The following is a 123,326-nucleotide window of genomic DNA, read 5'->3' on the forward strand; positions in this document are numbered from 1 at the left end:
GTTGCCTGGTGACTAATTGGTGATAAAAGTCTCCCAGAGCCGGGCGCCCAGGGCTCACACTTCTAACCCTAGCGACTCAGGGAGGCTGAGCCCTGAGGGTCACAGTTTGAAGCCAGCGGGGGCAGGAAAGTCCAGTACACTACTTACCTCCAGTACACTACTTAGAAAAAGCCAGAAGTGTGGCTCAAGTGGTAGAGAGCTAGCCTTGAGCAAACAGAAGCCAGGGACAGTGCTCAGGCCCTGAGTTCAAGCCCCAGGACTGGCAAACAACAATCACAATGAAAGGGTCTCCGGGACTTTCCTGCTCAGGCTGGCTTTGAACTGTGACCCTCAGAGCTCAGCCCCCCGCGTAGCTCTGAGTACAGGACTGAGCCACCAGTGCCCGGCTGTGCCAGTTTTATTTCTGAATTATACCTTGATAGAGCTTGCAAACGGGGAGGGTATGGACCCAACTCTGCACGAGAATAAGCTGGTAGGTAGACCCATCCCGGTATGGGGTGTAGCCAGCCTTCCAGATAAACCACTGGGAAGGGGTGGGGATGTGGGGGAGGGCGGGGGGGGGGGGCACAGGCAGATCTGCAGCCTGGGCTGGCCGCACACACAGAAAGACCGCCCCTGACAGGATGCCCGGAAAGTCACAGATTTCAATCACAAAACCTCCTGGGGGGGGGGGGGGCGCCAGTCCCTCTACCTGCAATTAGAGCTAACTTGTAAATAAATGCCCTAGCCCTCCAGGTGTGCAGGAAGCTTCCGGAAGCCTGCTTGGGCCTGAAGGACAGTGGGGGAGACCCACGTGAGCTGGGGTGACTCTCCCAGGCTGCTTCAGCGCCGGAGCTCACAGTTCCTCGTCTAACCCCGGCTTCTCAGGACGGGCCACACTGCCTGCCAGCTGCGTTTTCCGAAGGAATAAAGGTGGTAGTGGGGAACCGAACTAGATTTAGGAAAGAAACCCAGTGAATTCCTATACTCCAATGTAATCTACCTAACTTAATTTGAATCTGTTAAGTAATGGTCTTGAACTCAGGGCACAGGGGCTGTCACTTAGCCTTTTTTTGGCCCATTCTTTGGCGCTCAGCCGGGTGTTGGTGGCGGAGCGAGACCTGAGGATCACCCGCTCAAAGCCAGCCGGAGCAGAAGGCTTGTGACTCTTCTCTCCAAAAGAAGCACCAGAAAACCAAAAGCACAGTTGTGGCTCAGAGTGGTAGAGTTGCTAGCCTTGAGCAAAGAGAGCTCAGGGATAGTGCCCAGGCCCTGAGTGCAAGCCCTAGGACCGGCCCACAAAGGAAGTCGATGGACACACACAGTGCTTTCTGTAGAGGGCAGCCATGGATTCCATTAGCATCTAGTGACCAGTAGAGCACGCCCTTACCAAGTGCGAAGCGCCGAGTTCAAGCCTCATCGCGGCAGAAAGAAAGAAAGAATAAACCCACAAAACAATCGCTTCTCTGTCTTTTGGCTAAGACGAAGGATAGTTGTCTGTTTTCATCATCTGCTTGGATGAAGAATTTTCAAGTCGCAGGGCTGAGCCCAGAGCCTAGCATGGTGTGGGGGAGGGAGTGTGTCTCTAAACCTCTGTGGGGACCCCCGGGGGACCCCCCCCCTCGCAGGAGGTGCATCTCCCCCCTGGAGAGTGAGGTTTGGGATCTGCCCCTGTCACCTTCCGCTTACTGCCGGGGGTGTTTCCTGTGTGGGAAGAGCCCTGGTTCCGTGTGTGTGTGTGTGTGTGTGTGTGTGTGTGTGTGTGTGTGTGTGTGTGTGTAAGGGCCTGCTGGGCGCTGGAAGCTCACACTCGCAATCCTAGCCGCTCTAGGATGTGAGGATCGTGGATGGAAGCCAGTCCAGGCAATTAACCACTCCAGTTAGCCACCCCAAAAACCGGAAGTGGAGCTGTGGCTCTAAGTGGCAGAGCACTAACCTTGAGCAAAAAAAGTTTAGGGACAGCACCCAGACCCTGAGTTCAAGGCCCATGACCAACCAACAAACAAACAAGAACAAGAAAGAAGGGGGGCTGGGAATATGGCCTAGTGGTAGAGTGCTCGCCTTGTATACACGAAGTCCTGGGTTCGATTCCCCAGCACCACATATATAGAAAAAGCCGAAGTGGCGCTGTGTGCTAGCCTTGAGCAAAAAGAAGCCAGGGACAGTGCTCAGGCCCTGAGTTCAAGGCCCTGGACTGGCAAAAAAAAAAAAAAAAGAAAAAGAAAAGAAAAGAAAGAAGGGCCCTAAAGAGTCTGCTTCTACACCACCCCACCCCCCAGAAGAAGGAGGAGGAGGAGGAGGAGGAGGAGGAGGAGGAGGAGGCCCCAGAATGTAAAGACCTTTGCTTATTAGGCTACTGGCAACGTGGAAGCCTCCGGATCAAGGAGGCCCCAGCCAGTCACGTGCCTGCCCCCTCCACCTACCCTATGGCTGGAAAGGGCTGAAATGTCGTTGGGTTGCTAGGCAACAAGACAGAATTCAATGACTGTACCCAGAGAATTGTTACACTCTCAACAGTATGAGGCGTGTGATGTGTGTGTGTGTGTGTGTGTGTGTGTGAGATAGGACACACCACTTCCCTCAGAGTTCTAGAAGGGGTGTGGGGGGGAAATAAAAATGCAATTTCTAGTGACCAGAAGGAGTCAGCCAGGGCTGGCTGAGAGCAGGTTAGGTAGGGGTGCCCTCTCCCCGAGCCCCCCCTCATCTCCTTACCATGCCAAGGCCTGGCAAACCGGCTCTCCTGCCAGGCACTGCACGGGTGCTCCGGCTTGTAACCTCAGCCCCTCGGGACGCTCCGATCTGTGGATCTGCTGATCTGCCGTTGGAAGCCAACCTAGGCAGGAAAGTCTGAAACTCTTATCTCCTGTTAACAACCAAACGCCAGAAGTGGCGCTGTGGCTCAATCGGTAGAGCACAAGCCTTGAGCAAACACAAGCTCACAAACGGTGCCCAGGCCCTGAGTTCAAGCCCCGTACAAGTCCAGTTTTGGAAGTAGCGATGGTAAGGGGAAGAGTCCCACTCTTGAGTGAAAATGCTGAGCAAGAGCACAAAGGCCTTGAGGTCCCACATAGCACCAGCATGGAGCAACCTCCAGCCCAGCCTCCCACCAACTGGCTAGCCTCCAGCTGGTCCCTCCCTCTCCCCTCTGTGGGAGGGGCGTTCTGTTCTGTTATTCCTGGGGCTCGAACTCAGGGCCTGAGCAAGAGCACTGTCCCTGGCTTCTTTTTGCTCAAGGCTAGCACTCTGCCACTTGAGCCACAGCGCCACTTCTGGCCGTTTTCTATATATGTGGAGCTGAGGAATCGAACCCAGGGCTTCATGTATACGAGGCAAGCTCTCTTGCCACTAGGCCATATCCCCAGCCCCACTTCTGGCCTTTTATGTGACACTGTCATACCTTTCTCTATGATACCGAAGAACCAAACCCAGGGCTCTTCCTAGGATTCGGTGGTAGATACCACACAGGCCCAACTGAATGACGGTTCCCCAGGAAGCTCCTAGAAAAAATGACTTGTTAGCAGCCCTTTCCTTGTTAGTTCTCAATTCCAGGAAATGAACTCCCCTTGCTTGCTGACCTCTTTCTTATAGGAAAAATACAGTGGGGGCTTCCTCATTCAAGAAAAAGTCTGGAGCTAAGAAGGCTGGAGGCAGGAACCGGTGTTTGTAATCCCAGCTACCAGGGCGCCAGAGGTCAGGAAGATTGGGGCTTGAGGTCAGCTGAGAACGTGTTTATTCCTGACTTGGTGAGGCAGTGTGTTTTCTGTAATCCCAATTACTCCAGAGGTTGGGGCAGCAGGAAGAGAGGTCTGTGTTCCCCACTCCCGCCGGAGCCGGGGACATTCTGAAAACTATTAGAAGCCCCCCCAGAGGCCACGGTGTGGTGCCGGGCCCACAGGACCCGAGCCTCCTGCCCACATGCTCCCTCTCCTGGCCTGGAGATAGACTTGCGGGGGGTTCACAGGCGCTCAGTGGAGGAAATCACAGAGAGGTCCACTGTATACAAAACGGCTTTATTAAAACTTCAGCTACTGGAGGAGAAAAACGGCCCTCCCCAGGATCTATCAAAAAGTATACACTTTAAATAAATGCACTAGGAAAGTGGCAGCCAGGTAGACAGAGCTACGGTCACAGCGTCTGGTCTGGGGGGGGTGGGTGGGGGGGGAGGCTGGGGAAGGAGGCTGTGGGAGGGCAGAGGCTCCCAGAGCTCCAGGGAGAGAGAGGCTGGGCCCTGGGCTCTTTGGCTTCACGCTGGGCTGGGGGTCCTGGGGTCCTGGAAACAACCGGGCCCACCCAGCTTCCAGTTTTTCCTAGGAGAGGAAACCATGGGAAGAAGGGAGGCGACTTGGAGAGGCGCGTGGGGGTGGGGGTGGGGGTGGGCGGATCGGGTAGATCCCGGGGTGGGGGGGGTCCCCCCACCCCACCCCCCCACCCCACCCCGGGGTCACCCGCGGCAGGCCTCCCGGCTGACGTTGGGCAGCGGGTAGGCGAAGAGCGAGAAGTCGAGGATGTACTTGGGCAGCACGTCGTGCAGCAGGGCGCGCGGGGCGCCGCACAGGTGGTAGCGCAGGCTCTCGGGGCTGGCGGGCCGGTACCAGGCCTGGCGCGCGGGGAAGCGCACGTGGGGCGGCGCGCGCACGCGCTCCAGCACGTGGCGGGCGTCGGCCTCCAGGCGCTCGTAGGCGCCCACGAAGTCGTAGCGCACGGCGCAGGGCTGGCAGAGGTGGTAGACGGGCATCCAGTGCTCGTCCATGCGCTCGGGGTCCTCGTCGGCCAGGTAGCGCAGGAACTCGGCGAAGGTGACGTCGTCGCCCGCGGGGTCGGGCCCCGCGCCGGGGCGGTAGCGCCGCACGATCTCGGCGCCGTAGCGGCGCTGGTACTCGGGGATCTCGCCGAACTTGTTGCGGTAGGCGGAGAGGAGGCGCTCGGCGGGGTCGCGCACGAAGAGGAACTTGAAGTAGTGGCGCAGGCGGTGGCGGATCTGGTCGGGCCGCAGGTCGGCCAGGAAGACCAGGTCGGCGCGGTGGTCCATCTTGAGGCGCGCGTCCACGCTGCCCAGCGCGCCCGCCAGCACCTTCAGCACGCGCTTCCAGTTGGAGCAGGCCACCTTGGGCACGTAGCAGTACAGGAAGCGGTAGCGGTCGCTCACCAGGACGTGGCGGAGCAGCGTGCGCCGCGGCCCGGCCGGCAGCTCCCAGGGGTCCCGCGGCATGCCGGGCTGCGCGCACAGCGCCCGCAGCGTGCGGTTCTGCACGTCCCGCCGCACGCGCAGCGCCGCGTCCCCCGCGTCCCCCGCGTCCCCCGGGGGCGCCCCGCGGCGGCCCCGCGGCGGCGGCGGGCCCATCTCCGCCACGATGCCGCGCTCGATCATCAGCAGGAGCCCGCTGGACGCCACGATCACCGCGAACATCAGCATGGACGGCAGCAGCCGGGGCGGCCCCGCCGACAGCCGGGCCCGGCCCGGAGCCCGCGGCGCCGCCCGGCCCGGGGGCGGCTCGGCGGCGGGCGGGGCGGCCGGCGGGGCCGGCGGGCGGGGGGACATGGCGCGGGGGGCGCGGGGCGGCGCGGGGGGCGCGGGGCGGCGCGGGGGGCGCGGGGGGCGCGGGGACCGGCGGCGGCGGCGGCGGCGGCGGGGCCGGCGGGCGGGCGGGCACTGCCGGGACCCGGGCCGGATGTCCCGCCCGCCCCGCTCCTCCACCCCGGCCCGCCTTGACACGGGCGCGGGGCGGGCCCACGCCGGGGGCGGGGAGAGGGGCGGGCGTCCCCGGCCGGCGGACCCCCCGCCCCCGGCCCCGACAAAAGCTGGCGGCCTCCCCGGAGGCGGGACCGGGCCAGGCCGGTCTCCCCCCCCCCCACTCCCGCGAGCCCTCGGGGAGCCCCACCTTCCCTTCCCTTCCGGAGGGCCGGGACCCGAGGCCTCCGCGGGAGCAGGCCCCCCCCCCCCGCCCCGGGGCTCCCCGGTGACCCCTGGGGGTCACCTCACCCGCCAGGCAAGGCCCACGCGTGGAAAGGGAACCCCTCTTCACCCCTGCAGTAGGGTGGCAGGCAAGGGGGCAGGAGTGGGTCCCCCCCCACCCAGTCCAGGTGTTGGAAGCCAGCATTTCCCACCCCAAGGGGGGCCGTGGCGAAGCATCCAGGCAGGGCTGTGTGGGGACCCGGTGGAGGCAGGATGGGGGTCCAGGGGCAGCCCATCCGGCCGGCGGGTGCCCTGGGCATCACCATCCCTGAGGTGAGTGGACGGGGGGGGGGGGAGGGAGGGAGGCCCCGGTTCAAGCCTCTCCAGCGCGGGGAAGCTCCTGGCCATCAGCTCCCCACAAAGTCTCCCAGCAGTGGCCTGTGCAGGGCGGCACCCCCTGGGGCCTGGCCAGCACCATCAAGGGTGGAGCTTGGGGCCGTGGGAGTGTCCCCGTCCTTCTCTAAGCTTTGACCTTCTGGCCACGGCAGCGAGGCGGGCCTGCCCCAAGGCAATGCTGGGTACCTCTCAAGCACCTACTTGGAAGCTGGGCTCCAGCTTGGAACCCTGGTGGGGTGGAGTGGGGCAGGTAGCTGGGAACCCTGGTGGGGTGGAGTGGGGCAGGTGGCTCGCAGCCCTGGTGGGGTGGAGTGGAATGGGGCAGGTAGCTGGGAGCCCTGGTGGGGTGGAGTGGGGCAGGTGGCTCGCAGCCCTGGTGGGGTGGAGTGGAATGGGGCAGGTGGCTCGCAGCCCTGGTGGGGTGGAGTGGGGCAGGTGGCTCGCAGCCCTGGTGGGGTGGAGTGGGGCAGGCAGCTCGGGCTGCGCAGGGCTACACGGTGGGCACCAGGAAGTCCACGTTCCCGTCCCCTCCGTTTGTTGCCCTCAGTGAGCAACTACAAGGAGTGATCAGGAGGACCCCTGAAATAAGAATGGTGAACCCCCCCCCCCCACTCCTACAGGCAAAAAAGAAAGACAGGACACACAAGAAATCATCCTTTTCTAAATCAATACAATTTTTCAAATTTATTTTTTTCTTAAAGAAGTACTTCTACTCTCTGTCAAAAGGGAGGTGAGGAAGGGCGGCCCTCCCCTGTAAACACTGAAATACAGATCTGGGAAACCAGGATCGACACACACAAAAAGTGCATTTTACAAAATACCAACTAAAATAGAGTTTACATGGATTATGCTTCCATCGAAATTCTACCAGCTGCATTTTCAGGTTCCAAAAAATATTTCCACATCTAAGAGTCTCAAAAGCGTTTTAAGTTCTGGGCAGCAGCCCCTGCCGCACGCGTGCGAGGAGGGGCCTCGAACTCCTCCCCCGTGGGCGAGAATGGGCTCCTGGCAGACCCTGGGAGCAAGCAAGCTCCAAGGCGGCCTCTCGGGGTCCCCTCGGCCGGCCACCCCATCCCCCTCTTACTGCCTGCCCCCCACTCTTCCAGACTGCCACCTCCCCCTGAACAGCTTATTCAACAGGGACCCCGGGCCCTTCCAGCCAGGCCTCGCAGGAAGCCTCGGGGCCTTGCCCGCTCCCATGGCCAGTCAGGGACAACCCGTTTCTAAGGACCAGGGCAGGGCTCTGGGGGTCGCCAGGGAGCCCTCGGGATTCTTGGGCCTCACTCTCCGCACCCTGCTGGACTGACCTCCTTCCTGACTACCCTCCTCCAGTGCCCCCTGCCGGCTTACTGGGCCCACATCCCCCCCCTCCTCACCAGGGCTCAGTGCCGCTTTCCTTGGCCCGTTTCGGGGTGTGCTCTCCTGGACACGCTCAGGTAGCAGGTTCCCGACACCAGGCCCAAGCCATGCTCTTCTTTGGTACAGACAGGAAATAATCAGGCCTCCAGCCCCTCTCGAGAGAGCCAGGGCCAGGGCCGGCCTACGCCAGGCAGGGACAACAGGGTGCCGAGTATCCTAATCAATCGCCACCACAGGGCCGCAAGAACAGAGTGAAGACGCAGGTGCTCAGCTCCCTGGGAGGGCCCCCCCCCCCTGGCTCAGCAGGTCTGTGGACTGATACAGTGTCGATTCTCGCTGGGATGGGAATTAGTGCAATCTACAAAGGACTAGCGGACGGGGTGACCGCAAGGGGAGCCGCAGCACTCCTTTGGTTTGATTTCGGGTGGGTGTGGCTTCAGGAGTCACGTGTGAAGTTCTGCAGGAGGTTTCCCAGGACCTCCAAGTGTAAGGCAAGAGGAAAAATCTTCAACAAATCAGGTAGCAATTCTCCTTGCCGCGGCCCCCACCCTCCCGGACATGACAGATCCCCAGTTCACCAGACCCGCTGGGTGTCCCTCCAGGGAGGCGTCCGGCCGCGGTGGGCCGCCTCGCGCTTCAAGGGCTGGGTCACATCGACCCAGGCCAGTGGCTACCGCAGGGGGCGAAGGAGCCAGGCCAGGGCAAGGCCCCGAGCCCGGGAGGAGGGAGTCAAGGCTCTGGGAGCTGGACTGCGGCTCTCCAGGCTGCAGAGAATGAACCCAGAGCTGTGCTAGAATCGGGGGCGCCTGGTCCCAGGCTCACAGGAAAGCAGTGGGTCACAGTGGGTGAGGTAAAGCTGGCTTGCTCCCCGGGGGGTGGGGGGGGCCAGGGAGGCCACCGAAGGGGCTGGTTCTGGAAGGGCCCGACCCACCCTCCTCGCCCCTACCCTTCCTCGGTGTGTGTCCCTCAGGCTTGGCCCGGCCTCTGGGAAGACCGATTCTTCAGGAGTCTCCCCTCCACCCCCCCGGGCAGCGCAGGGAGGCACCGGGCCAAGCCTGGCCTCCCCCTCCCTCCTCTCAAGACCCAGAACCATCGGGGGCCCCTGCCCTCCCTCCCCAGGAAAACCACAGGCCGGCACCGCAGGACCCCAGAGCCCCTTCCACCAAGTGCTGTGCTTCGAGCAGTGCCCCGGCCCCGAGCCCCACTTGGCTAAGGGCGGCCCCCACGTGCACGGGCGGCTACTGGGGGTTCTTGAGGATGCGGCCGTGGCGGAAGTCGTAGACGTGGCGGCAGAGGAACACCAGCTCTGGGTCCGTGTCCTCGGGCACGGTGCGGTGCGGCGGGGTGGAGTAGTCGGAGGACGGGGGCACCAGCGCTGTCTTCCGGCTGGGAAGGCCCTCGCCCCGGCGCTTGGCCATGGCACAGAATCTGCAGCAACAGACCGTTCGCTGTCCTCACCCCCGCCATCGTCGCAAGGGGACCGCGTCCTCCCCCACTCCGCCCTTCTGCACCCACTCCTGTCCCTGGGTCTGCACCTGCTCTACGCCCACCAGTGCACCCCTGGGGGCTGCCCTCCGCACCGCCCGCCCACCCGCCCCACCGTCTCCCACAAGGGGGGTGGGGGTGGGCACACTTTGTCTTCTAAATAAATTTCAGAGGTATGGGAACATGGCCTAGTGGTAGAGCGCTCGCCTTGTATACATGAAGCCCTGGGTTCGATTCCTCAGCACCACATGTATAGAAAACAGCCAGAAGTGGCGCTGTGGCTCAAGTGGCAGAGTGCTAGCCTTGAGCAAAAAGAAGCCAGGGACAGTGCTCAGGCCCTGAGTCCAAGCCCAGGACTGGCAAAACAATTTCAGAGCCAGGCACTGGTGGCTCACGCCTGTCATCCTAGCTACTCAGGAGGCTGAGATCTGTCTGAGGAGCGTGGTTCAAAGCCAGCCCAGGCCCAGGCAGGAAAGTCTGCAAGTCTCTCACCAGCACAAAACACACAAATCAAAATCCAGTGGGGGCAGCAGGCTGCGGGGCCGCGGACAGCACCCACCTGCAGTACTCAGCAAAGGTGAGCACGTAGCACTTCTCCTCGATGCAGGCCACGCTGTTCTGATCCTGATGGCGGGATGCAAACACTTCATTCTGCAGAGGCTCAAAGGGAGAGGGCGGGGGCTTGGGTACCTGGGCGGGCCAGGCACCGGGCCCCCCGACAGCTCCCTCCGCCTGGACCGACTCCACCCTGGCTGCCCACCCCCCTGCCGGGGAAGGACACGGGGACTGTCCCCCATCTTCCCATTGGCCGCACAGACCCACAAGGGGAGAGGACACGGCAGGTGGGCCCGGAAGCCCGCCGGGGCTGCCGGGCTGCTCACCTCGTGCATGCTGGGGCTGCGGCCGCCCTGTAGGTGCTCGGGCCTGTAGTACCACAGGAGGCTCATCATCAGCTCCCCTGGGGGGCAACGCGAGAGGTCATGGCCGGGGCGGGCCACCCCGGGTGCCGGCCCCCGAGGCTCGTCCACCCGCAGCGGCTGGCCCCATTCTGCAGGCGGTGGCCCCCACGCCTCCTGCCCTGGAGTGCAGTGAGGCGCGGAGGGCACCGGAGGGGTGGGGGGACGGGTGCCCACCCCCTAAACAGGCACTGCCTCCCCAGCAGACAGCCCCTGGCCGAGAGGAAAGCCGACGGTGCCTGGAACAGGGGGACCAGTGCCGGGCAGGCCACACTCCAGGTAGGGGCCGACCAAGAGCTTGGAGTCCCGGTGAGGGGCCGCCCTCCGGCTCCCGGTCCCCCCGGCCTGAGGGCGGGTACCTGAGTCAGGGTTCTCCCAGAGGGCAGAGATCTTGGCCACGTAAGGCGTGGACGTCTTCCTTGGGCCTGACTTGAGGAGGACGGTGTCCCGCACTCGGATTGTCTCTCCACGCCGCTCCACCGCCTGGTAGCTCTTCCGGATGGCGGGTTCTGGCTCGTCCTAGGAAAGAAACCAGCACCGCCGGTGGGCTTTGAGGGCCCACTCGGAGTGCAGGAGGAAGAGGCACGGGGGAGGGGGGAGGAAAGATGGGAGAGAGGGAGGGAGGGCAGGCAGGAGGGAAGAAGGCAGTCAGGGTGTGGAACCGGAAGGGGTGGGACAGCAGCCCGGAGCTCTGGCTGCGCCCCATCGACACCGTGGCCACAGGGCCCCGCCAGCACCCCAAGTGTTAAGTGCTCCCCGGCGGGATGGTCTGGGTTGGAGCCCTTGGACCACCACTTTGGACGGCTCGGCCTTAGGCAAGCGGTGCGATCTCGGGCCAGATCTCGGTTTCTTGGCTCCCCGTGGGGACACACGCAGGGCTCGGGGGTGCGGTGCTGGTGTGGAGTTCACGAGAACAAACCGGAAGCCCCGCCCATCGTACCCGGCCTCGCGCACCGCTCTCCCGAGGCGGCGTCGGGGCGCTCGGGGGCCCCTTTCCCGCCCCCGGGGCGCTCGGGGGGCCCCTTTCCCGCCCCCCGGGGGGCGCGGGCACTCACCAGCACGTAGACGGCCTTCTCGCAGGCCGCCCCCACGGGCACCCAGCCGTTGGTGCGGCGGCGGCGGCGGCGGCGCGGGCGGGGGCGCTGGGCGCGCGGCTGCTTGGGGTGGCTGGGCCGGCGGGCGGCCTTGCTGCGGGCCGGGTGCCGGCAGCCGGGGCCCGTGCGCAGGCCCGACTTGGAGCCGCTGGGCGGCTTGGCACTCTGCGGGCAGGCGCGGGCCACCGTCTGGGGCTCCGAGGTAGGCGTCTGGACGTGGGGGACGGGCTCCGCGGCGGGCGGCACGCTGGGGACGGGGCACCCCAGGAGCGGGTGGGCCGGCGAGGCCGGGTGGCCGGCTTCCGGGAGAGGGAATTCCAGCTGGCCCAGGGACCGGCAGCCGTCTGGAGGAGAGCGGGTGGGGACGGGTGAGGACGAGGGGGAGCCCGCGCCCCCTGCGCTGGCTTCCCCACCCCATCTCGGTCCGGATGGCCAGCCAGGCGGCCAGGGCCCTGCGCGGCGGGGGCGGGGGCCTTCTTAGCCGTGGGGAGCGGCTGGCATGGGAGCCCGCTGTCCTGCGAGCTAACAGAAGCACAGGGCAGACAGCTCCGCGGGCTCTGGCTCCAGCTGCCCTGGGCTGCCAGGGCTCGGGCGGAGGGCGCTGTAATAGGGGGGTCAGCTCTGGCCAGCGCCCTCACTGGCTGGTGAGGGGTGTCAGATTGACTCCATCTCAGTTAAAGGGAGCAGAAGCGGCCTCCATCTTCACTAAGCTCCCCCTGCCCCTGAGCCTCTGGGTTGGGACTGTGCCCTGTCTGCTCAGAACCCAGGGACTCTCCCCTTCACGACGATGAGATTGTGCAAACTGCCTGCCCACCCGAGGCGTGGAAGGTTCATGGAACGTTCAAGGTTAACCCCGTGTCCTCCCAGGAGTAGGCGTGTCCACCTGCATCTGTGAGCCCCGCCAAATCCACGCGCCAGTTCCAACTAGAATGATAGGTTGGTTCAAACAGATACTGTGAGACAGGCTGTCACCCCATTGGCCACCTGCGTGGGACCCGGCACGCTCTGTAAGTGCTGTCACCCCATTGGCCACCTGCGTGGGACCCGGCACGCTCTGTAAGTGCTGTCACCCCATTGTCTACCTGCGTGTGGCAGGTTTGGCTATGTGATGTTCGCCTTTATAACCCGGCCTGGAAGGCCGCACGTGGTCGCAGTTCCAGCTCCCGAGTCCGGGCTGCGACCCTGGCCGGTCGGTTCGCTTTTTACTTCCCCAATAAATCCATCCTTTCATCATCTTTTTGCTGGAGACTGAGCGGTGGACTCTTGGAGGAACCAGGAATCCCCTCCCTTGGGGGGGGGGGGACCCATCACAGTGCCAGCGCCAGACAGAATGGGGTGAGCCCCACCTGCCGCTCGCCAGCCAGCGGCCCCTCAGTGCCTCCCTCAGCAGCGCCCAGGATGGCCACGCGGCCCCCCGCCCGCCCTCCCTAGGAACGTCTGACTGATTTCACCCACACCCGCCCACAGGCAGGGCTGTGGAGGCTGAGACGGAGTGGACGCGTCCCACGGCACCCCGAGGAGGAGCCGGGGGCACAGGCGTTGGCTTCTGTGCCCCAGGACACCTCTTGGCCTTGCCAGCGGTGCCGGGCACGTGCTGCTCCTGGGGCCCTGTGGAGGGTGGGGGGCGGCGGGCTAGACGCGGGGAGCGGCCCCCAAAGGAAAAGCCCCAACAGCAGCTGCTCTCATTTCCCAACTCTCTAACTCATGCCAGAACCTGAAACAACCAGTCTGGCCAGAGCCAAGTGGTCTATAAAGCTGTTTTATAGACCCCTTAATAAGAGGGGGAGGGGGAGGGGAGGCGGCGGCAGGGCAGACCTGCTGGCCAGCATGGCCCGAGTCACCCCGCTTCCGCCCAGAAGCCGGGGAGGCCGGCTAGGGGCGGGCGGGGCACCCCTCCCAGCCTCGGGCACCAGCCATTCAGGTATCCGGTCTCACCAGAAAGGCAGACACCGGAGCTGCGAGCCCTGATCCCGATCTGGGCTCCGGCGTGCCCGCCGCGCGTGCGTGTGCGCGCGCACACGCACACGCGCGCGCGCACACACACACACACACACACACACACACACACACACACACGCCGGCCAGGCACCGCCACGCCCAGGGACCAGCTCTCCTTCTACGTCTGCAATGGCCCTGGCAGAACGGCCCCGGGGCACCTGGCACTCCCTCCCGACCCCAAACCACCAGCTGTCCTGGAAGTGCTGAATGGAATGCGGTTCTCCTCGAGGGGACGCGGGAGCGAGGGCCGTATTTATAACTCGATGCTTAACCAGGAGGCTAAGATCGGGAATGCCCGCCGGGTGGGCGACGCTCCGGCCCCTGCCAGCGGGCTGCCAGGCCCCCCGGGAGGCAGGGCACACGGACGCCTCGCACGGGGCCCAGATGAGGCGAGCGAGTCCTCCCTTCCGCCTTCTAGGTCGTCCCTGTACCCCCAAGAGCCCCCTCTTCTGGAATGCCGTCTCCGCCCCCCAGCGTATCCTGCGGGGGGGGGGGGGGCTTACCTGCCGCAAAAGGCATCTTGTAGGGCGAGCCGCCGCAGGCGGTGCCGATGCGGGCGAGGGGCAGGGGCAGCACCCCGCACACGCCGTAGCCGTCCGCGGCCGCCTTCTCGCTGGCGCAGTAGCGGGACGCGCTCCAGGGCGGGGGCTGGAAGGGGGTGCCGGGAGGCGCTGCGCGGGGGGCCAGGAGGAGCCCTTCCGTGGGGGCGGCCACGGGGGACAGCTTCCCCTCGGGGAGCATGGGGCAGGGGGCGTAGCCCCCGCACTGCGGCCCGTCCTGGCCGCAGCACAGGTAGAAGCTGCCCAGCGCCGTGAGCTCGGGCCCCGCGCACGGGCCGCGGTGGCAGTCGGCGGGGTTGCCGGGCAGGGGCAGGGGCGACAGCCGGGGCTCGGGGAAGGAGGGCTGGTGCAGTTCCTGCTTGGGGGCGGGCGACTCCTCGCCGGGGCGCCCGGGCTCCGGCTTCAGGGCCGCCTGCCCGCCCATCAGCAGGGGCAGGTGGGGCCGCGGTCCCGCGGGGCTCTCCAGAGCCTTGCTCGGGGGCTGGCAGGGCAGTGGCGGCGGCGGGGGCGGCCCGGACGGCCCGCGGGGAGCGGCGGAGGGCCGGGGCTCGTCCGGGGGCTCCCGCCAGCCGGGCGGGCCGGAGGCCTCTCCCGAGTCCGCTCCCTGCCGGGCCTTGGGGTGGTTCTTGCCGCCGACCTTGGCCCACCGGGGCCGCAGGAGCTTGGGGGGCAGGGGCTCCGCGGGGCGCCCGTCCGGCTCCGCGCGGGCGCGGGGGGGCCGCAGGGGCAGCTCCCGCTCGCGGCTCAGCTTCAGGAAGGCGGCGGCGTTGAGGCTCGCCAGCCTCTTGGGGGCCGGGTCCGCGTCTCGGCGGGCCCCTTCCTCGGGGGACGGCTCGCGGCTTCCCTCCCCCAGCCGGGGCCGTTTCTTGGAGGAGGTCCAGCCGCCCGGGGCGCGGTCCTCGCGCTCCAGCAGCAGGTTGTTGAGGGCCTCGGCGTTGAGCGAGGCCAGGCGCCGCTTGCGGGGCCGCGCGGGGCCGGCGTCCTCGCCGGGGGCCGGGCTCGGGGGCCGCGGCAGGTCCGGGGGCAGCTCGTCGGCCTCGTCCGCGCTGCGGGGGCCGCACACGCTCTCCAGGCGGGTCAGCAGCACCTTGCAGGCCTTCGGCTTCTCGGGGACCGGGGGCCGCCGCCGCAGCGGGTAGTTCTTGCGGCGCCCCGTGAGGTGCCCGGGGCTCGCGGGCCTGCCGGGCTCCGCGCCCTCGGCCCCCTGCTCCACGCCGCCGTCTTCCATCTGCAGGGGCGCCTGGTGGCCGGCGGAGCCGGAACTCAGCAGGGACAGGGACTTCCTCCGAGTGTGTGTCATGGAGTCCTCCAACCTGCGGGACACGGGGCAGGCGGTGAGCAGGGCCCGGCCCGCGGCCCTCCTGCCCATCCCCATCCTGTCTCGGTGACTCTGGCTACCAGCAGCCACGCGACAGGATGGCCCCCCCTCCTCTCAGCCCAGGCACCCCATGACCCGAGCGAGGCTGGAAGGCCTGAGAGCCATGCGGAGCCCAGCAGGAGGAGCTGGAGGCAAAGCTCTCCGCTGCCTGTCGTCTTCCTGCTGCTCATCTCAGGCAAGAGGCGGCTCTGATGACAGCAAGCAGACAGAGCAGGCAAACGCCCGCCAAGCCCTTCAGAGGCTTGGCCACCCTACCCCAACGCAGAGCTTCGGAGGCTGGCCACAGAAGGGGAAGAGGGGGACAGGAGGTGAGATGGGGACTCGCCTCCAGGGTTGGGAGGGCCAAGTCTCCCTGGCACCCAAAGCCGGCAGCCACCACTGGCTCTTGCTGGAAAAGCCCTAAGGAGGGCACGACCCACGGCGTCTGACAAGCCCACGGCGGGGAGGGCCTTGCTCAGCCAGGCCTCGTCACTGGGTTCGGATTCTAGGAAAGACCACCTGAAGCGCGGGTGCCCGGCGAGGACCAGAATGCACCCCAAGACTAGACTGCCTGCCTGCCTGTCTTGCCTTGCCCTGGGGTTCTTCTGGGTAGGTAAGGTGTCCGGCAACAGGCAGGAGAGAGGAAACAGAGACCAGGGCTTCCGAGGAAACAATGCCCACGACCAAGCCTACTCCTCTAACTACTTGGCACGCACCCCTTCCTCACTACACACTTAGGGTAACCTGAGCCCAGTTCTTTTTTTTGCCAGTCCTGGGGCTTGACAGACCTGAGCACTGTCCCTGAGCTTCTTTTGCTCAAGGCCAGCACTCTACCCCTTGAGCCACAGCGCCACTTCCGGCCTTTTCTGTGTATGTGGTGCTGAGGAATTGAACCCAGGGTCTCATGCACGCTAGGCAAGCGCTGTTCCACTAAGCCACCTTCCCAGCCGCCTGAGCCCCAGCTCTGTGCTTTGAGAACAGTGCTGCCATACTGGCAAGACAGCTCAGAACCGCAGGGGGGAAAGGCCACGGCTTGAGGTCCGAGGACGGAGCTCCTCACTCTTTACCCACTACTCTGCGATCCAAAGCAGCAGCGCAGCACTGCCCAGCGAGGTGCCAGCCGCGTGCCCCGCGCCAGGAAGCCCTGGGACCCCTCTCCGCACAGCAGGCAGGGCTCTCCCTTCAGCTCAGCGTCATTCACGCTCACTGCAGCAGAGCTAGGACTTAACCCCGTAACCCCCGAGCCCCGAGCTCCCGGAGCTGCGCTGGACGCACAACGCACTACCGCAGCTGCGAGTGCGGGGGCAGCGTCACCCCCGAGGAAGGACCTGGCCACCTGGAAGGCGCAGGTGACATGCCAGACTTTGTTCTGGCAAAATGAGAGGACCCGCTACTGTCCAGAGATCTGGCCCGAGGCACGACAGGCACAGAAGATCCACCCGTTCGTTCCTGAAACCCCAGGCGGCCTTTCCAGCCGGCTCAGCGCCGGAGCATCCCAATGGTTGATAACCCCGGGTCTTGCTCAAACCAGGGCGCGCGCGGTGCCAGGGGTGGGGGAGGAGCCAAAGCGGGAGCTGGAGCCGCGGCGGCAGAAGCACCTCTGTATTTCCTAGAAACGTGGAGGTTTCTAGGAACCCCCCGCGGAGGCCGCAGGCTGAATGAGCAGGGGGGGAAGCCCCTCACCAGGCCCCGAGCCACACCCACTGGGGCCAAGGCCGAGGTCCCCTGGGCTGGTGGCCTCTGAGGACATGGACACCGAGTCCAGAGCAAAGGGGGGTGGACAGGAAGAAAGCCAGCACAGGCCGTGTTAGGGAGACAGCTGGTCCCGTCCCCGGCAGCCGGCTGGGAGGGGGCCGGCCTGCGGTCAGTGCCGGAGTCCAGGGACGCCTGCCCTCACTTGGATTCTTCTCTGCTCAGCACCCCAAACGTCCTGAGAGGGGACGGGCGGGAAGGAGAGGCATGGCCCTGCCTACAACATGGCCCACTTCCAGAAGCCGGTTCCTGGAACCTGAGGCCGTCAGCTCTTTACTCTGTCCCTCAGCACTGGTCCCTGGGGGGGGGGGGCACCACTGCCCCCAGAAGGCAGACATGGGGGGCAATCACAGTGTGCGGCCCCAGATCCGAACCACGCCAGGAGCCGCCTCCTGAGCCCCTCGGCATCTGCCAACCTGTCACCCACTGAAAACACCCCAGGCCCCCAGAGCTGGCCGCACCGCCGTCGGGAGGCAGGCGAGGCTGGGGCCCCACGGCCCCGTGGGAGCTTGGGTGAGTCCCGCGTTGGAGTGCCTGGGCCTGTCCCCGCGGTGGGGCCGGGCGGGAGGGCTCCTGGGCCTGTCCCCGCGGCGGGGCCGGGCGGGAGGGCTCTGGCCTGCCAGAGGGGCGGCCTGGGCCGCGGAAGCTGATCCCGGGGAAGCAGCGGGCCTGGCTCCCGGTAGGCCCTCCCCCACGGACACGGGCACAACCAGGAACTTCCCATCACTGCCCTCCTCCTATCCGGACCCTGCGTCCCCCCAGGCACAGGTGATCCGGGCCCTGGGGACTCCCCGGAGCCCCGTCACCTCTCACCCAGCCAGGCCAAACTGCCGGCCGCTGGAGAAAACCAGTCTGACTGTCCTCGGCTCTGAACAGCCTCGGCGCGAAAGACCAGAGAACAGGCTGAACCTCCCATCTCCACCCCAGGGACACGCCACCGTCGCGGGCGGAGGGGGAGACCAGGGCCAGCAGGCCGAGCGTCATGCAGAGCTGGGCCTTGGCTCTGTCTGGACCCGGGCTGGAAGAAAGGGCCAGGCGCGCAGCGCAGCTCCCGCTGGCAGAGGCCGCGTCCTCGGGCCGGAGAGGTCAGCGGCGGGGTGGGGCGGTAAGGAAGGTGCAGGTGGGCAGAGCCCAGAGCCCAGGGGGAGAGAGGGGCCCCCAGCCTTCCCCCCGCCCCCGCTCTCTTCTCTCACCATGCCTGGGCTGCAGGACGGACAGGCTGCTCTCCTGAACCCTCTCCCGGTCACTTCTCAACGCGGCACTAGAAGCTGTCTTTAGTGGAAGGCGAGCGTTGGGGGATCCTGAGTGAACCCGGGCATCCCCCGGCCCGGAGCCAGCGCCAGGCCTCCTCCCTCCCGGTCCAGCTGAGGTTGCACAACGGGGCCGAGCGCCATCTCCCTCCCCCTGAGGGGGGTTCCCCCACTCTCCAAGAGTCCAAAGGCACACTCCTCCTCTCACTCAACGCCAGCCGAGGTCACTGAACGTGGAAAGGGACGAGGAGCTGCCAGGGCCCTGGGTTCCAATCCCAGCATGGCATAGATGAAAAGAAATGCTGGCACTGTTCCCTTTGAGCAACCAACTTTACATTCTCGGCCCTGAGCGGGTGGAAAGGCGGGGGGGGGGGGGGAAGAGTGGCCGTGGACCCCCAGAGCAGTGGCACCTCGCCTCCCCCCACTCCCCAGATGCCTGCAGCAGCAGCTCTGTCCCGGCAGCTTCACTGGAAAGCCAGCCTCCCCAGGGTCAGGAGCCAGAGCCCGGCCCCTCACCCGCTGCCCTCCAACGCGCGTGTGCCCAGCAGGAAGGACGCAACACGGCCCCTGTCCCTCGTGGAGCCAGAGTGGGGTGGATGGGGCTGCGCGGCTCAGCCTTCCGCACATCGCAGACCCCAACGCAAGGCGGGGTCAGAGGGCGTGCACGCCCAGGGCTCTCGCACGGGGCCCTGCCCACCAAGACAGCAGCCCCGCCCCCTGGCGCCCATGTGACGGGCGCTCAATTCACCAACCAACCCAAGACACCGGCAGGACTCGTGAGTCCACCAAACAGCCAAAGACACCGGCAGGACTCGTGAAGTCACCAACCAACCAAAGACACCGGCAGGACTCGTGAATTCACCAAACAACCAAAGACACCGGCAGGACTCGTGAGTCCACCAACCAACCAGACACTGGCAGGACTCGTGAATCCACCTAACAACTAAACACACTGGCAGGACTCGTGAATCTACCAACCAACCAAAGAAACCGGCAGGACTCGTGAATCCACCAAACAACTAAACACACCGGCAGGACTCGTGAATTCACCAACCAACCAAAGACACTGGCAGGACTCGTGAGTTCACCAACCAACCAAAGACACTGGCAGGACTCGTGAGTTCACCAAACAACCAAAGATACTGGCAGGACCTGTCGGGACACAGAGGGTTTGCTTTTGAGTACTCAGGAGGCTGAGAAGCTGGAAGTGGTAGAGCAGTAGCTTTGCTGGAAGTGGTAGAGCAGTAGCTTTGAGCAAAAAAAAAAGCTCAGGGACAGTGCCCAGGCAGAGAAGCCCCAGGACCGCCCCCTCCCCATAAAAGTAAAAATCTACTGGCCATCCTTGGAGCCAGGCCCACAACCCAGAGAGAGACAGAGACACCGAGAGCGAGAGCGAGCGAGAGATGAGTCCAGAGCACACTGCTGGGCTACTCCTGCTGTGCTGACCACGCAGCACAGTCCCAGAACTACACCCAAGGGTCCAGAACCTCCACCTGCTTCCTAGGTAGCCAAAACCAAGGTAGGCAGACCCCTGCTGTAACGATGGGAGATTCTAACAAGACTCCCTCACTCTACATTAGAAAAGCAAGTTCAAGAGGACAGCAACAGGCTCAGGCCTTTAATCCTAGGTATGCAGCAGGCTGAGATCTTAGGACTGGACGTTCGGAGCCAACCTAGGTGGGAAAGTCTATGAAATTCTTACCTTCAATTAATCACCTAAAAGCCCAAAATGGAGCTATGGCTCAAGTGGTAGAGTGCTAGTCTTGAGCAATAAAAGGTCAGGGACACACCCTGAGTTCAAGCCCCAGGACTAGCACAAAAAAAGCAAGTAGGGGCTGGGAATGTGGCTTAGTGGTAAAGTGCTCGCCTCATATACATGAAACCCTGCGTTTGATTCCTCAGCACCACATACATAGAAAAAGCCAGAAGTGGCGCTGTGGCTCAAGTGGCAGAGTGCAAGCCTTGAGCAAAAAGAAGCCAGGGGGGATGGGAATATGGCCTAGTGGCAAGAGTGCTTGCCTCCTACACATGAAGCTCTTGGTTGATTCCCCAGCACCACATATATGGAAAACGGCCAGAAGTGGCGCTGTGGCTCAAGTGGCAGAGTGCTAGCCTTGAGCAAAAAGAAGCCAGGGACAGTGCTCAGGCCCTGAGTCCAAGGCCCAGGACTGGCAAAAAAAAAAAAAAAAAAAAAAAAGAAGCAAAAAGCCAGGGACAGTGCTCAGGCTGAGTTCAAGGCCCAAGACTGGCAAAAAAAAAAAAAAAAAAAAAAAAAAGAAGAAAAGAAAGTTCATACTTGTGACTCATACCTATAATCCTAGCTACCCTGAGATCTGAGGATGGAGGTTCAAAAAGACTATGTGATTCTTATCTCCAATAAACTATTCAGAAAAAGCCAGAAGTGGTGCTGTGGCTCAAGTGGTAGAGTGCTAGCCTTGAACATGAAAAGGCTCAGGAACAGCACCCAGGCCCTGAGTTCAAGCCCCAGGATGGGAAAAAAAAAAAAAAGGGAATAGTAACAGCGGAGTTGGTAGAATTTTCTCATATAGTTAGGAACCACTAACACTCCAGTCTTGAGGGAGGACCCTTCCTAACAGTGGGGAGCTAGAGTGAGAGGACAAAAAGACTCCCTTTGAACCAACAGGCTACGAGCTGCAAAGCAGTAAGAGATCTCCAGGGCAGAGAGTACTGTATTTTAGTCATAGCTCAGTGTTCTGCTTTAAGAAAGAAAATCGACAAATTAGATGGTAATCACATTCAAAAGAAGCAAGTCCTGGTCTGGGAATATGGCCTTAGAGGTCGAGTGCTTGCCTAGCATACGTGAAACCCCTGGGTTCGATTCCTCAGCACCACATATATAGAAAAAGCCAGAGGTGGCGCTGTGGCTCAAGTGGCAGAGTGCTAGCCTTGAGCAAAAAGAAGCCAGGGATAGTGCTCAGGCCCTGAGTCCAAGGCCCAGGACTGGCAAAAAGAAAGAAAGAAAGAACGAAAGAACGAAAGAAAGAAAAGAAAGAAAGAAAGAAAGTAGTCTTGCCAGGGCACAGGTGGCTCACGCCTGTAATCCTAGCTACTCTGGAGCCTGAGATCCGAGGAGTGCGGTTCAAAGGTAGCCTGGGTAGGAAAGTCCATTAACCACCAGAAAACCAGAAGTGGTACTGTGGCTCAACCAGCAGAGCACTAGCCTTGAGCAAAAAAGCTCAGGAACAGGGCCCAGGCCGAGTTCAAGCCCTCCGGCCAACCAAAAAAAAAGAAAAAAAAGCAGCAGCCAGTCCAGGGGCTTCCTTTACCATCCACATCTCCCAGGCTTGGGTAGCATGCGCACCCCAGCCCTTCCCCAGCCCTTCCCCAGCACCTGCCGCGGGTCTCCCCACGCTTCTGGTGACCTTTGCCTATCAGGCCAACGCGGGCCAGCCGCAGGCTGCACCGAAGCTCCCCCGGGCCTCCAAGGGCTTGCACTCGGAGGCTGGCTCTCCTTGTTTACAGAGCTCACGGTGAGGATTAAACAAGAACGCGGGTGAGGTGCCTAGCAGAGGGCCGGGTGCACAGGAAGTGCTCTCGAGACCGTTCTCCTTCCTTCCCCCCTCACCGGGACCACACGGAAGGCTGACCGGGGGAAGATGGGCAAACGGTGACCAGCTTGGCCAGGAGCCCGTCCGGCCCAGGGCACCTACCACACCAGGTGTGGGGGACAAAGGCCCAGCGGGGAAGGCAGGGAGCACGCTGGGAAATTCTTAGCATAACACTGGGATGCAGGAAAGGTCACCTGACAAATGCACCTTTTTCCACACCCCTCCCTCACGTGGCGAGGCTGGGTGCAGCTGGAGGCGGAATCTCCTGGACCACCCACCCGGAAGCAAACCCACGCCGGGGGCCCGGACCCATTCTGGCTAAGCTGTGAAGGTACAACGGGTGGGGGAAGGGCCCAGCGGAGCTCAGCGCCTGCAGTCTGCAGAGCAGGGGAGTCCTTGTGTTGCTAATGTGGCATCCTCCAAAAACATCTCAACTAGGCTGGGAGCCGGTGGGTCACACCTGCAGTCCTAGATACTCAAGGGCTGACGCATGAGGACAGCAGTTCATGCAGTTCGAAGCCAGCCCAGTAAAATCAGACTCTTATTGCCAATTAACTACTAAAAAGCTGAAAGTAGCAACAACAACAAAGGCTCAAAAAACACCCCAGGCCGGGAGTTCAAGCCCCAGGACCAAGCACCAAAACAAAAAAAGCAAACAAAAAACATTTCCAGCCATGCTCCAGCTGGGGGTAAACCTAGCTACTCAGAAGACTGAGACATGAGGATCAAGGTTCAAAGCCAGACAGGGCAGGAAAACTTGGAAACCTCCAATTAACTACAAAAAGACCGCAATGAAGCTGTGGCTCAAGTGGCAAAGTGCTCGCCTTGAGCCAAACAGCTGAGAGTCCAGGCCATGAGTTCAAGCCCCGGGACCAGCACAAAAGCAAAACACAAAAACTCCTCAACAGCTCACCAACCTGCCCAGGACAGTGAGTGGCGATTCCATCACCAGGACAGCGCTGACACCCTCACTGCCCGCCTGGGGGACAGGCCCTCGGCCGCTCCCCAGCACTGGAAAGAGAGGGGAGAAGGAAGGGGTGGAGGAAACGATGTTTTAGACCACGATTTCTGGCCTGGGGGACAATGCATGGTGAGGCATGCAGCCCCCAGCTCAAAACGCAATAACAAGCCAGGCACGAGTGGCCGGTCATACCAGCTACTCGCGAAGCTGAGATCGGAGAATCACCATGGGTCAAAGCCAGCCCAGGCAGGAAACTCTGTGACTTTTTTTTTATTCTTTTGGTTTTTTTTTTTTTTTGGTGTGTGCATGTGAGGGGTGTCGGTCACAGGGCTTAAACTCAGGGCCTGGGTGCTGTCCCTGAATTCCTCTTCCTCAAGGCTAGGAGCGCTCCACCACTTTGAGCCAAAGCTCCACTTCCGGTTTCTAAGAGTCCCAAGGACTTTCCTGCTCCACCTGGCCCTGAGCTGCCTCCCACCCTCAGACCTCAGCCTCCTGATAGCCAGGATTACAGGCGTGAGCCGCTGGCGTTCCACTCTGTGGGACTCTCGTCTCCAATGAACCACCAGACAACTGCACGTGGCGCTGTGGCTCCAAGTGGCAGAGTGCTAGCCTTGAGCCAAAAGCACTCAGGGACAGGACCCAGGCGCTGAGTTCAAGCCCCATGACTGACACGGAAAGAAAAAAAGCAGTATCAAGCACACAGACACCCCAAGATGATTTGCCAAGACTAGAGGTGCCACCTCCTGTACCAGCCTGACAAGTCTTGATAGCAGTTCTGCTCCGTGATTTCCCTAACACGGACTCTGACTCTGGCAGGCCTGAGGGGCAGACCCTGTGAGCAGACCCCAGCACTGCGAGAGGAAGCGCCCCCGAGTACAGCCCTGCTCCTGACCTCTCCCTTAAATGACTAGTGACACACACACACACACACACACACACACACACACACACACACCCCGCCATGGGAAAGCTTCAGGGGGGCAGATGAGCCACCCAGTCCAAAACAAGTATGTGGAACGAGTAAAGGCCTGCCCACACGGGTGGAAAATCACCTCTCAAAAAATGCTGCCTGCCTGCCATCCCAGCTACTCAGGAGAACGAGATCTGAGGACCGCAGTTCAAAGCCAGCCCGGGCAGGAAAGTCCCTAAGCCTCTAATCTCCAATGAACCACCAGAAAACTGGAAGTGGCGCAGTGGCCTCAAAGTGGTAGAGCGCTAGCCTTGAGCTGAAGAGCTCGGGGGCAGCGCCCAGGCCCAGGGTTCAAGCCCCAGGATGGGGCTGGAAACTGAAAGTGTCTCTGATTTCAGAGTTTCTCTGGAGTATCCAACATACACATAAACTTTGCCAATTGAGCAATGTAAATGCCAAAATACGGAATGCTTCCCATGCTTTCCAGTACCACCTGAGGATTTCAGAATAGGGACACCCAAACGGTGAGGCATTTCCACCCTAGACGGGAGCCTGCTGGGCCTCCCCCAGAGTCACCGCAGGGCCTCTCGGGGGGCTAGTCCTCTCTCCCAACTTGCCCAGCTGCCTCAGGAAGCATTCCGTTAGTTACCAGGCACACTTGTATGGGGGCAAAGGCCACAGACAGGAAGGTGGAACGGGCTAGGCGAGGGCGAGGCAGTTCGCACATCAGACCCCAGGTGTCCCGGCGGCGTGCAGGGCCGGGCACTCTGGGTCTGCGGGCCACAGAGGCCTCTATTGTCACAGGACTGCTGATGTGGGCTGGTAAGGCTCAGCCCCACGCCACACTCCATGCCCCGCGGCGCCCACCCTCCGACACCCTCCCAGCCGCTCTTTGCATCTCATCTGAAGGAGAAGCAACACCTGTCAGCAGGCTGCCTTGGAGGAGGGCAGAGGTGGGGCTCCGGGAGTCAGCCCCCCCCCCCCATGCACACCCACAGGGGCCTGGGTCACAGCCAACGGGTTCGGATCACAAGCCTTCTATTTTTTTTTTCCTGTTAATTACCGCCATTTCAACACATTATTAGTTCTTCCTGGATTTCCACCACAAAGGAACTGTAAACGTACGACATTTAAATGCCATCTGTGGGCTGGCCAAGGGAACATAAACATCATTTTAAAAAATTGTTTCTAAGGCGTGGCACGGTGTCACACACCGGTAATCTCACAACTCAGGCGGCTGTGGCAGGGGAAGGGTTCAATGCCAGCCTGGCTACCTGGCTTCAAAAAAGATTCAATAAGGGAAGCAGGTTTTTACAGACACATCAGCTCAAAGTCCCCAATAAACTCTTGCGGGCACTTTGTTACACACCCCTTTTATGACCTAGAAAGTGGCGGGGGCTCCAAGGTCAGGTGTCTCTGCATGTTTCATGCCCCGAACTTTCCATCCCCTGCCCTCCGAGGCAGAAGACTGAAAACCAATCATCACATCTCGCAGACAATAGAGGCTGCCCCTTGGCTACCCCTTTGGGGCAAATACTTTCTCTGAAGAACACCTTGCCATTTTTAGAACTTTTTGGTATTTGTCCATACTGTGAGACCTCCCCCCCTCCTCTCCTCCCTCTGCAAACACATCAGTGGCATCCTAATAATCCCAGAATTTCCACGAGGAAGCATCTAAACGAGGACGCGCCTCTAAAAGCTGAACCTCACACAGGACTGAGGGCTAGCCCCCACGTTTTGGACGGGTAGCTGCAGTTGAGGAGGAGTCTGAGGCAGGAAGCTGAAAACACTACCCACACCTACTGGAAAAGGAACCGAACCAGGAAGCAGCACAGCTAGCTCCAAGTCCTCCCGTGGACCGACTCACTCCATCTCGCTCACAACCACGTTCCACGGCCATCAGCCGGGCAGAGGCAACCCTTCCCCGCCACGCCGGGCCGGTGAACGGGGCGAGGCCATCCGCCGGAGCCCCAGACAACACTCTACGTATGCGGGAAGGGACAGATGGGTGGCATAACCTTCCTCGAAGGTGTTTCCCATGGGGGGAGTGACCACCCCCTCTCCCCACGCCAAGTCCTGGATGCGACTGCTCGCGCGGGCCATCTGCAGCTTCCACGGCGGCTCGGCCTCTGCCTCCCTTTGAGACGTTTTACTGCTCATTAGTGGCAGGGCCAGGAGGTGGGCTGGAGAAACATAAAGGAGCTGAAATTCAAACCAGTCCATTTGACTTCAGCGAGGTGCCTCTCATAAAACCAGGCAAGATTTCATCACGGAAGACCCCCCCCAGGCCCCCACCGGGGGAGGTCCGGGCCGCCGATGGGGTGGGGAGCTGCAGAACCCCGGACCCCAGGCATTGGGAGGCTTCTAATTTCCACATGCTCTTGACTCCCTGGGATATTCCCCTTTTCACTGCTAAAGGCATCTCGCATCTCAGTGAAGGCCCGATCTGTCGAGAGCGGGTACTGGGCCTGCCCTCAGGACCCAACACACACTCTCCCCCCCCCCCCACCTCCAGAGTCCCGGGCACCTCGCAAGTGCAAGTTCACAGAGGAAGCGAGCCTTGCCAGACCATGCTAGCAAATTCCCATAAATACTCGGGCCAGGGTAGTGCGTTCATGTAAAATGCTTCCCCATTGAGAGATGCTGCTTTATTTACATTCTTCACAGCCCATTCATAAAAGGGAGGTCCTTTAATGTTGGGGCTGTTCGTATAATGCTCCATAAACTCCATAAACTCCCGAAGCGTCAGCTGGCAGCCTTCAATTCAACACAGGCAACTTCTCAACTGGAGACTTGTTTCTCCTTCAAGATCCCCCCTCCCCTCTTTAGCGACTCACCTCGCAAAGGGCACCAAGGCCAGACGTGGCCTGAGCCAGGCAGGAGCAAGGCGCGTCAGACCCCTGGACGCCAGGGCAGAGGTGGGAGGCATGAGAGGAAGTCACGGCTGCGGTTTGAAGGCGCCGGAGTCCCTTCCAGGTCTACTGAAATCTCCTTGGGGGTGTCAAAGGCCCCTCACTCACTCCTCTAAACACGGGGGAAGACGTGGCGAGCACCTTCTCTCTGGGTCTTAGTTTGCACTGTGGATAAGCAGGGTTTTCTCCCCTTCAGGATACAGGTGTCCCCTGAGCCATGGGATCTGCTGGGATGAGGACCGAAGGCGGGCGAGGCCTGGAACATGGTGAGGGCAGGCAGGCAGGCGAGGCCCGGGGCGGGCGGAAGGCCTGGGACATGGCGAGGGCAGGCAGGCAGGCGAGGCCCGGGGCGGGCGGAAGGCCTGGGACACGGAGCAGCCCAGGCGTCATTGCCCAGGGCGGCACCCAGGGGTAGCTTTTCTCCAGCTACCGTAGGAGGAGAGTAGTAGTAGGGATTTTTCAGTTGACGGGGAGCGGTCTACATTGCCATGACAACTGTGAGGGGTGGCCTTCCCGCTTAGAAGGAAACTGCTAGTCCATTAATCATCAAAATGGGGCACGAAAGGGAGGTCTGGGGGCGAGGGATGGATTCAGCATGTTTCCTTGCCATCTAGCTTCGAGCCAGTCGCCCTCCTGTGTCCCACGTCCCCCTCAGTCCAGGTTAGGTGGTGAACAACCAAGTTCTGCTGGAGTTCAGGGCTGTGGCTTTCCTTTCTGATAGATCTGTAGGGCTGACTGAGCCTCCAAGAGGAACCCTAAAAATCCTATCCATGGGCCAGACCCAGTATTATTTTTCTCTTCTGTACTCAGAATCAGGCTTTCTCCCCTCATTTACACCCGGGTTGAGAGGAGATAAAACATATGGATTCATTTAGCATGGACAACAAGGAAAGTTGCATAAGAACAGCAAAGCCTGGGACAGGGAACCATCCAGTGGGGTAGGAGGAAAACAGGATTACAGCCCTTTTCCAACTCATGTCTATATGGTGTCACATGGGCAATCCACAGGACTGGACTCTCCACAAGCAGGAGCCTCAGAAGCAGCCGCCGATTATCCCACCCCAGGTGAGAGCCCCCCCCCCCATGCCCGCAGACCCCGACCTCTCCACACTGAGCATTCCTAGAGAAGCCAAAGGGAAGGTCTGCCCTCTGTTCCCAGCCCACCCAGCAGCCAACTACATTTACTCATTCAACAACAAGGACCGGCACAGACTGCAGATGAGGAACACAAACCCACCCACCCTGAACACTCAGTGTCCTCGCCCTTCAGACACTTTCCTCTCACGAAGACACCGTGTGAGAAGATCCAGTGTCTCAAGGGAGAGGGGGCTGCTTCCCTCGGCCTGCAGGCCTGCAGCGGCCTGAGCTCCAGCGACACTCCTGACAAGTGGGAGGAAAGGAGGTGGGAGGGGACAGGAGCAAAGGGCAGAGACACAAACGTGCATGGCAGGACTAGGAAAGGGCCTGGAGACACCATGTAGGTTGAGACTGTGGGGAAAGGAGAAAGCACCACAATTTTGTGGGTAGAAAGTGGCAGGGGTGTTTTGGGGGTGGGGGGGGAGTAATGATCTGGTAGCTGAGTAGTAGGGAGCAGGAGGACATAACAACACAGACTTGACATGGGGACAGCAGTCACAGAGACTCTCATTACTGGCTCAACTCCCCAGAGCTTACCCCTCAACACAGACCCCCAACTGGCATGGAGTCTCCCTGCCAGGTATGAGCCCTACCAAAGACAGGTGTGTTATTTCAGCAATTCCACTTTACATCAAGCCACAAGACCAGGGCACACCAAACCGCGTACCAGGCAGCCCCACAGAAGACACAAAGCCCGCAGAGTCTTCAGCCTCCTTTGGATTTAGACATGCAATTAAATTCTCTCAGAACCAACTTTATAGTCTCTGGTGTGAAGTACTACCTGCCCCCTCCCACAACCTGGGAGCTCCACCCAGGCTGGGGGGTAGACCCCCCTGAAGCCAGGGATAGAGGAGGACCTTGCATTAACTCGGTGCCCATCTACTGCATCTCTGTGGCAGGGCTGACGGGCAGCGTCCCCTGAGTAGGCAGAAAGTCAGCTCTGAGGTGGGGCTCCAACCCTGACCCTCAGCAGCGGCCCACCCCTGTACAGTCCCAGGCCCGGCTCCTTCAGGTGTGGGGTCACATCACGGCTCCAAATGGGTGAGAGTGCCCGCCAGCCTAGAGCTTGGGGTCAGAGGCACTCCCACCGGGAGCCAGTGGTGCCCAAGTGGGGGGCACCGGCCAAGGGCAGCGGTTGTCCCTACGAGGCCCTCTGCTCCTTTCTGTGGAAGACGGGAAGGTGGCGAAGGTGGGGGAGAATGTCTTGGGCGGCACAAAGGAGAGGACTGAAACCTCGGTTTAAATCTCATTAAGTTTCTGCCTGGATTTTCTAGACTCAGCTTCGCCTTTCCCGGTGTGGGTGCCTTCCCGGCTGGGGGAAAGTGCTGGAGGCAGGGGCCGAGGGGCTGCAGGTGCACAGGGGCCGAGAGGCGCCGCCGAGCCCCAGGACCGCCCGCCCACAATGGGCGACCCAGAGGGAGGCGTCCCAGGTGGAGGGAAGGAAGCCTCGGCCCCCTCCGCGCTGGGCAGGCCCCGGGGCGGCTCACGACCGTCGCCTCGGGGGGACCGCCGGCCCGGTCACCGCGGGCCGGGCCGGGGCGCACCCCCACCCCCCCCACCCCCCCACCGCCCCTTCGCCGCGGCCGAGTCGACCCCACTCTTCCCGGCAGCGCGAGGCGACCGGAGCCCGGGCCCGAGCCGCGGCTCCTCCCGGCGGGCGCCCCGGCCCCCGCGGTCCCCGGGGCAGAGTCCGAGCCCGGCGCCCGTCCCTCGGGGTGGGCGCCTCGGACCCGCCCGCTCGCCCTCCCCGACGCCCCTACCTGCGCCCGCCGGGGGCGCCGCCTTTGTCCGGCGCTCCACCGCCCTGCGGGCCCCTCCGGCTCGACCTGACCCGGCCCCCGGGCCCGGAGGAGCGGCGGCGGGGCGGGCGGGGCCGGGCCGGGCCGCGGGCGCGGGGTCCCGCTGTCACTTGGAGGCGGTCTGACAACTTCGGCTCCCCCCCCCCCGCCCCGCCTCGGACGCGGCCGCCGCCCCGCACGGTCCCCGCCGGGCCTCCCGCGGCCCACCCTCGCGTTCCGAACCGGCCCCCTTCCGCGTCGGGCGCCTCCCTCCCCTCGGGCCCGATCCGACCGGATCCGCGCCGCCCTCCGCCCCCGGCCGCGAGCCCCCCCCCCGCCCCGGAGGCCAGGGCCGGGCGGCCCCCCGCGCCCAGGGCGCCCCCCGCCCCAGCCGGCGATCCCGCGGCGCCGCCCCCGGCCGCGGCCCCTCGCCTCGGGGACCGCGATGGGGGAGGGGGCGCGGCGGGGGCCTGGCCGCCCGCGCACCGGCGGAGGGAGCCGGCCCCGCCGCGGCGCGGAGCCGACCGGCGTCCTCCCGCCCCGCGCCGCCCGCCCGCCCGCGCCGCCGCCGCCCGGCCCGGCCGAGCCGCCACCCCGCGGCCGCCACCCACCTCGGCCTGCGGGGCGGGCGGGCGGGCGGCCCCCGGGGGCTGTCACCTCGAGGCGCGCCGCGCTCGCTCCCCGATGGCGGGACCGCGGCGCGGGGCCCGGGGGAGGGAGGGGGCGGCGCGGGCGGGCGCACCTGCTCCGCGGCGTCCGTCCGTCCGTCCCTGCCCGGGCCGGTGGCGGGGGCGGCGGCGGCGCGGCGCGCTCGGCGGGGCGCGCTGACGGGCGGCCGGTCCTCTCCGCGCCGCGAGTCCGCCTCCCTCGCCGGCCCGCTCCCGCCCGCCCGCCCGCCCCTTCCCCCGCGTCGACCCCGGCCCCCCAGCTCACCGGGACGGGCGGGCGCGGACGGCGCGGCTCCGGGCGCCCGCAGGCCCCGGCCGGGCTGGAATCCGGCGGCTGGAACCCCCCGGGGGCGCTCAATTCCCGGGCTCCACGCTGCTGCGTCAGCGCCTCCTCCTGGGGGCCGCGGCCGGGCGGGCGGAGCGGGGGCCGCGGCCGGGCGGGGCCGTCGGTGGGGGGGGGGGGCGGCGGCGGCGGCGGGCGCGCCGGGCCGGGGCGGGCGGGCGGCGGAGGCCGGACGGGCGGGGCGGGCGGCCGGGACGGGCGGGCGACGGGGGCCGGGCTCCGGGATCCGCTACGCCGCTCGCGGTTCCCCCACAAACTCCCCGAGAGCGGAGCCTCCGCCGCCCTCCTTCCTGCTTCCTCGTCCCCGGCCAATCAGCGGCGCGCCCCTCGGCCGGCTCCGCCAATCAGACGCCCCGCCCTGCGCCGGCCCCGCCAGCCAATCCGGCCCTCGGCTCCCCCTCCCGGCCTCCGACCAATCAGAGCCGCGGGTCGCTCGTCCCGACGCTGGGGGCAGCACGAGGCGGCCGGGGGAGGCGGTGCGGGGAGTGGCGGGGCCTGGGGGGAGGGGTGCGGCGCCCGGGGTGCCGGCGGGGGGCGAGCTTCCCGGCGGGCTCCCCCCCCCCGAGCCCGCGCCGAGGCCCCGCGGGGCCCTGACCCTGGAACCCCCGCCCCCCCACCGCAGCCCCCCCCCCCCGCCCGCCCGCCCTCCCGCGAAATCGCCCCTCGCCCGCGCCCCGGCCGTCACCCCTCTCCATCCCGCTGCCCCGGCTCCCTCCTCTCCCGCGCGCCCGCCGTGGGGGGGGGGGGGAAACTGCGGGGCCCGGGGACACCCCCACCCTCCTCCCCAGAGGCTGCGCCCCCCCCCCGGGGCAAAGGTGCGGGCCGACCGGCCCCCAGAGAGGGAGGAGCGCGGGAGCCGCCCCGGCCCGGCAGGAAGGGCCCCCGACGCGGGCGCGAGGGCCCCGGCGGCTGGAAGCCCCTCCCGCCCTCGCCTCATCTTCCCGACTTCCCCGCCTGCCACGTCTCCTTCCCCGCCCGGCAAGGTCGCTCGGGGCCCCGGGAGCCCCCGGCCCGCACCTCCGCCCCCCCCCCGCCGGCCCCAGGTGCCCACCCCGCCCTCGCCGGGAGCCCTCGCCCCGGCCCGGCTGACGCGCGGCGGAGCCCAGCCCGGTCGGCGAGTCCTTGACACCCACACACCCTCTCCCGCCACCGCGGGGCGCCCCGGCCGGGCGGCCCGACCGGCGCGGCCGGACTCCCGCGCGCCCGCGCGTCCCCACGCCGGGCAGGGCCGGGGCCGCGGGGCCGGCGCTCACCTGGCGCCCCCGGAGCCCCCGGAGGCTGCGGCTCCGCCTCGCACACCCGCAGACGCGCCCGCCCCGGCCCGAGCACGCTCGCGGGGTCAGCGGGGTGGCTGGGCACCGCCGGCCCCCGTCCCGCGCCGGGGTGGGAGGGCGGGCGGGCGGGCGGTCCCGGCGCGGCGCGGCGCGGGACGGGGGACGGCGCCCCGGGCTCCGGCGGGGCCGCCACCGGGCTGGGACCTCCCCGGGCCCCGGCGGGGCACACCGTGGGCTCCTGGGGATCGCCGGGCCCACCTCGGAACAAAGCCTCATTCCCCATTCAGGCGGGGGAGGGGCGCGTCGGGAGGTCGGGGAGCCGCGGGGAGGGGAGGGGAGGGTCAAGTCCCCGCGCCCGCCCGCCGCCCGGGGAGCCCGCGCCCCGACCGAGGCAGCCTGAGCTCGCCCCGGGCTGTGGCCGAGGGGCTCCTCCTGCCCCCCCCCACCCGATCCCAGCCGGCCCCAGACTTCCAGACCCCACGCCTTCCAGAGGCACCCCCCTCTCCTGAGCCGCCAGGGGGGCCCAGGCCGGGTGGAGGCTCCTGGGACCTGGGTGACACAGAAACTTGTCCAAGGGCCAGGCCCTCCCACCACAACTCACCTCACCTCCACCCCCCAGCCTTGGGGGGGAAACAACCACCACAATAAATCCCCAAACCTATTTTCTTAAAAGTAGGAAACCAAAGGGTTTCCTCCTTCCCTGAACCTCCAGGACAAAGATAGTCAGTACTCTTCCTCTACTGCCCGTGGCTCAGCTTCCCAGTCTCCCCCCCCCCTCCCCTGGGGCACATGGGACCCCAGCCTTCCTTATCAGATTGGCAGCAGAAGGTCACCGCAGTGGTGACCACTGGAGCCGAGCCATGCCAGGGCTGAGGCAGAAGAGGAGACAGGTCTCAGGTCAGCAGCCAGGCCTTTGACCTTGGCAGCTGCTTCATCCCTACTCATGGGCTGGGACTGAGGCTGGGAGTCCACAGAAAGGTACCCCCAAATGGCAGGGTGAGGTTGCTGGAGGGGACTCCTTCCTCCCTGGCATGGTGGGCCGGGGGGTCAGAGATCCAGTCAGGGGTCCTGGGGTGGGAAGGAAAAGAGTTGCCTTATTCGGGGCCTAGGTAGGATAGAAATGAGGGGCTCCTGACTGGGGAGGAGGCAGAGCCCCTACAGCTACCCAGCCTGCTGGGTCGCTGGAGGGTCTCTGCCCTCAGAGCCTCCCGGGGGCTTGGGCTCAGTCGGGCTGTGTGTTGGGGACACAGGCTGGCTTAAAGGCACTTGCAGCCCAGGGATCCCCCTTCTCCCTTCTCAGTTGCTTTGTAAAGCTGGCCAAGAAGCCGGGGAAGGGGAGGCCCAGGGCTTCCGCCGCATGTGTGCCCCTCAGGGACCCCTCGGCCTCCCTCACCCCACTTCCAGGGACCCCTTCACCTGAGCCTCCTGTGCAGTCCATCTCCCTTCCACACCTGGAAAAGGCTCCACCTCTTCCTGCTTCTCGCCTCAACTCTAACCTTTTCTGGGCAGATGCTGCCTTCATCCCACTCCACCCGGGTAGCCGTGCCAACGCCGGGGGCCGGCGTGCCACCTTTCCTCTCTCTGCCACATCCCCCACTACAGAGACCGGTTCTCTCCCCCCCCCCCAAAAATAAGAAAGCCTCGCCCCTTGTTCTGGAAAGAGGAACGGCTCCATCAGGTCTCGCCGCTGTACCAGACACCTCCAGGCTCATCGGGAAGGGTTAACTGCCTTGGAGCGGGAGAGAGGAGAGAGGGAGAGAGGAATACTCCCAAGGCCGGAGAGAACACGCTGCACACCCATCCCCCACCGCACACAGCCAGACTGACAGCGGGACAGACCGGCGGTGCCGTCGTCATCCACCGCCCGGCCACCAGGCGCCTCCCCCCCCCCCCCCGCCGCGGCCCTGCAGCCCGCGGCCCCGACATCCAGATACCTGGCCTCAGGTAGAGCACCCGGGCAGGCCGCAGGGTCCCCAGTGCGGTCCCGAGAGGCCCGGCCCCGTCCCCCCTTCGGCCAGGGGATGGGCGGCTCCTCCCCGCCCCCCCCCAGGGTGCCTGAATTTCAGGTCTGCAGAGCCTGGAGCCACCTGGCCCCCCAGGAACACGGGGGGGGGAGGGGGAGGACATAACTCTGGACAAGGGGGGGGGAGACAACCCGGAGGCACCCATTACATTCGGCTGTAGCACCCGCCCCCTCCCCCATCATAGGAAGCCCCCCCCCAGGGGGATACAGAAAGCTGGACTTTCACCGTCCTTTTGCCCGGGACCCACATTCCCCCTTAAAGGGGTTGGAAAGGACACCCCCTCCTTAAAGGGATCTCCAGAACTTATTTACCCCAGGCACAGCCAAGTTCAGACGTGTGTTTGGTCTTGGGCTTACTGGGGCCTGGGTCTCCCGAGGGACGGAGGAGGCGGAAGGGCAGGGGGCGTGGGGGGACCCCCATCCCACCCTGCCACCCAAGGGTCCAGGGACGGAGAAGGCAGAGTGGGGTCACCCGTGGGTCCCCCGCTTCACACATAAGCCACATGCAGGGAGCTGCAGGCGCTGGGACTTTGTGGGGACCCCCCTCCCCCGTGACCACTGGCCCCGGGGGAGGGGGCCTCTGCCTCCTCCTGGGCTTCCTCGGACCCCGCACGCCTACCCTCTGGGTGCCTAGGCCAGGGCAGCCCCTCCCCGCCGGCGCCCGCCCGACCCATCCCCACCCGGGGGAGCCGGGGACTGTGGGGCAGGGGGATGGGCGCCCCAGCCCGGGCGAAGGGGGGGTGGGAAGCCAGCCGAGGCCCCCCAACCCTGGCCACTCCCAGGAGGAGAGACCCCAGGCCAGCCCAGCCTCCACCTCCTCTCTGGGGGGGAGGGGCGGCCGCCGAGGGTTGTTTGTGGTCGGGGTGTGTGCGGGTGAAGGTTCCAGATCACCTGGCGGGGTGGGCTCCCGGGAGCCGCAGACGAGAGCCCTGGGCGAGCCCGCACCCCACCCGAGGCTCCGGGCCACCGCGCCCCCGCCCCCCCCCCCCCCCCGCGGCCGCGCCGCCCCGCCCCCGCCCCATCCCCTGGGGGAGGGTGACAGCCGGCCAGCCCCAGCGTGGCCACCGGGAACCCAGACTTCCTGCTTTCCAGAAGCTTCCAGTCGGGGCCTGGGGTGGGGTGGCCTTGGGTAGGGAGACCAGGATCCCGAGAGCGCTGGGCGCGGAGGACGCCCCACGGGGTCTGCGCCCCTGGGCGGCTCCCGTGGAGGCAGACGCAGAGCCCGGTGCACGCAGACCTCCAGGCCCACCCCACCCCGGGAGGCAGGCCGGTGGGATGGGGAGACCCGGCCCCCCCCCCCCCGCCCCGCGCACCCCACCGGCGGGGTGGATGGAGATGGAGCCGGGAGGGTGCACCCCAGCCTCCTTGGCACTCGCCCTCCTTGCCCAGGGTCCGTCCTGGGGGAGACACCCCCCCCTCGGAGGTGCAGCCCACCCCTTCGGCCAGGGACAGGGACGGGATGGAGAGCACCTCGGGCCTCCGGCTGGGCCCTCCCCGCGGAGAGCGCCCCCCCTGGCTCCGAACCACTGTCTCCTCAGCAGCTGGACCCGAGAGGTCGCCCCGCGCTGACCAGCCGCGCCTCCGTGCTCCCGATGGGAAGCTTCTCCAGGCACGCAGTGGTCAGGGGCCGTTTCTGGTTTTCACCCCCGCCCCTCACGTTGCATTGTCACCTTTCTGTTGCTGGCTCACAGATTAGGAAACTGAGGCTGCGAGCGGTTGAGGCCTCTCTAGCCCTAGCCCACCTGCGCCCTCGATCAGGGATCCACACGCACCCTGACTTGCTCCCCTGCGTCCCAGCCGGGAGCACCGACTTCCTCCCACCTCGCGTGGCCCTCTTGCCGCCTCTTCCTACCACGCTCTTCTCTCCAGCGACTTTCCCGGGCCCCAGGCCTGGAAGCCAGCGCTCCGGGCTCAGGCACAGGTGAGCTTCCCACCTCCTTCTGCCTCGGAACCACGTGCTCCGCCATCCTTACTTCCTGACGGGGCAGCTGAAGCCAGGTCCGCCCTGCTGCACGCGGCCACAGCTCGGGGGGCTCTGTGACCTCCCTGGCCATCTGCTGCTTTGCCTGGGTGCCTGGAAAGGAGATTCACATCCCTGGAGGGCAGACCCATGGCCGCCACATCCTCTTTGTGGTTTCCTGTGGATGGAGAACTGTCTTGGCCCCGAGAAAGGGCCGTTCCTGCCCAGGTCCCTCAGGACCTGGCCCCGGGTCCCCCGGCCCAGGCCCATCCCCTTCCATCGCACACACAGAGCCCCTGAGCAGAGCTCAGCACGCAAGTTCTGTTGGGCTCTCATAGGACCAAAAGATATTAATTAATTCAAAACATCAAGATCAGAAGAGAACGCTGAACGTTTGGGGATGTAAGATTTCAAACAAAACAAAACAAAAAAAACCCTATCAGAGTTTTCTCCTGAAAGAAGATCCGCTACCTTGGGCCCCCAGTTTCCCTTGCAGCAACGCTAGGCCAGTGTGCCAAGAACCAAGTGCCATCTTTATGAGGCAGACCTGCACTTTGCTCCAGCCCCACCCTTCCCGCTTGGGGGACCCATCATTGCCGAAGGTTTTGGGGCTGGGGATCCTTGCCCTGTCGGCCACAGTTATGGGGAGTTCCAGTGGTCGGGGGCTCGAGTCCCCCTTGCCCCCTTGTAGAATCTCCTTTCACTCTTCCCCCTTCTCTCCCGGCTTCCTCATTACCGCTCCAGGAGCCGCCGTTTACTGAGCACCCTCCCCCCAAGACCCCTGAACCAGGCCGGAGATGCAAAGGGAAATTAAACATGGGCCAGACGGCTTATGGGCTTCTGCCAGGTGACTCCTACCAAGAGCATGGCGTAATACCTGGCAAATAATAGCTGCTTAATAATATTTGGTGAGCTGAATAGTCAATGATTGGTAAATAGCATCCAAATGAATAAATTCATGGAGCCGAGAGGGCCCCGCGGAGAAGCATGGACTGGCCGCGGTAATCTAGACGGAGGCTGTGCGGTCTGAGCTTCCTCAGGTCGGCGCCTTCACTCTGACCCGCCACTGACGCTCTAGATCACCAGGCCGGGCTGCAGCCCCTGCCACCCTGCAGGCCCGGCCCCGAGGCCTCTGGGATGATGCTAAAGGATCCAGTTCTGGAATCTCAGGGTCTTGAGAGCCTCCAAAAGCTGGGGCTCTTACAGGAGGCGTGGCCAAGGCACAGGACAGGTGCTGCTTTACTTAGTCCTCAACAACCTTGGGAGGTGAGTATTAGTCTCCAGTCCATAAATGAATTCGGACATCGAGACTTGGAATCTCAGAATCACACTAGCTTGGAGGGGTTCTAAAGCTTTGGGCTTGGGGTTTTTGTCCATCGTGGGGCTTGAACTCGGGGCTGGGCGCTGTCCCTGAGCCTTTTTGCTCACGGCTAGCGCTCTACCACTTTGAGCCACAGCTCTGCTTCCAGGTTTTGATGGGTTCGTTGGAAATAAGAGTCCCTAAGGGACTTTTATTTTTGCCTGGGCTGGCTTCAAACCTCAGTCCTCAGATCTTAGAGTCCTGAGTAGCAAGTCTGGCGTGGTTTGTTTATTTTTATAATGTCGCATTTAACATAAAGATTTAAGCAGAGGTCTAACCTTCTATAGGTTTAAGATCTTTACTCTCTCTACGTTTCATCACTGTGGCGTGGTTAAGATTGCAAACCCCGAAGCCTGGCGTCCTTCACAGGTGGTCCTGGCTCTGCAGCTTTTAGAAACATTTAGTTCCCTCCAGCCGGGCCAGGCCCACTGCCGGTTGCCCTCAAAGCATTGGCAACTGGGAGTCTCCTTCCTCACCCCGAGGCCGGCCAGCCGTGCCCATGGGCCACTCTGAAGTCCCTGGGCTGTCTCTGTTCCCCCCCCCCCCCCCGGCCCACAGCTGCTGCACGAGCCTGCATCAGGCTGGGTGGCTCCCTTCTCGGGGAGCCAGAGGCGCAAGTCCCCCAGGCCACCCTCCAGCAGCAGGGCTTGGCCTGTCCCCAGGCATCTTCCTCCGTCCCTGGAAAGATGCTCAGTGATATTCCCTCCCCAGGCCAGGTGGTCCCGCCTCCTGCGGACTTCAGCTCCAGCCACCCCAGCAGAGGGAGCCTCCTCACCTGAAGCCCGGTCGCCACCGCCGGGACCAGCCCGTCCCCAGGAGACACGCAGTAGTCCAGACCACGAGGATGGTACCAACCATGGGGCCGCCCGTGCACCGCCTTTCAGACACCGAGGGTGAATCAGAGGATGCGCGGACAGCATGGCCGCCGACCGTGGGACGCTTCCGCTCCACCTGTGGAGGAGAGACTGAAACTCAAGGCCACGTGGGAAGCCAAGGTCAAGGGCGTCAGAGCTGCGCTCTGTTTCTCGGGAGGATGAGATGGCAGGATCCCTGAGAGCCGGCCTCGGGGAAGAGGCTGTTGGACTGCCCGGCCCGGCGCTGCCCATCACCACGGAAAGCAGGGCAGAGGCCCCGGGGCCTCACGCCTGCCCGCCACCCCAGCTCCCAGGAGGCTGAGGCCTGAGAATCACAGTTCAAAGCCAGCATGGGCAGGGAAACCCTGTGAGATTCCGACTAAACACCAAAAAGTTGGAAGTGAAGCTGTGGTTCAAGTGGTAGAGCACCAGCCTCGAGCAACAAAAGGCTCCGTGATGGCACGCAGGCCCTGTGTGCCAAGCCCTACAACGCCCCCAGTACCAGCCAGGCACCAGTGGCAAGGGCCTGGAATCCCGTCGGGGAGGTTCCGATCTGGAGGATTACGGTTTGAAGCCAGCACCGGCAGAAAAGTCCACTGGACTTCATCTCTGAAATAAACAGCGAAAAACAGGGCTGGGGGCTGGGAATATGGTCTAGTGGTACAGTGCCCGCCTCGTATACATGAAGCCCTGGGTTCGATTCCTCAGCACCACGTATATGGAAAAAGCCAGAAGTGGCGCTGTGGCTCAAGTGGCAGAGTGCTAGCCTTGAGCAAAAAGAAGCCAGGGACAGCGCTCAGGCCCTGAGTTTGAGGCCCAGGACTGCAAGTGCAATGTCCTGGGTTTGATCCCCAGTACCAAAAAAGCAAACACACACACACAAAAAAAAGTTGAAAAAAAAAAAAAAACAAAACCAATCAAGCCCCAGGACTGGCAAAAAAACAAAATAAAAAACAGGGCTGGAAGTGTGAGTCAAGTGGTTGAGCAAGCCTAAGTCCCTGAGTTCAAAACCTAATACTTCCTAGAAAACACTATTGAAGAAGTCTACCTCAGAGGTGAGAGCAGGCCAGATCCTAAACAGTGAATGGATAACTTAAGACTTGGCTTTACTATCTGTGACATGTTCCTCTTGACTTGTGAATTTCATTGTACAAAAGCTTTACAATCTACAAATATCTACAAATGCCGTTGTGAAAAGCATACTTGCATGGGCGACAACTCTTTGCTTTTTGTTGTTGTTTCTGTGCTAGTGCTGGGGCTTAAACTCAGGGATATGTATACGTATATAAATACATATATACATACATATACACATGTATAGATGTTCAAGGTTGGATCTCTACTGCTGGAACAAAGCTCCACTTCTGGAGCTGTGATCCTCAGATCTCAGCCTCCTGGGCAGCTGGGAGCACAGCCTCCCGCCTCCCTCCCCCCGCGCCTGCTTCAGGGGGAGGCCCCTCATCTTAGGTCTGCAAAGTCTGCCAGCAATTCCCTGAGCTGCGTGCAGGCCTCTCACTCTTAGAGTGGGGGCAAAATGTTGCAAGGATGTTGCCATCTTCGTTTTTATCAGGGAATATTCTCTCGGCCAAGCCTCCCACCTAGCATGCCCCCCCCCCACACCTAGCATCGCCCCCACCCCTTCCCTCCCATCCTTTCCTCCACTTGCTTTGACACTCCAACAACAATGTGGCCTTTCAGGCACATCTGATACACTTCGACCCCGTTTCCAGAGGGCGGGAGGGAGGCCTTGGAGCTCTCTGTTTCAATTTAGGGGGAAAGGCGTCACCTCCTACCCAGTTTCAAAAGCCAAGAAGAACCTGCCGCCTTCCCTGTCCCTTCCCCTCCCCAGCCAGCCCACAGGCCCGGCCGCCCCCATTCTGTGGCAGCCACTGGGCTGACCCTCGGGGGCTTGCCGTTCCCTGTCCGGAGCCGACCCCAGCGGGGGGCTCTCCCCTCTCGCCCCGGGGCTCACCCGTCCCCTCCCCGAAGGCTGTGTCCGTGAGGGCGGCCCTGGCGCTCAGGTGCCCAGCTCAGCCCAGCCGGATCACCGCAGCGCGGGCCTTCCATGCGGACTTCCATGCAGCTACCAGGGCGCAGCCGCGCGGTGCGCCCAGCCCTCCCTGCAACCCCGGCCCTCCTCACCCCGGTCGCCTCTCCTCCAGAGCATTGCAACATCGCTCCCTTACCTTCTGAATTTCTCCCGAATTGTCCACGTTTTGACTTGCTGTGGCTTGTAATGCAACACACACACACACACACACACACACACACACACACCACACACATTTTTTTTTTTGCCAGTCCTGGGGCTTGAACTCAAGACCTAACCTAGCCACGGCGCCACTTCCGGCTTCTCCCGTGGATGTGGTGCCGAGGAATCGAACCCAGGGCTTCCTGCACGCTAGGCAAGTGCTCTACCGCTGAGCCACCTTCCCAAGCCTTAATATTTTTTTTTGTCAGTTGTGGGACTTGAACTCAGGGCCTGGGCGCCGTCCCCAAGCTTTTGCATTCAAGGCTCTAGCGCTTTGGTGCTCGAGCCACAGCGCCACGTCCAGTTTTCTAGTGGTTCATGGGGGGAGGGGGCGCGGGTGAGTCTCCCTTTCTTGCCCAGGCTGGCTTCGGACCGCGACCCTCAGATCTCGGCTTCCTGAATGGCTATTACAGCACCCCGCTTATATATTTATATATACACACACACACATATATATATATATATATACATATGTATATTTTTTGCTCTAAAATTTACAGAGGTGATTAGCTCCATGACTGGGTTACAGAGGGGGGCTTTACTGGGCAGGCTCCTTGAATCCCCAGTGGCACCAAAGTTGAGACCCAAGCTGGGGTGTGGGTCAGGGGCAAAAACAAAGTAACAACAAAAAGATTACCATGCTGACCATCATGGGGCAGATAGATGGCTCCCCCCGGAAATCCCAGGAAAGGAAAGGGCTTAGCTGCTGCTAAACAAACTGGGAGAAGGTAGCTCAAGGCAAAGCCTGGACACTTTCCTCCTGGGGGCCCTACCCCCCACCCCCCCACGCAGACTGCCCCTGAGGAGAGTTGGTTAAACCCAGCATGGGGTGGGGGGGGTGGGGCGGGAGGCCCTGGGGAGAGGGGTCCCTCTCTCCACTCAGCTGGCAAGTATGATCAGGGAGAGGCTCTGCTCACGCCTTTCAATCCAGCTGTAGCCGGGCTGGCTACAGACCGAACTGGATGAGCTGGGAGGGCCCCGGCCCTCCCCGGCCCTCCCCGGCCCTCCCCGGCTTCGCCCCTCCCCGGCCTCCCTGAAGCCAGGTGCAGGCGCTGCAGACTCGGCAGCAAACCCGCCTGTGGGCGTTTGGGGAGGAGCCGGGCGCTGTGAGCTGAAAGCAGCCCTCTGGTGGCTCAGGCCTGGAATCCCAGCTAGTTAGGAGGCGGAGACCTGGAGGATGAAAGTCAGCCCAGGCGTGAAAGGTCCTGGAGACCCCATCTTCAAAATAACCAGCAAAATGCAGGACGGGGGGAATGGCTCAAGTGGTAGAGCACCAGCCGTGAGCAGAAAAGTTGTGTGAGAAGGCAGAGGCAGTCAGGCTGCTGATTTCTTAAGAAGGCATTAAAATTGATTTGGGGGCTGGGGATAGAGTTGTCCAGCTTTTGTCTAGCAACGTGCAAGAGCTTGGGTTCGGTTCCTGGCCCAAAATAAAATCCGCGAGGGTGATAGAAACGACCTCTTCTTATTTGTTGGTTTGAAATGATCTGCTTCCATGTCCCTCCCTTCTGCCCAGGCTGGTAAACGCTACTGACTCAGTCACTGTCACTCGCCTTTATATTCCTGCCCCCCCCCTCCTGGCTCCCGGTGTGGGGTCTGCGAAGGCCGGCTGTTAATCAGCAGCGGGCTGGTGGGGGTTGGGGCAGGCCACGCAAGAGGGCTAAGGGGCGGCATTTCCCCACTGGGTCTGGAAATCTGCCCCTGCCCTGCCCTGCCCCTGCCCTGCCCTGAGGGCGGAGGCCAGCCGGCACCCACAGCTAGCACAGTGGGCACAGGAGGGCTGGCGGGAGCTGAGGATCAGGAAGCAGAGCTGGGGGGTGGGCCCCCGGGGGTGGGCTTCCAAGAGGACCGGAAGGGGAAGAGGGACTGTGTGAATGAATGGCAGTGTAGACCATGGGGCCAGGGCAGGGGCAGGGGCAGGACAGGGGCAGGGGCAGGGACAAGGGCAGGGACACCTTTCTCCTTTTCCCTATTTTAAATCGTAACTCACAGCTGGGTGCCAGTGGCTCACACCTAGACATCCTAGATATTCTGGAAGCTGAGATAGGAGGATCTCAGTTCAAAGCCAGCCCAAGCAGGTAACCCCGTGAGACTCTTATCTCCAATTAGCCAACAAAAAAATCCACAAGTGGGAGTGTGGCTCAAATGGTAGAGCACCAGCCTTCCGTGACAGAGCTAAGGGACAGGGCCCGGGTCCTGAGTTCAAGCCCTAGTACCAGACACACACATCTGAATTCTTTTTTTTTTTTTTTTTTTTCCAGTTTTGGGGATCAAACCAGAACCCTGGGCCGCACGAGCCACAGCCCCGGCTACACTCCTGTAAACGGAATAAGTGGGGCTCCGGGCGGGGCGGCGGGTGGGGCACCCGGGCCGGGCCTGAAGATACGGGGACTCGGGGGGAGCTCAGACACAGGGTCGAGGGGACTCCTGCCTGGGCCCAGCCCCGGGTTTATCTCCACCGGCAGCTGCGTGTGTGTTCACACTCCTCCTCGGCCTCTCCGTGGGGCCCAGCGGCGTGCCGGGATGGGCTTGGCACACCTGTCAGCACCGCGCAGGTCCTGTCTCCCCTTATTTGTATCGGTTTGCTTTGCGTCTGTGCCCAAGGCCGGGGTTCGCCGACTCCAGCTACCTCTCTTACTTCCAGCTTTTGCTGATTAAGCGACTCTCAGCTTTGTCTGCCCGGGCTGTCTTTGAACTTGCAGCCCTCAGGGAACGGTGCCCTCTGAGCCCGGCCTGTGCTCACCTGCCGCTGGCCGCGGCCCTGGCCCGGGCAGGGCTCAGCTATAAAGGTCTGTGTGCTTTAGGGGCCTGGTTGAAGCCGCAAGGCACATCTGGAAGTCCCCGTGGGGCTGTCCCCGGGCTGGCATGCTGCCTCCGTTCGCGGGCATTCCTGGAAAAGTCTAGATACCACCGCACTTCGGAAAACTGTTTTGAAGTTGGTCAGGTGCGTAGCCCAGACCAGCCTACAGCAGTCCTATCTGGGGGCTGTACCGAGGAGAAACTCCTGGCCACATGTACCAGAAGGAATCTTCAGGAACATTCCATCATTCCATAGTAGTCCTAAACTGGAAGCCACATCAATATCTAGTGACAGTAGAATAAAATTAAATTACAGTATTTCCACACAACAGAGAGGAGCTGAACCAATGTCATTTCTGCTCATTGACATGAATATTGAAAACCATATATTAATGAGCCAAACTACACACACACACACACACACACACACACACACACACACACACACACACCCCAAGACTCTACACAAGTCCCATTGCAGGAAACCTGAAAACAGGTGACTTAAGCAATATTGTTGACAGGTGCCAAGGGCACATGCTTATAATCCTAGCTACTCAGGAAGCTGAGATCTGAGGATCACCATTCAAAGCCAGCCTGGGCAGGAAAGTGAAACTTAAGTCCAATTAGCCACCAAAAAGTTGGAAGTGGAGCTCTGGCTCAAATGGTAGAGTGCTGGTCTTGAGCAAAAAGAGCTCAGGGTCAGTACCCAGGCCCTGAGTTCAGTACCCAGGAGGACCAGTGCCTACACACACACACACACACACACACACACACACACACAGACTCCCAGCAATGCCGTTCAGGAAGCTATAGGGAAGGAAAGGGATGCAGTAGTTGTGGTACCACGCATGGCATCCCAACTGCCACTATTTGGGAGGTTAAGGCAGGAAGATTACCAGAGTGCAGAGTCAGGGCAACATAGCAGGATCCTGTCTCCAAAAAAAAAGGCCAGGCGCTGGTTGCTCACACCTGTAATTCCAGCTATTCATGAGGCTGAGATCTGAGGATTGTGGTTCAAGGCCAACCTGGGCAAGAAAGGCCATGAGACTCTTATCTCCAATTACCCACCAGAAAACCAGAAGTGGCGCTGTGGCTCCAGTGGTAGAGTGCTAGCCTTCAGCAGAAAAAGCTCAGGGCAAGCGACCAGGCCGAGTTCAAGCCCCAGGACTATCAAAAAATGAAAAAAAAAAAAAAAAAAAGGTGGGAGGCTGAAGGTGAGGGTGAGCAGCGGAACACTTGCATGCTATGTGCATGAAGCTCTGGTTCCCTCTTCAATACCAAAGAAAGGAAAAACAAAAGGATGGGCACATAGGCTTCAAAGGCATTTGGAATATTTTTGTTTGTTACACAAGACTTTTTGTTTGTTTGTTTTACTTTTTTGCAGTCCTGGGGCTTGGACTCAGGCCTGAGCACTGTCCCTGGCTTCTTTTTGCTCAAGGCTAGCACTCTACCACTTGAGCCACAGCGCCACTTCTGGCTGTTTTCTATATATGTGGTGCTGAGGAATTGAACCCAGGGCTTCACGTATACAAGACAAACACTCCACTACTAGGCCATATTCCCAGCCCAAGGGTGAGTCTTAATACCTTTTTACTGTGCCAGTACTGGGGACTTGAACTCAGGGCTTGTGTACTGTCCCTTAGATTTCTTGGTCAGTGCTGGCGCTCTACCACTTGAGTCACAACTCCATTCCTGACTTTTTGGTGGCTAACTGGAGATAAGAATCTCCAATGCTCATGCAGGCATTGAACTGTGATCCTCTGATCTCAGACTCCTCAGTAGTTAGGATTACACTTATGAGCCACCAGTACCCAACATAACAGATTACTTTTTTTTTCTTTTGCCAGTCCTGGGCCTTGAACTCAGGGCCTGAGCACTGTCCCTGGCTTCTGTTTGCTCAAGGCTAGGACTCTGCCACTTGAGCCACAGCGCCACTTCGGGTTTTTTTTGTCTATGTGGTGCTAAGGAATCGAACCCAAGGCTTCATGCACGCTAGGCAAGCTCTCTACCGCTAAGCCACCTTCCCAGCCCCCCACAGGAGTTTTATTGTGATCATTTTGTCTCTGAGACAAGGTCTCACTATGTAACTTAGGCTGGCCTTGAACTCCCAATCTCAGTCACAAGTGTTGGAATTACAGGCAAGCATCACCACACCCAGCTTTCAGTACTTTTCACACGGCATAGTTGCACGTCCCATCCTCCTGCAAACCTGCTACACATTCTACACAAGGAAACAAAAAGTGGGGCATGGTCCTCCCCTCCCGTCCTTTCCCCTCCAGCCTCCATTTCTATTCCCAAGGCGGGGAGGAGGCCGGGGTCCCTTACAACTGCTCCTTTCTTCGGCTCCTGAGTGGCGGGGAGGAATGTGGGGGGTGAGGGCCTCTCTGGGGCAGCTGGGCCTGGCTACTCCAGGGTGCGCAGGGCTGAAGAGAGCGGGGCCAAGGAAAGCGGCGGGACCTGCTGTTTGTGCCAACTCTGGGATTAGGCCCGGGCTCGGAACCACCTGTTCTTTCCCTCATTCAGCGTGAACACATCCACTGAGTGCTTTCTGCATGCACTGGGTGCTGTACGGGATTCAAGGAACTGGGAATGGTGTGTGTGTGTGTGTGTGTGTGTGTGTGTGTGTGTGTGTGTGGACAGGGTCTCACCGTGTCATCATGTAGCCCAGGCTGCCTTTCCCCAGGCTCTGAGATTCCCAGTACGCACCACCAGACCCAGCAGGTGATGGCCTTTGACCTCAGAGGTCTGACAGGATGCCAGGGTGTTCAGACCCTGAACACAAATAACCTAGGTACCAAGAACCTGCGAGCCTGGGGTTCGATGACAGCCTCCCTCCGCTTCCCACCCACAGTTGCAAGGATCAAGCATGGATTAGAACCAGAGGCCTGCTAGGCGGTGGAACAGTGGAAAGACACCTCCCGGCCCTCGAACTCACAGCCCACTGCAGGGCACGCAGACACACGGGAAAGAAATACAAGTGAGTGGCAGGCCCACTCATGCAGATAGGCCAAGCGAGGGAGGAAGGAAGGGGATCCCTTCACCAGGGGTGCGGTGGGCGGGGAGGGGGATGGGGAAATGCGGGGGGAACCCCTGGGAAGGAGCCCGACAGCCAGGCCTCAAGGACCAGCAGCTTACAGCACAGTGCTCTGGGGGTTCCGGAGCAGAGGGTGCCACTGGCCACAGGTTCTCAGTGGGGGGGGGGAGGGCGGAGCTGCAGGAGGGGGAAGGTCAAGGTGGGTCAGGATGGGATTTGCCTTGCAAATCATCATCATCAGGCCTTTTTTTTTTTTGCCAGTCCTGGGCCTTGGACTCAGGGCCTGAGCACTGTCCCTGGCTTCTTTTTGCTCAAGGCTAGCACTCTGCCACTTGAGCTTTTCTGTCTATGTGGTGCTGAGGAATCGAACCCAGGGCTTTGTACATGCTAGGCAAGCAGTCTTACCACTAGGCCACATTCCCAGCCCTTGTCAGGTGTTTTTTTTTGTGTGTGTGTGCGGTAGTGGAGTTTGAATTTAGGGTCTCATATTAGCTAGACAAGTGCTTTTCATCTGAGACGGTCCTGGAGCTTGAACTCAGGGCCTGGGCACTGCCCCTGAGCTTCCTTTTGCTCAAGGCTGGCACTCTACCACTTGAGCCACTGCTCCACTTCTGTTTTTTTTTTTCTTTTTTTGGGGGGTGGGGGAGGGAATAGTTTCTCAGAGATAAAAGAGTCTCACTGACTTTCCTGCCCCGGCTGACTTTGAACCTCAATTCTTAGGTCTCAGCCTCCTGAGTAGCTCAGATTGCAGGCGTGAGTCACTGGTGCCCTGCTCCAGTCCTTTGTGAGAGCGAGCGAGAGACACTGGGTCCCCTTGGGCTGTCCAGGCTGGCTTCAGAGTGGTCCAAGGGACCGACCTGGCTCAGCATCCCGAATGGCGGGAGTACCGGGGTGCGCCGCTGCACCCAGCCGAATCCTTACATCTTAAAGGCGTTCGGATCTGCTGAAGGCTCTAAGGATTTGGGGGAGCTCTTGCGGGATCGGTCTATCAAGGGGGGTTGCAGGGCCTGGCCTGGAGGGAAGGAGGCAAGCCCTGAAGGACCGGGGCTCTGCCCCTGTGGGCCGAGCAGCTGAATGTGGGCAGCAGGGGACCCGCCGTGGGGGTGGGCAGGGCTTTGCACGGGTTCTGGGGCTTCTCCAGCCTGCTGGTGGACAGGGCTGCCCATGCCGGCACTCCAAAAGACTCCCCAGGAAGCACCTGCAAGGAACCCAGTCAACAAGTCCGCCCCTCTAAAGCCCCTCCTTACGGACGCCAAGGAGGTCTGGAGGGAGTGGGGATAGGGTGGGAGGGGAAGGAGACAGGGTTTTGTTGTTTTTTAAATAAGCCTTTTTCCGTTGTGAAATCTCTAACACCGTGGACACAGAGCACGTACAGCAGTGGATAGAGAACAAAGCACTGGCCTGGGTTCTGTTTGCGCCTCCCTCGTTTCTGGCTGGAGTGGACGGCGGTGGAGGTGAGAAGCCATTCCGGACGGTCCGCACCTCCGGCCCCTCGTCTCCGAGCTGCGAGGCGGCACCGCGCCTGCGATCCCGCGGCCTGCCAGCAGGGGGCAGGCGAGCTCCACGCCGGGCCGGGCCCAGGGGCCAGGGCGCCGCTCCGCAGCACGCGGTGCCAGGAGAGGACGGGGTGGGGTGGGGTGGGGCTGGACGGCCTGGGACGGACGGCCCGGGCGCAGCTCGGTGGGACTCATGGGCAGGAGGCCCACCCGGGGCCCGATCGTTAGCACAGAGCAGCCCACGGGCCTTCCCTCTCCATTTAGCCACAGGCTGCACGGTGGGCTCCCCCCTCCCCTCCGCCCCAGTCCTGGGCCTTGGACTCAGGGCCTGAGCACTGTCCCTGGATTCTTTTTGCTCAAGGCCAGCACTCTGCCACCTGAGCCACAGCGCCACTTCTGGCCGTTTTCTACATTTGTGGTGCTGGGGAGTTGAACCCAGGGCTTCGTGTACACAAGGCAAGCGCTCCACCACTGGGCCACACTCCCAGCCCTGGAGTTTGTTTCTGAACATCCCCCTTGTGCTTCACATAGCAAAGGATCAGGGCCACAGCCGCGTCCTTCCCGTCATAATTGCTTTCCGTTGCTCTCACTCACTCAGGAGGGGTCTGGAGGCTGGAAACCCAGAAGCATGGCAACCACACCTAGGGAAGGCCTGGCTGCCGTGGGGTGGGGACTTGCCACATGGCTGAGGGCCTTGCACGACAGAACACACAGGCTAGAGTGAGTCTCCTGGTAGAAAGCCCCTACCATCAACAAGGTTCAACAAGGCCGCGCCTCCAGATACCACTGGCGGGTGACACTCGGTCTAGCTACCGCCAGCGAGCTTTTTTTTTTTTTTTAGCCAGTCCTGGGCCTTGGACTCAGGGCCTGAGCACTGTCCCTGGCTTCTTTTTGCTCAAGGCTAGCACTTTGCCACTTGAGCCACAGCGCCGCTTCTGGCCGTTTTCTGTATATGTGGTGCTGGGGAATCGAACCTAGGGCCTCGGGTATACCAAGGCAGGCACTCTTGCGACTAGGCTATATCCCCAGCCCGCCAGCGAGCTTTTGGCTGCCTGCCTTAACACAGCATGGAGGCGACGTTGGGCAGCCTGGGAGCCCTCGGCTGGGGCAGGCAAGGAGCAAGCCACACCTGTGTGAAGCCTCTGGCTGGCCATCGGCCAGGACCCAAAGCTGGGAACAGGCCCTGCTGATGGGTGGAGCGCCGGGAAAACCAGTTCATCTCTGGGGAGCTTCACACAGGCCGTTCCCCCGCCTGCCGCACCCCCACCCAGGGCACTGGGCGGCGGGGGCCCAGGCTGGGGTTCTCAGGATACCCCTAGGTCTTAGCTGCTAGTTCAAGCTCCGATCTTGAGAAAAGGGCGAATGAACTTCTAGGTTTGTTGTTTATTTATTTTTGGTAGTTCTATGATTTTAAACTCAATGTCTTTGTGCTTGCTAGACAAGGTGCTCTCCTCTCAAGCCATGCCTCCAGTCCCATCTTTCGATTAAGAAAAAAGACTCCAGGATGTGCTTAGGTGTGCTGGTGCACAACTCCAAGTACGAAGGAGGTCAAGACCACACGGTGAGTTCCAGGTCACCTGGTCACCTGGTGAGATCCTGTTCTCAACACCACGCTGGATGCACAGACTCAAGGATGGCTTTCCAAACCGTAAAGGTTCTTTCCCGTTCCAAGATCAGCTCCCAGGCTGGATGTCCTCCTTCATTCACAAATCACGAGGAGTGGGCTAGGAGGCTCCGCGGGGCTTCCCACGCCGGGCCCTGTCCCCAGCACCACCCAAACCATCAACCCCTGGGAGATTACCACTTCCCCTGTTCTAAGGGCCATTTGTCCCTCGTTCCCCCAGAGCAGATCGGGGCGGGGGTGGGGGGGCAGGAGGGACCGTGGCCAGGGGCTGGATCACACAGGAGGAGGCAGCAAGGCGATCGCTCCTCCACCCCGCCGCTCCGGGAGCAGATGGGTTTGCTTTGCGACGCGTTGAATACAAAATGGCAGCCGCCGCCGTGCGGTTGTAACACAATCAGCCGCGGGACACCCACAGCAACGCACACAGCGGCGGGGCCGGCCGTGCAGTCGGCCGCAGGAGGTCACGCGGCCAGGGAGGCCGGCGTGGGCGTGCGAGTCCTCCCGAATGTGCCCCCCACCCCGCCCCCGCCCGCCGCACGGCGTCAGCCAGCTCCTGCCCCCCCCACCCCCCAGAAGCAAGGGGGAGACTCGGCTTGCTTCCCCAGAAGAGAGCAGCAGGCGTGAGCTGAGGGAGAGGCAAAGCTTCCGTGTGCTCGAGCACGGGGCTCTTCTTAAAGGTTTATTCACAAAAGAAGGGGCACCTGCACCCCCCCATCCCTACCACCAAGGGGGGGCGTCAGGTCCGCGTTGAAGAGCTAGGGCACAGAGTTCCCCGGCTCTCCCGGCCCCCCAGGAGAGCCCGCGCAGCGTTCCGGCTCCCTGGCCCGGGGCCGAGGGCCGCTGGGGCCCCACGTGGCCTTGCCACGGACGGGCCCCGAGGGGCGGGTGCACGGGTGGCAGGCGCGGCCCTAGCGGAAGTCCGCGTTGAAAGCTCTGCCAATGACCAGCCGCCTCACCTCGCTGGTGCCGGCGCCGATCTCGTAGAGCTTGGCATCCCGGAGAAGGCGGCCCATGGGAAAGTCGTTGATGTAGCCATTGCCGCCTGCAAGCAGGATGTGGGCAGAGGAGAAAAAGCAGGAGGGCTGGGCGTGAGCAAGGCAAGACGCAAGATAGCCGGGCAGTCCCTGCCCACCGTCTTTAGGAACTGGCTCCAGGACTCCACGAATAGTCAAGGCCCTTATGTAAGATGGTATCGTATTTCCGCACAACCCACACACATCCTCCGATCCTACCTTTGTGTGTGTGTGTGCGCGCGCGCACGCGCACGTGCGTATAACTCAGGGCCTTGCACTTGCTAGACTGGTGCTCTACCATCTGAGCCGTGACTCCAATCTGGCATTTTTCCGGCTCACTGGAGATAGACTCTGCAGGTTTTTCTTCCCAGACTGCGTTTGAGCTCCTCTGATCTTCAGCCTCCTAAGTAGCTAGGGTTACAAGTGTGTGTCGCCAATGTCCAGCTATATATTTTAACTCTTTATTAATTTTTTTTTCTGACAGTCATGGGGCTTGAACTCAGAGCCTAGGCCCTGTCCCTAAGCTCTTTTCTGCTCAAGGCTAGCGCTCTACCACTTTGAGCCACAGTGCCACTTCCGGTTTTCTGGTGGTTCATTGGCGATAAGAGTCTCACAGACTTCCTGCCTGGATTAGCTTTGAACGGTGATCTTTAGATCTCAGCCTCCTGCGTAGCTGGGATGACAGATATGAGCCACCAGCACCTGGCTTATTTATTTTATTTTAATTTCTGTTGGTTGTGGGGCTTGAACTCTGGGCCTGGCGCTGTCTCTTCAGCTCAAGGCTAGTGCTCTACCACTTGAGCCACAGCACCATTTCCAGTTTTCTGGTAGTTAATTGGAGATAAGTGTCTCACAAACTTTCCTGTCCAGTCTGGCTTTGAACCGGGATCCTCAGATCTCAGCCTCCTGAGTAGCTAGGATCACAGGCGTGAGCCGCCAGCACCAGGCGACCTGGCTTATTTTTCATTTTTGACATTCCTGTCCTTGTTTCCTCTTCTTCTTGGTGGTACCGAGAGCTGAGCTCGGGCTTCACGCGTGTCGGGTAGGTTCTCTCATCACTTGAACCGCTCCTCCAGCCCCCTTTGGCTCTGGTTATTTTTGGTAGGGTCTCATCGTGCCTCAGACGGCCTGGGTTGGTGCCCTTCCACTCACACTCCCCGCCACCGCCAGAGGGCAGGTGTGCAAAGCCACAATGCTCCTGGCAAATTGCTTTGCTTGAGTTAGCCCGGAACTTCCATCCTTCCAGTCTCGGCCTCCTGAATAGCTAGGATTACGTGTGAGTCACTGGAACCCGTCCTGGTCTTGGTCTTTTTTTTTTCTTTCCCTGACACTGGGACTTGAACTCACTGATGGATGATTTTCCTGTACCCTCTAAGCTCTGTCTTCAACTCTAGTTTTGGTCTTTTTTGAGAGTGTCGTTATATAGCTCAGGCTGGCCTTGGACTTGTGATCCTTCTGCCTTTAGCCTTCCAAGTGCTGGGACTGTAAGCACGCACCACCATAGCCCAACATTTCTGATCATTTTTGACCTGAGTTTTCTGAATCTACACCCGAGGAACCCCTTGGGAGTATAGAGAGCACACTGTGTACTAATTTAAAGGAAGCAACTGCAGTTAGAAGGCGAGGCTTGGAGAGCCTGGTTGGGGGTAGGGTGGGCGAGGGGCTGGGGACTGGGAACCACCCGGTGTGCCGAGGACAGAACACGGATGGGGCGAGAAGAGACGGGCACAGCAGAACCGGGATCCAGCCCGAGCCACGCGGCTCCCGCCCAGGCCCCGGCTGGCGCTGAAATCGACATGGAGGGTGGGGGGGAGGAGAGGAGCGGGGGCAGCGCCAGGCCGCCAGGAGTTTTCTTATTTGATTTTTCATTTCCTCCTCACTGGGGCCGACTGAGCCTACAGGGGCCATGCTGGTTGCGGCTAGCTTAAGCCAGAGGAGAGAGGAAAGTTCCGGTAGCCCGGGCTGCAGGGAGGGCTGCGCCCCGGATGTGGGGGGGGGGGGGGGGGACTCACCCAGGCACTGGATGCCGTCCAGGGCGACCTGTGTGGCGCACTCGGCGGCGTACAGGATCACGGCCGCGCAGTCCTGCGGGAGAGGGCGTGGCTCGGCACGGAAGCCAGGGGCGGCCGCTCCCCCCCCGCCCCCCCGCCCCCCCCCCCGCCCGCCCTCCTGGGGAGCCGGGCCTCACCTTCGCCGTGCAGTGGCCCTCGTCGCAGGCCTTGGCGACATTGTAGACGTACTGCCGGCTCGCCATGAGGCGCGTGTACATGTCGGCCATCTTCCCCTGCATGAGCTGGGCAGAGGAGGCCTCTCGGTGAGCACGGGCAGCCGGCAGCGAGGCCCTGACAGCCGGGGGCAGGGGAGGGCGCCCGGCAGTGCCCCCTTCGTTCCTCTCAAGTAGAGGCGGGGCCACAGTGCGAGGGGCAAAGCCCGCACGGGGCCTCCAAGGCCATTGTGCTAGAGAGGGCAGGGGTGCCGGAGGCGAGGCCCGCTCCTCCTCCTCCTTCCCAAGAAGCGAGAGAACGAACCCAGCCAGCAAAGGACCCCTCACCTGGAAGTGGCCGATCTTCTGGCCAAAGGCTTCCCGCACGTGCAGGTAGGGAACGGTGTGGTCCAGGACGGCCTGCATGAGCCTGCGGGGGGGGGGGGAGCGCGGTGGGAGGGGGGAATGGTGGGAGGAGGAGCTGGGGGTTGTCTGCCCCCTGGTGTCACTGGGAGGGCTGGGGCCCCAGCGGGAGGAGGAGCTCAGCCCCCCCCCACAGCCTCCCCTGGCTTGCCCGGGGTCAGCCACGGGCTCATCAGCCCCCCGCGAAGCCCCCCACTTACCCAAGGGGCCCCCCCGACAGCACCAGGCGCTCCAGGTCCAGCCCGCTCATCAGCACGTACACCCCCTTGCTCTCCTGGCCTAGGATGCTGGCAGCTGCCGGGGAAGGGAAGCGCCGGCCACGGGTTAGCTTCACGTTGATTAGAAAGTTCTAGGCTTGGCAAGGTGGTGCTCTCCCACACAGGCGCTACCGTAGGGTGGGGGGTGGCCTTTCACTGGGACTGCAATCACAAGTGGAGTTTCCAGGACCCCCATAACAGTAGACTCAACTCCCACGAACCACCCCACCCTGGTTCTTCCTACACCTGTAACCTGCACCCGAACCGGAGAATATCCCGCTCCCCTGCTGTCCCGCGCCACCTCCCAGCAGAACGGGCCACGAAAGCTTCCATTCGGTGTTAGCGACGGAGGCGGCTGCGGGGCCCCGGTCCCAGTCAGCTAGGACACTGGGTGGCCTTAGGAGTGGACAGGAAATAGGACAGGAAGGCAGGACACTCCAGACCTGAAGTTCCTCCTTCCTGTAAAGGATCTGCCTGGCACCCGTGGCTCATGCCTACAATCCTAGCTCCTCAGGAGGCTGAAACCTGAGGATTGTGGTTCAAAGCCAGCCCAGGCAAGGAAGTCTATGAGACGCTTGTCTCCAATTAGCCACCAATAAAGCCGAAGTGGAGTTGTGGCTCTAATGGTAGAGGGCTAACTTGGAGCAAAAAAAAAAAAAGCTAAGGGACAGGTCCCAGGCCCTGAGTTCAAGTCCTAGAACTGGCACCTAAAAACAAAAACAAAAGAGCAGGATCTGCAGAGACTCTCCTTTCCAGATGCCTTGTGTAACACAGTGTGCTTTTCCTGGCTGGTGGATGGAAGGGGAGGGGGGTACGGCTGGCACAAAGCCGTCCTTGAGCAGCCCATGATGGTGTGCGACTCTCCTACAGTGCGACACGGTGTCACCCTTCCACCCACAGGTCACTGGAGAAAGTAAGCCTCAAATCAACCTGCTGCTCCTTCTGGCTTCCATAATTTATAGGTAGTGTAGTACACAATCGTTGTGGTTTGGATACAGAATAGTCCCTAAAGGCATGTGTGTTGAAAGCTTGGTTTCCAACGCAGCAACGTCAGAAATGGGGCTCTAGGCAGGCGAATGCACCTGTAACCTGACCCTGTTAGTGAATCAATCATAGGCAGGTGGCATTCTTGAGCAAGGTGACTGATCCTCGCAGAGATAAGGCCAGCTGGAGGAAGTAGGCCACTGGGGGCGGGGTGTGGGGGGGGAGTCTAGAGAACTAGACTACTAGGGAACTAGAATACTCGTATTCCATTGGCCCCCGCCCCTCAGCCTGCGGCTTCCCGGCCACTTCGAGTAGGCTGTGCTCCACCACACCCTCCAGTTGGGAAATCTGAAGGGCGGGGGACTCAACTTTCACCGGCAACTACTAGAATGGGAACCCCACGGCTGGAGCCCCACCCTTCACCTCAGCTTCCGGTACACCGCTGCAGAGACTCTGGCCAGGGAGGGCGTCCGCGCAGCCTCGCAGGCCCGCGGGCCAGCCACCTGCCACGCAGCAGCTAGCCGCGGTGAGCCTGGTCACCCCCCGGGATGGGCTTTCCCACTTTGGGAAGGGGTCAGGGGTCATGGCAAGGGTTCCCCAATTCTCACCACACTTACCAGGCACCTTACAGTCTTCAAAGACGAGCTCACAGGTGTTCGAGCCCCTCATTCCTAGCTTGTCTAGCTTCTTAGAGGTGCTGAAGCCAGGCATGCCCTTAGAGGAAGCCAAAGGAGGAGGGGGCCCTTGTTAGACGTGTCCCCGCATGACTAAGCCGCGTGTTGGCGGAGCCGCGCTGTCTTTCCTACCTCCTGCTAACGAATCGCGAGACAACGAGGACCTGGGGAACTCAAAGGCTTTGTGCTCCCCCTTCACCTACAGCTGCACTTACTCCTTAAAGTTCTACTTGGCGCATGGCCTCTAGAACAACAATAAAGTTCGATCCTCCCCTCTCCCCCACGCTGAGGCCTCCAGCCTTATCCAAGGTCATCGGGTAGCCGGTCCCTCGACCGCTGCCTCCAACGACCCATCCCGACCTGCTCAGCGCAGTGCGTGTCTCGGGAAGGCTTTCTGTTTCATTCAAGCCTTCCAGTGTTAATTCTAACTCTTGTTCTAAGTGTCTTCGCTTCACCTGTCGTGAAGCCGTGCCGTGCCTGTCTCTTCCACCGCTCTTGCCCGTCTCTCTTGGTTCACTGACGGGTACCTCTTTCCAGCCCTAGTCTTTCTGGGTTATGTTTTGTTCTTCTGGGGGTAGTACTGGAGTTTAAACTCAGGACCTGAGAGCAGCCGGGCAGGCAGCTACGGCGTGGGCCACGTCTCCAGTGCTTCCTATGCTTCTCTGTATAGCCTGGCTCTACCGACGGCTTGACCATCTTCAGACGTAACGCTCTCTCTCTGCTGGAGAACTGAACCCAGGGCCGTAGTGGACCCCCTCTCCAGTCTTGACTGGTTTGGGTTCTACATCCCCACTCGTGCCCAGCACCTCACCTTCTCCACGATGAAGGCCGTTATGCCCCGGGAAGCGGGCGAGGCAGTCAGATCTGTCTTGGCATAGACGATGAGGACATCGGCATCCGGGCCGTTAGTGATCCAGAACTTGTTTCCATTCAGGACATAATGACCTCCTGAGGGCAGGAATTAAGCGACTAGCTAAGCTGGCCCCAACTGACTCCCAGCCAGCTCCCAGGACTGAGAATCTGCTCCGGTGGGAAAGTCGTAGAGAGGAGGAGGGCGGGGCAGCCCCTCAGCTGCTGCTCCGGGCTCTGACCAGCCTCCGCCCACAGCCCGTGGCGGCCTCACCGTCCTTTTCCGCCTTGAGCTTCATGGAGACCACGTCGGAGCCGGCGTTGGGCTCGCTCATGGCCAGCGCGCCGATGTGTTCCCCGCTGATCAGCTGGAAAGAAAACCCAACAGGCCTTGGCACCCCCTTGGAAGCCACCACCTTGGGAGCACCTGACGGTAGTTCACTGCTTCTCCTAGAACCATTCACCTCACCAACCTTCCAACTGCTGTCTCAGACCAAAGGCCAGCAGAGAACCCCAATATCTACCTTCCTTCCACTTCTTCTTCCTCTTTTTTTTTTTTAGTGGTCCTTTGGATTAAACTCAGGGCCTTGTGCTTGCAAGGCAGGTGCTCTACCACTTGAACCACACCGCCAGGCCCTTTGTGCATTGGTTATTTTCCAGTAAGGTCTTGCTCTGTGCTTGGGCCAGCCTGGATTGAAATCCACTCGAGTTTCTCAGTGTCACTGGGGACAACAGTCATGTACCACTGTGTCTCCCCCAGAGCTGGGGGAATGGGTGGGTGTACACCACCATACCCACTCACTGCTTGAGTTAGTTTCTTGACCTTTTTGCCTCGCCTGGCCTTGAACGGTAATTCCCCAGGAATGCTTCCCCTCAAGTAGCTAGGACTGCTAGGATTGCAAGCTCGGTAATTCCCCTGGAATGCTTCCCCTCAAGTAGCTAGAACTGCTAGGATTGCAAGCTCAGTAATTCCCCAGGATTGCTTCCCGTCAGGTAGGTTGCAAGCTCAGTAACCCTGATCCTTTTTGCCTTTTTTGGTTTTTTTCCCCAGTGCTAAGGATGGAACCCAGGGCTTCACACACCAGTTAGGCACTTTACCACCAAGCTATGTCCTCAGAACAACTCTGGTCTTGACCTCTGTTGGCACTGGGGTTAGAAATCAGGGCCTTTACCCCTTTAGCCTTGTCTCCAGGTACCCTTTTGTTTTTGAGTCAAGATCTTGCCATGACTTCAACTCCTGGGCTGAAGCAATTCCTCTGCCTTTGCTTCTTGAGAAACCAGGAATACAAGTATACCAGCATGCTCTGTTCTTTTTGTTTCTTAAAGTCTTCTCCAAATATTGTCTGGGTATGGTTCAATTATTGGGAAATTTGGTCCTATTTTCACTTTCTTTTTTTTTTTTTTTTTTGTCGATCATGGGCTTGGACACTGTCTCTGAGTGCTTTTGCTCAAGCTAGCACTCTACCACTTTGAGCCACAGCGCTGCGCCGCTCCCAGTTTTTCAGTGGTTAACTGGAGGTGAGTCTCATAGGGACTTTTCTGCCCAGGCTGCCTTTGAATCATGATTCTCAGCCCTCAGTTTCCTGAGTAGCTAGGATTATGGGTGTGAGCCACGGGTGCCCAGCTATTTTCAACTTTTTGACTCAATTATTTGAAAGTAACCCTGGGTCCTTCCTTCCTAATGGGACTTGGTCCATGACATCATGCCACAGAAAACAAATTAGTTGATGGTTGTGCTGACATAAGGGTGGATTATTTTTTTCTTTTGGTGCTGGGGCTTTATCCCGGGGCCTGGTCTCTGTCCCTGAGCTGTTTTGGTCAAGATTAGCACTCTACTACTTGAGCCACAGCTCTATTTTTGGCTTTTGTGGCATAATGGAGATAAGAATCTCAGAATTTCCTTGCCCAGGCTGGCTTCAAACTGTGATCCTCAGCTCCCAGCCTCCTGAATAGCTAGAATGACAGGTGTGAGCCAGCCAGGGGTTGATTTCTGCATTTCCATTTCCTCACCTTGGGGAGGTATTTCTCCTTCTGGGCCTCATTCCCATTTCGCACAATCTGGTTGATGCAGAGGTTGGAGTGGGCGCCATAGCTGAGTCCCACGGCTCCAGAAGCCCGAGATATCTCCTCCATCACCAGCACATGTTCCAGATAGCCCAGGCCAGAGCCACCATACTGAACTAGGAGGAGAAAGGCCATCAGGTTACATTACAACACAGACAGGAATCTTAATAGGACTGGAGGGAAAGAAATACCCTGGTAGCCTCTTGATCCAAATTCTCCTAATAAGAGCTGGGAATATGGCCTAGTGGCAAGAGCGCTTGCCTCCTACACATGAAGCTCTCGGTTCGATTCCCCAGCACCACATATATGGAAAACGGCCAGAAATGGCGCTGTGGCTCAAGTGGCAGAGTGCTAGCCTTGAGCAAAAAGAAGCCAGGGACAGTGCTCAGGCCCTGAGTCCAAGGCCCAGGACTGGCCAAAAAAAAAAAATTTCTCCTTATAAGGCTGACACGCCGGGCCGGGAGCCCCCAGAACTGGTTTGGCTAGCCGTTGTTGGCTGAACTATGCTTCAGAAGACTATTGTTGACCACTATGGCTTTATCCCAGACTTTTCTTTCTTTCTTTTTTTTTTTTTTTGCCAGTCCTGGGCTTTGAACTCAGGGCCTGAGCACTGTCCCTGGCTTCTTTTTGCTCGAGGCTAGCACTCTGCCACTTGAGCCACAGCGCCCCTTCTGGCCATTTTCTGTATATGTGGTGCTGGGGAATTGAACCCAGGGCTTCATGTATATGAAGCAGGCACTCTTGCCACTAGGCCATATCCCCAGCCCCTATCCCAGACTTTTCTTTTGGTGCTGGTCCTGGGGCTTGAACTCAGGGCCTGGGTGCTGCACCTGAGATTTTTTTGCTCAAGGCTAGTGATCGACCACTTGAGCCACAGCTCCACTTCTGGCATTTTGGGTAGTTTGATGGAGATTAGAGTCTCACAGACTTTCCTGCCTGGGCTGGCATTGAACCCAAATCCTAGATCTCAGCCTCCTGAGTAGCTGGGATTATAGGCGTGAGCCACTAAAGCCCAGACGAAGTCATGTAATCACCTTACTTTAAGGCCTAGACAAACATCTCTCTTACCACTGCCCCCAACAAGCTCCATAGACAAGCTGTAGGCAGAGGACAGGTAGTCTCCTAATACACACGTTCCCTGGGCATTCCTGCTTAGAGGATATTGGCTGGGCAGAGTTTAGGAATTAAGGCAGTAAGATTCAGGGCAACTGCTTGTTTCTAACCTCCCCAAAGCATCTGTGAGAACCTAAGCACACAATCTTTCTAGAGTACATGCTAAGTAACAAGGTCTTGAGTTCAGTTCACACCAAAAAAAAAAAAAAAAAAAAAGAAAGAAAGGAAAGAAAAGAAAAGAAAAAGGGAAAGACAGGTGCTGGTGGCTCACATCTGTAATCCCAGCTACTCAGGAGGCTGAGATCTGAGGATCGCGGTTCAAATCCATTCCGGGCAGAAAAGTTCCCATGAGACTCTAACCTCTATTCAAAGAAGCGGGAAGGGTTGCTGTGGCTAAGTGGTAGAGCACTAGCCTTGAGCACAAACAGGCTCAGGGACAGCGTCCAGGCCCTGAGTTCAAACCCCACAACAACAACAAACAGTAATACTAAAAGAAGAAAAGAAAGCAAAGAAAAATCGGTAGAGTTGAGGCATCAGGTGGTCCTGACTCTAGTTAGCTATACTAAGTAGAGTCTGATCCCCTTGCTAAACACACATACAGAAGAATGTCTTCTCTGGGCTCAGTGAATGCCATCTCAGGTCCAAGGATGCAGAAGCTCGGGGGCCGGGGCGGGGGGGCGTTTGGGCACTGTCTGTCCATTCCCTTCATGCCTCTCTTAGGAACTGTGTTAGAGGGCACACAAAGAAAGTTCTCTTTAGGGAAAGAAGCTAGACATACCTGGCGCGGTAATGCCCAGCACCCCCAGGCTGCCCAGCTGCTTCCAAAACTCCTGTCAACAGAAAGGAATGAGGAGAAGGCAGCTAGCCACAGGACCGCGTAAGCCCCTTCAGGCACCAGGCACCTCAGTCCAGCAACCAGCACCCCACACCCCGGCCGTGTGACTTACTCGCAAGTTCTTGAAATCATTGCTCTGATCAATCTCCTGGGCCTTGGGGGCTAGGTGTTCTTGAAGGAATTTAGTCATTGTCTGACGAAGCTGGGGGAGAGAGGTGGACAGATCCCACTGAAACGTACACATTACGGGTGGCAAGAGCCATGTCATCGCTACTCAAAGCATGTCCAGGGAGCCAGACTGCAAGTAGCCTCACCAAACAACTCAGCAAAAAGTGTCAGGTCAGCTGTGGCTCATACCTGTAATTCTAACTACTCAGGAGGCTGAGATCTGAAGATCAAGGTTTAAAGCCAATCCAATAAAGGAAGTCTGTGAGACTCTAATTTCCAATTAACTGCCAAAAAAAAGTGGAAGTGGTGCTGTGGCTGAAATGCAGTATGCTGATGGCTTTATACCTAGATTCCTAGTTACTCAGGAGCTCAAGATCAAAGAATCTTGATTAGAGAAGTCAGCCAGGGCAGATAAAAATCACAAGATTTTCCAGCTGGTGCAGGTGGACTTATGCCTGTAATCCTAGCTACTCAGGAAGCTCAGATCTGAGGATCAAGGTTCAAAGCCAGCCCAGGCAAGAAAGCCCATGAGCCTCTAATTAACCACCAGAAAACCGGAAGTGGTTCTGTGGCCGAGTGGTAGAGTGCTAGCTGAAGAGCTTAGGAGACAGTGCCCAGGCCCAGAGTTCAAGCTCCACAACAAAGAATAAAAGTAAAAATTAATTACCCCCACCCCCAACAAGATTCCTATGTTCAAAGTAAGCAGCAACAACAACACCTGGAGTGGTGAAGTGGTAGAATGCCAGCCATGATAGGAAAAAAATCAAGACCAGGAGGTCCTGTGTTCAAACGCTAGTACTGGCACAAAAATAAATACCTAAGAATAGAAATAGGTAAATGTGTAATCACAGCCTTCAAGTTCTCGTTCAACTTTGTGCTTTGGAGCTACAAAGCTGCCCGTTCCATTTCAAAGTTCCCTAAGTGTTTATTCCAAAGCGATTCCCTGATGATTATGGTAATCAACGAGGTTTGAGAGTTCCAGTCGCGGGACCCCGGGACCAGAGGCGGAGGCCCGGCCGCAGGCCCGGCCCCAGGCCCGGGGTGCAGGGTGCTGCTGCGGGAGGCCTGGGGCCGGGAGGAGTACATCTCCGTACCTGTTTCTGCTCCTCGCTTAGCCCGTTGATCGTGTCGTCCACAGGCAGCAGCGAGTGGGCGCGCCGGGGCCCCGGGCCCGCGAGGGGCTCGAAGGTCGGCCGCAGCCCCCAGCTCAGCACCCGCCTCCCGAGCAGCCGAGCAGCGGTCGCCATCTCTGCCCGGCAGCCTCGCTGAGAGCAGTGGGGGCCACGCCGCGGCCCGGCCATCCTTTCCGGACGACGCCGTCCAATCGGGGAGGGGGGTGGGTCCGCAGCAGCCAATCATCCGCGGGGCCCCGCCCACCCCGCGCGGGGCCCCGCCCCCGGCCCGGCCGCCGCGGCCTCCGCCGGGGATGCGAGCGCTCGCGGCCGTCCCGCCCGTCCGGGCCGCCCCAGCCCCTCGGGAGGCTGGGGTGTGGGGATGGCGGTTCAGAGCCCGCCGGGGCGGGAGACGGTGAGACGCCCGCCTGCACGAAACCCTCCGAAGGCTGGAAGCGGAGCCGTGGCTCAAGGAAAGCAGACAGGCAGGCGCTGGGCGTGGAGGCGCGAGGAGGGGAGGGCGGGCGGGCACCGGGAAAGTCGGCCGTCCTCGCGGGTGACGGGGGCTGCTGCGGACCGAGGCTCGGGCGGAGGCTCGGCCTCGGAGGCGCTGGTCCTCCCGCACGGGCTGCCGCGCTGCCACCGGAGCAGGAGTAACTGTTCTCCAAGTGACGTGGGGGTGGTTGTGTGCGTGTGTGTGCGCGCGTGTGCGTGTATGTGTATGTGTCTAGGTGTGTGTGTCCTGGGTGTGCGTTTTCTTCCAAGGGTTGGGAGGTCAGGAAAGGGAGAGGGTGAAGGAGGAAGAAAGGATGATGGAAGTGAAGATGGGAGTCTCCCAGACTACTCGGCCTGGGATTGGCTTTGAATTGAACTTTGACCTGCCAGGTCGCTCTCTGGGTCACAGGATAAAAGGGTGTTTGGGGTTGTTTTTTTTTTTTTTTTTTTTTTTTTTTTTTTTGGCCAGTCCTGGGCCTTGGACTCAGGGCCTGAGCACTGTCCCTGGCTTCTCTGTGCTCAAGGCTAGCACTCTGCCACTTGAGCCACAGCGCCGCTTCTGGCTTTTTCTGAGTAGTTTATTGGAGGTAAAAGTGTCTCACGGACCTTTTCTGCCCGGGACGGCTTTGAGCCACAATCCTCAGATTTCAGCCTTCTGAGCAGTAGCTAGGACCCAACAGGCGTGAGCCACCAGCACCCAGTTTAGAGATTCCTAAGGGTCTTGTTTTTGATATCCAAAGAAGTCACCTGCCATAAGTTGAGCTCCTACTCCCTTCTTAATCTTGGCTGTTGGTTTCCACCTGCCTAGTTGCTGGACTCCTAGCTAGCTAGCACAGTTGTTCTGGGTGGGCATTTAGGGGAAAAGGTCATCCCCTTCAGGTGTGTGTCAAGAAGACCCATCTTTTGCAGTCCAGGAGATGGCAGTTGGTTGGGCTCAGCTTAGGAGTTCCATGGGGAACTCTCAGATACAAGAGAGTTCCAGAGAATGAGAGCTCACCTCTTTTCTTCATTCCTTTCTTCTTCAAGCACAGATAAGACTAAACAAAATGAACACCCCTGTATACTAAAAATTGGGATTAAAAAAAAAAAGGAAAAAAATGTTTCACGTGGCTCAATATGTTTTAAGCAAGGTTTAGTGGCTCCTGGCTGTTAATCTACCTAGTTGAGAGGGAGGAGCCTGGGTGTGTGAGTAAAAGTTTGGAGACCCCATCACTGCCAGTAAATGAGTATAACAGCATGCACCTGTCATCCCATGTATTCCAGAAGCCTAACTAGGAGGACTGCAACACAGGCTGACTACAGCAAAGAGTGAAAATCTATGGAAAAAACAACAAAAGCAAAAAAGGATTGGAGCTAGGAGCTGGTGGCTCACGCCTATAATACTAGCTACTCAGGAGGCTGAGGATCTGAGGATCGTGGCTTGAAGCCGGCTAGGGAAAAAAGTCCCAGGTAAAAAAGCCCATGAGACTTTTTTTTTTTTTTTTTGCCAGTCCTGGGCCTTGGACTCAGGGCCTGAGCACTGTTCCTGGCTTCTTTTTGCTCAAGGCTAGCACTCTGCCACTAGAGCCACAGCGCCACCTCTGGCCACTTTCTATATATGCGATGCTGGGGAATCGAACCCAGGGCTTCACGTATAGGAGACAAGCACTCTTGCCATTAAGCCATATTCCCAGCCCCTCCAATGAGACTCTTATCTCCAATAAACTACTCAGAAAACACCAGAAGTGGCAGTAGTACAGCACCAGTTTTGAGCAAAAGAAACTCAGGGACAGAGCCCAAGCCCCAGTACCAGTACCCCCCCCCGGCCGCCCCCCAAAAAAGAATTAGAGGTGTAAAAAAAAAAAAAGATTTGGCCTATAAACTGGAGCCTGAAATTCAGTAGCATTGTTCAATTAGAACTGCTTAGTAAAAGACTTTTTTTCTTGCTATTGTCAGTGATGGTGTTTGTTTTTTCTTTTGGGCTTTTTGTCGGGGGCAAAGGGGAGTATGCAGGAAAGGGAGGGAGGGAGGGAGGGTGAACAAATGCAGTCATGCTATTCAATATATACTACGTAGAAAACGAACTGTCCAATTTGTGGACAGGGATAGGGAGACTAGGGGAAAGTGAAGGAAAAAATGACATTGTCCACAAAAAGAATATACTCATTATCTGACTTATAGAATGGTAACCCCCTGTACACACCTTTATAAAAGCAAATTACATATGTATATTTTTAAAGGCCTAAAATTATGTATTTTAACTTTTTTTTTTTGCCAGTCCTGGGGCTTTATGTCCTGGGCACTGTTCCTGAGCTTCTTTTGCTCAAGGCTAGCACTCTACCACTTGAGCCACAGCGCCACGTCTGGCTTTTTCTATATATGTGGTGCTGAGGAATCGAACCCAGGGCTTTGTGCATCCAAGGCAAGCACTCTACCGCTGAGCCACATTCCCAACCCTATGATAACATGTTTACAGCATTGTACCAGAACTCTACATTCAAACAGCAGTGTAAAACACATTAGATATATGAGTATGCGTATGATTTGGGGAGACTCCCAAAAGATCTCCATGTGGGTTCCTGCACTGGTGTACAGATTGTAGTGGACCCAAATTGGTGATAATCCCTCAAAACATAAAGGGCATGGAAAGAGGACAAGACCAGGCTTCTCCCGGGAGTGAACCACCTCCACTGGTAGAGTACTGTCGATCTCTCTTCTCTGTAAGAAAATACCCTGCACACCAGAATTAGAGAATTCCACCTAATGGTACAAAAGGTAAAGTTGTTCTTACTCCAGCATGGGAAAAAGTAAAATAAAATGCCTACCCTAAGTAGAATTATTAATACTAAACAATAGAGACTACACTGGCTATGAAAGTGCCACACTACTCCAAACAGCTAGTTTTATGTATATGAATCCTGTACAGGTAGAAAAAAAAAGGAACTTCTAGAGAGACTGCCCAGTTACCCTTGAGTTAAGAAAATTATGAAAAATGTTATTTTTCTACTTTGTTTTGTAATTTTTCCATAGTGGACATATTTCACTTTTCTAATAAAGAAAATAACCAGGGCTGGGAATGTGGCTTAGTGGTCGAGTGCTTGCCTTGCATGCATGAAGCCCTGGGTTCGATTCCTCAGTACCACATACACAGAAAAAGCCAGAAGAGGCGCTGTGGCTCAAGTGGTAGAGTGCTAGCCTTGAGCAAAAGTTAGCTCTGGGCAGGGCTGGGAAAAACAAACAAACAATGATGCTTCCAGAGATGAAAAGCCCTATGGGCCCCAAAGCTTTCCACACCGTACAGGTATGCCAGAATTGTACTGTACACTTTATCTTAAAAAACAGACACAAGAAATGGAGGGACAAAAGCAGTGGTACTCATGAGACACTATGAACTATACAACTTGTGGGTGGGGAAGGAGGGGGAAACTCGGAGAGAGGGCAGGAAGGGGTAACACTGTTCACAAAGAAATATACTCCTTATCTGACTTAGTCCACAGTAACCCCTCTGTAACCACCTTTATAACAATAAAAATTTGCAAAACACACACACACACACACAAACACACACAAAACAAAACCCACAGAAATAAGCTAGGTGTCAGTGGCTCATGCCAGTAATCCAAACCACTCAGGAGATTGAGATCTGAGGATCAGTAGAATCCAGCCAGGGCAGGAAAATTCACGAGACTCTTATCTCCAATTAAACACCAAAAGAGTTGGAAGTGGAGCTGTGGCTCAATTAGTAGAGTGTCAGCCTTGAGCATAAAAGCTCAGGAAGAGTGCTCAGGTCTGAGTTCAAGCCCTAGGACTAGCACAAGAGGAAAACCAAAACAAACAAACAAAAACCCAGAAAAAAAACCTCAAAACAGGGGCTGGGAATATTATTGGCCTAGTGGCAAGAGTGCTTGCCTTGTATACATGAAGCCCTAGGTTAGATTCCCCAGCACCACATATATAGAAAAGGCCAGAAGTGGCGCTGTGGCTCTAGAGGTAGAGTGCTAGCCTTGAGCAAAAAGAAGCCAGGGACAGTGCTCAGGCCCTGAGTCCAAGGCCCAGGCCAAAAAATAAAAAAATTAAAAAATAAACAAAACAAAACAAAACAAAAAAAACCCAAAACATCACCAACCAAAAAAACCAATAAGGGGCTAGGAATATGGCTTATTGCCTAGCACACATGATGCCCTGGGTTCGATTCCTCAGTACCACATAAATAGAAAAAGCAAGAAGTGGTGCTGTGGCTCAAGTGGTAGAGTGCTAGCCTTGGGCAAAAGAAGCTCAGGGGGGCTGGTAAGGTAATATGGCCTAGTGGTAGAGTGCTTGCCTCGCATACATGAAACCCTGGGTTCATTTCCCCAGCACCACATATACAGAAAACGGCCAGAAGTGGCGCTGTGGCTCAAGTGGCAAAGTGCTAGCCTTGAGCGAAAAGAAGCCAGGGACAGTGCTCAGGCCCTGAGTCCAAGGCCCAGGACTGGCAAAAATAAATAATAATAAATAAAAAAGCTCAGGGACAGTGCCCAGGTCCTGAGTTCAAGGCCCAGGACTGGGAATATATAGCTCAGTGGCAGAGCACTTTCTATATGTGCAATGCCCTAGAAAAAAGAAAAAAGTAGTTTGGGCAGTGACTTGTCAGTCACCATAAACCCCAAAGTCAAGTGATCTCTCATAACACAAACTGTAAAGATGGGGTAGCTTCAACTGAGAAAACGTAGAGCGGGGCCCCCCTGGCTCACACTTGTAACCCTAGCTACCCAGGAGCCAGAGAGCTGAGGATCACGGTTTGAAGCCAGCTAGAAAGTCCTCCTGAGACTCTTATCTCCAATAAACTACTCAAAAAAGCGAGCCTAGAGTGCTCACCTAGCATCCATAAAGCCCTGGGTTCAATTCCTCAGTACCACAAAATCAGAAAAGGTCAGAAGTGGTGCTGTGACTTAAGTAGTAGAGCACGAAGAGGCTCGGGACAGTGCCCAGGCCCTGGGTTCAAGCCCCGGGACCAGCAAAGAAAAAAGGAAAAAAGAAGAGTATGCCTTGTCCAAAGACCACTTACTTGCAAATATGGGACTCCATGAGAAGACAGGAAACCTCATGAGGGGCCAGAGTACCTTCTAATAGCCTTCTTGAGGTGCTAAGTGTTTCCAGAAGTTTCCTTGAGTCCCTTCTGTGCGAGCCAGATCCATCCAAGAACGAAATTCCAACGATTTAGCTTTGGATCCTAACTGCCTCTTCCTTTCAAGATACAGAAATGAGTGCCGTTGCACCGTGTGTTCCGGTGGTGAACTCAGGAGGTTGGTTTAGAAACAGGACTTAAAACAAGCACAAGCAAAACATGGGATTGGTTGTTTTAAAGTTATTTTTTCTTGGGAGTAAGCAAGGTAAACAACTGATTAGTTAATAGCAGATTACTTCAGGTAGCTTCTTTTCCTTTTTTTTTGTTCTGGCATGGGGCTCGAACAGTTGATTGAGTAATACAGTATTAGGTAACTTCTTCTTACAAGGATTAAGGCCAAAGGAACTTGTTATCTTGCCAATTCAAAATGGCTTATCTAAAAAAATTGTCTGTTATGCCTCTAATCCTAAATAGATTAGAAGCTTGGATAAATGTCTTAATTTCAGCTTGGTGAAGTAGAGCTTAAATTGCCATTTTGACTTTTAGCCTAGTCAATGCAGGTGCTCAATCCAAAACAAAGGCCTACTGTAATTTTAATTTAATACCAGCAATAGCTCTTGATAATGAGCTCTAAAAATCTTTTGGGGCTGGAGTCATGGTTTGGGAGTAGAATACTTGCCTAGCATTCACAAAATCCTGGATTCAATCCCCACCACTGGGAAAAAAAAAATTTTAAGGCAGCAAAAAAATCAGTCAAATGGGAATAAGTCTAACTGAAAAATGTGGAAACCTTTGCACGGAATACTACACAAACATTGCTAAGGGGAATTTTTTTTTAATTTATTAATTTAAAAAAATTTTTGACAAGGTGTTGTGCCAAAGGGGTACAGTTACATAATAGGGCAGTGTGTACATTTCTTGTGATATCTTACACCCTGCTTTTCTTTCCACTAAGGGAAAATTTAAAAGACCCAACAGTAGCTCAGGTCTGTAATATCTACTCTGGAGGCTGGGATCTGAGGATCAATGTTTAAAGCAAGCCTGGGCAGGAAAGTCTGAGACTTTCTTTTTGTCAGTCATAAGGCTTGAACTTTGGGCATGGGTGCTGTTATTGTGCTTCTGTGCTCAAAGCTAGTGCTCTACCACTTTGAGCCACAGCTCTACTTCCAGTTTTCTGGTGGTTAACTGGAAGTAAGAGTCTCCTGCCTGGGCTGTCTTTGAACTGCAGTCTGTTATGCCCATGTCGCGAGAAGACCCCCAAGAAGACCACTGAGACTCAGACGTTCCGAAATGCAAAAGCAAGGCTTTATTCAGGCGAGCTGCAGATCCGGCCTCCTCCAACCCACCGACACAGCGGAGGTTAGGAGGGAGCCCCGAGCGGCGATTGCACAGAGCTTATAAAGGCAAAAAACCAAGTTACAGCAACCAGGTGTTCAAGCAAGATTAGGATACGGGTACAAATCTGATTGGCTCAGGGCTCGAGGTATTCCCAGGCGGTTAGAGTTAAGCAGGGAGTTTCCTGACCAGCTGGGCCCTAATAAGCTTGTCCTGCTAGCCAGGATAATTGGTGGCCTGGGTTACTCATAGTTTAAACAGACAACAAAACGGGGGCTGCCTGAAAATGGGGTTTACTTTACCTCTTCATAGTCCTCAGATCTCAGCCTTCTCAGTAGCTAGGATTATAGGCATGAGCCACCAGCACTTAGCAAGTCTGAGAATTTTATCTCCAATTAACCACCAAAGATGTACCAGTGGAGTGAAAAAGATAAAGGACAGAGTCCAGGCCCTGAGATCAAACTCTAGTACTGGTGCACATGCACAAACACAATATATACATGCACACATGAAAGACAAAAGTACACCAGATGAATGAATTAGTAGCCTGTCATTTTTTTTTTCTTCTGAGACAAGGTCTATGTAGCCCAGGCTTAAACTACTCACAATCCTACTGTCAGCCTCCTGAGTGCTGGAATTACAGGTGTGAATCACCACTATTAGCCTAGAAATCTCAAAATCTTAAATCTTAGTTTTTCCCACCTTGGCCTATAGATGTGTTATAATCCTAATTAAGACTCTACACACATACACAGACACACACTACAGTTTGTTGCTATTGGTCTTGAGATGGGGGAAGGGTTCTCTTTAGGTGGCTCAGAATGTCCTTTGAATACCTGGGTTCAAGTGCTTCTCTTGTAGCGGGTACTTAAACTAATGAGCACTTTTGCTGAAAAGCACTGACTTCTTGCTTGGGCCCATGAATGCACTAAAACAGAAGAAAAGCTTGGCATTCCTGCCTCCATTTTCAACCTGCCTTTGTTCTAAACCAAATGACTTACAAGTCTGTACTCACCTTGGAGCCCAAGGACAGGATTGATAACATCTTTATAAGAGGGAGGGAGAAATGTGACTGAAAGGAACTGTAGAGCCCCACCAGTCAGACTACCCAGGCAACAAAGATGTGCTTATCCTAACCAGACAGCTTACTACCAGGATGCCCTTTCCAAAACAAAACCCGAGAAAACAGCCAACCAGGCCAAACCAGTGGCTAGGGCTGTTTATGCATATCTTTTGTCTCTAGTCTTCCTTTTTTAAATTTAAACCTAAAGCTCTTTTCTGTATCCCAGAAGATGGCATACAGGGTTGGGTGGCCAGATCTGACATGTGGAATGCTGGGAAATTATGCCTAAAGTGCTCAGGATGGCCTGGAACTCATGATCTTCCTGTCTCGGTCCTTTCTAGTAGCTGAGATCTGGGATTGATCACAGGAAATTTTTTAAAAAGAATGATCCCAGAGGCAGGGAGTATGGCAATTCCATAGAAAGTGCTTGCCTAGCAAGCGTGAGACTCGAGTTCAATTGTAAGTACGGCAATAAAAGGAAACAAAACAAAAAATCCTTAACATACATTTTTCTCGCCATAAGAAAAAATTAGATTTGAGATGGATTTGTAGACTTTAATGTGATATATAAAACAATAAAGCTTTGAGCAATAGTGTTACAAAAAAAAATATCCATGCTGCTGTAAATGAGGAAGAAAAACTCCTTATAAAATTCTAAATAAGGGTGCTCGCTTCGGCAGCACATATACTAAAAAATTGGAACGATACAGAGAAGATTAGCATGGCCCCTGCACAAGGATGACACGCAAATTTGTGAAGCGTAGGAATGTAGCCTACTGGTAGAGTGCTTGCCTAGCATATATGAAATCCTGGGTTCGATTCCTCAGTACTACATATACAGAAAGAGCTGGAAGTGGTGCTGTGGCAGAGTGCTAGCCCTGAGCAAAAAGAAGCCAGGGACAGCACCTAGGCCCTGACTCTGGCAAAAAAAAAAAAAAAAAAAAAAAAAAGAGAGAAAAAAAATCTAAATAATATACTTAAATATAAAGAAGACAAACAGATGGACAGATAGTTCTCCTTGCCAATTCAGGGTGGGTTGGAATTAGTGACTCACATTTAACCAGTATTTTTTTTTTTTTTTTTTTTGCCAGTCCTGGGCCTTGGACTTAGGGCCTGAGCACTGTCCCTGGCTTCTCTTTGCTCAAGGCTAGCACTCTGCCACTTGAGCCACAGCGCCGCCACTTCTGGCCATTTTCTATATACGTGGTGCTGGGGAATTGAACCCAGGGCTTCATGTATAGGAGGCAAGCATTCTTGCCACTAGGCCACTGGGCCCAGCCCCAAATTTAACTAGTATGGAAAGTGGAAATAGTGATTTTATAGACGAGAAAACCTCGTAAATACCTCCTTAATCACAAAGTCAAGGAGCTGGCCTTCAGTACTGCAACTCTACTGGCAAAACGCAAAGCAAAAACTAAGGACAAGGTCAGCCACCACCATCAACAAGTTAATCAGCCCCATGCCATCTGTATAATGAATAAGAGCAGTACTTAAGTGGCAATCTCCCCAAACAAACCAGACTAATCAGGGGGAAATAATGAACCAAATAAATCAGAACTGAGAGATGCTCTACAAAATATCTGCAGGCTTTATTTTTTGGCTGATACCAGGTTGTGAACTCAGGGCTTGTACATTAACTGAGCTTTCTTGCTACTGGATGGCACACTACACCTGAGCAATGCCTCCAGCCCTCTACAAAATATCTGACTAGTACTCCAGAATTATCAAGTCATCAAACAAGAAAGAACAGAGAGCCAAGAGCTGGTGGCTCACTCCAGTAATCCTAACTATGCAGGAGGCTGAGGTCTGAGGATCACAGTTCAAAGCCAGCCCAAGCAAGAAAGTCCACGAGACTCTCATCTCCAATTAACCACCAGAAAACCATAGCAGTGCTGTGGCTCAAAGTGGTAGAGTGCTAGCCTTGAGCAAAAGAGCTTAGGGACAGTGCCCAGGACCTGAGTTCAAGCCCCATGCCTGACAAAAAACAAAACAATGAAGAAAAACAACAATCTTTTAAACATTCCTAAAGATGTATAGAAGGAAGGAAAATTAAGCCCTCCTCACTGGAAGATTCTATGTAAAAAATATTCCAGACAACTTTTCAAGAGTAAACATACTAATGTTTGAAGCTAGAGAGGGCTCTGGAAAACCTTGAAGGTGCTGAGGGCAGAAAGGGAGGGGTGGTGAGGAAAGTGGGAGGCGCAACAACAAAAGGAAGTGACCGGAACAAAAGCCCGTCTACTTGGACTTGGGAAGACGTGTCTGCCTCTGGTCAGCCGAAGGGGAAGGGGCTGTGGGCTACAGGATGTATGGCATTAGGCGTGGGACTGGGTGTGCCGGGCAAACAGCAGACACAGAGGGAGGGAGAGGTGGTGGACGGAACCTAGCACTGGCAGCTACAAATGGAGAGCCTAGGAAGGCAGGGATGATAGTGACAGGTACTTAATAGCGGGGGAAAAACAGTCTACATCAGTCAGAATATCCTGAGTTTATTGTAATAATGTTCAGATGAGATAGCTAGGTTAAGTTATTTCCTTTTTTTTGTGCCAGTGCCAGGGCTAACTGAAGTCCTTGTGCTCTGGCTCGGGTTTCCTGCTCACAATAAGAGCTGAGCCATGCCTCCAGTCTGAAATTCTGTTAGCTAACTGGAGATGGAGTCTTATAGACTTTTCTGCATGGGTTGGCTTCAAATTGTGTTCCTCCAGATCTCAGCCTCCTGAGTAAACTAAGATTATAGCTAAGAGTCACCAGCACCCAGCTTTAGAAGTCTCTTTTCATTCCTCAATGTTAGTCAGAATATTTAAAATATTTATTTCAAAAGTAGTACTTAAAAACAAACAGACAGATGTGATTTGGATGAAAAGCTCCAAGATGTATTATTTGCAACTCCAAGTTCATAAATTGACAGTGAAGTACTATTCTGTCCATGACTTAAAGATGTCTCCTGCGTGCACCTCTGCTCCACTGTAATTAAGGGTTGCTTCCTACAGATCTGACTGTGACTTCCTAGATTCTTCGGCGGTAGCTGGTTAAGTCTCCTGATTCTAATGGTAGGGTGCTTTATGGCCTAGGAGGTGGAGTCAAGCCTCCGGGATCCCTGCGTGGGCCTCCATTACCTACAAGTGAAGCTCAGAAATGCTGACCAACCCAAAGCTACGGCAAATTGCTTACAAGAGGAACTCCCATTCAGTAGAAGTTGCCCTTAATCCTACTGCAGAAACAGTTATCAAATCGGGGCTGGAGAGTCCAAAAAGATTATGGCCAACAAGATATCCTACATGGCTCCTCTGAGAGTTTACCCCAAGCAGGAGCCTCCTGGCCACTTGCCTTTTATTACATTTCTAATAGCTGCTCCATTTCCTCCAAGGCTATTGTAATGTCACTGGTTTGATCATTACACAGGGTTTGCTGTTCCAGGAATCGGATCCTTTCCTCTTCTTTCATCTTCAACTTTACTTTTAAGGCCTGCAAAGCAAAGCATTATGAAAGAAAAAAAAAATCACACAAAACTCTTGACTCACAAGAAAGACAATGCCCACACTAGATCATCAGGCTTCTATTCCCTCGAAGACCACCAGTGGAAAAACCAAAAGACATCATGTTTTCTATCTTTGACTTTTCTTATCTGTATTGGTTTTAGGCAATGTTTTTCTATACCACAGACTATACCTAAAGTAGGGCAAAGATATCGTCTATGTCTCATTCAACAGCCTAGACTTATCCAAGCAAGCTGAAGCAGCCAGACTCAAGAATCCTGGCTTTTGGCTGTGCAGGTCTCTTCCTTGGGATACCAAGTTCCCACAGCAGGGCTTTTGCCCAGGTTTTTTCTCCTGTCGGCACACTGACACAATCATGTGCACATTTCTGAGCTACATCCCCAGATGCAAACTCTTCTCAAGTCTTCAGGAACAGGGAAAAAAAAAAACTACTGGGAAAAATCTGGTTAAGTCAAACTTAGGAATGGAATTTAGGTAACAACAATACATACACCAATGTTGGTGTATGTGACGATATGCATAAAATGTTTAAGGAAATTCAATTTTTTGTATTACCTTTACAACTTTTCTGTAAATCTAAAGTTATTTCAAAATAGTTTATTAAAAATAGTCACATGTTAGGTACTTGTGGCTCCTGCCTGTAATCATTTTTTTTTTTTGCCAGTCCTGGGGCTTGGATTCAGAGCCTGAGCACTGTCCCTGGCTCCTTTTTGCTCAAGGCAAGCACTTTATCTCTTTTGTTTTATTTTTTGTTTTTGTTGCCAGTCCTGGGGCTTGGACTCAGGGCCTGAGCACTGTCCCTGGCTTCTTTTTGCTCAAGGCTAGCACTCTACCACTTGAGCCACAGCACCACTTCCGGCTTCTTTCTATATATGTGGTGCTGAGGAATCGAACCCAGGGCTTCATGTATACGAGGTGAGCACTTTACCACTAGGCCATATTCCCACCCCGCACTCTACCTCTTGAGCCACAGCACCACTTCTGGCTTTTTCTGTTTATGTGGTGCTGAGGAATCGAACCCAGGGCTTTGTGCATGCTAGGCAAGCACTCTACCACTAAGCCACATTCCCAGCCCCACACCTGTAATCTTAATTACTCAGGAGGCTGAGATCTGAGGATGGCACTTTGAAGCCATCCTGGCCAGAAAAGTCTGTGAAACTGATCTCGGATTAATAAGTAAAAAGCTGGAAGTAGAGCTATGGACCCAGTGCTAGAGCACTAAGCCTGGAGCACAAAAGCTCAGGGATATTGCCCGAGCCCAGAGTTCAAGTCCCAGGGCCAGCAAAAACAAATGTCAAGCATAATGGCACACACTTATAATCCCAAGCATTTAAGAGGCTAAGGCAGGAGAGTACTAAGTTTGAGGCTAGCCTGGGCTACTTAGCAAGACCCTGTCTCAAAAACCAAAAACAAACAGGTAGAAAAGGTGGAAATATTTCTCCATCGGTCTTCCTTTGTGGTAGAATACAACAGTATTGCCCTAGATGACATTGGCCCCTCACCTGCAACTCCTCCATCTGCTTCCTGGCCGTTTCATTAAAAAGCTTCAGCTCATCTTGCAGCGTTTCTAACAGCAACTAAGAGGAAAGCAAATGTGGTAAGTCTTCATATAAAAAGAGAGCTGGATCAGTCGATGGCTAACGTGCTTCCATTCATTTATCATTCACTGCTGGACTCTTCACTGAGGCCCCTTGAGGGTCTCTGTAGGAATAATTACTCAGTCCTACAGACTTCTACATCCAAAGTAGAGCAAAGACCTCCTTTACGTCCCCTGCAATACTCCAGTATTTATCCAAACAATCTCAAGCAGCCAGACCCAAAAACTGTTTTCCCACAGGTCTGGAGATACCAAGTCCATGTACTATAATGTGCTCTGTGCCACACTGATGTATGGAACCAGATGTGGCAGCCACTAAGGGTGACCAATTGCTTGCAGGAGCTGCGGAAAGATCCATGGCTGGCATTCTATGAGCCTAAGATGACGAGTGATCTCCCAGGGAAAGAGAACATATGAATTTCAAAGACAGTAAGCCTACATACACTACTTTAAAAAAGGCAACAAAATAAACTGTGAGTTCATTTTTTTTTTCTTTGCCAGTCCTGGGCCTTGGACTCAGGGCCTGAGCACTGTCCCTGGCTTCTTTTTGCTCAAGACTAGCACTCTGCCATTTGAGCCACAGCACCACTTCTGTTTTTCTGTGTATGTGGTGCTGAGGAATCGAACCCTGGGCTTCATGTGTACAAGGCGAGCACTCTGCCACTAGGTCATATTCCCAGCCCTGTGAGTTCAAATGTTACAGGCTGGAGAAATGCATCACACAGTTCTCAGCAAAGAGTAGGGGAGAAATTTGTAAAGTGAGGAATGGAGAAAATAGCAAGTCCTTTTCCACGGGCCACATCTCTGACCCCCCATAAGTGTTTTAGAGAAGTATACTCTCAATTCAGACCTACGTACATTGTTAAGTTCACAGGTACCTTTCAACTAAACTAGTCTGGTAAGGACGCATTCTGTACTCGTGGAAAAGCAAAGCTGCTGGGGTTTGCTGAGCACGGGTGGAGGCCTTAGATCTCCAGGTCCCAGGGCCACGGGGCCCCATGCATTCACTCTCATGCCCTCACCATAGAGTCCGAGTGATCCGTAGTGAGTCCTTGCTGTGAAGCCAGGGTATCACTGCCTACAATGCATGGATACAACAAAGTCAGCCTCAACTGGCAACAACACCCTCACCTGAACACACCTCTAGGACCAGCACAGGAGTATGCCTAAGGGAGACTTCTCTATATGTCTACTCCTGGACATTCTGAGTTTTTTATGCTGGTCCTGGGACTTGAACTCAGGGCCTGGGTGCTGCTCCTGAGCTTTGTTTTTGCCCAAGGGAACCTGAAGGTCACCCAGTCCCATTCAGAGTCAGCATTCCTTAAGCTCTTAAGCCAGAGGCCAGGGACCCTCTCTTCTCCCACCTGGGAAAGGCAGGTGTAATCTCTGCCTCCCTACAAGGAAACACAATGTTTCTGGTCTTTTTGTAAAAAACAAGGGTTTTTCCTGATAGCAGTCTCTGCAACCCTGTTGGCATCAAATGAATGGCACAGTGTTCAGGTAACATTATCAGTCAGGCAAAACATCAACATCAAACTGGGCATGGTGGTGAACACCTGGGCAGAGAATGAGGCAGGAAGAACAAGTAAGTGTTCAAAGTCATCCTGAGCTCTACAGTGGGTTTAAGACCAGCATGGCTAGCGAGAGAAAGACTCTGTCTCAAGAAACAATACAAACGAAAAACCAACACCAAGTGAGAGCAAGGAGCTCCTGGTTTTCAGGGCTTTGTGGAGCAGCTCCTGCGCCCGCTGGGCAGGGATGCTGTGCTCTCACGTCAGCCCTGCCCTGCCCCCCTTCTTGGGAAGATGGCCGAGGGAGGTCTCTTACCTGGGTTGAGGCCCTTGCTCTCCAAAATTGCTAAGCAGTTGTCCTGGAACCTCTCCAGCAGCTCCACCTTCTGAGTCAGATCCTTCAACTCTTCCTGTTGAGTTCCACAGACAGGTCAGGAAGTGCCCCACAAATGACAGGTCTTCCTTGCCTGTGCCCTCCGCTAGCCACACTGACAGCCTGATTCGTTCAGTGCTCAGGCAGCTTGCTCCTCTCTCACCATCCCGCCACACACTGCCCTGTCAAAGGAGATGTGGTGGGTCCCTTACCTGAGTTTCAGTCAACTTCTGGTGCAACTGCTGGTTGACAGTCTCTAAAAGCTGGTTCTTATCCTTGAGATCTTCCTCCGACCTTTGTTTACCAAGTGGCTTGTAGCTGTAACAACAGATGTGCTTCCATGAAGAGGGAATTATTCAAATGGGTTTGAATCCTGTCTTTCTCACATGCCGGTATATAACCTCATGCTCCACTAGTCATTTCTAGAGTTAAAGGAACTACTACATTTCATTATAAAAGAATAAATTCATGTACAATACTTAGTCCAGGTGCCGACACATGGCAAGCATTTAGTAATATCACCATCATCATCAACACTGCAGTGGTACCCCGGTTACTTCTGCCTGATGCTCACCCCTTTCGAAGGGTTTTCCTGGTAGCAGTCTCTGCAGCTTTCATCTGCCTAGAGAAGCAAAAACAGACACGAATCAGAGAATCACACTACACTGTGACTAGAGCTGCTCAGACCAGCAACCTCGACTAAAAGCTAGTCCCCACTTTCCACGACCACGACTCAGGCTGGTGCCGGGCCTTGATGAGGCCTCAGTCCACTCAGAGCAAGTGTGAGGAAAAGAAAACCTTCTTCACAAACCTGTCTGAGTCAACACAGAGGACCCTAACCACCACCACCTCGTGTTCTGGGGCTTTGGGTCCCCCACCCACAGGCTGCCTTGTCATTCAGGAGCCTTTGGCTTCACGCCCCTATTTAATTCTTGGTACTGAACCATTTCTAGCAAGGCCTTGTCCTCTCCGCCCCTCTCTCAGCGCTGGGGACCTAACCCAGAGCTGAGCATGTCTGCTAGGCAAGCGCCCTTCCACAACCCCACAGATACCAATCATCTGCCCTCACCCGTTATCTCGTTTTGGTTTGGTGACTTTTGCAATATCACTCTCTGAACCTCCTGAATGAAGATATCTGGACACATCAACTTCTTTGGATTTAACAGGTAAGAGACTCTTAAAAGTAGCTCTAGTTTGTGGATCTGTAAGGGAAACAAGAGGATAAAGCTTCAAGTATAGCAGTGTGTAACAGCTGCAGCATGCAAACAGCCCCACCCCAAGGTATCACATGACTTCACTCTCTTAGGCCAAGCTCAATTTGTGAAGATGAATTCAAAGATTAAGATTCTAGGGGGCTGGGGATATGGCCTAGTGGCAAGAGTGCCTGCCTCGGATACACGAGGCCCTAGGTTCGATTCCCCAGCACCACATATACAGAAAACGGCCAGAAGCGGCGCTGTGGCTCAAGTGGCAGAGTGCTAGCCTTGAGCGGGAAGAAGCCAGGGACAGTGCTCAGGCCCTGAGTCCAAGGCCCAGGACTGGCAAAAAAAAAAAAAGATTCTAGGGAAGTGAAAGGGAGTGAAAAGGGAAGTGAAAATCGAGAGACAGGGGCTGGGAATATGGCCTAGTGGCAAGAGCGCTTGCCTCCTACACTGAAGCTCTCGGTTAGATTCCCCAGCACCACATATATGGAAAACGGCCAGAAGGGGCGCTGTGGCTCAGGTGGCAGAGTGCTAGCCTTGAGCGGGAAGAAGCCAGGGACAGTGCTCAGGCCCTGAGTCCAAGGCCCAGGACTGGCAAAAAAAAAAAAAAAAAAAATCGAGAGACAGAGGATAAAAAGATAAACAACTCCAAAAGCAATACTTGCAAAACCATTTGGTGTAAACCAACTGAACAACTCATGGGGGGAGAGGGGGAGGGGGAATGAGGGAGGAGGTAGTAAACAGTACAAGAAATGTACCCAAGGCCTAACGTATGAAACTGTAACCTCTCTGTACATCACTTTGACAATAAATAAGAAAAAACAAAAAAAGATTTAAAGCTGGGTGTCAGTGGCTCATGCCTATAATCTTAGCTACTCAGAGGCTGAAATCTGAGAATCAGAGTTCAAAGCCAGACAGGACAGGAAAATCTGAGACTTGTTTTCAATTACTCACCAAAAAGCCAGAAGTGGAGCTATGGTTCAAGTGCTGGAGCACTAGCTTTGAGCAAAAAAGATCAAAAGATTAAGGATGGCACTCAGGCCCTGAGTTAAAGCCCCAGTACTGGCACCAAAAAAAAAAAAAAAAAAGACTTCTAGAATAACTGCAATGGAAGCCAAATTCTTCAAATGTGTCAGCTAAATGTAGAATAAATGTGAATACAGACATTGATATCAACAAAGAACTAAAGGGAGCTGGGCACCTGTAGCTCAGACATGTAATCCTTCAAAGTCAGTCTATGCAGAAAAGTCCAAGACCCCCAAAACTCCAACTACAGAGAAAAATGCTAGACTGGAGACATGACTAAGGTAGTAGAGTGCTAGCCATGAGCAAGAAAGCTGAACAAAAGCTAGAGTTCAAGCCGGGGTTCGTTCTCTCTCTCTAAATCTTCACCAGGCATCATTACAGCCAACTCTGCCATCTTGTCAAGCTTTCAACACACATCCTAAGTCAACACTCCAGCTGCTTTTGTTGTTGTTGGTCATGGGGCTTGAACTCTGGGCCTGGGCCCTATCCCTGAGCTCTTCAGCTCAAGGCTAGTGCACTACTACTTGAGCAACAGGGCCAATTCCGGTTTTCTAGTAGCTAATTGCAGACGAGTCTCATGGACTTTTCCTGCCCAGTCTGGCTTTGAACCTCGATCCTCAGATCTCAACCTCCTGAGTAGCTAGGGTTATAGGTGAGCTACTAGTGCCCAGCTCCAGCGGCTTTTTTGCCAGTTGTGGGGCTCGAGGTCAGGGCCTGAGCACTGTCCCTGGCTTCTTTTTGCTCAAGGCTAGCACTCTGCCACTTGAGCCACAGGCACCACTTCTGGCTTTTTCTATATATGTGGTGCTGGGGAATTGAACCCAGGGCTTCATGTATGTGAGGCAAGCACTCTACCACTAGGCCATATTCCCAGCCCATCCAGTGGCTTTTAAAATGATGTCTATTGCCACCAAAAGCCATCCTAACCCTTTAGAAGAAATCTGGCACATGACAGAAAGCCCAGAAATAGCTGGTGGAACAAATGAAATCCTTTAGCTTCAGTCCTTCATCTCCTCTCCTCTCTCTTTTTGGTAGCTAGTCCTGAAGTTCTATCACAGGATTGGGCGCTGTTCCTTACCTTTCTCACTTGATGCTACCACTTGAGCCAAGTGCTACTTCTGGCTTTTTGGTAGTTAATTAGAGATAAAGAGTCTCATAGACTTTCCTGCCCAGACTGGCTCTGAACTCTCATATTCAGATCTTAGCCTCCTTAGTAGCTAGAATTTCAGACATGAACCACTGGTGTGCAGCTGCTCTCCTCTTCTTTCCTCTTCCAGATGACTGCCTCTGGCACTGGCCCTTTCACTCCGTGGACGTTCCCAACTTGCCATTCGTTCTGATCTTCTTGTGGGCCAGGACTGGATAACTCCTCTACCAAACCCTGTCTAGGATTTAGATTCCATAGCAAGTCCTACTCAAATAGTTTATTCAGGATATAAGTACACCCCCCCATATACACATATACACATACACACATACACACACACACACACACACACGCACATGCACTCTTTAGTATTTCTTTTTTTGGATAAACCTAAGCCTATGCTGGGCTAGTGCTCTACACTGAGCCCCATCCCTGGCCTTGAGCTTTTCTAGATCATACTAACTTCATTGTGTTCACTGTAAAATGGACCACGTAAGCATGATCAAAGAGGTATATAATAATGAAGTCAAGGTGAAGTAATGAGGCACAAAGTATCGAATCATATTAATTAGGATAAAAAAAAATCCCAGCTTCTTTCTATTCTGGCAGTTTTAGAGTTCTAGCTCAGGACTCTGAGCTTGCTAGGCAGGGGCTCAACCACTTCAGCTACGTTTCTGGCTCTTTCTGTAAAAGGGTGTCACTTTTCCTCCCAAGACCAACCTGAACCATGATTCTCCTCTAAGTGCTTCCCACAGAGAGGAGTTGACAGGCACACTTTGCGGTCATATGCACACATACATACATGTATATGTACATGTGAGGAAGACAGAAGAGCTGTGTGGAGCGATGTGGCTCTTCTCCCAACAAGGCCTAGTCCTTGCTGAGGCAAGATTCCTATTACAGGTATTTAGAATAGGAAAGGGAACAACTTTTTTTTTTTTTTAAACTCAAGGCTAGCACTCAACCTCTTGAACCACAGCACCACTTTGACTTTTTTTTTTTTTTCTGTGTATGTGGTGCTGAGGAATGGAACCCGCTAGACAAGCACTCTATCACTAAGTCAGATTCCCAGCCCTGGGAGCAACTCTTTAAAAAAAGCCTCTTTACTTCAGAGACCAATCTTGCCGCTACTCCTGAACATACTTAACTGAAAGGGATCGTCCACAGCTGCACAATAATCCCCTCTCGATTAGGCAGCTCAACCACTGAGACCTGACCGCAAGCAAACACAACCAACACAAGAGCTGGGTGCCTGACGATGGTTCACACCTGTAATCCTAGCGGCTGGGGAGGCTGAGATCTGGGGATAGCGGTTCGAAGCCGGCCCGCCCAGGCAGCCAGGCCCGCGAAACTACCTCCAACTAACCACCCACACGAGCGAGAGGTGGAGGTGTGGCTCCGGTGGTAGCGCACCAGCCCCGAGCGGAGCGGCTGGAGGGCGGCTGGAGGGCCCCGCGGGAGGGTCTGCCCTCCAGCCAGTGCGCCGGGCGGGCGGCGGCGCGGGCCCCTCCACCGGGGTCCCCCCCCCGCCCCGTCCCCCCTCGCCAGGCCCCGGGCCCGAGGCGCGACCCCCACCTGAGGGCAGGCCTCCGCCGGGCGCCGAGGCGGGCTGCGCGGCGGGCAGCGTCTTGGCCGCGCTGGTCATGCTGGCGAGGCCGCCCGGCTGGGCCCTGCGGGAGGGGCAGAGCGGGGGTGTGGGCCCGGCGCGCCGCGCCGCCCAGGCCCGGGGCTCCCCAGAGGGACTCGGCCTCACGCCGCCCGGCCGCCCCACACCCGGCCCGGCCTCGGCCTCGGCCTGAGAGTCGAACCCGAACCCCGGCGCGGGCCACTCCCGCCCGCCGTCCGCGCCGCTCTCCTTCCCGACACCCGGCGCCGCAACCGCCGCGGCGCCCTCGGAGCCGGCCGCCTCCGTTTCAAATGGGGACTTCCGGTGGCTGGGCGGAAGGGCGTGCGCTTCCGGTGGCGCGGGCCCCGCCGTACGGAACGCCGCGGCTCCGGCCGCCTCTCTGGGAGCTGCCATGCTGTACGGACTCCGGGGGGGGGCCGAGTCGCGGAGGGGCCGCGGTGCAGCTCGGGAGCCCTCCCGCCCCCCGCCCCCCCGCCCCCCGGGCGCAGACGCGGCTGCGCGGAGGTCGGTGTCACAATCGCCCCCCCCCGCCCCCATTCCCAAGCCACTGTGGGGGCTCCTACACCGGGGGGGGGGAGGGGAAGGGGGGCAAACGCCAGCACGCTCCTGGGAGCTTACACTCTGGGAACTGCACAGTGAACAAAAACCACACGATCGGCTGGGAATGTGGCCTAGTGGTAGAGCCCTGGGTTCGATTCCCCAGCACCACACGTACAGAAAACGGCCAGAAGCGGCGCTGTGGCTCAAGTGGCAGAGTGCTAGCCTTGAGTAAAAAAAAGAAGCCAGGGACAGTGCTCAGGCCCTGAGTCCAAGCCACAGGACTGGCAAAAAAAGAAAATAAAATAAAAATTTCCTCTGATTCTCCATGCTCTTGCATGCTCCAAGTGTCAGAGGTCAGAGAGAGCAACTGGGGCCGAAGACGGAGGAGGAGGTGGAATCCTAGGTTACCCAGGAGGAAAGGAAGGGTCAGGAGAAGCCAAACCACCTCAGTAACAGCTGCCACTACCCGTGGAAAGCAACCATCCAGTGAGCTGCAGACTACACTTACTTGCATGGATGCGACCTTGAAAGAACCACCTGACAGCCAGGCACCCGTGGCTACTCAGGAGGCTGAGATCTGAGGATCACGGTTCAAAGCCAGCCGGGGCAGGAAAGTCCATGAGACTCTAATCTCCAATGAACCACCAGAAAACTGGAAGTGGCGCTGTGGCTCAAAGTGGCAGAGCGCTAACCTTGAGCTGAAGAGCTCAGGGACAGTGCCCAGGCCCAGAGTTCAAGTTCCATGACCAACAAAAAGAAAGGAGAGAGAGAGAGAGAGGGAGGGAGGGAGGGAGGGAGGGAGGGAGGGAGGGAGGGAGGGAGCGAGCTGGCTTTGTAAAGGAACTCCACCCAGAAGCATATGCTTCATTTTTGCAATTGGTTTTAAGACATGGAGTTAGGGAGATTGGCATGTATTGATACATTCACCAATTATGGTGAAACTCTGCCATGTCTGGCAGAGAGGAAGCATGATTCCATAACCCTGCAGTCACAGAAGTTCCAAACAGGCAGTTATCTGGACATGGGGATTACCCTTCCAAAGTGCTTCTTCTTGCTGGCCTCAGGAGACCATATTCAATTCTATTTACTCTCTGGAAGTTATCTTTCAGCCTGTTATATAAGTTTGCATATTTTTTTCCACTCCATGCACAACTGGGAAGATGATGCTTTGGTTCAAGAGAGAGAAAATGGTGCTGACCACCATGCTGGTGGGTAGTAATGATAACCGTGGAGATGGAGAGAAGCAAAATGCATGTATACGGCAGCTTTGGAGGTAAGTCTCAGGATATGGTATAGGGAAGGAGAGGGGCAGAGAGAGAGAGAGAGAGAGAGAGAGAGAGAGAGAGAGAGAGAGAGAGAGAGAGAATATATCCTTATGGCTTTGTGTCGATGTGTTGGAGAAGAGAGAGTCTGGCTTGCTTTCTTTCCTTTATTTTCTTGTTATTTTTTGTTTGTTTGTTTGTTTTTGCAGTCCTTGGGCTTGAACCGAGCCTGGGTGCTGTCCCTGAGCTCTTTTGCTCAAGGCTAGTGCTCTACCACTTTGAGCCATGGTGGCACTTCTGGTAAATTGAAGATAAGAGTCTCGGGCTGGGCCAAGTGGCAAGAGTGCTTGCCTCAAACACATGAAGCCCTGCGTTTGATTCCCCAGCACCACATATACAGAAAATGGCCAGAAGTGGTACTGTGGCTCAAGTGGCAGAGTGCTAGCCTTGAGCAAAGAGAAGCCAGGGACAGTGCTCAGGCCCTGAGTCCAAGGCCCAGGACTGGCAAAAAAAAAAAAAAAAAAAAAGAGTCTCAGGCTTTCCTGCCTTGGCTGGCTCTGAACTGTGATCCTTATATCTCAGCCTCCTGGGTAGTTAGGATTACAGACTCAAGCCACAAGTCCCCGGCTTTCCCTCCCTCCCTCCCTCCCTTCTCCTCTCCTCTTTCCCCCTCCTCTTCCTCCTCCTCCTTCTTCCTCTCTCTCTCTTTCTTGTGTTGATCCTTGGTCTTGAACTCAGTTCTGGACAATGTCCTTGAGCTTTCGTGTTCAAGGCTTGTTCTCTGTCACTTGAAGTGTAATCCTCAGACCTCAGCCTCCAGAGTGCTGGGCTGATAGACCAGAGCTAGCTCATGGGTGGGCAGGGGGCTGAAGATAGAGCCCTGGATCTGGTGCATGCTAAGCCCACGCTGTACCACTAAGCTACCCCTTGGCCCACGGTGTGCAGAAAGAACACCTGTCCTCTCTGAGGCTCTTTATTCCAGATGAGATGGAGGGAGTCCCAGTTTGGCTGTGTGGTGACGAAGGGATTTTTTTTTTTTTTTTTTCTGGTCCTGGGCCTTGGACTCAGGGCCTGAGCACTGTCCCTGGCTTCTTTTTGCTCAAGGCTAGCACTCTGCCACTTGAGCCACAGCGCCACTTCTGGCCGTTTTCTGTATATGTGGTGCTGAGGAATCAAACCCAGGGCCTCATGTATAGGAGGCAAGCACTCTTGCCACTAGGCCATAGTCCCAGCCCCACGAAGGGAGTTCTTGATTTTGTCTTAATTAATTAATTAAAATTTTGGTGCAGGTCCTGAGGCTTGAACTCAGGGCCTGAATGCTGTCCTTGGTCTTTTTTGCTCAGGGCTAGGCTCTACCACTTGTCCCACAGCTCTACTTCTGGCTTTTTTTTTTTTTTTGAGTAGCTAATGGGACATAAGAGTCACACAGACTTTCCTGCCTGGGGTGGCTTTGAACCAGTATCCTCAGATCTCAGCCTGCTGAATATCTAGGATTACAGGGGTGAGCCACCAGGACGTGGCTATTTATTTACTTTTAGATTGGGGTAGGGGGTAGGTCTTACAATGTCGTTCCATTTGCCTCCCAACTCCTAAGTCCAAGTGATCCTTTTGCCTTGGTAGCTAGAGAAGCTGTGACTTATCTTGAGTTACCTTGCAAGGAGCCCACTTACTTGGTCAGTCTTCTGTACCCCTGAGTTCTGCACCTGCAGATTCAACCATGAAGACTGAAAATATTTGGAGGAGGGTGGGAAAAAAGAAACCACATTGTAACTGAATACACACATTTTTTTTCTTGCCATTATTCCTTAAACAACACAGTATAACAACAACTGGCACAGCCTCTACACTGTAGTAGGTATCGTAAATCACTAGAGACGATTTGAAGAATATGGAGGATATGCGTAGGTTATAAGCAACTACTACACCGTTTTACACAAGGGACTTGAGCATCCTTGGATTTGGGCATCCGGGGGCTTCCTGGAACCAGTTCTCTGTAGATACTGAGGGACAATTGTACTGTCTTCTCGTCTCCCTAACCCTCATTTAGATTTCTGCTTCACTGGTCATGAGCTACTGGGTGGGAGGTAGGTCTCAACAACATAGGAACATGACATAATAAAGCCCAAACACCCTCTGATTCGCTCCAGCTCTGACAGATGGGCTGTAGAAAAATCCCTTCTCTTCCTTGACACCCCCAAGGAAACTGGAGTGGATCTATGGATTTCAGGGTACATCCTGAGGGGCTGCCAGGAGCCTGAGGGGGACCCCAGGATCCTTGGTGTTAGAATACAGGGTTCTTTTAAGGAAGGGTAGTTAGGCTATAGGAGTTGGAGACGGCTGGGAATGATATTCTGTCTGACGTGCCTTATACGTAAGAAGCTGCGCTCTTGGAAGGCATTCCCCTCCCACCGTTTTGCCCCTCCTAGTACCATACGCAAAGCTGTTCCAAAGACTCACTGGCGCCACCTAATGTTGTGAGCGCTTACACTGGTTGAATCCTCAGGGGAGACTCCTTGCTTTGGGGCCAGAATTCTTCAGGTACGGAGCACCCCGCTCCTCCAGACCTGTTCTTTAGAAGCTGGGGACTTGACCCAAAAGAGCAGCTTCAGACGAACAAGGTCCCCGGAAAGGGCAGATGTGAGTCTCTTTCTTAGCTGGATTATCCTGCTGGACCCCTTCGGCCCCTCAGTGCCTCTCCTATGCCTCTCCTGGCCCGGCCTGGGTGTCGGCTGCAGCCTGACAAGTCAGGTCAGCCCTGATCTGCAGGCCTCGCCGCTGCAAGCACCTCAGAGGACTCCAGAGGGAAGAGCACAAGGAGGAGCCCTGGGGTCTGCTCAGAGTACAGCTTATTCTACAGATGGATGCCCAAAGGAGGAGGCAGGGTTTACACAGAGACAGCCAAAAAGGCAGGTTGGGGGAAAGTGTACTAGAAGCACAGGATCAAGACAAGCCAGGGACCGATGTCTCTGAAGCAAGAAGCCAGAGTCCGGGAGTTGTGGTGATAGAATGAGTCAGGAAACCACTCTGGCAGGGCCCAGCCACGTGACTGGGGAACCCATCGCTTCCTGAAGTCTCGATGTGTTTCCCTGTACGCCGAGGCTCACAGAACCTCGCTGCGGCGAAGAGATGGACACCATCCTTGGTCACTGGCAGGGAATGGAGACTCTGGCAACTTAGTGGTGCTCTGCGGCTGGCCATCCGGCCTCCTGCCGGCCATCCCACCTTCCTCCAGGAAGAAGTCCCCAGCCCAATTCTGGCCAGAGGAGTTCCCCAAAGAATGAAAAGAGTCCTGATGAAGAGTCAATGAATGAGAAGGGCGGCGGTTCAGGAGGCAGTGGAGATTGCTGAGGGCTCGTCTGGTCAGTGAGGTACTGTCAAGTTGGCAACGATGGGGTACCTTAGGGTCACTGAACATCTTGCCACTTGGGAGAGGGACGGACCCATCTCCTCCAATAAATCTGCACATCCAGCCTCCCCTCCCTTTCCAGAGGAGGGGTCCTTCCTTATTGGCACTGGGGGGGGGGGGCAGACAAGCCCTCAGCAGGTCACGAGGAGAGCCGGGTATTCCCTCTCAAAGGTCCTCCCCACTGAGTCCTCCAGATGTAAGGGGTAAGTAGCAGAAAGATCAAGGCTGGAACATCTGGCAGGGTTGAAAAAGTCCATAGCTGGAAGGTGTCGCTTTGGAGAAATACCATCAGGCTCTCGCCTGGTGCCGGCCCTGCCTAATCATCCGGGAACAGGGCTCCGCAGCCTGGTCTGGCCTCCTTTAGCTGCTGTAGCCAGAGGTGTAGGCATTGGGCCTGCGGAGCCAAACATCTGGCAGATCTGGCTGGCTGTTGGGCAGCATCACAGGGCTGCCGTCCGGCCCCCCGCGGCCCTTCCAGGACGAGCTGCTGTGCTGGGAGTTGGCCAGGGCCGGGTCGTAGATGGTCTCCTTCAGCGCCAGCCAGAGGGTGTCACGCTTTCCGTTCAGCTGGCCCCGCTCAAGCGCCGGCTTCCCAGCGTCCTCCAGGTCTTCTGGGCAGATCACCACGGAATCGGGCACGCGGGCGCTGGGCTCGGGGGTGCTCAGGCAGGTGTCGTCGGAGACGCTGAGCCCCTCCAGGGTGCTGGCTGAGGAGCAGAGGCCATCGGGAAGTTCTTCAGCCTTGGACTTGGGAGAGGGGATGGGGACTTCCGGGGAGGCCTGCGGGGGCTCGGCCTTCTGCTCCAGGGAGTCCTGCCTGACCCAGCTCTGCGGGGTGGGGCCAGGCTGCTTATAGGGCGAGGAGGTCTGCAGAGCCGGGCACTGGCTGAAGACGGCCTGGTGGTCCAGGAGCAGGTCCCGCGGGGAGGCGGGGACTAGCGGGGGCCGGCCGCAGCAGCTGCCGTCGTGAAACGGCAGATCGTCCGACAGGACCGAGGGGCGATGGGACAGCTTGCTGGTGGCTGTGCTGGTGTCGAAGCTGGGGCTCCGGCGCCGCGCCAGGGGCTGGAGCTCGTAGTGCTCGGGGCAGATGCCGGGTATTCCCGCTCCGGGCCGCCCCTTCTCCTCGTCGGGCTCCTCGGTGCCGGCGTCCCACGGCAGGTGCGCGCAGGGCCACAGGATCTGCCCACAGTTCTTCTCCGGCCCGAAGAAGCAGCACAGCGACTGGAAGAAGAAGCTGGCGAAGCCGCAGCTGACGAACTTGACCATCATCAGGGTGATGCCCAGCTTGCGGTAGAGCAGGACCGTGGAGGGCAGCATGATGACGCCCGAGGCAAACAGGGCCGCCGTCCCCATGGCTGTGGCCCGGCTGGTCTGGCGCAGGGAGAAGGCCACGCGGCTCAGGCGGTCCGGGTGCGGGCACAGGTGGTAGGAGATGCAGTAGTTGATGGTGAAGTCCACGGAGAGGCCCACCGAGGCAGACAGGAAGAGAGCCTCGGCGGTGTTGAGCTGCCACTCGAGCAGAACCAGCAGGCCTGCGGTGAGCAGCACCGTGCCCGCCACGGCCGCCACCGAGAACAGGCTGAGCGGAACATTCCAGGTGCCCAGCAGCAGCGTGGCGAAGGCCAGCGCCAGCGCCAGGCCTAGCACCACGGCGGGCTCGGTGCTCAGGCTGTGCTGCAGGCTGTACAGCTCCAGGCGGCTGGTGAACCAGCCTCGGCGCATGCCCGGGGGCGCCCTGCCCAGCGCCGCGGCCAGCCAGCGGCTCACTTCCGTGTAGAAGTGGTGGACCGGGCCGTACTCGAGACTGTAGGGGAAGTTGGTCTGGAACTGCAGGACCAGGGCGGCGAGGTTGCCGTGGGTGTCGAAGCGGAGTCCCAGGTCCCGGGCGCCGTCGGGACTCTGCTCCAGCGCCATCATCTTGAGGCAGTGCAGGAACAGCTGGGGGGCCATGGGGAAGTCTGTCTGGCCACAGCAGAAGTCGGGCCCCAGGCGGGCGCAGCTGGGACTCTCCATCCAGCCCTGCAGGGCCTCCACCAGGCACAGCGTGGGCCACCCCTTGGGCTGGGTGCTAAAGAAGCTCTGATTCCGGGCCTCCTGACAGAGCTCCAGCAGCCACTCCTGGGCCTCGAGGCTGCCCACCGAGAAGTCAGGGTCGCTCACCAGGGAGCTGTTGCTCCGAGGGTCCAGCGGGTCGCTCGTGTCCACCGGCAGGACGCCCCACACCAGAACCACGGGCAGGTGGCCGCCCTCGTCTGGGGGCAGGTCTTCGAACAGGAACTGCTGGCGGTACTCGGCGTCGAAGCGCTCGAAGGGGTGGCTGGGCCGGAAGACCTGGCCGCCGGCGGGCAGCAGGATGGGCAGCTGCAGGCGGGGGCTGACGCCGCCGATGTAGCCGCCCCCGACGGCCAGGGCCGCGAACCAGCAGATCCAGATGTATCGGAACTTGATGACGCCGCAGGGCAGCAGCCGCTGGAAGAGCAGGCGGGAGAGGATGGACACGATCCTGCGGAGGCCTCGGACGCGCCGGTGCACGGCCAGCAGCAGCCGCAGCGGGTCGCTGCCGCCCCTGGGGGCCTGGCGGGGCAGGCAGCCGCGGGCCAGGTAGCGCTCGTGCAGCACGGCGGAGGCGGGCAGCCAGAAGAGCGTGAGCCCCATGTGCACCAGCACGGCGGTGCCCATGAAGAGCGCGAAGCAGCGCACGGTGGGCAGGCGGCTCAGGTAGCTGCCGTAGAAGGCGGCGCCCGTGGTGAGCCCCGAGACCAGCAGCAGGTAGCCGAAGTGGTGCATGGTGCGGCCCACGCGGTGCGCCAGCCCCCCCGAGGGCACCTGGCTCTTGCTGAGGCGCCACAGGTCGAAGAAGATGAGGGTGTGGTTGATGCAGACGCCGCTGAGCAGCAGGAGGGCCGCCAGGTTGACGAAGGGGAAGTAGGCCATGCGGAAGGCCACGTGGTAAAGGAAGAAGGCCACCATCAGGGAGCCCAGCACCCCCAGCAGCGCCATGAGCGTGATGAAGAAGGAGCGCAGGTAGAGGGTGACGCTGAAGAAGATGGCGGCCAGGGCCAGCATGGGGTACAGCGTGTCCAGCGCCAGGAAGTGCTTCAGCAGCACCTGCTTGAGGCCCAGGTCCATGCCACTGATGGACGTGTAGTTGTCGGAGACCTTCTGAACGTCGGCGAGGCCGTCCAGGTAGATGTCCAGCATGGAGGCGTCCTTTGTGATGGGCAGGAAGAGCAGGCCGAACTTGAGGGAGGGCACCTGGTAGTCTGCCGTCTGGGGACTCAGGAAGTCCCTGTCCAGCAGGAAGTGCAGGAGTTGGTACACGGCGCTGCTGCGGGCACACTTGGTGGGGAGCTGGGCGCAGAATGGGGGCTTGTCCGGCTTGGGTCCCAGGCAGGAGGGCACGAGGACCCCCCGGTGGTAGTAGGGCGCGCAGTACCGCAGCAGGGCCAGGGTGCGGGCCGCGTCCGCTTCCGTGGTGTCCAGGCAGGAGGAGCGGTTGGACAGCACGGCCAGGTAGTTCCCGAGGGACCAGCTGGGGCAGCACTCGTTGGCTGCCGTGCGCTGGCACAGAGCCCCGAAGTGCGGGTGGGCGCGGATCTGTGGGGCACACAGCAGGAGAGCGCTCAGGAGCGGGGTGGGGGGGGGGCGTCCGGGGCCCTCAGCCCCGGCCTAGCCCCTCACACTTCTTTAGGTGCAGGGTGGAGACAAGGAGATGACTCGACAGGCAACACCCCTGGCTTGTTTCCCAGGTGCAGGCAGCCACACCTGGGAGGAGCCTCAAGGAGGAGAAGCTCCACCCTGAGGACTCCTAGGGGGTCACACACCCCAACTCTGCACTGCTGGGGCTGCCCGCGGGAGTGGGGGAGACTGTCCCAGCCCTATATGGAAAAGGTCAAGGTGCCATGGGGCTGGGAGGAAGCCAGGTGAAGAATGGAAGCCAGGACGTTCCAAGATCAGGGTCATTGCCTCCCCCCAGCCCCCCTCCCCTCCCCCCCCCCTCCCCCGTCTGTCGCTCTCTGGGCTGCTTACATCCTCCCAGAGCCAGGCCTCATGCCTCCTTTCCTCTTGCACAGACTGTTGTCATAGCAACAGCTGCTGTGTACAGAGAGTCCCAGCCTGGAGCCAACGTTGCCGGTGATCTGCCTGGCCTCGGGGCTGAGATCATGGCGATAATGGTGGAGAAGGTACAGAGTCGTGTAGCAAGGGAGCCTTAGAGCTGGCCTTGAACACAGACATTTGACTACGGAACACGTGTCTTCCTGGTCCTCCGGCTACCAGGTGCAATGCAAGGCTCGGGCTAAGAAGTGATTCTAGCAGCAAACCTCTCGATCGATGTTAGCATAACTGGCAGGGTCTTTCTGGGGGCTGGGGCTTTAAAGCACAGAGTCTCAGCTCCCCAGACTGGGACCTCCTCAACCGCTTGCTCTGTGCGTGTGCGTGTGTGTGTGTGTGTGTGTGTGTGTGCACACTGACACTGACACTGGGCTTTGAACTCAGTGCTGGCCCTTAGCTTTTTTCACTCAAGGCAGGTGCTCTACCACTTGAACCATAGCTCTACTCTGGCTGTTTTGCTGGCTAACTGGGGATAGGTTCACAGACTTTCCTGCCTGGGCTGGCTTTAAACCGTGATCCTTAGATCTCAGCTTCCTGAGTAGCTAGGATGACAGGGGTGGGCCAGCACCCCGGCTCCTCAGTAGCTCTAAGGCCCCTTTGCAGGACCATTTGAAAACTCCCAGACTCTGCCTGGGCCCTCCCAGGACCTGCGTCGTCTGACTGCTTTCCCACCCGATCCCAAGCTCCTCAGCGATGTTGGGAAAGTGGGCTCTGTAGCGTTTTCTCGACATCAGGTCCCCCGTGCCGTCAGTTACCCCGCCCCACCCCCCCAGTCCCTGGAGCCCCACCCCCACCCCAGGCAGCTCACCTGCTCCTGCTCAATGCGGCACATGGAGTGGATGGCATGCAGGTTCCACAGGCTGCCTCCCGAGGTTGACACGAACACCAGCTTCGCGTGGCTCTTCTCTGCAACACAGCCCCCCTTGGAGCTCACCCCTTTGACCCCAGGTCCTCAGCCCCACCCAGAGCCACGAAGGGTCAGACTCCTGGGAGCCCCAGACCTGCATCCAATGGTTGGATTTGACTTCTGCGCCCCCTGCCTACCCCGCTGGACCTTAGCCACTTGGGCGGCCTAAGACGGCGTCATCCCAGCAGCAAGTCAGCCGCGTTGGCTTCACTGGGCCCAGCTGGCTGCTTTCCTGCTCCGTCTCCCCACATTTATTCTGGGACTCCCCATCCTGCTAGTTGGGGACCCCCACTGAAGCCGGGGCTGGCGAGGCTGCGGCTTACCTGGGGGGCCACAGAAGAAGCTGTCCTCCCCATTGTCGTCTATGGGCTCCACCATGCGCCGGGCCCGGACCACGCTCTCCTGGGCCCTGCCCCAGGACGCGGGGCTCAGGGTGCTGTGGAGGGTCGAGCTGGGGTGCAATGCGCAGAGCGGGCGCCATGAGCAGTGAAGCCAGAGAGCACTGTCCAGAGAGCCCCAGCCACCCTGAGGAGGTCACCCATCGTCCCTTCCCTGGGGATCTTGCGCTTGCTCCCCCGGCCAGCCTCACTGGAAAGGTGGGAACCTGTTACCTGTTCAGTTCGGGGTCTGGAGAAAGGGAAAGCAGGTTCTTGGGGCCAGTGAAGGCCTGTAGTGCTTTCCAGACCTCGAGCTTTCGCCCAACGTCCGTGTCCCGAGGCTCAAAGCCCTGCGGGGAGAAGAGAGAAGAGCAGGCGGGTGGGGTGGGGGGAGAGGAGCGCCCCGCCCCCTCTTTTCCCTTCCTAGCTCTGCCCTTTGGCTCCCGGTGTGGGGTGTGTGGAGGCCCTGCCCACCTGGGCTGCCATACCACCACTTTCTCTGGGGGTCAAGAGTCTAGCACTGGGGCTGGGAATATGGCCTAGTGGTAGAGCGCTTGCCTCGCATACATGAAGCCCTGGGTTCGATTCCTCAGCACCATATATATAGAAAAGGCCAGAAGTGGCGCTGTGGCTCAAGGGGTAGAGTGCTAGCCTTGAGCAAAAAGAAGCCAGGGACAGTGCTCAGGCCCTGAGTCCAAGGCCCAGGACTGACAAAAAAAAAAAAAAAAGTCCACCACTGTTATCCTCCCCCCTCCCCAGCTGGGGCCAGCCAGGCCAGAGGCTCCTATCCCTCCCCTTGGCCTCTCACCAGTAAGGGGTCCGAGAAGTCAGGCAGCTGGCCTCCCAACAGTCCAGCCAGGGTGCACAGGAGGATGAAAGCCAGGCACAGCAGAATCACGGTGCCTGGCCACTCGGCAATCATCTGGGAATAGCTGGGAGAGAGCGAGGAAGCCCACGTGAGTTGCAGTGTTGGTGGTAGGGAGCTGGCGAGCTCATCACAAAGGTAGATACCAGCCTGGTTACGCCCTAGGAGTCTAGGGGAGGCCCATGCCTACCTCTTGGGCATCCGGAAGGTCCGCTCCTGCCTGTAGAAGAGAAGAAAACACACTTGCTAGAGTCCCCTTGGTGTGTGTACGTGCGCATGTGTGCATGTGTAGGGCTTTTCCATTCCCATCTTCCAACCCCTCCGACACCACCCATGTGGCCTCGCCCGAGACCCAAGGGTCTGCCCCACCTTAAAGCCCCGTCCCACCTTCCAGGGGCAAGTGGCAGGCTGTTGGCGTGGCTCCTTACCTGACGCTGACCACATGGTGCTGCGCGGGTGGCTTCCAGGTGCCATCGTGCCGGGAGGGCACCAAGGAAGGGCCGTAGCTGGAGACATGGGAGCACAGGGCCGCCTGGTCTCCCAGTCCCAGTAGAGAACTTCCTTCTTGATATTCTTGCGGCCCTCTCGAGTAGCCGAAATGGCCAGGGGCTAAGGGACTACTGGGGTCCACGGCCTGCAGGGCCGAGCCCGAGGGCGGCTGCACGGGCGGGTTGGAGGGGTCCTCCAGGGGACAGGTGTGGAGGGAGCAGCTCCTCTCCGGGCTTGCCTCGGGAGCCATGGCCTTGGGCTGGGACCTAGGAGATCACGGATAGGAAGGAGAGGGGTGGAGGGTGGTGGAGGGTCACCCCATAGCCCAGGATTGTTCAGGAAGCCAAGGAGACAGGAGGAGCCCAAGGCTGTTTCAGTCCTGGTCCTGGGGGAAAGGGGAGGGGGTGAGGACTCAAAGTCTGCATCTTGGGGTGCATTCCTTCATCTAGCACTCAAAGGGAGCCAGTTGCAGCGTGCTGCCCACTGGGCCTGAAGCCGACATGCGACATACTGTGTGTACTCCACCTCATTTACCCCTTGAAAACAGAGGCAGTGAGGGCAAGGGCAGGGCCAGCCCACCTCCTGCTGCCGCGGCTGCTTCTCCTCCCCTCCTCCTCCTCCTCCACCCCCCCCACCCCCGTGTGTGTGTGTGTGTGTGTGTGTGTGTGTGTGTGTGTATCTGTCTCTCTCTCTGTCTCTCTCCTTTGTGTAGTCCTGGAGTTTGTATTTGGCTTCATGCTTGCTGGGCAGGTGGTGTATCTACTGGTGCCCCAGCTGGTCCATTTATTCCTGACACATCTCTCTGGCTCTATGCTCTCTTAGATCCTTTGAGCGTTCGAGCATTCTCTTCTTCCCTGTCCCTACCCCCACCCCAGACAATTGCAGAAGGGGGGGGAGCATGTTTATCTTCCTTTCCTTCCTCCCTCCCTCTCTCTGTTTTCCAGTCCTGGGGCTTGAACTCAGGGCCTGGGCCCTGTCCCCGAGTTTCTTTTGCTCCAGGCTAGCGCTCTACCACTTGAGTCACAGCGCTACTTCTGGCTTTTTCTGTGTATGTGGTGCTGAGGAATCGAACCCAGGGCTTCATGCGTGCTATGCTAGGCAAGCAGTCTACTGCTAAGCCACGATCCCAGCCCCCCACCCCCCACTGCTGGGAATTCTATTTTTATTGTTTAATTTTCCCTTTTTGTCTTTTTTTCTTTCTGCAGAGCTGGGAATGAGTCTCGGGGTCTCACCCATGTTGGGCAAGGGCTCCACTGGGTTCCTTGTTAAAAATACTCTGCTCTCCATTCAAGTCTTACCTCCTCAGTGAAGCCTCCCTGACTGTGGCCAGCCACCACTAGCTGTGTTCCTGTCCCCTGCCCCATAGCTCTTCATGCCATAACTCTTTGTGATAAAGCTGTGTCTCCTGCCTGTCTTTCCTGTGGGGAAGCAGGGGCTGGTGGCTATGGAGTCGAGTCCTGGCCAGAGCAGTACGTGGACATTGTTCACGGTCACGGAGTTATGCCCAGAGACCAGGGGGGAGGCCCGGAAAAGACAAGGCCAGCTCGACTTCTAGTTTATTTCATTTTCAGAAGGATGTCTGGCTAATGCAGTCTGCGAGACAATGGCCCTCATGCTGAGGGCAAAATGGGGGGGGGGCAGTGGAGATGGGCTCCTGGCCCTATCACCCTTTGGGCTCTGGGAACCCAGGAAAGAGTCATGGTTACCAAAATATTAGCATCCTTGTCTGTTTTGATATGCGAATCAACTAATGGCACATAGAAAATGTGCCTGGCCTGCAGCTCGGCATGTGGAAGGCACGTTGGATTTGTTGCCCTTTCCCGCACTCAGTACTGCAGATGGCAAGTGTTTTAAAGGTGTATATTTGCATTTGTGACTTGTCATCTTTTGGCACCTCAGGCAATATGTCTCCATTTTAGAATTTCTCACACCCTGAGTATATATGTGAGTGTGGGTGTGCGCACGCACGTGTGTATATATACATATATGTATACATGTAAAACGTATGCCTATATATATGTATATAATGTATACATATAAGTAATCTTTTTGAATTTTTAGGTAGCTTATTTATTTATTGTCCTGAGATCAAACCCAGGGCCTTCTACCATTGAGCGATAGTCCCTAGCCCTTGAGTGGTTTTTTTGTGTGTGTATGTGTGTTGTTGTTTGTTTTTTTTTGCCAGTGCTGGGGCTTGAACTCAGGGCCGGGGCACTGGCTCTGAGCTTCTTTGGCTCAACGCTAGCACTCTGCCACTTGAACTCCAGTGCCACTTGTGGCCTTTTCTGTTTATGTGGTACTGAGAAATCGAACCCAGGGCTTCATGCATGCTAGGCAAGCACTCTACCACTAAGCCACGATCCCAGCCCTGTTTTGTTTTTTGAGACACTGTCTCACGATGTAGCTTAGGCTGACCTGGAATTCGCAACCCTCGGGCCTCAGCCTCCTCAGTGCTGGAGTTATAGCTGTGTACCGCCATACCTCACATGGGTGTTTTCTCTTCCTTCTCCTCATCCTCATTCTCCTCCTGTTCATTTTTCTTCTTTTTCCTTTTTTTTTCAGTTCTGGAGCTTGAACCGAGGGCTCTCACTTGTTTTGTTCACCCTTGGCTGGCCCTCTATCACTCGAGCCATTTTCTAACCATAGCATGTTGCTGGTTAATTGGAGAGAGAGTCTAACAGACTTTTCTGCCAGGGCAGGTTGTTTTGTTGTTTTTTGAGAGAGGACTTGAACTCAGTATCTGGCGCTTTTTCTCCATGGCTGGTGCTCTACCCCCTGAGCCAGGCCTCTAATCCCCTGGGCTGGTTTTGAACCATCCTCTTCTATGCCTCAGCCTTTTGAGTAGCTACGACTACAGGTGTGAGCTACGGGCACCCTGCTGGATGGTTACTGCCTTAAGGTGGAAGTTCTGTAGTCTTTTTTTTTTTGAGTACCTGGCCTGGGGTGAGTCCTGAGGGTCCTGTCTCCGTCTGGAGCACAGGCTGCCTCCTAGTGGTCAGAAGAGTGAACAGGCAAGGTGCGCTGATGGGCCGGTTCCGGCTGCCCTGGTGGAGCACCAAGCAATGGAATTCTCTTTAGAATGTCTGTTTCTTTTACATGGGGGGGGGGGGGGGGGGCAGAGGTTGTTGGCAGAGCACCCTTGTTTAGTTGGTTCTTCTTCAAGGAACATCATTGCTTAGTTTCCACAAGGGTTTCCAGATCCTTCCCTCTCCCTCTTCATTCCCTTCTGAGGAACTAGGATCTGCTGCTCTTGTCTAGTCTGACTCTTCTCCACGGTGCCAGCCATGATCAATGTGGAGAACTAAAAACCCCTTCCCATTGTGCTGAGGACTGGGAATGGTTGCCGCAGCCTCCCAAAGAACAGCCAGACTCCATGCTTCTGCCAACCCCTGCCAACCTCCGGCCACAGGAGCAGTGACAGGGGTTCCGGGCTCCTGTCCTCCCCTCTCCAGCCCTCACTGGAATGAGTACAGTCTAGGTCGGCCTGCTGGGCCAGTGTCGGATAGTTGAGTGGCAGCAGGCAGGAAGGGGGATGGGGAAAGAATGGAAAGTGGTGATTGGGGTCTGAGTCAGGAAGCCAGGGATCTGAGCTCCAGACACAGAGCCCCGACTTGGCAGCCCAGTAACGGGCAGTATTTGTGTCCATTAACCTTGGCCCCAAAGTCTATGGAAAGGTCATCTGGACATTCTCGTGGTTCCCGAGTGGCCAGACAGACGGGAAGCAGCTCACAGGGCTGGGAATCAAAGAGTTAGCTATTTTGAATATCTGTGTGGGGGATGCATTTGTAAACCATGCAGGTTGCTGGGCATGGTGGTGTGTATCTGTAGTCCCAGCTACATGAGAAGCTGAGGCAGGAAGATTATATGAGCTCAGGAGTCCAAGGCCAATCGGAACAATAAAGACTTTGTCTTAAAAAGAAAATAACAATCTGGGGCATGCAGAGGGGCTGACCATGTAGCTGTGCTACAGAGCACACTTTACAAAGGCCCTGCATTTAGTCCCTAGCACTGAAACATGAAATACATAAAGGAAGAAAAATTATGACAAGTGTGTTGTGTGTGTGGTGTGGGTAGTGAAGGGGGTGTTTGTGTGTGTGGCGTGTGGTATACGGGGTATATGTGTGGTGTGTGCGGTCAGTTTGTGGTGTGTGTATACATGTGATGTGTGTGTGGTAAGTGTGTGTGGTGTGGAGGGTGTTTGTGTGGTGTGGGATGTGTGTGATGAAGGGGGTATTTGTGTGGTGTGTATGTGGGGTGTTTGTGGGGGGTGTGCAGTGTGGTTTGTGGTGTGTGTATGTGTGTGATGTGTGTGGTGTTTGTGGTATGTGTGGGGTCTGTGGTTTGTGGTGTGTGATTCATGAGGTATATGTGGTTTGTGTGTTGTGTGCAGTGTGGTTTGAATGCGTGTGTGAGGTGTGGCGTGTTTGTGTGGTTTGTGGTGTGGGGTGTTCGTGTGTTTTGTAGCGTGTGTGATGTGTGTGGTGTGTGGTGCTTGTGTGCTTTGTGGCGTGTGTGGTGTGTGATGTCTGAGGTGTATGTGGTTTGTGGTGTGTGAGGTGTGTGTGGTGTGGGGTGTCTGCTTTGTGGCATGTGTGATGTGTGATGTATGAGTTGTATGTGGTTTGTGATGTGTGTGTGAGAGGTATGTGTGTGGTGTGGTTTGTGTGGTGTGGTTTGTGATGTGTGTGAGGTGTGTGGTGTGTGTGGTGTGGTGTGTGATGTGTGTGAGGTATGTGTGTGGTGTGGTGTGTGATGTGTGTGTGGTGTGTGTGGTGTGGTTTGTGTGTGAGGTGTGTGTGTGGTGTGGTTTGTGGTGTGTGTGATGTGTGTGTGGTGTGGGGTGTTTGTGTGTGATGTGTGTGTAGTGTGTGATGTGTATGTGGTTTGTAGTGGGGGGTATGTGTATGGTGTGTGTTGTGTGGTTTGCGGTGTGTGTGTGGTGTGGGGTGTGGGTGTTTGTGTGTTTTGTGGTGTGTGATGTGTGTGTAGTGTGTGATGTGTATGTGGTTTGTAGTGGGGGGTATGTGTATGGTGTGTGTTGTGTGGTTTGTGGTGTGTGTGTGGTGTGGGGTGTGGGTGTTTGTGTGTTTTGTGGTGTGTGTGATGTGTGTGTGTGGTGTGATGTGTATGTGGTTTGTAGTGGGGGTATGTGTATGGTGTGTGCTGTGTGGTTTGCGGTGTGTGTGTGGTATGGTGTGTATATGGTTTGTAGTGGGGGGTATGTGTATGGTGTGTGCTGTGTGGTTTGCGGTGTGTGTGGTGTGGTGTGGGGTGTTTGTGTGGTTTGTGGTATATGGTGTGTGATGTATAAGGTATGGTGTGTATGGTGTGTGTGAGGTGTGAGGTGTGTGTGGTGTGTGCCATCTCATACACGGTGAACCTCTCCCCAGAGTGCTACTTCGCTCAGCAGGAACCCGGAGTGTGCACTAGGTGCTATCCAGAGTGTGCACTAGGTGTTATCCAGAGTGTGCACTAGGTGCTATCCAGAGTGTGCACTAGGTGTTATCCAGAGTGTGCACTAGGTGCTATCCAGAGTGTGCACTAGGTGTTATCCAGAGTGTGCACTAGGTGCTATCCAGAGTGTGCACTAGGTGCTATCCAGAGTGTGCACTAGGTGCTATCCAGAGTGTGCAGTAGGTGGTATCCGGAGTGTGCACTAGGTGCTATCCGGAGTGTGCACTAGGTGCTATCCAGAGTGTGCACTAGGTGCTATCCAGAGTGTGCACTAGGTGTTATCCAGAGTGTGCACTAGGTGCTATCCAGAGTGTGCACTAGGTGCTATCCGGAGTGTGCACTAGGTGCTATCCAGAGTGTGCACTAGGTGGTATCCGGAGTGTGCACTAGGTGCTATCCGGAGTGTGCACTAGGTGTTATACAGTGTGCACTAGGTGCTATCCGGAGTGTGCACTAGGTGGTATCTGGAGTGTGCGCTAGGTGCTATCAGAGTGTGCACTAGGTGGTATCTGGAGTGTGCGCTAGGTGCTATCAGTGTGCACTAGGTGGTATCTGGAGTGTGCACTAGGTGCTATCCAGAGTGTGCATTAGGTGCTATCCGGAGTGTGCACTAGGTGCTATCAGAGTGTGCACTAGGTGCTATCAGAGTGTGCACTAGGTGCTATCAGTGTGCACTAGGTGGTATCTGTGGTCTCCGGCTGGTGTCGAGGGACGGGGGGATAGAGGGGGGGGGCTGAGGATTGCTGGAACACAGCAAGTGGCCCTGGGGCCCAGGGGAAATGAGCACACCAGACAGGGCCGATCTCTGGCAAGATAAGCCAGCCAGCAAGTGGCTCTCCTGCCCAGCCCCCTGAACAGAAGCCTCTGGCCCTAGGCCCCGGCACTGCTCCATCTTCTTTTCTTCTTCTCCTCTCCCCTCTCTTGTTTGTGTGTGGTTTGGCTTTTTTTTTTTTTTTTTAACTTTGCCTTTTCATGGTGGCTGGGATGGATGCAGGGTCTGGGAGCTCTTCCAAGGTGCTCTCGCCCCCAGCCTCCCCTATCTTCTTCTGGTTGGACACAGGGCCAAGCTGGCCCCAGGTGTGAGCGGCCTGCCCCTCCCCACCCCATCCTAAGAAGATTCTGCTCCTTCCAGGGTGACGTATTCATAACGGAGGGAACACAATGTTTGCCTCCACTTGTGGGTCTCTCTTCCCTTTGAGGCACAGAACGTGCTGTGTTATTTGTGATAGTCTGGAAACAGTGTTTCCATCTTTGCTTTTTTGCCTCAAAAGAGCTGCCCTTTGATTTCAGCCCAGACGGGGGAGAGAGAGAGGCAGTGTCATGTCGGAGGAGAGATCTGGGGGCGGGGGGGAGCCAGACAGGGCACAGAAATTGCGCCATATTGTTACCTGGCTGGACTGCTCCACCGCACACAGGGTGGGGGAAGGAAGAGGACAGAGCCTGGGGGGGGGGGAAGGGCTCCTTCCTGTCCCTCCAGCTGGGGGGGGGTCTTGGGGGGGTCACACAGACACGGGAGACCCCCCTCCTGAGTGAGCCTCTTGGCCCGCCACCACGGCGGGCTCAGGCGGGGACACAGACCGCGGGGTGGTGCGGGGCGGGGATGGATGGGGAGGGGGGAGGGGAAGACGCCAGGCAGGCACACAGCTGCGGCTGGGGATGGTGAGGATGGTGAGGATGGGGGGGGGGGGGGGGCGGGGCGGGCGGTCCTGACGCCGCTGCCCAGTGTCCCCCCCGCTTTGGTGAGCCCCCCACCCCCTCCCCCCGCTGTACATACACGCACACACACACACACACACCCTGCACGAGGACACGTTGCAGCCTAGTCTGACGTTACGACGGGCTGGGGGGGGGGCTCCCCGGGAGGCCGAGGCACACAGGCAAAGCCCGGGAGGGGGGGCGCGGGGGGGGGGGTCCGCAGGGACAGTGGGTGGGGCAGGGCCCCCAAGGCGAGGGCCGAGGCGAAGGGGGTGGGGGTGACACCCGAGGGATTTCACGGGGCGAATAGACTGACGGGGCAGGAGGGGAGCGCGTACCGAATCCTCCTCCCCTCCCCCCCCAGGAAAAGGGGGCGCTCGGGGAAGGGCCGGGGAATGAGTGGGGCGGCAGATGGCGGCTGGGGGAAATACCTGGAGCCGGCGGGTGCTGAGAAGATCTGCAAGCCGGATCTGCCGAGCGGTCCTCCCACCCGCACCGGGAGCTGCCGTCGGGGCTAACCGGTGGGCCGCCCTCAGGCCGCGGCTCCGCTCTGGAGTCGCCGCCGCCGCCGCCGCCGCCGCCGCGTCCGTGCCCGTGGGCGGCGCCGCTGTCCGGGAGCTGGTGCTGAAGCAACGCCAGCGACGGGCTGGTGCGCATGCGTCAGCTCCAGCCCGCCAGTCGCTGGGCGGGGCCGGGGCATATTCCAGCCAATGAGCGCGCGGCGGGGGCGTGTCGGGGGCGGGGCCGTCCGGGAGCGAGGCTCGCTGCAGCGCCGCAGCGCGGGACCCGGCGGGGGGGCGGGAGGGGCGGGGGGGAGGCTCTGTCCGTCACCGGGGCCGCGCGCTGCGGCAGCGCCTGGGTCCTGGCCGGGTCCGAGCACTGTCCTCAGGAGCCCGGCCGCCTGGGGTGGGGGGGTGGGGGGGGTGGGGGGGCGGGCGGGGCCCCGTCTTCTCAGCGCGGGTTTAGCGGTGGGGGACGCTCACAGTCTAACGGGCAGCCGGGGAGAGAGGGCGGAGGGCGGGGGGGGGGCGCGGGGGGAGGTCGGGCCTCCCGAGCCTCGCCTCCGTGTCTCGGCCCCCCCCTCCGTGGTGGGGGAGGGGGCCGGGGAGGGAGAGGTAGGCGTCCGTCGGCCCGATTGGCTTCGCCTCGCTGTCCATTCGGGGCCGGGCCTGGGTTCTGCATCCCTCAGCTGGGGAGCCTCGATTTCGTTTTTTCCAAGTGCGCAATACGGGGGAGGGGAGGAGGTGGGGGGGGTGAGGACGGGGGAGGGGGAGGAGGGATGCTCAGAGACGTGCCCAGCCCCCTCTCACAGGGTCCCCAAGGCCTGGGATGGGCCTGACCGCCCCCAGGGCTCCCTATTGGGGAAGAGAACCCACACCAGACACGGGAGAAGCCTGCCTGCCTGCGGGCCAGGGAGTGGGAAGGGCCCCGGGGGGAGGGGGGAGGGGCTCACGGTTTGCCCACCGGCTGTGGCTGGGGAGTCCCAGCCTAGGAGGGTGCAGAGTTATAGCTCCTCCTTCAATGGGTGCCCTGCCTGTGTGTGCAGGCCCAGCCCTCAGTGCGGAAGCTGGGGGGAGTCTAGCCGTCTAAGGGTCCTGAGTAGCTTGCAGTGGGGTTGGAGGGATAAGGGCTAGCTTGTATATTGGTGTCAGCTGGGCAGGGTGTGGTCAGACCCAGGAGGTGGTCATCTCTGAAACTTGTAGCAGAGAGAGGGGTGCAAAGAGGAAAGGCTTCTGTCTAGGATCCTAGCTTTGAAGATTGGGGGGGGGGGGGAAGGAGAGGGGGCATGGCCACGCCCCGTGGAGTCAGGGGATGCAATGAGAATTCAGGAGTTTGGTTGGAAAGTCGGGGCCCCGGTGAGACCCCCGCCTGGATGGCAGGGTGCTGGTTGCAGGCTCGGGTGTATGGCACAAGGTGGGGGCGGGGGCCCTGGAAGGGCTAGGGGACCTAGGTTGATGGGATCCGGTAGCGGTGACTCCGGTACATCTGGGGTCTGAGGCCCGTTGATGAGAGTGGCCTTGCGTGAGCAGTGAAGGAGGGTGACCTTAACCGGCCATTCGCTGCAGGCGCCGCTGTCAGGCTTCTGTGGATGGCAGGCTAGACGCCCCCTTCTGGCAACAGAACTCTGGAGGCCACCATGTCCCCGAGTGTCCGGTGGATGGAAAGGAAGACAGGCTTTGTTGTTTTTTTTTAAACAGAACATGGCCTCCAGGAGCCTGTTTATTAGGAAGAGAAGATTCTAGCTCAGGACCCATTCTAGATCAGCAGGACTCCTCAGCGTGTGTGGCCTGTTTCATCTTCCCTCAGTGATGTGGGCCAGGGCCGCAGTGTCCTGGGCCGTGGTGGCCAGGGGGGGTGTCCACCAGGTCCCGGGGGGCAGTGTCCTGGGCCGTGGTGGCCAGGAGGGTGTCCACCAGGTCCAGGGGGGCAGTGGCCTGGGCCGGGGGGGGTGTCCACCAGGTCCCGGGGGGCAGTGGCCTGGGCCGTGGTGGCCAGGGGGGTGTCCTGGAGGGTGGCCTCCCCCAGGACAGTGCCCTGGACCTGGGGGATGGCCATGACCTGGAGGAGGACAGTGACCCTGCGGAAAGCCAAAGGAGCAACGTCAGAACCCAAGTGAAGTCAATTCTTCTGCACCCCACTACTCCGTAGGGGACTGGGTTGGTAGGATTAGCAAGTGATGGCTCCTAGCTGCCCCCCATGTTCTCAGGAGGCCACTTGAGCACACAGCAGGCTAAAGGAGAGGGGCTTAGATTTCCTGCTTCCCATTGCCACTCCTGAGATCTCTATCTTATGTGTAAGAAGTACAATGATCTCACATATGCCACGGGAAAGTGGGAGGAGACCAAGGGAAGGGCATGGAAGATGTGTGTGTGTGTGTGTGTGTGTGTGTGGTGTGTGTGTTGTATTTGCATATAGACAGTGACGTGCATGGTTTGGAGCAGTGCAAACAGAGAAGTGCGTGGCATGCGTGGTGCACGCTCTCCTTTCAGACCCCAGGAATCAGGAAGAAGAGTAAGTAAGGGAAGTCACAGTTTGACTTCTCAGATAGAAGAAGGCTGAACAAGTGTGGTTTTAAACGTGTCTTGGTTAGGACTGCCCCTGAAGCCCTCCAATCAGGTGCGTCTGTCTCTGCAGGCTCAAGAGGAGCCATGAGCTTGCTTCTGGGCTAGGCCGCGGGGATGTCCAGGGCCTGTGCAGCGGAGACGGGAGAAACGCCTGCTCTGTTTTGCCCCTCTGTTTTGGCGTGAGTGGAGCTTGGTATAATTGGGGTTTTTTCCTGGGATCATGTGACAACAGTCTCTGTCCCATCCGGGCCCAGGGGTGTGTCTGCAAACAGCCACTTCCCTCCCCGCCTACCTCTCCTTCTAGGGCTTTCTTGGTGGTGGGCCCACAGATCCAGGTGGGGTGCCCACAGGGTGGGGTGGGGGAAGGGCGAGAGCCTGTCCTGGGGCCTGGCAGTGCGGCTGGGGCCTGGGAGGGAGCCAGCCACCAGGAAGGCAGGTGGAGGAGCCGCGGGAGGGAGGAGGGACTGCTGGGCAGGGAGGGGAGGGGGGGAGGGGAGGGAGGCAGATGGGACGACAGAGGAGAGAAAGGCAGGGGGCGGCCTTGTCATCTGGTGGAAGTGGAGGCCTGGGCCACGGGAGGTCAGAGGGGAGAGGCTGGGAGAACGTTCCTACCTTTGGACCTGTGGGGGGAGAGGAAGGAGAAGGAAAGCAGCTTCGGTCATTTCACTCAGCAACGTGGGAAAAGCGGTCCCGCACCTGCCCGCGTCCCACCCCCCACCCAGCAAGGCTCCCCCGCCGGGCCGCTGCCCCACACTCGCGCCTTCATTCATCCACGCTCCACAGACGCGCGGAAAGTCAAGGCGCGCTGCCGGCGGATCCCTGCGGGCTAGGAGCTGGCAGAGTCCCAGGTAGGAGCGCGTGGGTTCTTGTTCCACCCTGTGGGCTCTACCCCCACCCCAGGCTTCCTCTCCCAGCTCCACACGGCCCCGCCCGGCCTGGAAACCCCAGTCAGGATTCTCCACCCTTCCCCTCTTCCTTCTTCCACCCCGTGGCCTCCTGCCCCCTTCTGCTCACCTGGATGCATCTTTAGACAGCAGGGAGCAGCGAGTGACTCCCAGAAACGCCTGCGGCTGGAGAGAGGAAGGTTTGGTGTACAGCCTCTTTTCCTTCGCCCTCACAGGAAGGATGGGGGGGGGGGGGACGAGGAGGGGGCTTCGTCCCCAAGGGATGCAGCTGTCCCTACGTCCCACAATCTTGCGCCTGATACCACCCGGCCCTTCCAGCTGCCCCCACCCGGCCCCTTCCAGCTGCCCCCACCCCCTTGCTTTCTACTGCTTGGCTCTGGAAGTGTGGGAAGCCAGAGGTGTAGACGTGCACACAGACACACGGCTGCCCCCCGAGAGAGAAAGACCCACACACGCAGGCACATAAACCCTCGCAAAGACACACGCGTTCCCGGGGGAAGAGCCGCGCCCTGTCCTCACCTGCCGGCTGGTGCAGTGGGGACGGGGGCGTCTGCGGCTGGCTGGCTGTCCGCAGGTGTATTTGTGTAGGCCGGGAGGGGCGGGGCTGGGCGGCGGACGCTAGGACAGTGCGGGCACAAGGTACAGGTTAGTGGGGAGGGCTGGGCTAATCCTCCCTGGGCAAAGAGCAGCTGCAGAGGAGACAGAGGCCCTGCAGAAATCCAGTCCTTGCCCTTGGTTGCCAAGCCCCAGACCCAACTCTTAAATTGCTGTCCAGCCCAGGCAACTATCGGGGAACAGAAATCCCACAGAAAATAGGGGTCCCCATCACCAGCTCTCCTCTGTCCCCCATCAATCCTCTGCTGTAGCGCTTCCTCCTCCCACAGTGGCCCCACAGGTAGCGTCTGTTTCCTCAGTCACCTCTGGATCGGCAGGCCCGGCATGAGTAGGTACCAAATAAACACTTGGTAATGAATGGAAGGCTGGGGCTTGAACATAGGGCTTCGGTGCTGTTCCTGAGCGTTTTTTTGCTCTCCATCACGTGAGCCACAAGTCCGTTTCCTGCTTTCTGGTTTTTGTGGTTACTTGGAGGTAAGAGTGTCAGAGACTTTCCTGCCCAAGCTAGCTTTGCAGTGCCATCCTCAGATCCCAGCCTCCTGAGTAGCGTGCAGGTGTGAGCCGCCTACACCTGACCAAGGCTGGTGTTACTGGTGAGTAAACACTGGCTTCCATAGCCGGGTGCTGGTGGCTCACGCCTATAACCCTAACTACTCACGAGGCTGAGATCTGAGGATCATCACAGTTCGAAGCCAGCCCGGGCAGAAAAGTCCCCATGGGACTCTTATCTCCCATGAACCACTCAGAAACAGGAAGTGGCGCTGTGGCTCAAAGTGGTAGAGAGCTAGCCTTGAACAAAAGAGCCCAGGAACCATGCCCAGGCCCTGAGTTCAAGCCCTACAACCAACAAAACCAAAACAAACAAGCAAACAGAAACACTGGCTTCCTTTTCTATGTTTGGGAGGGATTTTTCTCCCTCCTCTTGTTTATATATTTAACCTTTTTTTTTTTTCCCCCCTGGAAGAAGGAAATGTCCATCCCTGGTGTCAAGATGTTTCAAAATGCAGGACCTCAAAGACTGCCTCTTCCGTGAGGCAAGGAGGGTTTCAACGACTTCCCTGTTTCTGTGTTTCAACCAAGAGACTCCAGGACCATGGGAAATCAGAAGCCTTTGGAAACAGCCATTGTTTCCAGTCCGTCTATAAAGAGCCTGCATGGACTCCTTGTATTTGAAGTGCACTGCACTTGGGTTGTTAACAAGTAATAGGGCTCAGGATGTAGCTCGGTCATTGAGCACCTGCCTAGCAGTACAGAGTCTCAGGTTTAATGCCCATCAGGGAAGAAAAGGGGAAAAAAAAAAAAAACCATACCCAAGAGAAATGAAAACCCAGTGCTCATCATGGCTTTGGGAATAGCTGAATACTTAGATGATCCTTCACTAAGTGAACGGCTAGACAAATTGGGCCCACATCCAACAGAAAGCTATTTAATACCAATAAGGAATGGACTACTGACACGGAAATGTCCATTTCCACAGTACGACGTAGCAGAGAGAGAGCTCACGGTAGTTATATGATGTAAGAATGAGGGTTGTTGTGCAAGTGGGAGAGGGCCTACTGAGGCCGAGCTCTGAGTTCAAATCCCAAGTACTGCCAAAATGTGGTGGTGGTGGTGGTGGTGGTGGTGGTGTTTTGAACTCAGGACTGATGACAGTAGAGCAACGGTTGCCTGGGGACTGGGCTTTGTGGACACAGCCACTATTTTGACTGTAATGATGGTGTCACACATAGAGCAAACATGTGTGGTTTATAGCATGTCAATTACAACTGTAAAAAAACAACAAACCCGCTCTCAGAAAACAAATTGAAAAGTGAGGATGAGCAGGGAGGGTGGCTATCTCCCTGGTGGGGAGGGAATTATCTGCTACTTAGGCTTTGCCATTCCTGGGGTTCAGAGACACTGAAAAGTTGCCTGAGGTCACCCAGACAAAGTATAGTTTAGCTGGGGTTCGTTCCGATTTCAGGCCCTCTGAGTCTGGAGCCTGAGGACCTTTGCTGAGTGTCTGACAGACTCCAGGGCTTGGGAAATGTCCTAGGCAGAGGACTTTGGTTTATGACTAGGCGGGGAGCAATTACTCTTTTGTGTGCACATTCATTGTCATTGGAGGACAACTAGGGCAGAGGGGCTGCTATGGAGAACAGAGTCCTAGGGGAAGTTTTCAAAGGTGTGGTGCCTGCCCCTCCTCCCCCTCCCTGCTTCCTGTGCCTACTAGCACCCTACCCACACCTGCCCCCCACCCCAGCCCTCTTCTTCCAGAAATCCTCTCTTCCCTTTGGAGACCCGGAGGCCACCACTCCTCACCCCCAGGCCTTTCGGTGGGATGGAGGAGGGCCGAAGGGAGCGGTCTGTAATCCTTGTTACTCAGAAGGAGGATGGCACCTAGGAGGATGGGGAGTTCAAACCCAGCCCAGGCAAAGTTTGCAAGACCCCCGTCTCAAACACCAAGGAAGAACAAAAGGGCTGGAGACATGAGCTCCCGTAGTACAGTCCCTGCCTAGCAAGCTGGAGGCCCTGGGTTCAATCCTCAGCACTGCAGAGAGAGCAAGAGGTGGGGGTGGGGTGGGTTTGGAGCCCGAGAAGGAGGTAGAGCCCGTGCTCCGGGCCCAGGCTCGGGACTGGAGTGGCAGATGTCCCCGGGAGTCAGGGTGCGAGCCCCTGGCGCCGGCACGAGGGAGGTGACACTTGGGGTAAGGAGCCTCGCACAGGCCGTGGGTGGAGACGCTGTGGAGGGGCCTCCCGGCCTCCGCGAGAAGAAGCCAGACACCCAGGTGCCGCGCTGGGCGTGGGCTCCTTCCCACGCGCAGGGACCAGCTGAGGCCCCACCACCCCCCTCTCCACAGCAGACGGCAGCCATGGAGCCAGTGACCTCCTAGGTGTGGGGCTCTGCAGGCGTCAGCCACAAACAAGCCCAGGGCGCCCCTAAACACCCCCAGCCCCACCGTCCATCCACCCCTCGCTCGATGCTGGGCATCTGCCCGCCGGGCCTTGGCGTCCCTTAGCCCTCTCCATGGTGGGCGCCTGGGCCGTCCATCCTTGCTCTGCCTCCCCCAGGACCCCAGTGTCCCCCCCCCACCCCCGGACTGACGTGTTCCCGGCACAAGACTCTCTGAAAACCGGGAGGACAGGTCACTCTGCTTCCTCCCACCTCCGTCGCGGGACGTGACCCCAGCATCTCAGGGGTGACACTGATTGAGCAGGAGCTTTGTCACCGTGGTCCTCTCGTGGAGCAGCCTCCGTCCGGCCTCCCCACCCCTCCCCACCCTGTGGGCCTTCTCCCTCCCCCAGCCGAGCCTGCCGGGTCCCCAGGCCCACTCCAGGCTCTCCACAGCTCCCCCCTCCCCACCCCCCCCACCCCACCCCCCCACCCCCCGTCCAGAGGAAGGGACTCCCTGGGGCCACACCCCAGCCTTTGTTTGACCTCAGTGTCGCCTTGGCTTTGTGCCCGGTGAGGGACATCGCAGTCATTTTATAGAGGTGACTGGAGAGATAAGGGACACGACTGGTACGAAGGGAGGAGATCAGAATCGCCCACCTGCCTGGGCGGGTGCCAGGGCCGAGAAGGGCAAGCGAGGGCCAAAGCCCTTGTGGCCCATGGATCATCTGCCCCCAGGGAGAGCTATTCCAGAAGCCTCCGGGGTCCTCTGCCAGGCCAGGGCTCCATCCCTCCCCCTCCGAGGTCCTCCCTCCCCTTTTCCCCCCTCAGAAGAAAGTCTGCCTTGCAGTCATGCCGTCCGCTGGGTGGGCCCTAGCTTTGTGTTCAGTGAGGTCCTCCTAAGGCCTGACCCCCGCCCCCCCCCCCAAGCGGCTGGGGTCCGGGGAAGCAGCCGAGAGAGTGGTAACCCAGGGCCATGCTCCGAGATGCTGGGAGAGCCAGGGCAGACAGTGAGGACTCTGCTACACCAGCAGCGCGGGGCCAGCTGGGGAGACAGAATCAAAAGGCCCAGGGCGCGGTGCCGGCTGCCCGGCTTCGTCTCCCCTGCCACCCTTACCGGCTGCGCATCCCAGGCCGTCTCTGGCCCGTTTCTTGCTCCGATAAAACAAGGCTTCCACGAGTGGACGGCTGAGACTGGGGAACGCCAGGGGGAGAAAGAGGCGAGCGCTGCCGCCCCCCAGTGGTAGCTCCGGGTAACCGCGCCACGATCTCACCGGGGGTCAAGGTCAAGGACTGGAGGGTGGACGGCTTCCCAGCTAGCTTCCTGTGGGCTTGGCTTAGGGTCCTTTGTCACCCGCTGGCCGGGCGGGAGCTGTGTGCATCCTGGGCGTATGGATGAACGGTCTCAGCCTGTGGATGGCGCGCGTGCACACACACACACACACACACGCACACATGTGCGCACAGCAAGGCACCGCACCGCACCGCTCTGCGGAGGCCCACAGGTGGGGGTGGGGTAGGTCCTGGGGTCCCGAGGCCCTTGGCACGGCACCCCTGCCCCCCCCACACAGCCTGTGCCCGGTGGGGGAGCGGCCAGGCCCCCCGCAGGCTCTGGGGAGAGTGGGCCGGGCGGAGGCGTGACACACTGTGTGAGTAACACTTGCACACACGTGGTCGGCTGGCGCAGCCCTCGGCGTGACTGTGAGTGTTTGGGCACGTGGGCCTCCCGTCTGACGGCGTTGGGAGCCCTGGTGAAGGGACACCCTCCCTCCAGGATGGCCGGGTGCCCGCCTGTCCCCGCCGCTCCAGCCCTGCGGCCTCCGGAGACCTAAGGAAGTGGAGAGCCCTGGGCTCCCTTCTGGAGGCTTCTGAGCCGAATCACAGCGCGTGGGGCAGGGTCCAGGGGGCTGAGGAAGGCAGGGAGGGGTGTGTGTGTGTGTGTGTGTGTGTGTGTGTGTGTGTGTGTGTGTGTGGAGGGGGGCAGGCCTGGGTATGGAGCTTGGTGCGTCACTGTTGCCGGGAAAGCAGACAAGGCTGACTCAGTGGGAACATCCGGCAGGAAAGGAGGGGACGACAAGTGGTATCTGCAGGCGGGAGGGGAGCTGTGGGGATGCTGGGTGGGGTGTGGGCCCGGGAGGGAGGCCCGGCTGGGAAGGGGCTACGTGTGGCCATGGAGGGCGGGGGGGGGGGGGGGCCGTGGCTCCCTGCGTCAGCGGAGCAGGCGGAGAATGCAGGGGCCTCTGTGTTCTGTCAGCAGCGGGGGGGTGGGGGTGGGGGGGGTGGGGGGGTGGGGAGACAGACCCAGACACTCGCCAGTCCTGGTGCCCCGCGTGGGGCTTGGGGCCGAGCCGCTCAGCCGGCCTGGGCCTCGGCCCGGGCTCAGCCGCGTGAGGACCAGTTCCGGAAGGCCTTCCTGGGAAGCGATGCTGCTTTCTCCGGGTCACGGAGGCTGCGGGGACCCTGCGGGAGGAAGGCTCCCAGCCCTGAGCTGCCATGCTCGGGCCCCGAGCAGGCCCTGCCCGGCTCCTTGGCTGCTGCCCCCGGGAGCCAGGATGGGGAGGTTGCCTGAGGTCGGAGGGACAGGGGTTCGGTCCTGGAGGCCCAGGCCCCCGGGGGGGAAGGCCAGGCCTGCACGGCCGGCCGGGCCTGTGGTGCGGCCTGCCCGTCTGTCCGTCTGGAGATCCCGGGGCAGGGTGGGGCCAGGGGCTGGGCCGGCCGGGCTGGCGGTGCTGGGCCTGGGAGCGTGGAAGGGTGGGGGTGGAGTGGAAGGGTGGGGGTGGCGGCCGAGCGCTCCTGGCCGGGAGCCCAGAGGCGTCTTTTGTAATCACAACATGATCTCGTGTGCAGAGCCGCGAAGCCGGGCCGCGGAGGCGGACGGAGGCCTGGCTCCCGCCCGCGGCTCTCGGGGCTCGCTCTGGAATCCTCTCCCCTGCCCGCCGCGGCCATGCACTCGGCTGTGAGTGGCGCCTGGCCGTTGGCAGGGGGCTTCCTGGGGCGGGGAGGAGGCGGCTCTGTGGGGCAGCCGCATTCGGGGGGCCGCTGGGGACGGCTGGGCCGGGGGGGGGGGGCAGGTGGAGGGCTGGGCGGAGGCCGCAGGGGAGGCTTCCTGGCGGGAGCTGCCCCTCTGCCCTCGGCCCGGCGGCTCCTGCAAGCCGGGCACAGGCCTGGGAAGTGCCACGGTTCTGGACCCGACCTCCCGAGTCCCCTTGGCAGCTTCCCAGCCACTCGGGCTCTGCTGCCAGAGCCATTTTTAACTCCCATTCCGGGCGGCCCAGGAGCTCCCTGGGGAGGCCGGGGGAGGGGCGCCCCGAGGCCGGGAGCCGAGCGCCCTCCCCGCCCGGGCCCAGGAGGCAGAGACGGGCGGGCAGGCCCAGCCGGGGCGCGGGTGGAGGGCTTGGGGGGGCCCTCTCCCCACATGGCACCCTCTTCTCTCCGTGCGGCCTGACTTGGTGGGTCAGCAGCCCCTTGGGTGGTCAGGGTCAGGCCGGGTGGGGGTGAGGGCTGGGGGGACCCCGCGGTCAGGAGCCCGGCTCCCTGTCCGGCACAGGGGCCGCACAGAGCCGAGCCCCCCATGCACAGACAGAAGGACGCGGAGCTGGACCAGAGGATCGTCGCCCTGCGCAAGAAGAACCAGGCCTTGCTCCGCAGGTACCAGGTGAGCGGCTGGGGACCCCGCTGGCGGGCCAGCCCCCCCCCACCTGCGGTGCCTGCCGGCCTGTGTGGGCATGGAGGGGGGGGCCGGGGCTGGAGCGGTGGTGGGCTCCGTCATGAGCTCGCTCGGGGTCCCGGGCACCCTGGTGTCCCACCGGGGACTCTGCACGTAGGCCTGTCTGCGCCCGTGTCTCTGGGCGTCTGGGGGGCCGTGGCCCGCGCTGACCCCCCCCCCCCGGCCTCCCGCAGGAGATTCAGGAGGACCGCCGGCAGGCGGAGCAGGAGGGCATGGCCGCCCCCACCGCCGCCCTCCTCCCACCCGACAGCCTCACCGTCACCATCAGCCAGGTCCCCGGAGTAAGCCCGCCTCTTCTCTCTTGCCCCTCTTCTTCTCCCCCCTGCCGTTCCGGGGGTGCTGCCGGCCGCCAGACGGAAGTCCCCCCCACGGGCCTGCGCCCCGAAACACGGGCTGCCCTCCCTCCCCTGCCCCGCTCCACGCCCAGTCCTGGGGTCCCTGCAGGAAGGGGGGAGGGGGTCAGGCTGAGGGGGGTCAACATCCCAGGGAGCCCCCGGAGGACGCAGCGCCCTCGTTCCGCAGGAGAGGCGCGTGGTCAGGAGCTGGGCCAGGAGCCCCCCGGGGCGCGGCGTGGACGGCGAGGACGAGGACGCCGAGGGTCGCCTGGGGGGGCCGTTCTGCATGGGGGACCGCGTGGATCTGGCCGTGACCATGGAGAACAAGGCCGAGGTGAGCGTGTGGGGACGGCCAGGCCCGGGGGTGGGGGGGTGGGGGGGCGCCGCACCCAGCCCCCGGCTCTGCCGCCACCCTTCCGTTCTCTCCCCAGGCCAAGCGCGTCGTGAGTGCCAAGCCCCCCCGGGCGAGGCACCAGGGCCCCGAGGGGTCCCCCCCCAGCGCCCCCGCGCAAGCAGCCGTCAGCTCGGACGCCGCAGGGAAGGTGCGTCTTCCAGACGGGGCGGTCAGACCCATCTCCCCTGCGGGTCGTGACCCGGGCGGTGCCCGCGAGAAGCCCCGCCCCCCGTCCTTTCTGGGATCTGCCCCCACCCACCCGCGGCGGGGAGGGGGGGCAGGAGGGGGGCGGGGACTGGCCGCGTGCCAGCGGTGACCTGTAGGTGGCAGCAGCCCCCCGTCTTTCCTCTCGCTCACGGCCTCTGGGTGCCCCCGTACCCCCCAGCCTGGGAGATGATGCCCAGAGCGGCCAACACGCCCAGCGCTGCGGAGTCGAGCCAAGCTGGGGGGGGGGGCGGTGTGGGTCGGCGGATCCTCCACTCCCCACGGGCCCCCTCCCCGCCCCGCGGCGTGCCTGGTTCTCCTTGCAGAGCTCGAGGGCTCCCCACCACCCAGGCCCCCCGACGGCCGGCAGGGCCGCCGCCCCCCCAGGAGGCAGGCTGGGACTACGCGCGCTGGAAGCGGGAGCGGGAGCAGATCGACCGGGCCCGGCTCGCCCGACACCGAGACGCTCAGGGTGACTGGCGCCGCCCGTGGGACCTGGACAAGGCCAAGCCCACGTGGGTGGCAGGGCGAGGCGGCTCTCTGGGCTGGGGTGACCGCGGGTGCCGTCCGGGCCCGCTGGAGCCCCGGACGCTGACCCCTCCCTTCCTTTATCTACCCAGGCTACAGAGCTGCAGCACGACCCGCCGAGGAGGGACCAGCCGGGGGCGGCAGGAGGGGTGAGCCCAGACCTCCCCCCCCAGCCTTCACCTCCCACCCCACCCACGAGACAGGCCCATTCCGCCCAGGCTGGCCTCGACCGGTGGCCGTCCTGCCTCAGCTCCGGAACCCTGGGGTCGCGCGTGTGCACCTCTGTTCTCCGAGGCCTCCCTCCTCCACCCCCACTGCTTTTTTTTTTTTTTTTTTTTTTTGCCAGTCCTAAGGCTTGAACTCAGGGCCTGGGTGCCGTCCCTGAATTTCTTTGTGCTCAAGGCCAGCCCTCTGCCACCTGGGCCACAGCGTCTCCTTCAGCTTTTTCTGGGTAGTTGATGGGAGATGAGAGTCTCGTAGACTTTCTTGCCCGGGCTGGCTTTGAACCGCCATCCTCAGAGCTCAGCCTTCTTTCTGAGTAGCTAGGATGACAGGCATGAGGCACCGGTCCCTGGCTGCCTCCCCCACCCCATTTTTAATACGTTTCCCCTCCTCCTCCTTTCTCTCTCTGTCTCTTGGTTTCCTGCTTCATTGAGAGCAGAAGGGAAGCACAGAACATCTTCCCTCCTGTCCATCCCCTCTCACACTGTCAGAACCATGCTTCCTGCCGGGACCAGTCCATGCCTGCCCTGGGCTCTTTGGGGAGCTTCTAGAAGCGGGTGCTTCTCAGGCTATGTCCTCGGCAGCTCCTCCGGGCCTGCTGCTGGAACAGCCTTGCGTATTTCTGGCCCCCCTCCTTCCGCAGCTGCAGAAGCGGAGGCCCCGCCGGGCTGGCCGAGTCTCCCCGGGCTGGGCCGGAGCTTTTTTAGGGAGACAGACCATCCGCAAGCGGAGGAGGACTGTTTGCTTCTTGGTGTCCTTTGTCCCTCCCCTAGGTCCCAGGACCCACGGGAAGCGCCGGCCCCACTGTCCACCCCTGGCGGGAGAGGCGAGTTCCGGGGCGGGGTGGGGGGGGCGAGGGGAAGAGGGTCCTCCGGGCTGACGGAGGCACCGCCTTGACGCGCGGCCCCCGTCTTGCAGGTGGACAGCCTGGCGAGCCTTCCGCGGCCCCAGCCACGGGCAGCAGAGCCCGGGGGAAGGAGAGGCTGACGGGCAGGGCCCGAAGGTAACAGGTGGCAGGGAGCTACAAGACTCCAGGCCGGCGTCTAGGCGCCCCCATTTCCTGGCCAGGCCCAGATCCGGATGCCCGCTCTGTCCCCCGGGCCCCTGCCTCCTGCTTGACTGCGGCCTGGCGCTGGCTAATGAGACGCGGAGCAAAGCCACCGGCACAGGCCGAGGCAGCCCGGGCCCCAGAGCCCCGGGGACGCTGGGGTAATGACAGCAGCCCCCGTCCCCCGGGGAAGGGCGGTGGCCTTTCCCAGGCCGTGCAGGCAGGGGCTTGTCCGGGTCCCCAGGCAGCAGGCTTGGCCGTAAACAGCAGCTGGGGACCCGGGAGGGGGCCAGGCAGGTGGCGTGGGGAGGAAGCGGCTGGGCTTCCGAGGTCAGGCAGGCGGGGAGGTGAGAACCAGAGCTTCGTCCTGGCTCCGAGCCTGCTTGGAGGCCATGGGGTCCGGCTTCTGGCCGGATGCGTGGGCCCCCAGCTGCGGGCCGGGGTGGGGGTGGAGGAAGCAGGCGCGGGGCGGGCGGAGGGCCCACGCCGGCTGTGTGTGCGCACGCAGGTGGGACGTGGAGGCGTTGGAGGACGAGCCGCGGGGCGGCCAGGTGAGCCCTCGGGCCGAGGGCGGCGCGGCCTGGGGTCGCACGCCCCCAGCCCACCCGGCAGCCGCGCCGTCCTCTCGTTCCAGGGGACGCTCACCACCCAGGAGGAGCGTGTGCAGAAGCAGAGCAAGACGGGGCCGGGCAGACCGGAGACACCCCCAGCCTCCAGCCCAGCCCCGGTGTCCCCAGAGGAGCCCCGAGGGGAGTCGGGAGCCTCGGCCGCCCGCCCAGCCCCTGGCTCCCCACAGACACCTGACCTGGCACCTCTTGACCTGTCCCTAGGAGGAGCCAGTGGCCCCCAGCCTAGAGAGGGCGCACGCGTGCTCAGCCCGAAGCCAAGCGGCCAGGAGAGTCGCGGGGCCTGGCCGGCCGGTCCCCAGCAGCAGCCCCCGGCGCGGAGCGACCCCCGGGCAGGGCTGAGCGCACAGACGCGTCCCGCGTCTCAGAGAGAACCGGGGGTCTCGGAGCCCAGGGAGGTCAGGGCTGGCGAGGCCAGGGCTCCGCAGAGCCTGGCCCCGCGCACGAGGCCTCCCAGAGGGACGGGGCAACGAGAGAGAGGCCCGGGCGCCAAGAGCGAGACGGGGGCTCCTGGCCCTCCGGGAATGTGCTGAGCCACGCTCCCGGCCACCAGGAGCCGGACTGGGGCCGGGCGGGGGGCGAACTCAGCTCAGCACCCTCCGGCTGCGGGTGGTTTGTGCCGTGCGTGCGGCTGAGCAGCAGGCCCACCGTCCAGCAGGGCCGCCTCCTGGGAGCGAGGGGACCCCCTCCGGGCCCACCCCGCGCGCGCACGGTCCCGTGCGTCCTCCCCCCCCCCCCAGGTTGGCAACGCCCAGGCTCAGGGTGAACCCAGGCCGCGGGGAGAGGCAGGCAGGCAGCGAGCCCGGCCCAGGCCCTTTCTCACGCCCCATCCCAAGACAGCCAAGCCGGGGGGGGGGGCGGAGTGGGGGGGGTCGCTGCCCACCTGCCCGCTTCCTGCCTCTCTCGACTGGAAGGCTGAGAGCCATGGGGATCTCACTTTGCCGGGGATCAGGCTAGGAGTAGCGCTTCGGCCTTCTCTGGAGAAAGGTCCCCCTCGCTGAGATGGGGAGGGCTCCCCCACCCCCAGGCAGAGTGGGGGAGTTCACGGGTGGATGCTCCCCCACCCGGGATCAGACACCACAGCAACCCAGAGTGGAGAGGAGGGCCTGGCCCTGCCTCCGGGGGTCATTTCCTGCCCCTGCCATTCAGGGTCATTTCCTGTCCTCTCCCCTCCCCCGCCTCCCCCACCTCTCTTACCAACCGACAAGGCAGAGGGACTGCAACTGCGGCTTCAGCTCAGTGAGACATCAGGACTTATTTCCCCCCACCGCCCCGGTCCCCACTCAGCGCCCCCCCCACCAGGCCCAGGGCTGGTGAATTATCCAGACTCCGCACAAGCTGTGGTTTCCTTTCAATTCAACAAACATTTCCTGAGCACCCCTCCACCAGTAACCAGCCAGTGGGCGACGGCGGCTCTGCCAGCGAGGGGGAGGAAGAACCCCCACCTGGCGGATCGGCTGAGCGGCGGGAGCTGTTCTGGGCCGGAGGTGCCTGGCAGCGGTGGGGCAGGACCAAGGCGGCGGTGGGAGATGAGGGGGACCCAGCCCCCTCTACCTGGCAGAGAGAGAGAGAGACGCCCCTCTCCCTGTATACCATGTGTGCCCTTGCCTGGGTTCCACCATGCCCCTTGAGACTGTAGGCAGAGTGCAGCCAGGGCCTCTGTGGTGGCTGCCACTTGGGGACGGGCATGTCTCCAGCCCGGCAGGCTGCTTACAGGACTGTGCCTCCGAGTTGTCAGGTGAAGGGCAGCGCGGGTCCAAACACAGTAGGTCTGGGAGGGCCTGGGAGCTTGCATCTCTGTGCTAGACCCCGGGGCGGGTCTGGGCTGCAGACGCTGGACTCTGGGAGTGGGTTTCTGGCGAGGCAGTGGAGTGGGAAGGAGAGGCCAAGAGCAAGCCAGCCAAGGGGTGCCACTGAGCGCAGGTGGTGGGAGAGGTTGGGGTCCACCAGCAGAAACACTCCTATGCCGGGGACAGACAGGCCTGGGGCGGGAGGTCACTGCAAGCCCGTCAAGTCTCTCGCATGCATACACGCGTGCACACACGCACACACGCACACACTCACACACACGGCTTCAGAGTGTGCTGTGGGCTGCAGCAGACCAGGCTCCGATGTCTCCAGAAATGACTGTCATCTCTGCATTTTAGCCCGGGGAGGGAGGTGGTGGCTGAGTTCACGGAGGAGGCTCAGTCCCAGAAGCGAGGTGGGGAGGGAGAGATGAACCATCCAGACCCCCATCTCCCCGCAGCGGAAGGGAAATGAAACAGAGCAGCCGGCAAGAGAGACAGGTGCTTTGCGGATGGGCAGCGCGGGCCTTGGAGCTCTGACGGACTCCATGGGAACCCTAGGCCTGGGCTCTGACAGCGGGGGGACCTTGGCCAGCTGTAACCTCTACGGCTTCAGTCTCCTCAGCTACAAAATGAGGTAAAAGACGAGGGTGTGCGGCATAGACCTCAGCACGGTGCACAGGACTCTGCGGGGCCGGCCTGGCCTACAGAAGGCACTTGGTGAACGCGCTAAATAAATGAAGTGGCTGTTTGGTGTGAGCTCATCTTTGCCATCTATCGTTTCCTTTCCTTCCTCTTCTGCCTTCATCCGCACTGGGGGAGGAGTTCAATGCTCGACCAGGGAAAAGAGTGACGGTTTATAACACCTATGTCTCCTCCCTGCTCATCTGCAGGAGTTCAAAGCCTTGCAGTGTCAGGAGTGTGTTCTTGCCTTCCCACACCAGCTCCATCTTCCAGCACTAGCTCTATCCATTTCTTCTAACTCTGCATGCTGGCTCCTGTGCCAAAGGGTTCCTTTCCCCCCTCCTCCTCCTCCCCTTCCTCCTCCTCCTCCTCCTCCCCCTCCCCTTCCTCCTCCTCCTCCTCCTCCCCCTCCCCTTCCTCCTCCTCCTCCTCCTCTTCCTTCTGCCAGTCCCAGGGCTTGAACTCAGGGCCTGAGCACTATCCCTGAGCTTTTTTCGCCCAAGGCTAGCACTCTACCATTTGAGCCACAGCGCCACTTCCAGCCTTTTTTGTTTATGTGGTACTGAGGAATGGAACCCAGAGCTTCATGCATGCTAGGCAAGCGCTCTACCACTAAGCCACCTTCCCTTTTTCTGTTTATATGAGGAGCAATCTCACAAACTCAGACCATAGGTTTTGTTTCTTTAATATCTTCCCCCCAGAAACCAGTCCCCTCTATGGAGTCTGTTCTGTGCCTCTCAGACTTAGGTTGTATCCTGAAAAGAGCATCCCTTGGGATTCTTGGAACAGGGTCTTCCTGGCCATTTGCCAAGGTGCAAGTCTCAAAAGGTGTGATTGATTGTGAGTTAACTCCAGTTCTGCCTCTGGCCTCAAGGGCCAAAGCATCAGGAACACATAGCACTGGGGCCTAAAAAGCATCGAGAAATGGCACACGCGCGCGCACACACACACACACACACACACACACGAAAAAATTTCCATGGCCGTATTGTTCTTGTTTGGGGGACAAAACAGGAGAGGTATCAAGAGAAAAGACTAGGGGCTGGGGATATAGCCTAGTGGCAAGAGTGCCTGCCTCGGATACACGAGGCCCTAGGTTCGATTCCCCAGCACCACATATACAGAAAATGGCCAGAAGCGGCGCTGTGGCTCAAGTGGCGGAGTGCTAGCCTTGAGCGGAAAGAAGCCAGGGACAGTGCTCAGGCCCGGAATCCAAGGCCCAGGACTGGCCAAAAAAAAAAAAAAAAAAGAGAGAAAAGACTAGAAATACCATCTGATTCTGTCTCCGTGTCATTATCAGTGTCCACAGAGCCCACCAGCATCTTCCAAGCCGGGATTATCAGGGCTTCTGAGGAAGGACAACTGGGGTGACCGTGACGCCCCTCCAGGGGCAATTCAGGGCTGGGAAAGGCAGGCAGATCAGCCGGCAGGAAGCTTGGAGGGACGGAGGGAGGCTGCTTTCTCTCAACAAGTCCAGGTCTACATCACAGCCCTCATTAAGCCCTCGCTTGACGCCAGGGAAATGAAATAGCACAGGCCTGGCACCAGAAAGAACACACGTGGCACCCACCGCTCCTTTTAAGGACTGGCTGGAGCCGGCAGCCGGCCCGGGGCGGGGCAGGAGGTGAGGTACACACATCAGTACCTTTCAGGGAGAAGGAGGGGGGGCTCTCTGGCCTGCCTCCCTCTTAACAAGCTCTCCAGGGCAGCTTCTCCAGCAACTGTCAAAAATAATGGGCAAGGTAGGATTTCTCCCTTCTCCCACACACTCGGGGGGACACGCAGTGCTTCCTCCCCCCAAGCAGGGCGGCCGGCCCCGGCCAAGCAAACGGACCGAAAGTCACCTTGATAACCAGCTGTCAGCACAGAACTATGCTGCCCGGCACCTGGTGGCTCACGCCTGTCATCCTAGCCACTCGAGGGGCTGAGATCTGAGGATCACGGTGCGAAGCCAGCCAGGGCAGGAGAGTGCAGGAGACTTATCTCCAATTAACTAGCGAAAACGAAAAGCCACATGGTGGAATGCTAGCCTTCAGTGAAAAAGCTCAGGGAAAGTACCCAGGGCCCGAGTTCATGGCCCAGGAGCAGGACAAAACACAACACAACACAACACAACACAGAAATATCCTAACCATAAGTTACAAAATCAGAGGGGAAGGCCGGGCCTGCGGTTGTCTGGGAATCTTCTGGAAGGCCAGGCTCTACTTCCTTGGATGCCCATTCTGTTATTCTGGGACGTGTGGGGCCTGCGGTGTCAGGGCCTGCCAGGTCCCCAGCTGCCGCCACCGCAGCCGAGGGGCCAGCACCCCCCCCCCCCCGCCTTCACTGCTCTTTCCATGCATCATATTCCCCAATGGTTTGGGCATGTCCCTGAAAACATATTACCCCGCGCACTACAGGGATTACTTAGGACCTTATTGTAATTTAACTAATAAGCTACCGCAAAACCAGAAAGCCGGAATGAAGACACCAGAGCTGCCTGGCGTGGGGAGGGTGCGGGGAGCTGACCGGCCCGGGGAGGTGGCCCCCCGCTGACCTCCTGACCCGCACGACTGCTTATGCATCCCGTCCTAGAGCAGAGTCTGGTAGAGTCTGGGTTAGCTACTAGAGGGAAGGAAGAGCAGAGTGCAGGCTTTCTGGTGGCGGCAAACCACGGGCTATGTCTGTAAGTGAAACAGATGTGACTCAAACAACAATCACCCCCCAAAAAACCTGTCAACAGCGAGCAGCCATTTTTATAGCTGAATGTTGGGCTGGGGCAGAGCAGGGGCTGAATGGGTCACACGGACTATGTTCAGCCCCTCAAGCACCGAGTGGAGCATGGTTATGGATTTCTAGAACCTGTGAAGAACAGGTAAGGTCAGGCCTCAGTCCCTCCACTGGAAAGCGAGGAAGGAGGCCCGGGCTAAGAGCAGCTTTGATTCGCCATGGTGTGGATGCATTGCGCACAAGTGGACGGTGACAGGGATACCAGAACCACACGATGGCTAATTCCATCCAACACGGTGCTGGGCAAACTCTGAGCCCCTAACACTGCTCTGTGCCAGGCACTGAGAGCTGGCTGGTCCTAAGAAATGGCAGGAGCCCTTCCTCCACTCAGGAAGATGCCTCCCCCCCCAACCAACCACAACAACCCCCCAAAGTACAGTTGCCACCCTTTGTTACCGAACTGCAATTCCAGAAATGCCTTCATTCTGGGCAGAATAGTTGCCATAGCTCTAGAGCTCCAGACCTGACTGACCTTCCGGTCCTCCTTAGAGAGACGCCCAGGGACAAGGAGGGACTGCCCTCAGCACAACACAGGCTATAGATACTCGACTAAAGAACGCACTACCTTAGAATTCCCCAGTGAACGCTGGCTGAAAAAGAAGGTGGATAGAAAAGCTTCCCAAACCACGTAGAAGCCTGCAGCTGTGAGCAAGAGAAATGCTTTCTATGCTTAAAGCGACAGTGAGACACTTGGGGCTACCCATGGTGGAAAGCGAAGCTGGCCCTCACAAGCCCGTCTGAAGGGCTCCTTGATCCCACATCTCCGCTTTCCAAAGAGGATTTTCTCTTTGCTTCACGCTGCTAGGGAATAACTAACTGCACTTGGAAACTTCTACTAGAAACAAACACGTTGGTAGCTCCTGTGGAAAGGTATGGGGTGAACCCAACCCCTGAGCATGGGCCTTCCTGGCTTGAAACTGGATGGACGCTTGTTCTCTTCTTGCATTTGCAAAGGAAGCCCTTCTGACCACTGCTCCAGACCAGCCAGGCTGCTTTCTGATGGCCAGCAGGCTCCTGCTGTACTACCTACTGCTGGCTGTGCCCCGCCGGTGAAGCTGCCTGCAGAAAGGAGGGGCCGGCTGGGGCCAGCCTGGGAACTTTCACTCCCCTTCGGCTCTGCCTTACCAAGTCCTTTCACACAAAGCCATTGTGTAGGCTGAAGAGGGAAATAAAGGGAGGGCGGACTTTCTCCGGGCCTCCCCGCAGTCTACACCGCGATGTAAAAGCACAGTGGCTACCCCCCAACCGCTCCGGTGAAGTGCAGCCTCAGGGGGCCCCACCAACACTGGCTTCTCACTCCCGATTGACACTGGGCAGCATTGTCTGATAATGAGCTGAGCTCAATTGCTTACCATGTATTTTGCAGCATAACTAATCCCTCATACTTGTGCTTTTCACCCACGTCTTTTTTGTTTGCTTTAAGGGGAGGAATTAAAAAAAAAACCCACCCTCACCTTTGAATCAACCCACACCTCTCGGCGGGGCTCTGCTGGCGCGGGGCGCTGGGTTGGAGCAAGAGTCAGCACTTCGTGAGCTGGAGAGGGTGGGCAGCAGTTTAAAGGTGAGAACAGACAGCCCCCCCCCCCACCACTTAGCCTCTCCTCCCAGCTCCAACCAGCCATCTTAACAGTCGCGCTTACTGGTTGGTCCTTTAGCCAGGTAGCTGCTTAGTTCTGCAAAGCAGAACTTGTTTTCATCGGCGTGCCAGGCTGAGCTACACATCACGGTTCTTCGGAGCCCCGCCGCCTTCCTGACTAAGATGGATCCTGCCACCCTTCACTAATCTATTCAGTGGAGCCACTGGACGCCCAGGGCAGCAGAGAAATTGCGTTTTCCTCCTGAACCTATTTGTCACCACCCGCCCATCGCATCCCAGATCAGCTCTACTCCTCCACCCGCCCCCCCCCCCGCCCCGCAGTCAATCAGAGAGTCAATCGCTTACACAGACAGGCAGAGTTCTTAGAATGTATTTTTGTTCACCTGAAAAATAAAACTTTTAAAAAATAGACAGGACTTTTTGAGTACAGGTATATCTTGAATGGCTGAATTATAAATAATGTCTCTGGTCATGTTCACAGCTAGGGCTGGTACAAATGTCCCAATTCCAGTGAAGGCTTTAGAGTCACGAGACCTGCTAGACCAACTGGTGGCCTCTCTAGGCTCTTTGATTCATCCCAAAGTGGAGAGTGAAACAGTCCAGAAAAGCAGGGGTCGGGAAGGGGGGGGCACTGGATTCCCAGATGCTCTCCTTTGAGTCCAGAGGATTCTTGGGATAAGAGATTCATTTACAAATTATTAAAATATAGGACTAAAAATTCACACAGTAAATATAAATTACAGGCTATTATTGAAGTTATAAAGTGGCATTTCATGTTTCTTCCCCCAGTCTCTCACCAAAAAAAAATTTAAAAGGCCTCGTGGGCTTTTTAAAGACTGAAGACCCAGTGAGCTGCTAAGAAACCTCCTCTAGGCCTGGAGACCTCAGGGTGTGGCCAGCCTGCGGGTAGGCTGGGGCGGCTCAGTTGCTATTTTCTTGCCCACAACAGGACATGGCTTAAAGCAAGGCTGTAGTCCTGTAAACTTGGATCAGAGCTAACTGGAGTGTCGGCCAGAAAACTGGAAAGACTAATTGTTTCAGGACTCAGGTGGATAAGTTCTCTGTTTTTCTTTTTTTAAGTGCCTCATTTCCCAAAAAAGGAAACACTAGGGGTTTGCTATCTTGTCACTACCCACACTCAATTGCCTAAAAGCAAGTGGCAGAAGGAAATGGAACCCAAATTGAGGAAGTACAATTCTCGCTGCCCCAGAGCTATCCGTATGTCATTTCCCTGATGTGTGCGCCTCCTCTTCTACAAAATCATAGGCCACATTTAAGTGGGGCTGATCAGGAGAGAGGACAAGCCGGCCAACCTTCTCATGGTGGCTCTCTTCTCTGGCTATCCAAGCACAGTCCCCAGTGTGAATCCCATCTTCCGACCTTCCTGGCTCTACAGCAAAACCCTAAACTAGCGGACAGGATCAAAGCTCTGGTTTCACAATGACTCTGTCACAGGCTCAGCAAAGGGGAGAGGCAAAGGCGAACAAGAGGAGATCTTAAGGAGCAAGAAGTAACATAAGACACAATCTGGAGCTAGACAAGATCTGGAGGAGCAGCAAGGGCAGAAAAAAAAAGATACCACACTTGCCAGCCAATCTACTTACAAGTGCTTGCTCTTCCTAAAGGAATTCTGTGTGGGGAAGGCTAAGGATTGAGCAGCACTGCTCTTTGCCTTCTGTCCCTGGCCCTAATCCAGACACTCAAGACTGACAGGAAGCCACTTTGGAAGGGGGGTGGGGGGCGGGGAACAACCAGAGTGGGAAGAGGAAAGGACCAGTACATTTCCCACCCTCTCCAAACCGTAGCTACTTCTTCCGGGGTCCCTCGGTCATGTCAACACGCTTAAGAATGATTATACTCTTGTGTCAGAACATGGTAAAGCTATCTTTCTGACAGAGGTGGAAAAGAAAGGGTGGGCGATGAGAAAAACCAAGTTGGTGCCTGCCCTTCTGTGCTAGGTGCACTCCGGGGACCAGCAGATAGACCCCTATCAGTCAGTAAGTACGGTCAGAAGCTACCCAGTCTGGAGGGTACATAGAGTTCTATGTGATTAAATCTACTAGTGCATATGTCAACGACTATATACAGGGATCTATAAATTAAATGCATGTCTGGCCACTGCAACTAGGTTGAAGTACCTGAGCTCCACTACTT

At 58.3% G+C, this 123,326-nt stretch overlaps 7 protein-coding genes and 1 non-coding gene across 12 annotated transcripts; 2 read left to right on the forward strand and 6 right to left on the reverse strand.

Annotated features, from left to right (window-relative positions):
• Positions 1 to 4,379: 4,379 nt before the first annotated feature.
• Positions 4,380 to 5,518, reverse strand: Chst14 (carbohydrate sulfotransferase 14). The gene has a single exon (XM_048332326.1). It carries the CDS (start codon positions 5,516 to 5,518, stop codon positions 4,421 to 4,423), a length of 1,098 nt encoding a protein of 365 aa, XP_048188283.1. The 3' UTR covers positions 4,380 to 4,420.
• A 333-nt stretch (positions 5,519 to 5,851) lies between these two features.
• On the reverse strand, positions 5,852 to 30,672 carry Bahd1 (bromo adjacent homology domain containing 1). Of its 3 annotated transcripts, XR_007208820.1 has the most exons (8): positions 30,280 to 30,672; positions 13,664 to 15,033; positions 11,124 to 11,506; positions 10,428 to 10,587; positions 9,994 to 10,070; positions 9,672 to 9,772; positions 7,645 to 9,055; positions 5,852 to 5,868 (listed from the first exon to the last, which is right to left on the reverse strand). XR_007208820.1 is itself a non-coding variant. In XM_048332647.1 (7 exons), the coding sequence occupies exons 2-7, from the start codon at positions 15,018 to 15,020 to the stop codon at positions 8,866 to 8,868; spliced, it is 2,268 nt and encodes a 755-aa protein (XP_048188604.1). In that variant the 5' UTR covers positions 15,021 to 15,033; positions 30,280 to 30,672; the 3' UTR covers positions 6,928 to 8,865. The 3 variants fall into 3 exon arrangements, 2 of the variants coding, with proteins under 2 accessions (XP_048188604.1, XP_048188605.1); XM_048332647.1 differs by lacking the exon at positions 5,852 to 5,868 and having other exon boundaries at positions 6,928 to 9,055; XM_048332648.1 differs by lacking the exon at positions 5,852 to 5,868 and having other exon boundaries at positions 6,928 to 9,055; positions 9,672 to 9,763; positions 30,280 to 30,671.
• Positions 30,673 to 49,881: 19,209 nt separating this feature from the next.
• Positions 49,882 to 60,893, reverse strand: Ivd (isovaleryl-CoA dehydrogenase). Its single transcript, XM_048332711.1, has 12 exons — positions 60,707 to 60,893; positions 59,557 to 59,646; positions 59,388 to 59,439; positions 57,443 to 57,612; positions 55,707 to 55,800; positions 55,395 to 55,531; positions 54,527 to 54,623; positions 52,869 to 52,962; positions 52,594 to 52,675; positions 52,231 to 52,335; positions 52,055 to 52,127; positions 49,882 to 50,071 (listed from the first exon to the last, which is right to left on the reverse strand). The coding sequence occupies exons 1-12, from the start codon at positions 60,857 to 60,859 to the stop codon at positions 49,938 to 49,940; spliced, it is 1,281 nt and encodes a 426-aa protein (XP_048188668.1). The 5' UTR covers positions 60,860 to 60,893; the 3' UTR covers positions 49,882 to 49,937.
• Positions 60,894 to 69,367: 8,474 nt separating this feature from the next.
• On the forward strand, positions 69,368 to 69,476 carry LOC125341245. Its single transcript, XR_007208927.1, has one exon. It is a non-coding gene; the product is annotated as a U6 spliceosomal RNA (small nuclear RNA).
• A 2,016-nt stretch (positions 69,477 to 71,492) lies between these two features.
• On the reverse strand, positions 71,493 to 81,076 carry Knstrn (kinetochore localized astrin (SPAG5) binding protein). Its single transcript, XM_048332061.1, has 9 exons — positions 80,871 to 81,076; positions 80,632 to 80,726; positions 76,751 to 76,883; positions 76,256 to 76,303; positions 75,894 to 75,999; positions 75,625 to 75,718; positions 74,820 to 74,875; positions 73,703 to 73,777; positions 71,493 to 72,168 (listed from the first exon to the last, which is right to left on the reverse strand). The coding sequence occupies exons 1-9, from the start codon at positions 81,074 to 81,076 to the stop codon at positions 72,037 to 72,039; spliced, it is 945 nt and encodes a 314-aa protein (XP_048188018.1). The 3' UTR covers positions 71,493 to 72,036.
• A 3,192-nt stretch (positions 81,077 to 84,268) lies between these two features.
• Positions 84,269 to 100,384, reverse strand: Disp2 (dispatched RND transporter family member 2). The gene is made up of 8 exons (XM_048332608.1): positions 100,226 to 100,384; positions 92,585 to 92,911; positions 92,347 to 92,376; positions 92,100 to 92,223; positions 91,526 to 91,641; positions 91,238 to 91,365; positions 90,816 to 90,913; positions 84,269 to 89,491 (listed from the first exon to the last, which is right to left on the reverse strand). The coding sequence occupies exons 2-8, from the start codon at positions 92,893 to 92,895 to the stop codon at positions 86,252 to 86,254; spliced, it is 4,047 nt and encodes a 1,348-aa protein (XP_048188565.1). The 5' UTR covers positions 92,896 to 92,911; positions 100,226 to 100,384; the 3' UTR covers positions 84,269 to 86,251.
• A 1,604-nt stretch (positions 100,385 to 101,988) lies between these two features.
• LOC125340446 (vegetative cell wall protein gp1-like) lies at positions 101,989 to 104,994 on the reverse strand. The gene is made up of 5 exons (XM_048332062.1): positions 104,971 to 104,994; positions 104,306 to 104,636; positions 103,874 to 103,937; positions 103,472 to 103,479; positions 101,989 to 102,372 (listed from the first exon to the last, which is right to left on the reverse strand). Exons 1-5 carry the CDS (start codon positions 104,992 to 104,994, stop codon positions 102,098 to 102,100), a joined length of 702 nt encoding a protein of 233 aa, XP_048188019.1. The 3' UTR covers positions 101,989 to 102,097.
• A 5,033-nt stretch (positions 104,995 to 110,027) lies between these two features.
• Ccdc9b (coiled-coil domain containing 9B) lies at positions 110,028 to 116,881 on the forward strand. 3 transcript variants are annotated; one of them, XM_048332611.1, is made up of 11 exons: positions 110,028 to 110,207; positions 110,799 to 110,906; positions 111,152 to 111,259; positions 111,501 to 111,647; positions 111,745 to 111,855; positions 112,238 to 112,383; positions 112,532 to 112,588; positions 113,435 to 113,487; positions 113,580 to 113,664; positions 114,218 to 114,260; positions 114,344 to 116,881. In XM_048332611.1, exons 1-11 carry the CDS (start codon positions 110,196 to 110,198, stop codon positions 114,866 to 114,868), a joined length of 1,395 nt encoding a protein of 464 aa, XP_048188568.1. In that variant the 5' UTR covers positions 110,028 to 110,195; the 3' UTR covers positions 114,869 to 116,881. The 3 variants fall into 3 exon arrangements, with proteins under 3 accessions (XP_048188568.1, XP_048188566.1, XP_048188567.1); XM_048332609.1 differs by having other exon boundaries at positions 112,263 to 112,426; XM_048332610.1 differs by having other exon boundaries at positions 111,152 to 111,250; positions 112,263 to 112,426.
• The last annotated feature ends 6,445 nt before the right edge of the window (positions 116,882 to 123,326 follow it).

This window comes from Perognathus longimembris, chromosome 23, assembly GCF_023159225.1.
Source record: "Perognathus longimembris pacificus isolate PPM17 chromosome 23, ASM2315922v1, whole genome shotgun sequence".
Classification (NCBI taxonomy): Eukaryota; Metazoa; Chordata; class Mammalia; order Rodentia; family Heteromyidae; genus Perognathus; species Perognathus longimembris.

What these genes read in the sequence shown, in the direction of transcription:
- Chst14 (XM_048332326.1), bottom strand. Translation starts at nt 5,518, where the DNA reads ATGTCCCCCCGCCCGCCGGCCCCGCCGGCCGCCCCGCCCGCCGCCGAG.
- Bahd1 (XM_048332647.1), bottom strand. Translation starts at nt 15,020, where the DNA reads ATGACACACACTCGGAGGAAGTCCCTGTCCCTGCTGAGTTCCGGCTCC. An exon ending in AGAAGGCCGTCTACGTGCTG is followed by an intron (nt 10,588 to 11,123) that starts GTGAGTGCCCGC and finishes TTTCTTTCCTAG; the next exon opens with GACGAGCCAGAACCCGCCAT. An exon ending in ACCTTTGCTGAGTACTGCAG is followed by an intron (nt 9,056 to 9,671) that starts GTGGGTGCTGTC and finishes CTGTTGCTGCAG; the next exon opens with ATTCTGTGCCATGGCCAAGC.
- Ivd (XM_048332711.1), bottom strand. Translation starts at nt 60,859, where the DNA reads ATGGCGACCGCTGCTCGGCTGCTCGGGAGGCGGGTGCTGAGCTGGGGG. An exon ending in AGAAGATCGGCCACTTCCAG is followed by an intron (nt 52,336 to 52,593) that starts GTGAGGGGTCCT and finishes TCCTCTGCCCAG; the next exon opens with CTCATGCAGGGGAAGATGGC. An exon ending in AGGGCCACTGCACGGCGAAG is followed by an intron (nt 52,128 to 52,230) that starts GTGAGGCCCGGC and finishes CCTCTCCCGCAG; the next exon opens with GACTGCGCGGCCGTGATCCT.
- Knstrn (XM_048332061.1), bottom strand. Translation starts at nt 81,076, where the DNA reads ATGGCAGCTCCCAGAGAGGCGGCCGGAGCCGCGGCGTTCCGTACGGCG. An exon ending in CGGGAGTGGCCCGCGCCGGG is followed by an intron (nt 80,727 to 80,870) that starts GTTCGGGTTCGA and finishes CCCCTCCCGCAG; the next exon opens with GGCCCAGCCGGGCGGCCTCG. An exon ending in AGCAGATGGAGGAGTTGCAG is followed by an intron (nt 72,169 to 73,702) that starts GTGAGGGGCCAA and finishes TTTGCTTTGCAG; the next exon opens with GCCTTAAAAGTAAAGTTGAA.
- Disp2 (XM_048332608.1), bottom strand. Translation starts at nt 92,895, where the DNA reads ATGGCTCCCGAGGCAAGCCCGGAGAGGAGCTGCTCCCTCCACACCTGT. An exon ending in CACCATGTGGTCAGCGTCAG is followed by an intron (nt 92,377 to 92,584) that starts GTAAGGAGCCAC and finishes TCTCTTCTACAG; the next exon opens with GCAGGAGCGGACCTTCCGGA. An exon ending in GCCGCATTGAGCAGGAGCAG is followed by an intron (nt 89,492 to 90,815) that starts GTGAGCTGCCTG and finishes TGTGCCCCACAG; the next exon opens with ATCCGCGCCCACCCGCACTT.
- LOC125340446 (XM_048332062.1), bottom strand. Translation starts at nt 104,994, where the DNA reads ATGGAAGCCAGTGTTTACTCACCA. An exon ending in AAGCCAGTGTTTACTCACCA is followed by an intron (nt 104,637 to 104,970) that starts GTAACACCAGCC and finishes CTGTGGGAGGAG; the next exon opens with GAAGCGCTACAGCAGAGGAT. An exon ending in GCCAGCCGCAGACGCCCCCG is followed by an intron (nt 103,938 to 104,305) that starts TCCCCACTGCAC and finishes CCAAACCTTCCT; the next exon opens with CTCTCCAGCCGCAGGCGTTT.
- Ccdc9b (XM_048332609.1), top strand. An exon ending in CCATGGAGAACAAGGCCGAG is followed by an intron (nt 111,648 to 111,744) that starts GTGAGCGTGTGG and finishes TTCTCTCCCCAG; the next exon opens with GCCAAGCGCGTCGTGAGTGC. An exon ending in ACGAGCCGCGGGGCGGCCAG is followed by an intron (nt 114,261 to 114,343) that starts GTGAGCCCTCGG and finishes CTCTCGTTCCAG; the next exon opens with GGGACGCTCACCACCCAGGA.